Source organism: Salvelinus alpinus, chromosome 4 (assembly GCF_045679555.1).
Source record: "Salvelinus alpinus chromosome 4, SLU_Salpinus.1, whole genome shotgun sequence".
Classification (NCBI taxonomy): domain Eukaryota; kingdom Metazoa; phylum Chordata; class Actinopteri; order Salmoniformes; family Salmonidae; genus Salvelinus; species Salvelinus alpinus.
Window position 1 is genome coordinate 80,682,869 of NC_092089.1, and position 126,556 is coordinate 80,809,424.

Consider the following 126,556-nt stretch of genomic DNA (forward strand, 5'->3'; position numbering starts at 1 on the left):
TTCAGTTTGAGAAAAATTTGACAATCTATCACTGCTGTGGCTGGGAGCGAGATCCTTTTTATAGTGAGGAAACCAAGTAAGTTTGTAACCAAGTAAATCGATGGTCAATCTCTCAGGTTGGACGAGTCATTTATAGCCTTCACTTCTTTGCCCAGGCTCTCTGATATACAGTGAGTATAGTGAATACAGTGAGTGATAAATTGTTTGTATCAGGCCTGTCCCTCTTGGTGAGGCCTCTGATGATGTTCAAGGCTGAAATACACACCCTTGACATTTGCACAAAGGTCAGGTTTTGTGTTCATTTTATGATGCTCGCTTTCTAGACCCATGACAGCACAGCAACAGGGATTATTATGATAGTCTGGAGTTATGCCATCTCAATAATTCTACCTTGCTTGTGTACAGTGTAGGCTGGGTGTTCACTAGCCCAATAATGGACTAAAGGAACCTAACATCACTCCTTATAGTCCAAGGACCTTACATGTTCTGTTTAAAGGCAAATTGGCTCTGGAAGCCAGAACAGTCAAATTCTCCATCTAAACGTAAATTGATTCTCAATTGCAGTACGGTTCTAGAAACTTAAGTTCATACCACATACAAATAAATTCACAAATGCAAAATACACACTTACTGTAGACTGTTTTAACCGGTTTTAACACAGTTGCAGCCGACAGTATTTTTCAGTGACAACACGTTTGTGGCGTCCGTTTTCCATTTAGACACAGGTGTTCGAAGATGCAGATAGCTAATTAGCACAGGTAGTCTACTTTGTCTTCTGTCTGTTTTCCGTAAACAAGCGCTGTAACATGGAAATATGTGGGAACCCTAACCCTATAAATGTGTATCAATTTAACCTTTTGTTTTTGGAAAATTATTTCTTGCTGATATGAAAGATAAGGTCCTTATGCTTCCAAAACCGTACCGCAAGAGACGCGTGTTAATGTTCAGACCGAGCGTCGGAGCTCTTAACAAAACTCCACCATACAGAAGATCCCTTCGTCCAATGACTCTTATATGTAATGTAATGGAACTGAGAGTCATGATCAAGGGCCAGGTGTTCACCAGTCAAGAAGTTGTCTTTTCGGTGTGGCAACATTCTGATCATTGGATAGGCCTTGGCCTGGTCAAACAAATTATAGTAAGATGTTTAATTGGTGCATGTGTCTGTGCATGTGGTTGTGGTTGTGATAATATTTTATGTGGACCTCAATTAGGCCAACACAGGGATAGCCTCCATATCAGATTTGGAGAGCCTTGACACACAGGTCAAATACCAATTTTTGACACCTATTTCATACCTGATACACTTGCTTTTTCTGTTGATTTCAATGCTGCTGAATAGTCAGGTCATTGACAACGCATGGCTGCTTCTCTAACGTTGCCAACGGTGTGTGAACATGTATAATCTCGTTAAAATGCGCTTGAGAGGTGGGTAAAACATTGACTGTGTTCGAGACGGTTCGAGAGGATTAAAACCGCAATGCATCATGGGTAAATTGACTGACTGATCTACAAATAATAATAGGTATTTATTCATGATGCAAGGTTCTTTGTAGCTCAGCCAGTCAGCAATTGCATGCAATGTCAAACAAGCCCATCAGGGCCAGTATTGTGCAGAAAATCTCCCCCCTGACAGAATTCTCCCCCCCATTCGCGTTCTTCATTGCTGCGACTTGCTTGCTAGTTGAGATTTCTGCTCTTCACTCCGTTGTCAGTTTAGCCTACATTTCACTGATCTCAGTAACAGAGAGCATTTTTGTCTGCAGTTTTCAGTTTGGCTATTTGTTTCAAGTGTATTAGTCTAATAATAAATCTCTTTGCCAAAATGTGTCATCTCTCCCATGTCTTATTCGACTAGTAGTTGTTCTGAAATGTTTATTGCTTGCCTACATTTGACTCCCTCCTCTATGTTTAATATAACACACATACATTAATTATTAATTTCAGTTGCCTATCCTGATGTGAAGTTTGTTCTATAGAAAGTATTTGACTCTAATGTGTGCCACAGAGAGTATTTGACTCTAGTGACAAAATTAAGGAAATTAGAAGGGGGGGGGGGTCGGCAAGGCCATTATCTTGCCACGAATTTTGGCAGGAGGAGATTTTTGGCACAACACCGGCTCCAGGTATAAGTGACATAAGTTCCTTTTTTTTTGTGGGGGGGGGGGCGACTCAGTCGGGGTTTCAATTGACTGTTGACAGTTAATATAGTAGAAACCACAGTTATTATACTATGACAGCCATCCATTGGCCTATCACAGTAGAGGCTGAGCGTGGTTTAAACTTTGCTCAGCCTATCGCTGGCACTCAGACTTGTCCCAGTCCCTTGGTGCTCTCCTCTGTCCGCATCTGGTCGTTGGGTAGATTAGATCCATCTTGTGTCTCACCCCAGATTCTACACTCAAACAGTTCCTAATATGGTATAAAAAAAAGCTACAGCCAGACCTGTAGCTCATTCTTTTCAAACGTAGCAAAAAGGATTATGAAGTTATGGCCAGGTGCACATCACAAGTTACAGGCAAAAATGTTGAATTACAATCCATGTCATCAAGCAAACACTTGACACAGGTGCGCTTCCTTGTTTATATCCAGACACGGGTGCAACGTGATTGGCTAGTTTCCAGCGCATCATGATATTACTGGTCCATGTTGCAGTCAATCTTCCGGTAAGGCGGACCGAGTTTGTGTCACTATCAGGAAATAGACGTGCTTTTAATTCACACATTGTTGATGAAGATTATTCGTTAGTCAAATGAAACCAGTAACTCAAATGGGTGCTGTAGTTCTGGTGCTATTTACAATCGGTGCTTTTATCAGTCCAGTTCGATCTCTGGACAATGGTCTCGCGCTCAAGCCTACAATGGGTTGGCTGCATTGGGAGAGATTCATGTGCAATGTCGACTGTGACACGGACCCCAATAATTGCATCAGGTATGACATCTGGCTTCACCCTCAACTCTACACGTACATTTAAATGTTCCAGACTCAATCAAACATTGAAGGCAAGGGAAACACAATTGACAGTATGGGTATAATTTTGTGGCACGTTCCAACATGAATCTTTTCCAAAAACTTCGTAAGTACAAGGATGCCAACAAACAACGCATACAAAGTAGCATTATCAATTCACCTAGCTAACTAGCTGCCGAATAGGCATCAACTCACCACGTAGCTTATTCTTAATGTTTGTCCACAGGCTACCAGAGTGAGGACAGACATTTTTCGGAATAAACGTTGGGAGTGAAAAACTTAATGAAATAGCCCACGCCCTACCCGGTATCTTAGTCTGCCGCTATACAACTCTGTATGCGTTGTTTGTTGGCAGCCTTGTTATTTACGACGTTTTTGCAACAGATTCCTGTTGGAACGTTCCACAAAGTATCCCCACCCAAATTGACACCACTAAACTAGCTTAGACCATTCTGATGACCGCTCAATTCAAACTCATAGCAGGAAGTAGAGTAACTGTAGGCGGTAACATTAATGTTAGTGGGGTGGTTCTACATTCATCAGGTATAAATGGCCTCACACGTTCACTGTTACTTCATTGACACATTGAAGCATAGTTAATATGACAATATGAACTGGCTAATAGTTTCCTCTGTCTGTCCCTGATCTCTGTGCTGCTAGTGAGAATCTCTACATGCAGATGGCAGATGTGATGGTGATGGAAGGCTGGAAGGAGGCTGGCTACGAGTATGTCTGCATCGATGACTGTTGGCCCAGCCACCAACGTGACGCCAAGGGACGCCTTCAGGCAGACCCGAAGCGGTTCCCCAGAGGCATCAAGAAACTGGCCGACTATGTGAGTGTATAGGCTACAGAGAGGTCATGCTCATTAGGGCACACATGTAGAAAAATGTTTTGCAATGGAAAATTAAAACAATCATTTACTTTTGGGACATTTCTTTTGGTTTCATGTCTACTGAACATGAACCAGTTGTTGAGGGACAACTTATATTATCCACATACAGTTGGTGATGCACTGCTTATGTCAGCTCTAACTCCAATGTTTTCTAGTTCCCAGTGCTTTTCTAGTTCCCAGTGCTTTTCTATCACACACTCTGTGTCACTTTAACACAACAAACAGAAACATGTCCTTCCTCGAGTGATAACCTACCCAATGGGACTGTATTATGTTATGTGGTTTACTAATTAGATCATCCACTTTGCTAAGAGTGACACATAACTATGAGCAAACAGAAAGGGAATATTGCTATTACCATGGTGCTAAATGACCAAAGGTTTCAAAACCCTCTGAAGTGCCATGAAAATGTGGTTTGGTAATACAACATCACCATCTACTGGTTTCAACTGTGAGGGTCCACTTTGTTCATGGATTTTGGCCTACAGGACAAACCTTTTCTAAAAGCCTTATTGTAAAATGATTTGTGATTGGTTATACAGGTTCATTCCAAGGGTCTCAAGTTGGGGATCTATGCTGATTTGGGAACCTTTACATGTGGAGGCTTTCCAGGGAGCCTGGGATACTACGACATCGACGCTCAGACCTTTGCTGATTGGGGTGTGGATCTGCTCAAATTTGATGGGTGCTACATGAAGTGGACTTTACTGGGAGAAGGTGATTTATATATTAAATGTCATGCTACAAAATGACTAATTCAACAGCTCAAAAGTCTTTCAGATTAAGTTACGTTTCATGAATTGAATAGAGAGTGATTGATTGGTAACACCCGAAACCTTATAATTACTGCTGTGTGTGACCTTTTTTTCCCCAGGTTACACAAACATGTCAATAGCACTGAACCAAACTGGGAGAAGTATCCTGTACTCCTGTGAGTGGCCACTGTATGAGTGGCCGTACCATCAGGTAGGAAAAGAGGCGAGGTGGTAAATGCCTTTATTCCTTCCGTTCGTTGGCTAATGAAAATGCTAAATATACCAGAAACTGAATTGATTTAATGTTAGTCAGGAGGATTCATTCATGATTCATTTTGCATTGATTAATGTGTCCCACCATGTCAATGATGTACTCACAGCCAGACTATGCTGCCATACGGAAGGTCTGTAACCACTGGCGCAACTTTGCGGATGTGTATGACTCCTGGGACAGTGTGAAGACCATCTTGGACTGGACTGCCGACCATCAGGACGTCATTGTCCCAGCGGCTGGGCCTGGGGGCTGGAATGACCCTGACATGGTACTGTGGCGGTTCCACTTTTTGCTATGGATAAGGAGTTGGGGCCAATTCATCCCATTGTTTTCTATGGGGAATGTTTAAGTGAACTTCCTGAATTGACCAATCGAATCCTGCTACTCAGTTGATGGCATTTAGTTTTACTGTTTCACTGGTCTGAGTAATGATTAATCATCAACTTTTCATCTTACTCACACCAGCTGTTCCTGCCATAACCCATGTACTTTGTCTGAATAGTATGTCTGATTGACATTGATGGTGTTCCTTCCTCAGCTGGTGATTGGAAACTTTGGCCTGAGTCACGCCCAACAGGAGTCTCAGATGGCATTGTGGGCCATCATGGCCGCCCCTCTGCTGATGTCCAATGACCTGAGAGACATCTGCCCCCGGTCCAAGCAGCTGCTGCAGAACACAAGGATCATCGACATCAGTCAGGACCCACTGGGCAGGCAGGGCTATCGCACAGCCAAGGTAATACACCTCTACTCTGTCACTCACTGGGGATATTTCATGGTAATGCACAATGGAGAATAGAATTACCGCCACACATAAAACAAACAGGGCATATGCTACTTCTGTTGTGCAGTACCAAATCCTACTTTAAATGTGACTACTCGGTGCTAATACATTTCAATACAACACTGAACCAAAATATAAACGCAACATGTAAAGTGTTGGTTCCATGTTTCATGAGGTGAAATAAAAGATCCCAGAAATTGTCCATAAGTACAAAAAGCTTATTTGTCTAAAATGTTGTGCCCAAATATGTTTACATCCCTGTTAATGAGCATTTCTCCTTTGCCAAGATCCATCCACCTGACAGGTGTGGCATATCAGTAAGCTGATTAAAAAATTATCATTACACAGGTGCACCTTGTGCAGGGGACAATAAAAGGCCACTCTAAAATGTGCAGTTTTGTCACACAACACAATGCCACAGATATCTAAAGTTTTGAGGGAGGCTGCATTTGGCTGACTACAGGAATGTCCACCAGAGCTGTTGCCAGAGAATTGCATGTTCATTTCCCTACCATAAGCCTCCAACATCGTTTTAGAGAATTTGGCAGTACATCCAACCGGCCTCACAACCGCATACCATGTGTAACCACACCAGCCCAGGACCTCCACATCCAGCTCCTTCACCTGGGAGATTGTCTGAGACCAGCCACCCGGACAGCTGATGAAACTGGGTTTTCACAAACAAAGAATTTCTGCACAAACTGTCAAACAGTCTCAGGGTAGCTCATCTGCGTGCTCGTTGTCCTCACCAAGGTCTTGACCTGACTGCAGTTTGGCATCGTAAGCGACTATGTGGGCAAATGCTCACCTTTGATGGCCACTGGCACGCTGGAGTAGTGTGCTCTTCACGGATTAATCTCTGTTTCAACTGTACTGAGCAGATGGCAGACAGCGTGTATGGCATTGTGTGGGAGAGCAGTTTGCTGATGTCAATGTTGTGAACAGAGTGCCCTATGGTGGCAGTGGAGTTATAGTATGGGCAGACATAAACTACAGACAATTATCAATAGCAATTTGAATGCGTAGAGAAACCATGACGAGATCCTGAGAACCATGGTCGTGTCATTTCATCTGCTGCCATCACCTCATGTTTCAGCATAATGTACAGCCCCATGTTGCAAGGCTTTGTACACAATTCCTAGAAGCTGGAAATGGCCTGCATACTCACCAGACATGTCACCAATTGAGCATCTTTGGGATGCTCTGGTTTGACGTGTACGACAGCGTGTTCCAGTTTCCACCATTATCCAGCAACTTCGCACAGCCATTGAAGAGCAGTAGGACAACATTCCACAGGCCACAATCAACAGCCTGATCAACTCTATGTGAAGATGTTGCGCTGCATGAGACAAATGGTGGTCACACCAGATACTGACAGTTTTTTTTTTTAAGGGTATTTGTGACCAACCGATGCATATTTGTATTCCCAGTCATATGAAATCCATAGATTAGGGCCCAATTTATTTATTTCAATTGACTGATTTCCTTTATGTGAACTGTAACACATTAAAATCTTTGAAATTGTTGTGTTTTATATTTTTGTTCAGTGTAATAATGGTCAAATACCCTTATGCAGCTACACTATCACAGGGCCTAATCAAACTCAAAAAGCCTGAAACACCAAAGAAATGACATCTAACATCATGCATTCACTATAAATTGCCAACTCCGAAACCATATGGCGTTCATCTGTAGCCACATAAAATATTTACTTTCCCCCAATAATCAACACCACCGATGCCGGTAACACATATAGATGGGTTACCGGCATCGGTTGGCTTTGACTGTTGACATATAAACTATATTTAGCCTGTGTTCATTGAAAACATAAATACATTTGCACAATTAGCACTTGTCTCATACATCGTTAGTTGTTTATCTAGTGAGAGTTTTTGCTATATTAGCATAGATATGACATCGATTCGCTGCATGGTCAGCCAACCAACCCATCTTGAGACCCTTCGGAGTGATCTCTTTGTATATACCCCACCTACTGGCCATATGCAAGACTGATCATTGATCATCATCTGTAGCATATGTTGTGGTAGTTACAGTTGAAGTCAGAAGTTTACATACACTTAGGTTGGAGTCATTAAAACTCGTTTTTCAACCACTCCACAAATTTCTTTTTAACAAACTATAGTTTTGGCAAGTCGGTTAGGACCTCTACTTTGTGCATGACACAAGTAATTTTTCCAACAATTGTTTACAGATTATTTCACTTATAATTCACTGTATCACAATTCCAGTGGGTCAGAAGTTTACATACACTAAGTTGACTGTGCCTTTAAACAGCTTGGAAAACTCCAGAAAATTGTCATGGCTTTAGAAGCTTCTGATAGGCTAATTGACATAATTTTAGTCAATTGGAGGTGTACTTGTATCTCAAGGCCTACCTTCAAACTCAGTGCCTCTTTGCTTGACATCATGGGAAAAATCTAAAGAAATCAGCCAAGACCCCAGGAAAAAAATTGTAGACCTCTACAAGTCTGGTTCATCCTTGGGAGCAATTTCCAAATGCTTGAAGGTACCACATTCATCTGTACAAATAATAGTACGCAAGTATAAACACCATGGGACCACGCATCCGTCATACCGCTCAGGAAGGAGACGCGTTCTGTCTCCTAGAGATGAATGTACTTTGGTGCAAAAACCGCAAATCATTCCCAGAACAACAGCAAAGGACCTTGTGAAGATGCTGGAGGAAACGGGTACAAAAGTATCTATATCCACAGTAAAACGAGTCCTATGTCGACAACCTGAAAGGCCACTCAGCAAGGAAGAAGCCACTGCTCCAAAACCGCCATAAAAAAGCCAGGAGATGGTTTGCAACCGCACATGGGGACAAAGATTGCACTTTTTGGTGAAATGTCCTCTGGTCTGATGAAACAAAAATATAACTGTTTGGCTGTAATGACCATCGTTATGTTTGGAGGAAAAAGCGGGAGGCTTGCAAGCCAAAGAACACTATCCCAACCGTGAAGCACGAGGGTGGCAGCATCATGTTGTGGGGATGCTTTGCTGCAGGAGGGACTGATGCACTTCACAAAATAGATGGCATCATTAGGGAGGAAAATTATGTGGATATATTGAAGCAACATCTCAAGACATCAGTCAGGAAGTTAAAGCTTGGTCGCAAATGGGTCTTCCAAATGGACAATGACCCCAAGCATACTTACAAAGTTGTGGCAAAATAGCCTAAGGACAACAAAGTCAAGGTATTGGAGTGGCCATCACAAAGCCCTGACCTCCTATATAAAATGTGTGCGAGCAAGGCCTACAAACCTGACTTAGTTACCCCAGCTCTGTCAGGAGGAATGGGCCAAAATTCACACAACTTATTGTGGGAAGCTTGTGGAAGGCTACCCGAAACGTTTGACCCACGTTAAACAATTTAAAGGAAATGCTACCAAATACTAATTGAGTGTATGTAAACTTCTGACACACTGGGAATGTGATGAAAGCTGAAATAAATAATTCTCTCTATTATTCTGACATTTCACATTCTTAAAATAAAGTGGTGTTTTTTACTAGGATTAAATGTCAGGAATTGTGAAAAACTGAGTTTAAATGTACTCCGCATTGCGTCGTGCATAAGAACAGCCCTTAGCCATGGTATATTGGCCGTATATCCCAAACCCCTGAGGTGCCTTATTGCTATTATAGACTGGTTACCAATGCAATTAGAGCAGTAAAAATAAATGTTTTGTCATACCCGTGGTATACGGTCTGATATACCACGGCTTTCAGCCAATCAGTATTCAGGGCTCGAACCACCCAGTTTATAATCTGAAATCAGGCTGTTGAAACTAACCTGACTGTTGATTGACAGGTGGACAGTTTCGAGGTGTGGGAAAGACACCTGTCTGGTGGCCGGTTGGCTCTGGCAGTGATGAACAAGCAGGAGATCGGTGGTCCCCGAGGCTTCCCCCTCACCCTGGCCACGCTGCCTAGCTGGAAGATCTGCCACCCCCAGTGTAATGTCACCCAGGTCCTGCCCAGCTACAAGGAGCTGGGGGTCCAGACCCTACTCAGTAAACTTGTGGTGGTGGTCAACCCTTCTGGCACAGCACTGCTGACTGTCACCCCCATTTAAGTGTGACTTCAACACCCAATGGCAATTATGGAAGGACATGCCCAACGTGAGCAGTTCTTTAGTATGGTGTAGCTAGCAGACAAGCATATGGGCCCTGGCCCTCACCCAGCACTGATTGAAATGCACAGGATTTATGAACCTTAGAATAGGTAATTTAGTTGGTGTGCTTCCCTTGAATTATTAGAGGGATTTTTCATCTTTATTTTAAGTGTGGAATGTGTTAGTAATTGTTAATGTTTTGTATGCCAATTGTTCTGGTCACAAAAAGGAGATTTGCTGGATGGCAGACACCTGAATGTTCAGATATCAAAAATCAGTAGTACTGTAACAATTTTTCCTGATTTGCAGTAACTGTTACTTTGGTACAATCATGTTTGGAAATGTTCACATTTAATTAAAGGGGCAATCTGGAATTCAAACAAAACCAAAGCCATCAACCTGCCACTTTTTTGGTAAACTTCGGGATGGGGCTGGAAAAACATTACTTAAATTTACGGTAACACTTCAACCAGCGTTATCACATGGTTATAACCATGTCAATGTCATAACAGCTGACAACTTGTCAAAATGGGATCATAACATTGTCATGACCCATATTTACACCTGTTGTGACATTATTTTTATGGCTGGTTATGACACTTGCATAAGTGTCAACCCACATTTATTCAAATGTTTTTTCCCTGCCAAGAAGTCCTTCGTAATTCTTTAGTCGTTTTTTTCTTCATATTTTAAATAACTTGTAGAAAACACTTTGACCCTGTGACTAAGAAAATGCTTTTTGAAAGTGTCGAAGTGTATGACCAGAATATATGCCCTTATGTCAAGAGAGTGTCTTGTCCTGCATACATCCCAGTCATCAGCAAGTGTTGGGGTTGGTGCATGTCTGACATCAATGTGTGTGCAATTACAATTTAATTTTGTCAATTTTAGAAAATTATAAACATACTGTTGACAGGTAGGCTATATGGTGTAATGGAATGTTTTGCCTTGTGTGGTAATGTCATAACCAGCCATAAAATTACTTCTGTGGTAGGTTTACACTTCTGTAGTTGTCTTAACCAGCCATAAAATAATGCAATATGTCAAACTTGACGCTGGTTGTCCCCAACTTTCCACAGGCAAGGACTGACCATATCGAAATGATTGTTTTAAATCTTTTCAATGCTGTCTTTGCACTACCCTAGTTAGCATTGGCTGGCAAAACTACTGCCAACTTCCTTCAAACTACACAGGCAAAAATTGTATCCATGTGTTCATCTGATTCTAAGTAGAACAAGGGCTTTAATCCCAAAATCTCATTTTGGGTTCTTATCACTTCAATATACGCACACACACTAGATATGGGACCCCACCGTTGTAAAAATATTTTGGAAGCTATAGAAATGCATTTATTCGATTTTTTTTTTAATGTGACCTAAACAAGAATGTATACAAACATTCCTTATAGTATAATTTGATATTAATGTAAGCGTACAACAAATATACTTAAATACATGCAATTGTCCTTGAAACATTTAATTGAAATACTGTATTAGTCCATTCATTCCTATGGAGGACTGCTCCTACTAGGGAGTGCCAATATGGCCGATCGGTGTCTTCAAAGCCTCTCAATGGCCGATACATAGCGACAGCATTCTAGGGTTTATATACATCATTCGGTTCTGATGGGGTTAGACTGTTGTACTAAGCCCATGAGGAGATGATTCAGGCATGGTTATCCGCTAGTGTTTATACTGATGTGCTTCAACCACTCTTGGAAAGGTTAAGTTGTAAATTCTGGAATGGCCAATTACATCTTCATATCCACCAACTGTAATTGCCATCATCTTGTAATTACCACCAAGGTACAGTTAAGGAGAGATGAGACATCCGGTAAAATTTTAATACATTTATTGGGGGGAAAAACGACAAGTCCATCCAATAGATTGACCCACAGCCTAGAACTGGATGACCTGGCCCTGAAAGGAGACAATACAAACAAGGTTATAAGGCAGCTCAGATATTCAACCAGCACATTGAAACTATTCACCTTTCCACAACGAAAAATCCGAAACACCACTTCTGAATCCAATCACATCTTTCAATTTGACAACTTAATAGAACTTGTTAACATTCATTAGGGCATATCTAAAATCCAAACAATTCAAGAGCCGCACATGTTTGGCCAGAGAGGGCCTTCAGACTGCTATTGTCAATTCCTCTCCAGGCTGTCTAATAACCCCTGAGTTCAGAGGAAGCATGCATTTTTGTAATTGACTAATGTTCTATAGAGCAACGATTTAAAGTGGAAGAGCTCCGAGGTGTATCAAGGATAGTTTAACATTGTCAAATGACACCAACGATAACACTAAAAAACAGCAGGCTCTGGACCTTGTAGGGTAAGAGTTGAATAACCCTGGTACAGTACATTCAGAAAGTATTCAGACCCCTTGACTTTTCCCACATTTACTTTACAGCCTTATTCTAAAATTGATTAAATTGTCCCCCCCCTCATTAATCTACACACAATATGCCATAATGACAAAATATTCTCACATTAAAAATAAACTGAAATATCACATTACCATAAGTATTCAGACCCAGACCCTTACTTTCCAAATGCACTGTGCATACACACATTGCTTTTCATGGCTGTGGAACAAATACACAACCCATCCCACATGCAGAATAAACATGGGCCAGGAACATCTGTGTTGCACTACTTGGCTAGAGTTTGTGCTTACCTTTCTCTTCTTGTCACCTCCCAGCTCAAAGTGCTTGCATCTCTTGATGGGCACCATTCTCTTGGCCCTGCAGTTGGGCTCCACACACTCCAGCCTTAACACGATCTTCTTTGTGGTCTTGGCCTGAGGAGAGAATACAATGTTACCACAGTCCAGGATCCATGCACACATGACACAAGGCAGCGGCATTCTGATGATCTACCCCTCTCCTGAAGTGTGTTCTCGTTCACTCCCCTTCATGCATTAAATGGCTAGAGGAAGTTACCACCCATTCCTTTCAAATCCATGAGAGGGCGTTGAGTGCAAAATTTGGGAAAATGGTGGATAATCACAGCGTTGCCAGCGTTTCTCAATTTCAGAGCTCAAAATTCTACCCCCAACACCTTTTCATTTTCTGGAGTGTAAAAATATTGTCAATACTGTATTATATGTAGGTGCCGAAGTAAAGGAGAAATAAAGTGTTCATTAATAATCAAGTTGTCTGAGGTTTACCTATAACCTTGCCATGGAAGAGACACAGCAGGGCCTCAAACCATCTCAGTTTTCTCTAACAGACACCTTAGGAAAGGACAAAGCCACTACAGGCCAAGCCTCGCTGACAATGACCTGCACAAATAGTACACATTTGTAAGGTATATCAGTGGTTCAACTCCTTTCCTTGAGTAATCAACAGTACATGTACAGTTGAAGTCGGAAGTTTACATACACCTTAGCCAAATACATTTAAACTCTGTTTTTCACAATTCTTGACATTTAATCCCTGTTTTAGGTCAGTTAGGATCACCACTTTCTTTTAAAAATGTGAAATGTCAGAATAATAAAGAATGATTTATATCAGCTTTCATCACATTCCCAGTGGGTCAGAAGTTTATATACACTCAATTAGTATTTGGTAGCATTGCCTTTAAATTGTTTAACTTGGGTCAAACATTTCAGGTAGCCTTCCACAAGCTTCCCACAATAAGTTGGGTGAATTTTGGCCCATTCCTCCTGACAGAGCTGGTGTAACTGAGTCAAGTTTGTAGGCCTCTTTGCTCGAACACGCTTTTTCAGGTTCTGCTCACAAATATTCTATAAGATTGAGGCCAGGGCTTTGTGATGGCCACTCCAAAACCTTGACTGTTGTCCTTAAGCCCTTTTGCCACAACTTTGTAAGTATGCTTGGGGTCATTGTCGATTTGGAAGACCCATTTGCGACCAAACTTTAACTTCCTGATTGATGTCTTGAGATGTTGCTTCAATATATCCACATAATTGTCCTACTTCATGATGCCATCTTTTGTCAAGTGCACCAGTCCCTCCTGCAGCAAAGCATCCCCACAACATGATGCTGCCACCCCCGTGCTTCACGGTTGGGATGGTGTTAATTGGCTTGCAAGCCTCCCCCTTTTTCCTCCAAACATAACGATGGTCATTATGGCCAAACAGTTCTATTTTTGTTTCATCAAACCAGAGGACATTTCTCCAAAAAGTACGATCTTTGTCCCCATGTGCAGTTGCAAACAGTAGTCTGGCTTTTTTATGGCGGTTTTGGAGCAGTGGTTTCTTCCTTGCTGAGCGGCCTTTCAGGTTATGTCGATATAGGACTCATTTTACTGTGGATATAGATACTTTTGTATCCGTTTCCTCCAGCATCTTCACAAGGTCCTTTGCTGTTGTTCTGGGATTGATTTGCACTTTTCGCAGGAAAGTATGTCAATCTCTAGGAGACAGAACACGTCTCCTTCCTGAGCGGTATGATGGCTACATGGTCCCATGGTGTTTATACTTGCGAACTATTGTTTGTACAGATGAACGTGGTACCTTCAGGCGTTTGGAAATTGCTCCCAAGGATGAACCAAACTTGTGGAGGTCTACAAAATATATTTCCTCAGGTCTTGGCTGATTTCTTTTGATTTTCCCATGATGTTAAGCAGAGGCATTGAGTTTGAAAGTAGGCCTTGAAATACATCCACAGGTACACCTGCAGTTGACTGAAATGATGTCAATTAGCCTATCAGAAGCTTCTAAAGCCATGACATCATTTTCTGGAATTTTCCAAGCTGTTTAATGGCACAGTCAACTTAGTGTATGTAAACTTCTGACCCACTGGAATTGTGATACAGTGAATTATAAGTGAAATAATCTGTCTGTAAACAATTGTTGGAAAAATTACTTGTGTCATGCACAACGTAGATGTCCTAACCGACTCGCTTTCGGTGAGCGAGTTCATTAGGAAGTGCATTGACGATGTCGTACCCACAGCAACGATTAAAACATTCCCAAACCAGAAACCGTGGATTGACGGCAGCATTCGCGTGAAACTGAAAGCGCGAACCACTGCTTTTAACCAGGGCAAGGTGACCGGAAGCATGACCGAATACAAACAGTGTAGCTATTCTCTCCGCAAGGCAATCAAACAGGCTAAGTCCCAGTACAGAGACAAAATCGAGTCGCAATTCAACAGCTCAGACACAAGAGGTATGTGGCAGGGTCTACAGTCAATCACGGATTACAAAAAGAAAACCAGCCCCGTCGCGGACCAGGATGTCTTGCTCCCAGACAGGCTAAACAACTTTTTTGCCCGCTTTGAGGACAATACAGTGCCACTGACACGGCCCCCTACCAAAACCTGCGGGCTCTCCTTCACTGCAGCCGAGGTGAGTAAAACATTTAAACGTGTTAACCCTCGCAAGGCTGCAGGCCCAGACGGCATTCCCAGCCGCGTCCTCAGAGCATGCGCAGACCAGCTGGCTGGTGTGTTTACGGACATATTCAATCAATCCTTATCCCAGTCTGCTGTTCCCACATGCTTCAAGAGGGCCACCATTGTTCCTGTTCCCAAGAAAGCTAAGGTAACTGAGCTAAACGACTACCGCCCCGTAGCACTCACTTCCGTCATCATGAAGTGCTTTGAGAGACTAGTCAAGGACCATATCACCTCCACCCTACCGGACACCCTAGACCCACTCCAATTTGCTTACCGACCCAATAGGTCCACAGACGACGCAATCGCAACCACACTGCACACTGCCCTAACCCATCTGGACAAGAGGAATACCCATGTGAGAATGCTGTTCATCGATTACAGCTCAGCATTTAACACCATAGTACCCTCCAAACTCGTCATCAAGCTCGAGACCCTGGGTCTCGACCCCGCCCTGTGCAACTGGGTCCTGGACTTCCTGACGGGCCGCCCCCAGGTGGTGAGGGTAGGTAACAACATCTCCACCCCGCTGATCCTCAACACTGGGGCCCCACAAGGGTGCGTTCTGAGCCCTCTCCTGTACTCCCTGTTCACCCACGACTGCGTGGCCATGCACGCCTCCAACTCAATCATCAAGTTTGCGGATGACACTACAGTGGTAGGCTTGATTACCAACAACGACGAGACGGCCTACAGGGAGGAGGTGAGGGCCCTCGGAGTGTGGTGTCAGGAAAATAACCTCACACTCAACGTCAACAAAACAAAGGAGATGATTGTGGACTTCAGGAAACAGCAGAGGGAGCACCCCCCTATCCACATCGACGGGTCAGTAGTGGAGAAGGTGGAAAGTTTTAAGTTCCTCGGTGTACACATCACGGACAAACTGAATTGGTCCACCCACACAGACAGCGTTGTGAAGAAGGCGCAGCAGCGCCTCTTCAACCTCAGGAGGCTGAAGAAATTCGGCTTGTCACCAAAAGCACTCACAAACTTCTACAGATGCACAATCGAGAGCATCCTGTCGGGCTGTATCACCGCCTGGTACGGCAACTGCTCCGCCCACAACCGTAAGGCTCTCCAGAGGGTAGTGAGGTCTGCAGAACGCATCACCGGGGGCAAACTACCTGCCCTCCAGGACACCTACACCACCCGATGTCACAGGAAGGCCATAAAGATCATCAAGGACAACAACCACCCAAGCCACTGCCTGTTCACCCCGCTATCATCCAGAAGGCGAGGTCAGTACAGGTGCATCAAAGCAGGGACCGAGAGACTGAAAAACAGCTTCTATCTCAAGGCCATCAGACTGTTAAACAGCCACCACTAACATTTAGCGGCCGCTGCCAACATACTGACTCAACTCCAGCCACTTTAAAAATGGGAATTGATGGAAATTATGTAAAAATGTACCACTAGCCACTTTAAACAATGCCACTTAATATAATGTTTACATACCCTACATTACCCATCTCATATGTATATACTGTACTCTATATCATCTACTGCATCTTGCCATCTTTATGTAATACATGTACCACTAGCCACTTTAAACTATGCCACTTTATGTTTACATACCCTACAGTACTCATCTCATATGTATATACCATACTCTATACCATCTACTGCATCTTGCCATGCCGTTCTGTACCACCACTCATTCATATATCTTTATGTACATATTCTTTATCCCTTTACACTTGTGTGTGTGTATAAGGTAGTAGTTGTGGAATTGTTAGGTTAGATTACTTGTTGGTTATTACTGCATTGTCGGAACTAGAAGCACAAGCATTTCGCTACACTCGCATTAACATCTGCTAACCATGTGTATGTGACTAATAAAATTTGATTTGATTTGAAAACTATAGTTTGTTTAACAAGAAATCTGTGAAGTGGTTGAAAAATGAGTTTTAATGACTCCAAGCTAAGTGTGTGTAAACTTCCGACTTCAACTGTATGTTGCCCCAGACCCCCAGGACTACTTAACTGTACTGTTTGGGTTCCTCAAGGATAGGAGAAGTATACCACTGATATAAGGTACCTTTTGGTAACATATCCAGTACACACAAAGCTTTGCAAGCTTACCTTTTTGCGGAAAATAGGCTTGGTCTGTCCACCGTAACCGGACTGCTTTCTGTCATATCTCCTCTTACCTAAAACACAGATCGTACATCAATTATTTAACTTGCAACACCTAGCAGTCCATACTGCGTCATATGTTCATCACCACATCTGCCAATGCTCATATTGAGACAAACTCACCCTGTGCGTAGAGGGAATCCTTTCCCTTCTTGTACTGGGTAACTTTGTGAAGCTGGTGTCTCTTGCACTTCTTGCAGTAGGTCCTGCGTGTCTTCGGCACGTTCACCTGAATCACAGATTTAGAATGTATACTGACAAAGTGCTGCAATCTGGTACATTTAAAGTACCTCTTCATTCAAATTGAGTCTCTGGGCTTCACAGTAAATATCCAGCATGGGAACAGGTCACTACCATTCAACCTAGGGGGCTACTAGCCGAGGAACACTCAACTCCCTTCGCATATCGAGGCAGAGTGGAGTTTGGATAACTGGTCATGCGATTTCCTTTCAACAACATTGAGTCACCAGCAGTCGATATGTGTAAAAATGTAAATTCTGAAAACGCTTACCAGAACCTATATTTGTAACTGCGGTCCTTCCGCGGGGTGCTGAAATTCATACTTTTAATTTAGAAAGTATTGAATACAAGCAGCTTTTTCCCTACATTATTTTATATACAGCAGAAAATCCGCTCCAAGTGATTTTAATTTTGGAAATCTGTTCCAAAGTATTCCCACACATAACAGAGACATACAGTATGTGATCGTATACAAATGTAAGAAAGGTTTGAAATTATTCTGTTTTATTATATTAAGCTTCTTGCGGTCAATTTGCAGTTGACAAATTATTAGTAATCATGTTCTGACCCTCTGACCATCCGCTCAAGAAAGAAAATCGTCGCGCAGCTGAATTTAGTTGATGATCCCTGATACAAGAGAACGGAGTTAGCTAAGCGTTTCTCAGGTAGGCCAAGAGCCTTTGCCTTTTTGTTCCAACGACTACATGTACATGCGTTTAGTGTTGTTGACTCAAAAAGTTGTATAATCAACTCTACCAACAATCCATTTGCCAAAGGCTTGTGTGAGCAGCTAGCTCTATCGTTACACAACAGGATCTCCTTGATAGCACGCATCATTGGGCAGCACTACTTGGTAGTTATAATACATTTGCTATGATTACAACTTTGAAAGGTATTTGGCAAGGATGCATTTATAAAATGTTAACACCATTCCTTGGCAAGAACACAGTAATAAGGGCAATTTCAATAGGAGACTGTCACTCATTAACTAGCTAGGTAGTTAGCGATACAATCACCGTAGCGTAGCCATTAGCTCGAGTTTTGTATATAGGCAACTTTTGGGGGGAGATATACAGATAAAATCATGAATAAAGGGATATACATGTCCCTAACCATTGCATTCACACATTGGGTACTTTCAAATGTAACAAGTGAATGTATAGTTTGAAGATTACAGTTGATATTTTTTTAAAGCCTATTAGTGATTGAGTTCCATACCATGGCGACGACCCGATCCAGACGAAAAGAGGAAGGATGACGCCGGAAGCACTTTTTCATAAAGAACATTGGATACCAATGGGTCCTAATTTTGAACACTGCCACCTTGTGTTTATGAGTGTAGAATAGAACCAAGTTGACCACAAGTAGTAGTAGTAGTAGTAGTAGTCCTCCAGTACAAAGCATTAAAGAATATCGATATATTAGTAAAATGACAAGGCTACTGGTGTGTATGCTTAATCATATGAGAATCCATGAAGTCATCAAATGTTTCAGAATTATAAATTATTACCGGATAAATTATACTTTAATAATCATAATTTAAATCAGGTTCCTTTGGGTTCCATGCAGGTGATGTGATAAATTAGGGCTAAACATATATTTCATTGCAGATGACCATAAATACACTATTTTGCACCACTCTATTTATATGACACACAGGCAAAAGTCCTTGCTGACAAAATGGTAACAGTAATGTATACACATACATTCCATATTCATCACTAAGCCTATACTCAAGCTGTTTTCATTCTTATCATTGGTCTATAAAGGCCTCAAGGAAGTTATCATTTCACGGAGGCAGTCAAGTTTGAACACAGTCTAATGCTACTGTAAATAACTAATTCCTTAGCCTACTTTACGGGTACTGGCGCGTTAATGGTTAGTTGGCCCTCTTCGACTTCACACAAACTCTGCTTCAGAGAGCTAATATAAAAATGAGCAGGAAGCAAAAGGGGAACTGCGTGAAGTCAATTCCTCTGAAAGGGTGGGGTTTAGTCTCCTGCTGCCACACACTGTTAGTACATGGAATAAGAGCAGCCATAGCAGAGGTCTTTGTCCATGTCAACCCTCCACATCACAGTCTGCAGACAGTGGTCCGTCTATAGGCGTTGCTGAGTGTCAGAGTTAAGGTAAGTGATGAGGTATTTGCTAACTAAATGGTAGGGGTCCATCTACTGGGGAAAGACGAAAGCTCTATAGGTTACATGCAGGCTATGTATTACTGTATGCGTTACATTGAAAAATAGGCTTCTATTGAGTATGCAGGTCCTCATTACCTGAGAGAGAACCAGATGGTCATTGTAGAAGAGAGTTTGTTCTGAAAGACTTACCTGGGTAAATAAAGGTTTAAATAGATATATTAAAAGAAAAGTCAGAAGGTTGACATTACCACTACATGATATCTAGGAATGAATTAAGAGTCCTCAATTTGTTCACTTTTGGTGAGGTTTCAACGAGAAATGTAAAGCATGAATGATATTAAGCTACCATTACATTGGGAGGACATTGGGAGCTCCAACATTGAAGCAAGCTTGACGTTTCTGGACTTTCACTATCGTAACCAAAGCAGCAACATGGTTAAATCAAATATCTTGTTCATGAAAATGTTCTCTTAGTGATGGAAAATGTCCAAACAAACTACAGCCTATCATTCATGTATCATTCCTAAGTATCTCTATTAGATGTTTATTCATTGTCCAGGCCTGTCTTGGATGCATTGTATGTTGGAGGGTGGATGATGCCCACATGCATATCAAAGAACATGTAGTCGTTACTTTTTCCCCTTCTTCATATTAAAGACATTGCCCTGAATGCAATATGTACAATATTTTGCCAATGAATGAGTTACAATGCACATTAGATAGCAGTGGAGTGATTGGAAATAGAAAACAAACACTATCATGTTCATCCTTAAACTTTGTTGTTACGTGTCCACTGTCCATGCTCTTATGTTTACATTTCACAGTGGAGAGTTTGAGCTGGATATTAAACATTAATTACTTCATATTAATTTGATAACATACACAGTGTACAAAACACAAGGAGCACCTGATCTGTCCATGACATAGACTGACCAGGTGATTCCAGGTGAAAGCTATGATCCCTTATTGATGTCACTTGTTAAATCCACTTTAATCAGTGTAGATGAAGGGAGGAGACCGGTTAAAGACCGATTTTTAAGCCTTAAGACAATTGAGACATGGATTGTGTATGTGTGGCATTCAGAGGGTAATGGGCAAGACAAAATATTTAACTGCCTTTGAACTTGGTAAGGTCATAGGTGACAGGCACACCCGTTTGTGTGTGTCGAGAACTGCAATGTTGCTGGGTTTTTCACGCTCAACAGTTTCTCGTGTGTATCAAGAATGGTCCACCACCCAAAGGACATTCAGCCAACTTGAGACAACTGTGGGAAGTATTGGAGTCAACATGGGCCAGCATCCCTGTGGAACACTTTCTACACCTTGCCCCGACGAATTGAGGCTCAATATTAGGAAAGTGTTCTTCATGTTTTGTGCACCCAGTGTATGTTGGTCTGTGGAATTTCAGCAATATCCCTAAAACAATGATGCAAAGAAATTGCAAGCCGAAAGCTGCCTTCGCTTCTACAAAGAACAGTCACCCCGCTATGCAGACGTCTTCTTGACCCATTTCCTTTAGTAGCTGGTATGTTACATTAAGGAAGAAAGTAGGAACCCTACTTTCTTCCTTAATGTAACATACCAGCTACTAAAGGAAATGGGTCAAGAAGACGTCTGCATAGCGGGGTGACTGTAAAGCCAAGATCTGTTTGTATGTTTTGGCCTGCTTGTATTATCTGAGGATGTGAGGAACCCTTCTGCCTAAATATCTTCACATGGAGAGTTTCCTTTTGTGGTCAGACACACACTGAGTGTGTATGTGTGTCACCACAAAAGTAACCTCTCCATGTAAAGACACACACACACTTATCAGACAGGAAACGTCCAGAGAGCATTTGTTGCAAGGTTCCTGTTATCAACAAACCAACACTTTCATTGGAAGGGAGTGTGTCATTGAAAAGAAAACAAAGTACTCCATAAAATGATACTGAACCCATGTATGTTACTGTGCACAAAGTCTGTATTCCTCTTCACCATTGGTTGGTCGATTTAAGAGACACATCCTCAGTGTCATTGATTGGATGCTGTGTCCCTGGCATTTTGTTTATCGCACATTAAGGCTTGTATCAAACAAATAAATACTTTGGTGGTATGTTGTTAGTAGTATGTATTATACTATGTGTTAGTAGTATTATGACAGGGTCAAGAGAGGAAGAGGGGATGTAACAGTAACCAGTTGAACCACAGTGGCGCCACTGATACTTTCCAACATTGTCTCTTTTTCTTTAGCATTGCAGTGCAACACTGTTGCAACTTCCCTATAAATTCTACTGTGTCAGCCCAAGTGACTCAAGCCCTTTAGAAAAAACCCTAGCACTTGTGTGGCTGACAGACTAAACACGACTGTTGTAATACAAGATATTACGATTGATAGGACAGCTGCAGCCACTAAAGAGACAAATGTATACTTGCTCTACCTAGCAGCTTTAGGTCAGTGTTTTACCCAGGCTTATATCTGCATGTAAACAACTTATGTTTGAAATATTGTGTGGACTGCACAGTATGAGCTTGCAGCAGAGGCAAGGGGTTTGATTATGTGTCAAAGAGGATTATTTGTAACATTACACAAAATTAAAATACTGTTGTTGACATACTGCACAGTATCAAAATCAGCTAGCTAGTGTGAAAAAATATATTACACTCGGGTGTCTACTATCTAGTGGTGTGAAAAGAGAGGGGGTATCAGCAGCAGATGCAACCAGGAAGTGAGAAGGAGGGTGTTTAAAATAGTCTGAGCTGAGCTGAGTGAACTTGTATCATAGAGATAGTAGGCAGAGGGACCTTGACGATTCAGCTCTTTTGAGTATATCTACGGTATAAGGAACATGGGTGAGTTGGAGTTGGTGAGAAACGTTCTGTCGTTACATGTCTGTGACATTGAACTATTCCTTTTTTGAGTGCTGTGTTCATTTTAGGACACTGCCTATGTTAAAAGAGAACTAGAAGGTTGTATTGATGATGCAGGCAGGGAACTATACATGGTTGCTTGGACTTTGAAATCATTCCTCATTGGGGTTAAGTCATTTGGGGTTAAGTCAGTTATTTGAAAGAAAAATAACTATGTAGTTGATTCTGTGGCCTGTATGAAAGGGAAGGTCAAGTAGATCAAATACTATTGAATACTTGATATGTATGCTTGATTTAGTTTGCCAACGTTTGCAGTGTATCCAATGGAATAGTACCGAAAACCCCAAGATACCAGTAAATCTAGAGTACTTCAAATACAAAGAATTTGACATATGTATGAATTTGGACCCAGGTCTTCTGCATGGTGAACAATGGCATTTTTATGCTTTATGTTATCAGATGATCATACTCTGTACATTTGTGGCCTGTGGTATCAGCTGAGGTGACATCACCACCCCAATGTCCATAGTGGAGCCATTATCCTTATCCCCAGATAATTAACAAATATCTGATGCTATCTCTCTATTTGTCAAACTTGCTTTCCTTCCGTCTGATGCTGGAATGAATCAATAGAGGCCTTGTTTTGTGTGGAAGGTTGACAGTGGTGTGGTTGACTAACCCAGAAAGGTGCAATGAGCCTCTCTTGTGGTAGATACAAAGTAGAGCATAGGAATCCTTTTGTCTCTGTGTCTTATGTTTTCTACAATAGGGACCTATTTCTCCCCATATTTCATGAGTTCAATAAAGTATTGTCACTTCAATAGAACTGCATTACCAAAAATAGAGTTTGTGGACATTCATCAAATAAAAGGGATAGTGTATGCCAGCATGCCAACAGAGATACACATTATTTTGCACTAAGCAATATTAACGCTAAGCTGTAAGTCAATGAACCCAAATCCTTTGTGAACTTTCCCTTTAACAATATCAGACATGAGAGCATAAGCATTGGCAACGATTGTAGGTGGGGTAAGGTTTGCGAGGGGTAGCTGATAATGTCATGCCTTCATCGAATGGGGAAAAGAGAGGGTCAATGTGTTATGGAACAAACAAATAAAATAAAATGTCACATGCGCAGAATATAACAGGTGTAGATCTTACAGTGAAATGCTTACTTATGAGCCCCTAACCAACAATGCAGTACAAATAAGAATAAGAAATAAAAGTAACAGGTAAATAAAGAGCAGCAGTAAATTAATAATAGCGAGACTATATACAGGGGGATACTGGTACAGAGTCAATGTGCGGGGGCACCGGTTAGTCGAGGTAATTGAGGTAATATGTACATGTAGGTAGAGTTATTAAAGTGACTATGCATAGATGATAACAAGAGAGAGTAGCAGCGGTGTAAAAGAGGGGGGGGGGGGGGGGCAATGCAAAAGTCTGGGTAGCCATTTGATTAGATGTTCAGGAGTCTTATGGCTTGGGGCTAGAAGCTGTTTAGAAGCCTCTTGGACCTAGACTTGACACTCCGGTACCGCTTGCCGTGCGGTAGCAGAGAGAACAGTCTATGACTTGGGTGGCTGGAGTCTTGGACAATTTTTAGGGCCTTCCTCTGACACCACCTTCCTCTGGTATAAAGGTCCTGGATGGCAGGAAGCTTTGCCCCAGTGATGTACTGGGCAGTACGCACTACCCTCTGTAGTGCCTTGCGGTCGGAGGCCGAGCAGTTGCCTTACCAGGCGGTGATGCAACTGGTCAGGATGCTCTCGATGGTGCAGCTGTAGAACCTTTTGAGGATCTGAGGACCCATGCCAAATCTTTTCAGTCTCCTGAGGGGGAATAGGTTTTGTCGTGCCCTCTTCACAACTGTCTTGGTGTGCTTGGACCATGTTAATTTGTTGGTGATGTGAACACCAAGGAACTTGAAGCTCTCAACCTGCTCCACTATAGCGCCGTCGATGAGAATGGGGGCGTGCTCGGTCCTCTTTTTACTGTAGTCCACAATCATCTCCTTTGTCTTGATCATGTTGAGGAAGAGGTTGTTGTTGTCCTGGCACCACACGGCCAGGTCTCTGACCTCCTCCCTATAGGCTGTCTTGTCGTTGTCGGTGATCAGGCCTACCACTGTTGTGTCATCAGCAAACTTAATGATGGTGTTGGAGTCGTGCCTGGCCGTGCAGTCATGAGTGAACAGGGAGTACAGGAGGGGACTGAGCACACACCCCTGAGGGGCCCTTGTGTTGAGGATCAGCGTGGCGGATGTGTTGTTACCCACCCTTACCACCTGGGGGCGGCCCGTCAGGAAGTCCAGGATCCAGTTGCAGAGGGACGTGTTTAGTCCCAGGGTCCTTTGCTTATTGATGAGCTTTGAGGGCACTATGGTGTTGAACTCTGAGCTGTAGTCAATGAATAACATTATCACATAGGTCTTCCTTTTGTCTAGGTGGAAAAGGGCAGTGTGGAGTGCAATAAAGATTGCATCATCTGTGGATCTGTTGGGCGGTATGCAAATTGGGTCTAGGGTTTCTGGGATGACGGTGTTGATGTGAGCCATGACCAGCCTTTCAAAGCACTTCATGGCTACAGACGAGAGTGCTACGGGTCGGTAGTCATTTAGGCAGGTTACCTTAGTGTTCTTGGGCACAGGGACTATGCTGGTCTGCTTTAAACATGTTGGTATTACAGACTCAGACAGGGAGAGGTTGAAAATGTCAGTGAAGACACTTGCCAGTTGGTCAGCGCATGCTCGCAGTACACGTCCTGGTAATCCGTCTGGCCCTGCGGCCTTGTGAATGTTGACCTGTTTAAAGGTCTTACTCCCATCGGCTGCAGAGAGCGTGATCACACAGTCTTCCGGAACAGCTGGTGCTCTCATGCATGTTTCAATGTTATTTGCCTCGACGCGAGCATAGAAGTAGTTTAGCTCGTCTGGTAGGCTCGTGTCACTGGGCAGCTCTTGGCTGTGCTTCCCTTTGTAGTCTGTAATGGTTTGCAAGCCCTGCCACATCCGACAAGCGTCAGAGCCGGTGTAGTACGATTCGATCTAAGCCTCTATTGACGCTTTGCCTGTTTGATGGTTCATCGGAGGGCATAGCAGGATTTCTTATAAGCTTCCGGGTTAGAGCGGCAGCTCTAACTCAGTGCCAATGTTGCCTGTAATCAATGGCTTCTGGTTGGGGTATGTATGTACGGTCACTGTGGGGACGACATCATCGAAGCACTTATTGATGAAGCCAATGACTGATTTTGTGTACTCCTCAATGTCATTGGAGCAATCCCAGAACATATTCCAGTCTGTGCTAGCAAAACAGTCCTGTATCTGCTTCATCTGACCACTTTTTTATTGATCGAGTCACTGGTGCTTCCTGCTTTAATTTTTGCTTGTAAGCAGGAATCAGGAGGATAGAATTATGGTCAGATTTGCCAAATGGAGGGCGAGGGAGAGCTTTATACGCGTCTCTGTGTGTGGAGTAAATGTGGTCTAGAGTTTTATTCCCTCTGGTTGCACATTTAACATGCTGGTAGAAATTAGGTAAAATGGATTTAAGTTTCCCTGCATTAAAATCCCTGGCCATTAGGAGCGCCACCTCTGGATGAACGTTTTCCTGTTTGCTTATGGCGGAATACAGCTCATTGAGTGCAGTCTTAGTGCCAGTCTCAGTCTGTGGTGGTATTTAGACAGCTACAAAAAATACAGACGAAAACTCTCTCGGTAGATAGAGTACCTCATGATAAGCTGTAGACCACACTAACTCAGGCAAGCAAAACCTTGAGACTTCCTTAGATATTGTGCACCAGCTGTTATATACAAAATACATAGTCCGCCGCCCCTTGTCTTACCAGACGCCGCTGTTCTATCCTGCCGGCCCCTTTTTCTCTGCCTTCTCTTCACGCAAATGACGGGGATCTGGGCCTGTTCCCGGGAAAGCAGCATATCATTCACGTCGGGCTCGTCGTTAAAGGAAAAAAAGGATTCTGCCAGATCATGATGAGTAATCGCTGTTCTGATGTTCAGAAGTTATTTTCGGTCATAAGAGACGGTAGCAGCAACATTATGTACAAAATAAGTAAATAAATAAGTTACAAACAACGCAAAGAAACGGATAAAAACACAATTGGATAGGAACATGTAAATTGTCAGCCTTCTTCTCTGGCAACATCTTACAGATGTAGGATCTTAATTTGATCACACTGTTGCTGGAGAACTTTCCTGCAATGCAGGACATTTAAAACCTTTTGAGGTTCCACTTTGAAATTTCAGACTTGATTTTCCTGTATGTATCAATGTATCAACTCCTACAAAAATGTCCATTAATTATAATCCACATAATAATTCACATTTCCTGTTGCTGCAGTATTACTTTCCTGCTGTAACAAACTGGATCAAATTAAGATCCTACATCTGTAGAGAAGCAGGAAGATGTGGGTAAAGGAAACAGTTGTGCCACAAAGCAGGAAACATTGGCAGGAGCGCTCATGCAAACCAGGGGTTAATATATATACACTGATATCTGCCCCGGATCACATCTGTTACTATCTGTTTCTATCTGCTTTCAGATCTATGCTGTAGATCTATGCTTTAGATCTATGCTGTAGTGACACAGCACAGAGTTCATGAAGAGTAGGTAAGTAGTTAGTCGGTTAAGGACCTGGGGGAAGTTGGTCTTATAGTCTTATAGTTTTACCTTCCCAAAATCCTAACCTTAACCATGAGGGATGACAATGTAAAACTGACCTTAGGGCAGTGTCTAGAGGGCAATGTTACCCTACTCTGTTAAGCACTGTGGAAACTTGTGATAAGCTGAGTTTCAGGTAAATACCTGTACAGTACACCATTAATCAAATGATGTTGTTCATGATTTATCCAATGGAGAACAGTCAACTACACATTTCCTCCAGTAGCTACGGTCACTAGCAAGGTTTGCTACAGCACTTGATCTGGTTGAAGCTGCTGGTCTCTTTATCCCCCATTAGGCCTTGAATGCATGGGACCAAAACATTTTATACCTTCTTCCATCTCTGACTGTAGCTGTTAAGTTGACTTGCCTTTTCTCCAGGTAGGGGGATAACATCTGATCAGACCATGTCAGACAATCTCCTGGAAGAGATCTTTATAAAACGCTCCCAGCAGAAGAAGAAGACTTCCCCTTTAAACTTCAAAGAGAGGCTGTTCATCCTCACACAGGACAAGATCGCCTACTACGACTATGATCTGGACAAAGGGGTATGTACTCGTAGCCTGGATCTGTTTGTGCTGATCTGGGACCAGGTTAATGTACTGTATGTTATCATTATAAACATTGACCATAACCCAAGCGTAGTTTAATACTATAACAATTCTATCATACTACGCTATGCTCCCACAAATATACTGCAGTACCTGTATTGTTGGTCATCTAAATAGGTCTGAGTCTAGTAGTCCTGCCGTTCCCACACTCACTGTAATCCTTGTCCTCTGTGCAGAAAAAGAAGGGGTTGAAAGGCACCGTGGGCATCGATAAGATCAAGTGTGTGGGGACAGTACAGCCGGAGCCCAGTGCCCCCGCGGAGCGCCAGTACCCATTCCAGGTGAGCTACTGCTGGTCCTAGATCAGTTAACATTCTGTAGCTCTTACCAATGAGATTAACACAACCACAGATATCAGACCTGTGGATGTTTTAGTTCACTCTCTCTTCTTCTCGTGTCCTGTTACAATAATTCTGTGTGGCAGTAAAAAGAGAATGCACTCCATCACTGTTGCTCCAGTTGAGTGACATCAGATGATACTGTAGATGTTTAATGAAGCATACGTGTTGTGCTTCCTTTAACTCTCTGACACTATTCTCCAGGCATTTACTTCACTCAGTCTTAGTTGAGGTTCCAGTTAGCCCTGGGCTAAAAGCATGCAGGGTGAAAAGCCCATAGAGACTATTCAGGTAGCTTTGAGGTGAAAAGGGATATACTGCATCTACCTAAGAGAAACTAATTTACCCAGCAGTGCAGAGATGGTTAACATGCTGAAAGTCAATCTACCTCAAGAGAGAAACAAATTTACCCAGCAGTGCAGAAATGGTTAACATGCTGAAAGTCAATAAGAAGAAGTGAAAACGACTCTCTTGACAGTGGAGACCGAGCTGAACTGAGGGTTTCAACAACAGCGCAGGTGTCACCACAGTAGACATGGTGACTAAGCAGCAATAAAGACACAGGAAATACCCAATATATTTGCATACCCCTAAAGGAGGAGTTTGTGGGATGGGTGGCAGTAAGGCTCAGAAGCACAATAAGCTAACTTAATGTAGCAGGCATTTATTTATCTCCAAAGCAGTAACCTATGGTCATTGCTTGCTGTATAGCACAAACAGATCTGAGAGCAGGTTCAGAAAATAGTGTTTTCGTCCCTATTGTTGTGATAAAATAGATACTTCTACACTATTGTATTGCTTTCATGTGTACGTCCTGACCTGGTACTACCCACCAACTGAAGAAACAGCTGTTTCTCTCTATCCCCCAATTTACCACAGATAATCTACGATGAGGGCCCACTTTACATATTCGCCAAGAGCGACGAGGTCCGAAAGCAGTGGATCCACAAGCTGAAGCATGGTCAGTATGCAGCATTATCATACACCTAACACTAAAGTGTCCGACGAAGAATAGACAAAGGGAGACATGAGATACCATAAACATTTCCTTACGGCCCATAATCTACCAGTCCCATTGTTTAGTCAGATCTAGGTGTCTATGCAAATTGCCAGTGTTGATCCAATGTAAATGTCGTCCCACATTCTGTGCCGCCATGTTAAGTGGTGCGTTTCAACAAGGACCTGATGCAGAAGTACCACCCATGCTTCTGGATGGACGGCATGTGGCAGTGCTGCCAGCAGGAAGTCAAACAAGCTATGGGCTGCAGGGTGCTGGAGAACAAGAATGTAGGTCAGTAATGTGGTGGGAAAGCCATCAATAAAACTGGCAGTAAAAAGAGTATGTGATCTCTACCAGCTTATGTAATTAGGAAGTAAATGGGAACATTTTACTTAAAGCTTGCGGGTATAATGCACTATGATGCCGTTATAATGCATCGCAGAACCATATATTCAGATATATCTCAATATATGGCTCTGATGCATTGAAAGATATGTATGATGATGATGTCTTATAATGCATTTATGATGTCTTTATAATGCATCTATGATGTCCTATAATGCATCTATGATGTCTTATAATCATCTCATAATGCCCCAGACTAATACCAGACATTTTGTATCAGTATAAATGTTGATACATAGAGAGACATACTTATATAACCTTTTAAAACTTGTACCTGCAGGCTTGAAGTGAAAACAAGTAACTGAGGAAATAAGTATTATAGGTAACGGCAGAGAAGCATAAATTGTAGTCACAGAGAACAAAACATGAAGCACTCCCTTTCACTTATAGGGGTTTCAAAGGGGTCTCGGAGGCAATCCAGAAAACCCCTTCCACCTACGCCAGAAGAGGTCTGTCTTACATGTTCTCGCCACTCTTGCATTCAGTTACAGTATCTCTACTTCTGATTGATACAGGAAGGATATACAGTATCACCCGTCTTTATCAATGTTGTCTCCCATCCCATTTTTCAGGAGAAACCTTTGAGGCCTTTACCTCCGCAGCCTCCCGAGGAGCCTGCTCTCACCACAGGCATGACGGTGGTCGCTGAGTACGAGTACACACCCTCCACGCCCCAGGATCTGGAGCTGAGGAAGGATGAGGAGTACATAATTCTGGAGATGTCTGACTCCAACTGGTGGAGGGCCAGGGACAAATACGGGTGAGAGAGGCAGAGAGGAAATCGAGAAGAGACAGATGGAGGAAGGGTTGTTTAAGAAAGTTGAAGCTCATTTTCTGCATTTCTATACAATTTATGCTCATTTTAAAATGCTATTTGGAGAACAGCAAAAATAAGAAAAAATGGCCCCAGCCATTATCACTTTAGCTTCATTCACCTCAGTCCATCTACAAACACATAGCCTATTAGATATACAATTAGCCACTACACATGAACTCACATTTAATACATACAGAGGGATCTGTTACCAGAAAAGGTATTTTATTAAAAGAAGGTGAACAAATAGTTTTGCTTTACAGAACAATGTTTCTTGCAGTTTTACAGTATATTCTCTGCAATTCTACACATTTTGCCATGGGGTGGGGAGAAAGTGTTGCAGTTTGAAAGCTAATTTCCTGCAATTCTACTCACTTTTCCTTGACTCACGCCATGCTAATATGATATCTGAGTGAGAGTGACTAACAAAATCAATGGGGGCCCCTGGAGGTCAGGGCCCCTGTTTCAATAGCTGGCTAGACTAACTAGACTAATTTACCAATATTTTTTTTTTTTTTGCTGACATGGGCTAATTGAGTAACTGCTAGTGATTGGCATACACTGAGTATACCAAACATTAGGAACACCTTCCTAATATTGAGTTGCAACGCCCAACTTTTGCTCTCAGAACAGCCTTATTTTTGACTGGGCATGTACTCTACAAGGTCCATGTTGACTCCTATGCTTCCCACAGTTTTGTCAAGTTGGCTGGATGTCCTTTGGGTGATGGGTAATTCTTGATACACACGTGTGAAAAACCCAGCAGTCTTGCAGTTCTTGACACAAATTGGTGCCTGGTACCTACTACCATACCCCGTTCAAAGGCACTTAAATCTTTTGTCTTGCCTATTCACCCTCTGAATGGAACACACACACACAATCCATTGTTTCAAGGCTTAAGCATCCTTCTTTAACCTGTCTCCTCCCTTCATCTACACTGATTGAAGTGGATTTAACAAGTGACATCGTTAAGGGATCATAGCTTTTACCTAGAAAGAGCAGATGGTCTTAACGTTTTGTGCACTCGCCTCCCAGTGGGCAAAACTTGGTTGCAATCATTATGACAATATTATGTGAAGTTGTTCAGGTTGTACACTGTTTTTAAAGGAACAAGTCTTTTAGCAACCAGTAAAATGTAACCAGTTTACAACCTGGAAATGATACCATTATGATGTTGAATGTTACCTGCTGGGCTGTGTGTTTGCTGGAAGAACACTTCTAAAACATAACACCTATCAACAAGAAAGCACAAGAAAAACACATTAAAAAAGCCCTGACCGACCCTTCGCCCGGCTGTGCTTCCCTTTGTAGTCTGTAATGGTTTGCAAGCCCTGCCACATCCGACAAGCGCCAGAGCCGGTGTAGCACGATTCGATCTTAGTCCTGTATTGACGCTTTTGATGGTTCGTCGGAGGGCATAGCGGGATTTCTTATAAGCTTCCGGGTTAGAGTCCCGCTCCTTGAAAGCGGAAGCTCTAGCCTTTAGCTCAGTGCGGATGTTGCCTGTAATCCATGGCTTCTGGTTGGGGTATGTATGTACGGTCACTGTGGGGACGACGTCATCGATGCACTTATTGATGAAGCCAATGACTGATTTTGTGTACTCCTCAATGCCATCGGGGGAATCCCGGAACATATTCCAGTCTCTGCTAGCAAAACAGTCCTGTAGCTTAGCATCTGCTTCATCTGACCACTTTTTAATTGATCGAGTCACTGGTGCTTCCTGCTTTAATTTTTGCTTGTAAGCAGGAGGATAGAATTATGGTCAGATTTGCCAATTGGAGGGCGAGGGAGAGCATAGTATGCGTCTCTGTGTGTGGAGTAAAGGTAGTCCAGAGTTTTTTCCCTCTTGTTGCACATTTAACATGCTGATAGAAATTTGGTGAGACCGATTTAAGTTTCCCTACATTAAAGTCCCCGGTCACTAGGAGCGCCGCCTCTGGATGAGCGTTTTCCTGTTTGCTTATGGCGGAATACAGCTCATTGAGTGCAGTCTTAGTGCCAGTCTCAGTATGTGGTGGTATGTAGACAGCTACGAAAAATACAGATGAAAACTCTCTCAGTAGATAGAGTACCTCATGATAAGCTGTAGGCCACACTAACTCAGGCGAGCAAAACCTTGAGACTTCCTTAGATATCGTGCACCAGCTGTTATTTACAAAACACATAGTCCGCCGCCCCTCGATTTTAAACATAACACCTATCAACAAGAAAGCACTAGAAAAACACATTAAAAAAGCCCTGACCGACCCTTGGCCCTGTAACAAAACAATGACACGCTTCCAAGAATAGAGATGAGGACTGGTGATATGATCAGTATACCAAGGTTAAGGTACATTGGTATCTTAAAGTCACAGGTGCATTTAAACTGTTTTCATGATATGTGTGTTGTTTTAACATGCAGTAAGAATAACAATCATATCCCTTTCATACATTATGGGCGACATTTTCATGATGCAAAATAGTGATGATGCAAAACACAGTAAAACTCATTTTAATCTGGCAGTGTGATTTAATTTGATACTTTTCTTCAGAAATGTGTGTTATTGCATTGCTGAGATTACTAAACTCAGTTAAATAATCATGTTTTTATAATGCATATTGTTGAGGAAAAGTGTTAAATTGAATCACACAGCTAGATTAAAATTTTGAGTTCTAAGGTATGTTTTTCACAGATGTGAACTGTTGTGCAGCATGAAAACGTCACCCTGTGTCTTTAACATACTAAATGTACATTGACTTATCAGGAGATTGTGTGTGGCCTTCCTTTGCAGCAAGGAGGGATACATTCCCAGTAATTACGTTGTGGAGGCTGGAAATGAACTGGAAAAGTTTGAGTGAGTATGGAATTCTCTTGCTACAAAACATTGACTATTAAACATTGCATTACAATGATAGGATTACAAATGAAACCCTACACCTCTCTAATCCTGTGGGAACCAAAAATAATGAGGTACCAAGTCACCACACCTTCCGAACACATTAAATCCCTGCAGGGCCGTGTTCAGTGGGGCACGCAACAGAAAACGTTTCAAAACGTTTTGCAACTGGATGCGACAATTTGCATTTCTTATTGGATGAATCAAGGTAGTCCCTCCCTGTTTCAATCCGTTTTCTTCCGTTTAGTGCCTAATTAACACGATTCAGAAGAATACTGCCTCATGTGACCTGCTTTAATACCCGTTGCTATGAGGTCAGGTTAACCATAGTGGTTTATAACATGCACATTTCACCTTTTCTTTTTCCCAGCTGGTACTGCAAGAGCATGAACCGTAGCCAGGCAGAGAATCTGTTGAAGACAGAGGTAATCTCAATGAAAAAACAAAACATATGTAACATACGGTATCAGTTGACATACCACTGTTCCTCTCCTTTGCTTACACCAGCAACACAAGTGGATGCACTGCATTTAAAATCATTGAGAATAACACAAAAGTTATTTCCATTGTGGTCCTTTGATCTGTGGTCCTTATACCATTAGCTATGGGCACCAATTTTAGCTATGGGCACCAATTTTAGCTATGGGCACCATCATCTGTCAAATAACTTAGAATGACAGAACATTGGTACGGGATATTCACAAAGCAATACTGCCTCTGCTTTGTATATACCTCTGCTATTGAGGTTATTGTTTTTTCCTTTTCCCAGAACAAAGATGGTGGTTTCTTAGTACGAGACTCAAGCAAAGCTGGGAAGTACACCGTTTCTGTGTTCACCAAGGGCGGGTGAGTTTATCGAGGGCAGACAGACGGGGCATGGCTAACTTTGTCAGCGTCCCAAATGGCAAACTATTCCCTTTATGGTCCAATACTTTTGACCAGAGCCCAGGGGGTGCTATTTGGGACGCATCCTGTGTGTAGGCCTATCCACTAGTCAAAACTGTGAATGTGTCCAAAATGGTACACAATTCTCTATGTAGTGCACTACTTTTGACCATATGGCTCTGGTCTAAAGTAGTGCACTACATAGGAATTGGATGCAATGTCAAACACAGACCCTAAATGGAAAGTCAAAAGAAGAACTGCTCAGCAGTAGATATTGAAAGCGAAAACAGCCGCCTGCAGAGGAAGAGAGATGTAAATGTCTCCATGCAAAACCAGGATTATTCTTTCTGCACAACCTTTCAAAGGGCTTGGGTCAAAAGTACCACACTATATATGGCAGGAGTATTCAAATGTTCTACCTGAAACTGTTGGTGTCCCAGGCAATGTTCCCTCAAAAAAATGTTGGCACTGAGCAAATGTAATATACTGTGAGCACTGAGGCTGTGAACACTGAGGCTGTACCCGCTTTAAGTTATAGTTTTAACTGTGGCCAAGTAGGCTCTGTGGCAATTTGATCATAATGTAGGCCTACCAGAGTGGCCTACCATTAAAAAAAACATGGAGAAAAATGCATCCCATAACATCTGAACAGGAAATATCTGTTCTGTTATTCAGCCAACAGTAGCAGCAATGTGTGGTGACCATATGGCTCTGGTCTAAAGTAGTGCACTACATAGGAATTGGATGCAATGTCAAACACAGACCATAAATGGAAATGAGAGTTTTGAAAAAACATGCAGGGCTTGACATTAACCTGTTTATCATCTTGTCCTTCAGACAGGTGATGGAAAATGGTGTGTTGTTTGATGCAAGAAACCACTTTACAAAATAGCATTCATTATTATTCCCATACCATTATTACAGAGAATCAGACAAATTATGCTACCCTCAACCTATTGGCTACTTAGCTTATTCAAGCCTGTCTCAAAATACAACACTGCCCCAAAATACAACACTGCCCCTTTAAGACATAAAAAAAGCTATTGGCCTGACTTGCTTTTCAAAGATGGCTAGAAATGCACACATTTTGTGCTCTTGTAGGAAGCAACTACTCCCCCATTGTTGAGTAGAAATTAGCTATAACTGGGCTAATAACTCACTTACTAGCAAAGAATATGAAGAAATGTGCACAGGTGGCTACATGGAGCTCTCGCTTTGATCTCAAAACAAGCGCATCTACTCTTGACTGCTCACGCTGTAAACACAGTCCAGTTCAAAGTGAATGGCACAGATCCATATGGCAATGGGTATTTGCATATAGGCCTACTGCAGCTCTGATTGGTTATGGTGCAGTGGTCTGTGTAGAATACAGGCCTGAGTTGTGCCTGTCAATGCAATTGAATCTTACTCCAATGCGCTCTGCCTACAAGGCGTTCTGCCTACAAGAAAATCTCTTAAACAGTTAGTTAAGTCTTGCATAGTTCATTTTGTTTGGGTATGTGACATTGAAAGTGGCTAATATTACATTGATTTGAGCACAATTCTCACAGTAGAGCAAAACGTTGATAGAAGGGGAAAAAGGGGAAAACTCTAGAAGGTTGAGTAAAGTTCAATCTCGTGCTTCTCTGCGCAGGTTTATGTTTCTTCTGCGTGGCAGTCCGAAGGGAGCTGCGCGCCCGCACGCAGCTTAGAGGGAACATTGGTCCCAGGTCTAAATCAATCCCCGATTTATGGGGAATCATTTTTTTTAAAGCAGTGGAACTAGCTTCGAGGTCCACGCTTGAATTTGCAAGATATAGGGAATAGGGTGCCATTTTGGATGCAATCAATGTGTCTGTGAACAGAGCATCTTGTTGTTACTTTCAGATTCACAGCCCATGAAAATAAACAAAACTATTAAAGGGACATTACACTCCAATATCAAAGATCCAGCTACACACCACAATAAAAACATTTTACAAAAGAGATAAGAACTATGTAATTTCTAGGTTTGCAGTGCTTATCTTTTACATTCATTTGGGGTTGAGGCATATAACTAGATCTACACAACCAAGGGCGTGGGATGTAGATTCAATGGTATTAGGCTACTTTTGAGGTCTAAAAGCATCTGACAAACTTTGATTTTGGAGTGTTGTGTCCCTTTAAATTCCTATCCCTTTAACACAACCTAGTAACTCTCCTCACTCAAACCAAACATAACTCTCCTCACTCACACCAAACATAACCCAAACCAAACACTACTCACTGTTCCCATTAGGGAGACTGCGGGTAACTGCAGACACTACAACATCTGCACCACCCAACAAGGCCAGTTCTACTTGGCAGAGAAGCACAATTTCAGCAGCATCCCAGACCTCATTAACTACCACCAGCACAATGCAGCAGGTACAACTAACACCAACTATGGTTTTCAAAATTCCAGTAACTCTCCTAAAATTCCCAGGTTTTCCAGAAATCCTGGTTGGAGGGTTCCAGATTTCCTTCTTATTCCCTCCTGATTCCAGGAATTTTCCAACCGAGATTTCTGGAAAACCAGGACATTTTGGGAAACTAACCGGAAATGTGCAACCCTACCCCAACACATCACTTCATATGCATCTGTGTAACAGTGCAGGTTCATCATGATGAAATACAGCATTTAAGATATATTGTCCATCATGTCCCATTCCAGGTATGGTCAGCAGACTGAAATACATTGTGTCAAGTCGTGCAAAAAATGCCCCTTCCACAGCAGGGCTTGGTTACGGTGAGTGTGTTCTTTCAATACATTTCTATTGAGAGAGTATTATGTATATACTGTAGCCTGGTGGTCCGGTCTGTTTGTGTTCTGGCCAACTCCTCTCTGTCTGTGTTTTCAGGCTGAAGATATGTAGCTGTACCACTTGACAACAATAGAAAAGTTGGTCGTGGCACATACAATATGGGACCAGACTAGTGCAGTAACAGAAACCCTTATGACGTGACTTTGAGAAATGCTATCTGTAGCTTGATTGCTAACATGAGTAAACGTTGTGTTCCTTCAATTTGTTGTTTTGTCCTCCAGGGGTATGGGAGATTGACCCACGCCACCTCACCTTCATCAAGGAGCTGGGCAACGGGCAGTTTGGAGTGGTGAAGTATGGGAAGTGGCAGGGCCAGCATGACGTGGCCATCAAGATGATCAAGGAGGGCTCCATGTCTGAAGACGACTTCATAGAGGAGGCCAAAGTCATGATGTAAGCAAAGCCCTTTCTATCTCAGAGGGGTGCAGTCAGTGGACTATGGGGTGAAATGTATTAAATTAATGCTCAATTTCAACCCCTAGCTCCTACTACCATACCTGCTACACTTAAGGCACTTGTGCTGATGTAAATCAAATCGTATTTGTCACATACATATAGGTAGAGGTAAAGTGACTAGGTAACTAGAGCCATAGGGACTAGATCCATAGGTAGAGATATATCCAGAGCTTTGGAGCATGGAGTTAATGGAGTTAATGGAATGGCATCAAACACATGGAAACCATGTTTTTTATGTATTTGATAGCATTCCACTAATTCCGCTCCAGTCATTACCATGAGGCCGTCCTCCCCAATTAAGATGCCAGCTACCTCCTGTGGACAAGAGGTACAGTATTTAGAGTCATATATGGTAACAGCTCTACCTTGTCCCCTGCTGAAATTCTCCTCATGTGGGGCAGTCAAATTGTAAAATTCAATAAATACCCTGGTTTTCCAAAAACCCAGATTGGAAGATTCTGGATTTCCTGCTTATTCCCTCCTGATTCTGGGAATCCTCCCAGAAAAAAACCCAGGGAATTTATTGAAAGTTCTCGGAATTTTGCAACCTTAGACAACAGTGTTGCTCAATTTAACCTACATAGGCATACAACACATGCTTAATCTCGTCTCTTTTCGCTTGAACTAGGAAACTCCGCCACGAGAACTTGGTTCAGCTGTACGGCGTGTGCACCAAACAAAGGCCCATCTACATTGTCACAGAGTTCCTCTCCAACGGCTGCCTACTCAGCTATCTGCGGGAAGGGCTGAAGCAGCATCCATCCCCCGTCCAGCTCCTGGAAATGTGTAAAGACGTCACAGAGGGCATGGCCTACCTGGAGGCTCAGCAGTACATCCACAGAGATCTGGTAAGATATTATAATTGTTGTGGAAATTCTACACAGGGACACTCGAAGTCAATCTTAAATGATTCATTGTTTATTATCAGCGCGCTGGAGAGGTTCCAACCAACTCAATGCACCAAGTACACATGTCGATCAGGAGCTCTACCTGGGGCAGTCCTGTTAGATCCTTATATACTGGTTACAGACACGTTGCATAGATATAGTTCATAGGATTGGTTCCGGCATGTGTCTGGCACCGTCTCCTATCTTAACTTATAGAGCATATTCTGGGAGTTCTGTCAGATGGTCCTAAGGAGGAGGTCATGTCGCCCCTCCCCTCATATCTTTACCAAGCACAGGCAGGAACCAAGGATTATTTACGACACTAAGACAAGATTAACATTTTCAAGGCTGTCTCTTCACATGATAAACATTTCCATCACATACTTATAAGTCAAATAGCTTGGATTCTGCCATTTCCACTTTTGGGACTATTCCACTGACTCCCTTTTTGGACTATACACTGATTGTTCAAACTAAATCAAGCGCAGCTCACGTATTTGAAAGACACAGCAGGTCTGATCCTGACATGGTACTACTACTATCCTATACTAAACAATACTGGGCCCAAATAACACATACTCTGTTCTTTTTCTCAGGCTGCAAGAAACTGCTTGGTAGATACCAATGGGACCATTAAAGTCACTGACTTTGGACTGTCGAGGTAAACGACTGTGATTGTTGTACTTGAATCTGGCAACTTTTACAAAAAAGCACACACTGTAGAAATACCTGACAAATAAATCAAATCTATAGTTGATTCTTACAGCAATATTATGTAATTCGAGCTACTTTCATGACAAGTTGACAACTCTCCCTGTCATTTCAGGTATGTCCTGGATGATGAGTACACCAGCTCTGCAGGCTCCAAGTTCCCAGTGCGCTGGTCTCCTCCTGAGGTCCTGCTCTACTGTAAATTCAGCAGCAAGTCAGACATCTGGGCTTATGGTTTGTATAGGCCTCCTATCTTACCTCAGATCCAGGTCCCAGGTCTGTTTGAGCTGTCTTGTCAACTCGGTATGGTTGTTGTCACACCAATGGCCATATGAGTTGGCGAGAGCGAACAGATCTGGGAACAGGCTACAGCTATTTAGCCTTTATTCACTAACTATTTATTCCTCTGCTGATCATTTAATAAATATTGACAAGGTTACCTTGCTCTCCATAGGGGTCTTAATGTGGGAGATCTACACCTTAGGGAGGCTTCCCTACGAACGGTTAAACAACAACGAGATAGTGGAACAGGTGTCCCGAGGCCATCGCCTCTATCGCCCCCAGTTGGCCAACGACAGAGTCTACACCATCATGACCAGCTGTTGGCTGGATGTACGTACAGTATAAAGTAGCCAGCATAATGCCTGGTCCCAGATCTGTATATTCTGTCTTGCCAAATTTCATGGTCATTGTCAAACCAAGTTTGCAAAACAGCACAGTTCAGGGATCAGGCTAGATGAGTGGGGTTCAAAGATAAATGTCAGTGGAATGGACATGTCAGCTTGACAGCTTCTAATCTAAAACAGTTTACCTCACCCTCATGTCTTGTCTCTCCTCTTGCATTGACTGGCAGAAGGCGGACGAGAGACCCACCTTTCAGGAGCTGTCGGTGACTGTTCAGGACTTGCTCTATGAGCTCCAGTAGATCCAACCACCACATTCTGAGATTGAAACACAGTTCGCAGACTCATCCCTCTGGCAGATACACTTCCTCACGCAGAGCAGACTCAAGGCTTCATCCCCTCAGGGCCTCATTCATTCTGTGCATCAGCCATTGAGGAACCTGCTTTAGGAGAAGTAGATACAACTGTTAAAGAAGGATCAGCCATCCTATGGGAGAGCTGAGAGATGCTATATGGTTGAACATGGGACTCCCATGATGAACTTCAGTAGTGAAATAAAATATTATTTGATGAATGTATCTGTTGGTTATTGAGAACATGCTAGATATGAAATGTTTTTCCTTATTTATTTTGTATGTTTTATTTTATTACTATCATTGGTGAACTGCATTCAATCATATATATATACATACATATATACACACAGGCCTATCTGTTTCTGTAAGAGTTCATGTTTCTTTTCTATGTCTAGCCACTGAAATGTATAGTAAGAAGAAATACCCTTTATCAACTGAAAATGTAGCTATGTTCTTTCATTAAATGATTGAGAAAGAACAGTAGCCTACCTTCCAGTGTCTGAGCCTCGGTATCTTAGAGAAACATATTGCATATAATGACAATATGGATAAAGTCGATAAAGCTTGATAAAAAAATGTTTTGGTGACTGTAGCATGTCCCCACATCCAATGGAATTTACTGTTCTTAGTGGCGCACTTTCTGATTGGTCCAGCACTCTTCCGTTTCCTGTGATGCGCAAGCCGATTCACACACGTGAAGGTCAGGAACTGCAGTCAATCGTTTACAATTATCAAATAATTGTACATTTCTGTCTAATTTATAAGCGATTTGTGCATGAACATGGAAAACCAAGGAGCCACAGCAGACCCTCAGCTTCAGCAATTCATCGAAATCGAGTCCCAAAAACAAAGGTTTCAGCAGTTGGTCCATCAGATGACTGAAGTGTGTTGGGTAAGAAACGCTTCTGCAATGACAACTTGCTAGCTAGGTGAGCTACTGTAGCTAGCTACTTGAACATCTGGCGATCAAGTACATGAATGCATAAAAATTTACATAGTTTGCCAGTGATACATTGGACATGTAGGCTTCTTTATTGTACTAGCTAACTTGTAATGCCAGTATTTGTGGCTAAGTGCAAACGTTTGCTGCATTAAGCTAACGAGCTACAATAACGACGCTCCTGAATGAAGCTCCTACACAATCAACCACATGTAGGGTACTCGCCTAAAATAGTGTTTGAGATGTGAACAAATTACTCATGCACGATGCAATGTCTTCCACTCCATGCAATGACATGTGATCCAGCCAATGATTGAGCACCCGTCTACTCTGTTTCCTTACAGGAGAAATGCATGGACAAACCTGGGCCCAAGCTGGACTCCCGGACAGAGATCTGCTTTGTGAACTGTGTAGAGCGCTTCATTGACACAAGCCAATTCATCCTGAACAGACTCGAACAAACACAGAGGAGTAAGGGCTCCTTCTCAGAATCCATGTCTGAATAGTCTAGCAACAACCTCCACTGGATAGACTGTCAAGACGCTGAACAGCCAATCAAGTTGTTTTACAGCAATGCCAGCTTTCTATATGGTGCAATGAGAACACTGTCCAATAACCAGGTGGGGAAGAAACAAGTCGTTTTGATAAGTGCCTCGGTTTTGCACCTTGTATCATGTCACCTAGCCAAGTCCTCTCTCGCCTAGCGGGACATGAGATTAAGTGCAGTAGTAACAATTCTGGTTGGTAGCTAGCTAATATCTTCATATTGTTGGTGTTTCTGAAACTGTAGTACATTGAATGAGCCTGTTGCATGTCAATCATATGGAAACTGAGATGGGAGAACTTAATTAGTATGCTTTTATGACAAGCTTACCCAGCTGTAGAGGTTGTCCTGGGGCAGAAACAAAGAGCCAAAAATCTGGGACATTCAATTTGACACCGCGTCGGAAAGCCACAAAAACTCACTGCATTCAGTACCAAGTCAGAGTACGAACAATGTCTTGTTGGGAAAAGGGCACGATCTATGGCTGAAACAAGTGTTCCATTGTATATATGCAATAAACAAAAATCTTATTGCCTGCTTTGTCATTGGCATTTTGAATGGTGTGTGGTCCAAGTATTAGGGTCTTGCTGTATAAAAGGTAATTGTTTATTCACATACTAAAAGAATGAGCAGTATGTTATAAATCAATGATTAAGAAATACATTAAGTTTGGCACATGCAGTAGTAGGAATGTGTTTCAAAAGAGGCTATTTCAAGGAAAGTGCCTCAGTTAATACTGATGTTCATATACATGATCAATAAATTCAATTGAGGTATTACATTACAGTAACTTCACACTCAGATTGTGAATATTGAACAATCACTAACTTTGAAAGAGATGATTGAAGCAAGTACACAAAAGGTAAAAGCTGCATTACCTTGACTCACAGTAGGTCTTGCATTTTTAAAGTAACATTAAAACAAAGGAATAAGACAGGCCAATCAATAAGTTACAGTTCAGTCAGTAAAAAACAGAAGGCACTAGTCGGTTCATATCAAAACTAGTGGATCTGAACTAAAATCAATACATTCAATTATCACTGTCCATGATTAGATATTAAGTGTATGTACACCAGCTTTTTTTATACAGTAGAAACCTTTCGGATTAAGGGGAAACCTGTAGGACTAATACTTTCAACCAGTTGAATGGTTTAGGTGTACCATGAAGTAAAATAAAATTCTGTTGGACTTTGCTAATCTCTAGACATACTGTACATTTGCCAGTATAGAAATGCAATGTGCTCACTGGATTGCAGTGCATGATAATTAGGCAAACTATCCTTACAGTGGCTATTGCATTGTAAGACAATATTTAGTAAACATGTTTTCCACTTGTCTACGCAGGTGGTTAAATATCAAATAAACAGAAATGTAAAACTGGCATTGGGAAATTGATCTCTAAACATTTGGCCTTCGTGCTAAATAGGGTTGGAGTCAATTCAGTTTTCGATTCAGGAAATTAGCTGAAATTCAATTAAGGAATTCAAAATTGCCCATTGTTTTCAGAGTCATGAATTGAGCTTCAATCATACTGAATTAAAAACTAAATTGATCCCAAGTGCTAAGTGGTGACAAAGCTATTGTTCCTCCTCATTGAGCCCTCTGGTGAGTAGCTGCCCTTTGAGTTCCCCTCTCTGGCCAGCTTCCCCTCTGCCTGGCTCTCCTGGCTGGGCAGGGCCACGTAGGCCTGCTGGCCCCAAGGGGATCCATGAGGTCCCTTCCTCAGGTACAGTGGCAGCGAGTCCCAACTGAATGTGAGATCTTTAAACGCATGAAGGAGGAAGATACCCAAGATAATTGTGAGGAACCCACTGACTGTCCCCACAGCTCCGTCCGTGCTCATGCTCAGCCACTCCTTGAAGAGGATAGCTGAACATGCCATTACAGAGGTGGTGAAGAACACGTAATAGATGGGCGTGACAATGGACGTGTTGTAAATGTCCAAGGCTTTATTGAGATAGCTGATCTGGATGCTGACGCAGATCACCAGGCAGATGAGTAGACACCAGAACAGGGGTTCCTTTAGGACAGCAGTGCCAGCGAACAGCTCCTTAATGCCGATGCCCAGGCCCTTGACGCAGGACACTGATAGGGAGCCAATCACGGAGCAGATCAGGATGTAAACCAGCACGTTTTTCTGGCCGTAGCGCGGGGCGACCAGGAAGATGAGGATCAAGCTGCTCGCCACGACAGACACGGCGAACACTATGAATCCTGGGAGACATCGCAGTCGGAACATTTGAATGAGTACATTGTAAGAGCATGATACAATAGGTGAGATTCTTGCATTTTTACTTATTAACAAGCCAATGCTTTTTGGAATCAGTGGCTCTGAACAGCTGCTGAGTGATTCAGCATAGGTCAATGTGTGAGACATTGGTATGATTGAAGTAATACGTTTCTCAATTTGGTCAAAAACATTATCAGCGCATTCAAGGGGATTGGCCTAAAGGCACTGCACATATTTTTTAACTTTAAAATCACTTAATGAGTAGTTATTTGGGATGCAAGATGATATTATAGGAAAGTGTTTGTGTATATCTGGACCCATGATGTCAGTTACAGTACCTGGGTCTTGGAGCTTCTCATATGTGGACCCATGATGTCAGTTACAGTACCTGGGTCTTGGAGCTTCTCAGCCATGGCAGTAAGGGAGGCCACCTCCTCCTCCTGAGGGGCATGGATGACCATGACAGTGGAACCCAGGATGCACAGCAAGCAGCCCATCTTCCCGTGAACATTCAACCGCTCATTCAGGAAGTATGAGGACAGCACAGCACTGCAGGAAGCAGGCAAATAAGTTTGTCTAGTCAAAATGAACAATTTTTTTTTCTGTAGCGATCTTCATTTTAATGGCATGCAATAAGGTCTGACTGTCTTTAGGCCCAAATACGTGTTAGGAAAATATCCTAGAACTAGCTCTTTGCAAATGGATTATTACATTTTGAAACAGAATGTCACCTCACGCTTATCTTAACAGTTCATGGGATGAGGTGTGAGGAACTTAGTACCGATCAAAGCACAAGCTGAAGTTCAGTAATCAGCCATTTACCTCACAAGAACACTCATTGCTCCCAGTGGTGTTACCAATGTGGCAGGGGCAAAAGCGTAAGCGGCAAAGTTAGCTGCTTCCCCAGCTCCCACTGAAACACAGAAACCAGCATTAGTATGCAACAATGACATGGGACGATGCACATGATACTGTGATTGTAAGGGGAGGTGAGTTTTGATAACTACAGTGAGGGGAAAAAGTATTTGATCCCCTGCTGATTTTGTACGTTTGCCCACTGACAAAGAAATGATCAGTCTATAATTTTAATGGTAGGTTTATTTGAACAGTGAGAGACAGAATAACAACAAACATATCCAGAAAAACGCATATCAAAAATGTTATAAATTGATTTGCATTTTAATGAGGGAAATAAGTATTTGACCCCCTCTCAATCAGAAAGATTTCTGGCTCCCAGGTGTCTTTCATACAGGTAACGAGCTGAGATTAGGAGCACACTCTTAAAGGGAGTGCTCCTAATCTCAGTTTCTTACCTGTATAAAAGATACCTGTCCACAGAAGCAATCAATCAATCAGATTCCAAACTCTCCACCATGGCCAAGACCAAAGAGCTCTCCAAGGATGTCAGGGACAAGATTGTAGACCTACACAAGGCTGGAATGGGCTACAAGACCATCGCCAAGCAGCTTGGTGAGAAGGTGACAACAGTTTCTGCGATTATTCGCAAATGGAAGAAACACAAAAGAACTGTCAATCTCCCTCAGCCTGGGGCTCGATGCAAGATCTCACCTCGTGGAGTTGCAATGATCATGAGAACGGTGAGGAATCAGCCCAGAACTACACAGGAGGATCTTGTCAATGATCTCAAGGCAGCTGGGACCATAGTCATCAAGAAAACAATTGGTAACACACTACGCCGTGAAGGACTGAAATCCTGCAGCGTCCGCAAGGTCCCCCTGCTCAAGAAAGCACATATACATGCCCGTCTGAAGTTTGCCAATGAACATCTGAATGATTCAGAGGACAACTGGGTGAACGTGTTGTGGTCAGATGAGACCAAAATGGAGTTCTTTGGCATCAACTCAACTTGCCGTGTTTGGAGGAGGAGGAATGCTGCCTATGACCCCAAGAACACCATCCCCACCGTCAAACATGGAGGTGGAAACATTATGCTTTGGGGGTGTTTTTCTGCTTAGGGGACAGGACAACTTCACCGCATCAAAGGGACGATGGACGGGGCCATGTACCGTCAAATCTTGGGTGAAAACCTCCTTCCCTCAGCCAGGGTATTGAAAATGGGTCGTGGATGGTTACTCCAGCATGACAATGACCCAAAACACACGGCCAAGGCAACAAAGGAGTGGCTCAAGAAGAAGCACATTAAGGTCCCGGAGTGGCCTAGCCAGTCTCCAGACCTTAATCCCATAGAAAATCTGTGGAGGGAGCTGAAGGTTCGAGTTGCCAAACGTCAGCCTCGAAACATTAATGACTTGAAGAAGATCTGCAAAGAGGAGTGGGACAAAATCCCTCCTGAGATGTGTGCAAACCTGGTGGCCAACTACAAGAAACGTCTGACCTCTGTGATTGCCAACAAGGGTTTTTCCACCAAGTACTAAGTCATGTTTTGCAGAGGGGTCAAATACTTATTTCCCTCATTAAAATGCAAATCAATTCATAACATTTTTGACATGCGTTTTTCTGGATTTTTTTGTTGATATTCTGTCTCTCACTGTTCAAATAAACCTACCATTAAAATTATAGACTGATCATTTCTTTGTCAGTGGGCAAACGTACAAAATCAGCAGGGGATCAAATACTTTTTTCCCTCACTGTATGCTCCCATTCAGCCTACATGTGCAAATGTGATCTTCTGAAGAATATGTACTTCAAAGATTTCAATACGACAATGTGGGTCGTTGCGTCATCACAAAAGACTACCAGCAAAAATACCAAACCCACAACAGCCTCCCTTTCTCTTTGAAAACAAAGACCACAATGTTAACAGGGAAAGGTCAATGAGGACTGTTACAACAAGGTTTACCCTACTGTACCATATGCTAAAGTTCAGTAATGCTAAATTGGTATTTTAAAATAAAGAACAATTGTGATCAGGTGACAGATTTTTCTACACTTACTTGATATTAGTCCTGCCCACCATAGCCATTCCTTGAGGTAAGCATATCCCCCCTGACCTAATAAATACAAATAAAATGTATGATCATACAGATAGGGCCTACTATACTAATAATACAAGTGTTTATTAAGGTTTTATTCAGTAAGCATACTTTCAATGGCCCAACGTAGCTAAAGTTAAGATTAAGTTAATGTATGATGGTGGTAATACCTGCTCGCATAAACCCCTTGCTGGACAATCGCAAAAGACCTTTCTTCTTAAGGATGAAGCTTCCTCCAATGAAGATGCTCGAGCTCATGGCAAGAGAGAGGCCAATGTAGAAGTCAGTGCGGTTTGTTCTGATATCCATCTGAAAATCACCACCAGATTTGATAATAATGCAGAGTACACAGATAGCAGATTTTGAAAGGTTCTGGATGGCGGTTCTCTAACCATGTTTACTACTGTTAATGTATTTTAACCTAAACACCTAACTAACCCTAAAGACAATAAATGTATTCGTTGTTCAATCCCGCAGCCCTGACACAACGGGTTCGCAATACAGCTGAGGAACGGGGCTGGACAATTCTCAAATTTGTAGATGCAACTATGGATTAGATCATAGGCATATTTAGAAGCTATATAGTGTTTGGGTTTGTTAACAAAACGCAACTTTTTACAAACAATGTCTGAATTTAAACCTTGAGTTATGATAAACTAATATGCTCATGAGGATCTATAAATGAGACAAGATGCAATGCCTATGGACATTCATTGAAATTACAGTAACGACCACTTACTTAGCTTTTACAGTTCAATTCAGGGTGTTGACTTAAGCCTTAATATTTCCTTCAGCTGCTAGTCTTATTTTTGCCAGCTAGCTAACTTTTTAATCACGTGACGATGTCTACTAACGTTACACATTTGATCAGATTTATGCGGTGAGATAGTATTAGCAGAATTATCTCCTGCCTGAATCATCTGAATAACGTATTTTTTACCTGTAATTACTCATTATGAACAGAGGTCATAAGATGTAGCTGACTGGCAAAGCAATGTAGCGGGGCTATTAGCCTAGCTAGCCAGCTACCTAACGTTAGCCAGCTAACTTTTGAAGTAAGCAAGCCAGGCAGAAGAGAAACGTTTCTACAACACAGATTGGGCTGTATAGCTGACTTGCTATTCTATTTTCTTGTTTGCACACAACATTCCCGTGAACACGAAAGGCTAGTATAGTACACATCCTAAAATGTACTTTGAGCTCACCTTCGCTTTCAACCCATTCGATCTGAAAAGAAGCAGCTGACTGCTGGAGTCCGCCCAGAATGGATACTGTACTTCCTCGTGCAGTGTCAGTGAGCGTGTCGAATATGTATATGTATTATAGCTATATTTGTTTCATACCATATCTGGCTAACGTTTACGAACTCTCCACAATCATTTTTCATTTACATCAACTGACTTTATAAAAACTAAAATTAACAAGCAAATGGGAGTTTATGTGGGAAATATCAGAGACAGAAATGGGCGAGTTCGTTTTACACGGGTCTGTTCTATTCGGGATCCTTGGTATATCCCTACGACATTAAACTTGACATTTAAAATGGTTAAAGTAAGAGTTCGGACAGCGTTTCACAAGGGGTACACGTTTTGGTTTTTGCTTTAACACTACACAGCTGATTCAAATGTGCAAAGCTTGATGATTAGTTGGTTATTTTAATCACCCCAGTGGCTGCACTACAGGTGGAGATGGGTGACATGCCATTGTAGATTAGGAGACAGCAGTTGGCAATTAATTATTGGGTTAACCTACAGGGACATGGGGTGTCTCATCCTACAAAAGGGATTTTACAGGCATGCTGGAACATGACCGAAGACAGAACACAAACGTTGGGTGGGTAATACCCAGGTGAAGGAGATGGGACTGTATGGAAGGGAGTTTAGTCCAACGGTAGCTATTCCTGTAAATCCACCATGGCTACTCCCACCTCCAGTAGTTGATCTAGAAGTGTTGGAGAGACTACAGAAAGATAGTGAGGGTGTTGATCCATCTGATTTGTTTAAGAGATGATACTTTGTATCATGATTTTGTGGCCATTTACACAGATGGTTCAAAAGATCCAAGGACAGGATGTACTAGGTCAGCATTTGTAGTGCAGGAATTTGGGGTGGAAGTCAGGAAATGTATTACAGATAATCTGGCTGTATTTAAAAAATATATATTTATTTAACTGGGCAAGTCGGTTAAGAACAAATTCTTATTTTACATTTACATTTAAGTCATTTAGCAGACGCTCTTATCCAGAGCGACTTACAATGATGGCCTAACCTGGCCAAACCTGGATGACGCTGGGCCAATTGTGTACCGCCCTATGGGACTCCCAATGGTTGTGATACAGCCTGGAATCGAACCAGGGTCTGTAGTGACACCTCTAGCACAGAGAGGCAGTGCTTTAGACTACTGTGCCACTCGGGAGCCATCTACGGCATAGCTGATGGCCATACTGTTGACCTTGCAGTGGGTGGAGAAAGTCAAGCCAGACAGAGTAGTTATTTGCTCTGATTCATGTGCAGTGTTAATGAGTCTCCAGTCCTTTAGGTCATGTCACAGATGAGGTGCTACAAACCCATGGCAGGATTAGACAGATGGGAATACAGATAAGCTTTACTTGGGTCCCAGCCCATGTGGAGGGGAATGAGGCAGTTGATGTACTGGCTAAACAAGCACTTAGAAGTGGGGATGTTGATGGTGCAGAGATGGCAGGTGCAGTTGAATAAGAGAAGGGGATACTGGAAATTAGTTTAGAGTACATTGAGAAGAACGTCATTAGAATATATTATCTTTTTTAAGAGCAATGGGGCTGGCAGGTAGGACTTAGTTTCTCCCTGTCTCTGGCCCACACTCGTGCTAGGGTAGCTAATGAAATGTGCACCACTTGGTGTCATGAGGACTGAGTTTGGAAAACCCTGGGTTAGGATAAGGGTTATTAAGGTTAGGGCAAATCTTTTTTTAGAACTAACCCTAGACCACAGCCTGTCGTTTCCAGTGTTGCCAACAAATTTTCAGGGAAAGTTGCTAGAGGCAGGTCGATTTGTTGCTAAAAGTTGCTAAATGATGTTGGGATGATGTCATTACGTAATAACGTAAAACTGTGTCATTACGTAGAATACACAATAACGTTACTCAAATTGACTGGCCATCTCGGCAAAAAAATAGGATTTGACATTTGTTAGTTTAGTTTTGTTTGTTTATTATATATTTTTATTTGTAAAAGTAATATAAACACAACACATTTTTATATGATCACATTTTTATTTTTAAACACAACACATTGAATTATTGAACAATTACACATTATTGAACAATTACATTTTATTTATTTTCTTTTTAACTAGTAAACCTACACATTCTGAACATTATAGTTTTAAGCAGTGTATTGGTAGTTAGTTAACATGCTACCTAACTGATCAACAATTACAGGTACAGGCTAATAAGGTATAAATGCTATCTTATTGAACAAGCAACTTAACTCAAATAATGATTTGTGCGCTAGGCATCTCTCTCCAGCTCTCCAGGTTGTTGTGCAGCTTGGCTGGCTAGCTGCTCAATGGTTTCCTCAAGATATTGCCACTGTTTTCGCACACACTGCAGTACACACTGCCACCATCAGCTGTGTGTCTCCGCCAGTTCCAGAAAGTCCACTCCTTGCATACGTACTGTAAATATGATGAATCATAGATTGGCAAGGAAATCCTCTTCATCTTCACTGTCCAACTGCATTGTCACAGAGCTGGAACCGGCAGTAGAGGATGGAGTGGCCTTAAAGCTGTGTGGTGCCAAACTGCTGCAGAACTTCACTTGGTAGTTTATGCTGGTAACAGGTATCACCAGCCACTTCAGTCCATACCGCACCAGGAGTATGGAGTTGAGAATGTGCAGTGACATTCTACTTCTTAACTTTGACTTGACCACACTCATTTGGCTGAACAGCCGTTCAACCTCCGCATTTGAGTGTGGCAAGGAAAGGGCAGCGAGTGCAGCTTTGCACAGTTCTTCAAATGGATTTGACCCGGAAGAGTCCGTGTAGTTATTGACTTCACTCCAAATCTCGACTGTATTTTCAGTTGAGTCCCACCTAAACAGATGGATGTTTCTCTATTGGGAAACTATTTTATCAATTGTTTGGGGCTGGTATCCCAGTAGCTCAGATACTTTAATAATTTCAGTGGTGCCTTTATTGTGCTTTAGCGTTTCCTTAACGCTGAACAAGGCCATGTTTCGCAAGTTTTCTAGGTTGTCTGGGAGCCTTGCTTGCAGCTCCTTGCTTAAAGCAACAATGTAGTTGATGCACTGTCTCCGAATTACCTTTTTGTCCTCTGGCGCAAGACTGAGTTGGTACACCGTGCTCTCGAAAAGGTACCGAAGGGACTGAGATGTCCATCAATGGCATCCTTCAGGACATCAATTTTTGCCATAGGGTTGACTACTCTGCTGCAAATTGATGTTAAGAGTCGTACCAGATTGTCCAAAAGCTTGACAGAATCTGTTTGCTCTCCCTCAAATGACTTCACTGCAACTTGTACATCAGACAGGATTGATTTCAAGAATGTCAGGTAGACATAGTTGGTCTTGTACATGGCGTGGAGCACATCCGCCATGTAGCAACGCTCACTGGCCTTGGTCAACTCAAAGTGGAGTTTCAGTTCTTCCCACTGGCTCAATATACGAGTTACCGCAGGCTCAATCGATAGCCAACGTGTGGCACACACTTTGGTGATCTGCAGGGGTTTCTGGCCACAATTAATGGTGGCATACACAGCTTTGTACGCCTCGTGCCGTTTTGGGGAAATGGAAAACCAGTTGTAGGTTTCCCTGATTTAAGTACTCAACACTCCCAGGGATGGTTTCTTTGTATGCTGCACAGACAGCCAATTGTAAAGACTGGCACACACAGCGGATGAGTAACAAATTGGGCAATGAGAAGATTCTCTTTTTTAAGGTTACACTTCTCAAGAAACTCAACTACCGCCTGTGCTATTGATCTGGCATCGCCGCCCTCCAATTCAACCAGCCCGAGAAATATGGACACAACTGTTCTTTTTTTAGCACTGAAATACCGAATCACCACACACAGGTATTTCGAGACACTGACATCAGTGGACTCATCCAAAAGGAGACTGAACTTCTCATCCCCCACATCTGATGTTACCCTTTTGAGATAATAAGGAGCCAGTACTCCCCTAATAATTTCTGTGCACTTGGAAGTTTGTTGCTGCCACAGAATCTGAAAAGGCAGCTTTGCAAGCCATACCTAAATGGTCGCATGCTAGCAGCGAACAATGCTCTGCAGTGGCCATTGCCATAGTAGCTTCTGCGCTTTTGCAGTTATCCACTTTTTTAACCAACTGTGGTAATGTAGACTGCGTTGTGGGGTTGTACGGTTTTGATTTATTTATATGCTTTGCTGTAGCACTATGTTTTTTGATGTCATACATTTTTTCAAGCATATCTGATTTGCAGTACGCACAGTATGCCCGACAATCATCCCCAATTACTGGCTTCAGCCACCCTTTAAATTCAGGTACAGATGCCCACTCTTTTCTGTACTTCTGGCTGTACAATTTTGATTGAGACATGTTGATTGATGTAAGTTCTGTTCAAGATCAAACATTTGTGACCAACTATATTCATTGGGTTTGTCTCGTCGAACGCATACTACTGCTGCTGCAGTCAGCCAACAATGATTTTTAATTTGCTGAAATTGCTGCTGGCCTGCTGCTGCCTGTGCAAAAACTGAGCGCCTGTTACTGACGTCACTCACAATGCACTTTTGCAGCCAGGCACGTGTGTTGTGACTGAGTATGTGACAGAGAAAATCGTTTTGGTGTCATTTAGAGGGGAAATTAGTGCTTTTTAGCGTTTTAGTCTCTTTTCAAAAGTTGCTAATAGTTCCAAATACATGTTTAAAAGTTGCTAAATTTGCTGCTAGGTGCTGTTTGAAAAAAAGTTGCCAGGGTACTCTGAAAGTTGCTAAATTGGCACCACTGGTCGTTTCCAATGGGAGCAAATTAATCATAGTGGGCAGAGCCAAGCACGAGCATTGGCGCGTTCTAGCATGTATTTGCGGAGTTCCGTCCGGGAATGTGAAGTGCGCATGTGCAATAACTCAATTCGCCCTTGCACTTCCAAACAACGCGATTTTTAAAACACTTTGGCAAAGTGTGAAGTCTACAAAACTTAGTGCACTCGGTTCAGAACTGTACGTTTGTTTATGTGTAACGGTTATTTTTGGTCGCACTGCTTTGCTTTATCTTGGCCAGGTCGCAGTTGTAAATGAGAACTTGTTCTCAACTTGCCTACCTGGTTAAATAAATGTGAAATAAGTAAAACTCTGTTCAGGAAACTGTATTGAGATCAAATGTTTAATCGTTGAGAAAATTATCAGAATGTTGGCCAAAATCCATCTCGCCCCATCTTCGCCCACTGGCGGCCACTGGGCTTCCTCTTATCACCATATTTGATAGTGAGTGGAAACGCCAACCGGAGGCTTCACATTTACGCATCTGTGGTTTCGTCCCAAGGATCACGCATAGCACTCGTTTTACAAGGCCCGGTGCCTCGGGCGACTGGAGATTTTTTTACCCATGGAATGGTTGAAAGTAAGCAAACCAAACTAAACCGGGGCATCGGGCAATGTAAAACGAATTGGCCCAATGTCACGTGCATCTTTCCTGCTGATCGGATTGGTTGCTCCCTGTAGAAAGGGGCGGTATTAGTCTGTTGTGCACTGTGATTGGATTAATCCGAAATTACGTTGCAGCAAACGGAAGAAGATCTAACCTTGGCAGGGAAACAAACGTGGCTTTCATAAAGATATGCAAAGTGGAGTCCTCTACGGAATTATATTTCTATAAAAACAAACAATTACCAGAATTACTCAAAATACTTAAACTGTTTTGAAATTTCTGGTGTCGTTACTTATCTCTACGACTCATGGGCTTTTAGAAATGAATTAACACAGGGTGAGGATATCACTGTTGCCATTTACGATGGACCGCAATACCACCGCTGAGTTGGTAACGTTAGTCATATGGTCCGTCATAACCTCACAGTCATAGTTTGTGGACGCTGTCAACATTTGCCTGTTGTCCCATGATGAAGACGTACCTCTCCGTTATCAGAAACTGCAAGGTTGCACAGAGATGGTCATTCAGCCATGCTACAAGATGTGCAGTTTCTCCATCCCCATTCTCCTCAAAATGGAATTGCAAAAGGCTCATGGTGAGACGCCTGGGCACGGATATCCCGACAGAAGACCGGAACTATTATATCACCACCCCTATCTTCTATGTGAATGCTGCCCCTCATATTGGACACTTGTACTCGGCTGTTACTGCTGACTACCTGCACAGATACAAGCTTCTACAGGGGTTCAACTCCAGGTTTGTCACAGGTGAGTGAAAAACACATGCAAATCAATGTGGATTGATTAACATTGTGGATAATATTGTAGTTGCCCTTGTTTATAAGCTAAGTGAAATATCCCTATTGAAGCATTGGTTAACACGCTTACCTAGCCCGTCCTCGAGGGGCAGACCCCAGATGGTGAGGTTATGCAACAACACCTCCGCCACACTGATCCTCAACACGGGCCCGCCAGGGGTTTGTGCCCAGCCCCCTCCTGTACTCCGTTTACCTATGACTGCGTGGCTACACACAACTCCAACTCAATCATAAAGTTTACTGATGACATGATAATCAGGGGTGCCTGATTATCAACAATGACGAGCCTAGAGGGAGGAAGTTAGAGCCCTGGCGGAGTGATGCCAGAAAAATAACCTCTTCCTTAACGTAAAAATACCAAAGGATCTGATTGTGGACTACAGGAGACAGAGAGGGAGCATTCCCTCATCCGCATGGGGGTCAAAAGCTTTACAGCACTGTGTCACATGTAACAGTATAGATTCCATCCCTCTCCCCGCCCTGTGCTCGAACCAGGGACCCTCTGCACACTGTCATGGTGTGCTTGGACCATGTTAGTTTGTTGGTGATGTGGACACCAAGGAACTTGAAGCTCTCAACCTGCTCCACTGCAGCCCCGTCGATGAGAATGGGGGCGTGCTCAGTCCTCTTTTTACTGTAGTCCACAATCATCTCCTTTGTCTTGACCACGTTGAGGGAGAGGTTGTTGTACTGGCACCACACGGCCAGGTCTCTGACATCCTCCCTATAGGCTGTCTCGTCGTTGTTGTCGGTCATCAACAAATTGAATGATGGTGTTGGAGTCGTGCCTGGCCGTGCAGTCATGAGTGAACAAGGAGTACAGGAGGGGGCTGAGCACGCACCCCTGAGGGGCCCCAGTGTTGAGGATCAGAGTGGCAGATGTGTTGTTACCTACCCTTACCTGATTGAACAGTCGCTGATACTACGTGTCAGTGGGAATCATTTCTCATATTTCCCTCCTTTCAGGGGTATAACATTGTATAGCTAATAGGCTCGGTGTTTGAACATGGACTGAGGTGAATGAAGCTACAGTAGCAGAGGTGATAATGGATGGGCTAATTTTTGCTTGTTTTTAATGTTTTCCAAATAGCTTTTTCTTTCAATTTTTAGAAATTACGTCCTCACAAAAACTCAAACCCTTATATGGCCTTGGTTGCCCTAGAAGACTAAACTCTTGCTCACCAGAATAATGTCATAAATTATAGAATGAATGCTCCAATCTAGTTGACATCAATAAAGTTCTGTCATCTCTGTTCTAGGACGTTTAGATACCGGGGGAAAAATGCAATAACTCTCCAAGAAAATTGGAAGATTTTTTGGGGTGCAAAATTTCCAAATGACATCAGTTTGACCGATTTGTAAGGAAATACAAAGCTGTGAAAATGACCCAACATGTTTCTGTTAACATTTCAGTTCGGCTTGGATGAATATTTTATGTGGTTGAAATACTATCAGCTTTTATGATGCTGATAAAAAATGGAACCTCTACAGACGGTCCCTAACTGTGCGTTTGCGTTCTCTCAAAATGCTGGAAGAAATCATATTTCTTCACTCCTGTTCCCTAGTCAAAATGTACATTCGGTGTATAATTTTACAGCAAGAAATGTTTTTAATTTTGCAGGAGTTAATATTGAGACAGAGAGGTTATAGACATAGTCAGGTCAGTGTCCAGATTTCAGTTTCCATTTAACCCAAAACTCAGACATGATCCTTTTTGAGACAGTGGATCAAGGTTGACTTTTTCTGCCCATTCCCAAAAAGCGATTGGCATGCATGAAGTTAGGCCAAAACCTTAACACCTCGATCACACCTTGCATTTTGGTACACCAGAGGTACAGTGCATTTGGAAAGTATTCAGTCCCCTTGACTTTGACATTTTGTTACGTTACAGCCTTATTCTAAAATGTATTACATATTTTTCCCCCCTCAATCTACACACTACCCCATAATGACAAAGTGTAAAACAGGTTATTAGAAATGTATTACAAAAACTGATATCACATTTACATAAGTATTCAGACCCTTTGCAGTGAGAATCAAAATTGAGCTCAAGTGCATCCTGTTTCCATTGATCATACTTGAGATGTTTCTACAACTTGATTGGAGTCTACCTGTGGTAAATTCAATTGATTGGATATGATTTTTATTTTTATCTTATTTCAACTTTATTTAGCCAGTTGAGAACAAGTTCTCATTTACAACTGCGACCTGGCCAAGATAAAGCAAAGCAGTGCGACCAAAAATAACAGAGTTACACATAAGAAAACATACAGTTAATAACACAATAGAAAATAAAAATATATGTACAGTGTGTGCTAATGTAGAAGAGTAGGGAGGTAGGCAATAAATAGGCCATAGAGGAGAAATAATTACAATTTAGCATTAATACTGGAGTGATAAAAGTGCAGATGATGACGTGCAAGTAGAGATACTGGGGTGCAAGAGAGTAAGTAATAATATGGGGATGAGGTCGTTGGGTGTGCTATTTACAGATTGGCTGTGTACAGTGATCTGTGAGCTGCTCTGACAGCTGATGCTTAAAGTTAGAGAGGGAGATAGACGTCTCCAGCTTCAATGATTTTTGCAATTCGTTCCAGTCATTGGCAGCAGAGAACTGGAAGGAAAGGCGGCCAAAGGAAGTGTTTGCTTTGGGGATGACCAGTGCAATATACCTACTGGAGCGCGTGCTACGGGTGTGTGTTGCTATGGTGACCAGTGACCTGAGAGAAGGCGGGGATTTACCTAGCAAAGACTTATAGATGACCTGGAGCCGGTGGGTTTGGCGACGGTAAGTCGCTCTGGATAAGAGCGTCTGCTAAATGACTTAAATGTAAATGTAAATGTAGTGAGGCCAGCCAACGAGAGCATACAGGTCGTAGTGGTGGGTAGTATATGGGGCTTTGGTGACAAAACGGATGGCGCTGTGATAGACTAGATCCAGTTTGCTGAGTAGAGGGTTGGGGGCTATTTTGTAAATGACATCGTCAAGGATCGGTAGGATAGTCAATTTTACGAGGGTATGTTTGGCAGCATGAGTGAAGGGGCTTTGTTGTGAAATAGGTTCTAGATTTAATTTAGACGCTAGCCCAATTGTGCGTCGCCGCACGGACCTCCCGGTCGCGGCCGGCTACGACAGGGCCTGGGCGCGAACCCAGAGAGGCCCCTGATTACATGCATTTCAATGGAGAATAAAGTTAAAGAAACAAGTTGAGGTAAAAGTAACTAAACAAAACATGTTTTATTATCACCTGAAACTATATATTTATCCTGTTTCGAATGAAAAGGTCATATTTTGCAATCTCCCAAAATGAATGTGATCTCTGACAAGAGACAGGCTCTCCTCCATCTTGTGTTACAAACACTACACTTGTCAGTTCAGTAGTGGGGCGAGACTCCAGTGATGACAGCGTAAGGAAATGTCTCCTAGTGGTCATATCACGCAATAGGATTTCACATGGAATTTTATAAAAAGGTCATTTTTTTTGGAAAACTGATTTAAAAAAAATGGCAGTTAACATTAAGGAAATTGTCTATTTGTCACATCCCTACATTTTTCCACAACTACCTACACAAAAATTCTCTGTTCGTGCACACAAAACATTTTCTTGAGGCAAGCCGAAGTCGTTAGCCGAAGTCTACGCCCACTCGTCGGTGATTGGTTAACAGTAGGGATTCTTCAATGAAGTGCCTGTTTTCATTCAACGAGAGACGAGTTGTCCTCATGTACAATTTTTCACTTGAGAAATAGTGCACAACATTCTAGTCAGATGCAAAAACGTCAATTCATGACATTTCTTGAGTTACCCTAGATTAATTCAGGCTACAGTGTCTCAAAATTGACACCCAGTACTATTGCTGCTTTTTTTTCTATGCGAGCACTCGTTCGGCTAGCTGAGCTCTGTTAGGCTAGGCGCCAGCTAACTGAAGCATGCTTACTCACTTCTGCCAAAATAAAGAAATAGAAACCTCAATGTAGCCTAAAGAAATTATACATTTATGTATTTTTTCTTCTTCTGTATTTTCTTTTTTTTCAATCTGACTGCAACCCACCCGCCCTTCATCCACACAATATTTCATGACCCAAAACCCACTCGCGCATCACAAATGCACAGACACACAGCCAATGCTGCAGTCCCACGTATATAGAGACATTGAACACTGGACTGTTTCTTTTTATACTGTATTCATATACTGTATTCTTCACTTACCTCATTCTGATATCTACTACTGTACATTGCTATTAGTTACTGTTATACACTGGATTCTCGACATACCTCACTAATATATCTACTGCTGTACATATCATTCTAGGTATGTCTTGTTGGTGTATATACGCATAGATTGTTTCAGTAATCGAAATTTAATGTTATTTGGGTTGTTAACTGGATTCGTTCTGACATTCGTTATTTATTGTGTCTAGTTTTTGATGATTGTTTGACATTTTGCCTCACTGTTAGGAGCTAGTAACACACACATTTCGCTGTACCTGCTATAACATCTGCTAAACTGTCATTTGATTTACCTTAGGGACAGGCGACCCGAGTTTCGAGACTCACCTCCTCCATTCATAATATCTAAATAACATCTTTGCATTTCAGGTACAGATGAGCACGGACTCAAAATCCAACAGGCTGCCAATGCTGCCGGACAGGATCCTCTAAGTTTCTGCACTAAAGTATCTGAGAGATTCAAATACCTCTTCAAGAGCTGTCACATCTCATACACTGACTACATCCGTACCACTGAGGAGAGACACCGCTGTGCAGTGGAGCACTTCTGGACCGTGCTTCAGAGTAAAGGCTTCATCTATAAGGGGAATTATGAAGGCTGGTACTCCACGCAGGACGAGAGCTTCCTCACGCCATCGCAGGTGGGAGATGCCAAGGATTCATCAGGGAAGGAGATCAAGATCTCTCTGGAGAGCGGCCACAAGGTAGGCTAAAGGATGACTTCATAAACAGTTGTTGCTCGCATCATAACAAGGTTTACTACTACATCTCATTGATTCATGTCATTTACTGAGTGTTGTTCCTTGGTATGGCCATGTAACGCTTCTCTTTCTAGCATAAGAAATGTAATAACGATTAGGAAGGTGAGATAAAATGTAGAAGGTGTCTGTATTCAAAACGTGATGTTTCTGAAGTAACACCTACACAATCTGAAAGAGAACAGGAAAAATCATATCCATCATGTGTCAGATAAATTCAGGTCCAGTGACTCAAGTAGGTTTTAATTATTTAAAAAACACTTTATTTACTACTCTAGTGCTCTTTATACATTGTTTTTCTCATAAAATATCATCTGGTTTGTCTTTTTCAGGTGGAGTGGATGAAGGAGGAGAACTACATGTTCCGTCTGTCTGAGTTCCGGTCCCGGCTGCAGGAGTGGCTGGAGGGGAACCCCAGAGCAGTGCAGCCAGAACGGTTCCACCACGCAGTTCTCCAGTGGCTCCAGGAGGACCTCCCAGACCTCTCTGTCTCCCGCCAGAGAAGCCGCCTCCAGTGGGGCATTCCAGTTCCTGGTGACCTCGACCAGACAATCTACGTGTGGTTAGACGCCCTGGTCAACTACCTCACAGTGGCTGGTTACCCGGACTCACACTCTCAATGGTGGAGGGCTGCCCATCATGTCGTGGGAAAGGACATTCTCAAATTCCATGCCATCTATTGGCCGGCATTCCTACTGGCTGCTGACTTGCCCCTCCCACAGACCATACATGTGCACTCTCATTGGACAGTGGGAGGGAAGAAAATGTCTAAAAGCTTAGGGAATGTGGTGGACCCCCTGGAGAGGTCTCAAAGGTTCACCATAGATGGTATGAGGTACTTCCTCCTGCGCCAGGGGGTCCCAGACACAGACTGCGACTATGACGATGATAAAGTGGTCAAACTGCTCAATGCCGAGCTTACAGACTCGTTGGGTGGCCTTCTAAACCGCTGCACTGCCCCCTCTCTCAACCCAGCTCAGGTCTACCCCCACTTCTGCTCTGACTCCTTCCCCAGTCAAGGGACTGAATCACATAAGGGGAGGGCTGTGGATGAAGATTATCACATGCTGGATGCTGTACGTGCACTACCAGCCGTGGTGGAACAGCACTACGAGAGTGTGCACGTGTACAAAGCTCTGGAGGCCATTAACCGGTGTGTGAGGCAGACCAACGGCTTTGTCCAGCGGCACACACCATGGAAGTTGGGCAGTGGGGATGGGAGAGACCAGCTGTGGCTGGACACCATCCTCCACGTGTCCCTAGAGTGTCTGAGGATGTATGGGACACTCCTACAGCCCATAGTGCCAGAGATAGCAGACAAACTTCTGTCCAGGCTGGGGGTGAAGCCAGAGGAGAAGAGCTGGGCTGCTCTGAACTTCCTGGTTAAATATCAGGGAAAGGACTGCCCCTTCGAGGGCAGAGCACTGGGTCCTGACACTGGAGTCCTGTTTAATCGTCTGGAGAGGCCAAATGCAGAGAAGGGAAAGCCCAAGAAGGCTAAGAAAGCCACTAAAGTGAAATCATAAACATGGAAATTCTATGTTTTCTGTCCATGTAAAATGAGTTTAAATAAATTAGATTAAATATGTCACTAGTGTAATGCATTATTTTTCCTGTCTGTTTGAGCTTTCCTAACTGCTGCTTTTGTTTACAATTGATCATTATTATATTCAAATAGTGTTAAACATTTTTGGGTTATTGAGAGAAATGAAATGGTTCTACCTACAACCACCAATCAACACAAAGTGGTAGGTGTAGTCAAGGAAATAGACTAGGTCTATATGACAGCACTGTTCAATAAGCCTTTTCATTTGAAGTAGTTTTATCAAGTCAAGTTGCCATTTGTAGGTACAGAACTAACACTACTTTAAAAAGTTGGAAGTGTTCCATATTATTTTCTCTCCCACCTCCCATATAAAGACCATACAAGTTCAGTACAGTATCTCCTCTAACACGTTTCCTTTCACTGTTATCTCCTCTATAGAATGACCATCAGCTGAGAGGTTAAAGTTCAATCTGAGTGACAGGAGAGATGACCAACGGGCCAGAGTTTTCACCACCACGATAACCTGGGTAGAGAAATGGATAGAGTTTCTCAGTGAAGGTGCAGCCAGAGAAAGAGAAGATATGAGACTTGGCCTCGACATCATAGGAGACCTGTCCCTCCTCATAATCCACAAACACCCAAACCTTCTGGGGCTTCTCTTTTTAGGGAGAGGGGGAGAGGGGCTAGTACAGGCCTGACACACATTCTAATACATCAGTCCCACAGTCCAGTATCCATTCTCAGGGCACAGTGCTATCCTCATTTTCCTATTGATGGACTCTCGCTACTCCTAAAAACCACCTACTCTTCCCCCACCTGTACCTCATAGTAGAATCTCCCTGAGGAAAAGCCCTCCTTTCCCAGGACACAACAATTGGTATGAAAACCTCTCCATCTCTTTATTGAATTTCTCCTCAAGTTCAGAAAATGCTTTCCTTGCCATCTCCTCCAGCTGAGACAAAGCTCTCCTCAGGTTCCACTCACACAGTTCACTGTGAACACTGATCTCAGACCAGTCCTTGATGAGTGTCAGAGGGCACAGTGATGGGGAGAGGTGAAGGTGGTCCTCACTATGTGAGAGCTGCTCCAGCTTGCCTCTGCTGTTTTCTGCTTCTCCTCGATCACCTCAATGTAGTCAGCCTGGCTTCTCGCAATGAAGTGTGCAAGAGCAGTGAAGACCTGCACACGGTCTCATATCTCTCTCTCTGAGTCTATCTGGATGACCTCTACTGATCAGTTTGTGTCTCTTCAGGGCTGGGGCTATCTGATGCGGCTGCAGGTGAGTCTCACAGAAAGAAGTTAGACAGTCCAGACAGGACTTCAGGGCCTTGAGATTCGTCCTAGTGCGGACATCACAGAACACTTCTCCAGGCACAGTAGGGTGATGGTCTGAGCCACTAATAGCTTTCACCTCAACTGACTTCCTGAACTTAATAGCCATCTCAGAAATGAAAGTATTGACAAACAGATCTGGTCTACTAGAAAATGTTTTCTAACATACTGGACACTGGTAGTATTCCAGTATCTGCTGATACAGACCTTGCAGAAGTTGTCCACATAGAAGAGAGACATGCTCAGTGAACACATCCAGGCAGATAGAACACATGAACTGTAAACTCTCCTTCCAGTCTCACATTAAGCATCTCCAATCCAAAATTACATCTAGAATCGGCTTTCTATTTCGCAACAAAGCCTCCTTCACTCATGCTGCCAAACATACCCTCGTAAAACTGACTATCCTACCCATCCTTGGCTTTGGGGATGTCATTTACAAAATAGCTCCCAACACTTTACTCAACAAATTGGATGCAGTCTATCACAGTGCCATCCGTTTTGTTACCAAAGCCCCATATACTTACTACCCACCACTGCGACCTGTATGCTCTCGTTGGCTGGTCCTCACTGCATATTTGTCGCCAAAGCCACTGGCTTCAGGTCATCTATAAGTCTTTGCTAGGTAATGCTCCGCCTTATCTCAGCTCACTGGTCACCATAGCAACACCCACCCGTAGCACGCGCTCCAGCAGGTATATTTCAATTGTCATCCCCAAAGCCAACACCTGCTTTGGCCACCTTTCCTTCCAGTTCTCTGCTGCCAATGACTGGAATGAATTGCAAAAATCACTGAAGTTGGAGACTCATATCTCCCTCACAAACTTTAAGCTTCAGCTGTCAGAGCAGCTTACCGATCGCTGCAGCTGTACACAGCCCATCCAACCAACTACCTACCTCATCCCAATTATTATTATTTTTTTCTACTCTTTTGCACACCAGTATTTCTACTTGCACATCCTCATCTGCACATATATCACTCCGGTGTAAATTGCTAAATTGTAATTACTTCACCAATATTGGCCTATTTATTGCCTTACCTCTTTACTTTATTTGCACACACTGTATACAGATTTTTCTATTGTGTTTGACTGTACGTTTGTTTATCCCATATGTAACTCTGTTGTTTTTGTCACTGCTTTGCTTTATCTTGGACAGGTCGCAGTTGTAAGTGAGAACTTGGCCTACCTGGTTAAATAAAGGTGAAATAAAAAGATTGTTGTAATATGCGCAGGTGGCATAGCCATTTATAAATCAAATCAAACTTTATTTGTCACATGCGCAGAATACAACAAGAATACCTTTCCGTGAAATGCTTACTTACACGCACTTAACCAACAGTGCAGTTCAAGAAGAGTTAAAAAAACATATTTACCAAATAAACTAGTAAACAGTAAAAAAATATATATATAATAATAAAAAGTAACACAATAACATAACAATAACGAGGCTATATACAGGGGGTACCGAGTCAGTGTGCGGGGGTACAGGTTAGTTGAGGTAATTTGTACATGTAGGTAGGGGTGAAGTGACTGCATAGATAATAAACAGCGAGTAGCAGCAGTGTACAAAACAAATGTTTATTTTTATTTAATCTTTATTTAACTAGGCAAGTCAGTTAAGAACAAATTCTTATTTACAATGACGGCCTACCAAAATACAAAAGGGGGGACGGGGGCCTGGGATAAAAAATAAAAAATACAATATAAATATAGGACACGTCACAACAAGAGAGACACTACATAAAGAGAGACCTAAGACGACAACATTGCAAGGCAGCAACACATGACAATACAGTATGGTAGCAACATAACATGGTAGCAATACAACATGGTAGCAGCACAAAACATAATACAAACATTATTTGGCACAAACAACAGCACAAAAGGCAAGAAGGTAGAGACAACTATACATCACACAATGCAGCCACAACTGTCAGTAAGAGTGTCCATGATTGAGTCTTTGAATGACGAGATTGAGATAAAACTGTCCAGTTTGAGTGTTTGTTGCAGCCCGTTCCAGTCGCTAGCTGCAGCGAATTGAAAAGACGAGCGACCCAGGGATGTGTGTGCTTTGGGGACCTTTCACAGAATGTGACTGGCAGAACGGGTGTTGTATGTGGAGGATGAGGACTGCAGTAGATGTCTCAGCTAGGGGGGAGTGAGGCCTAAGAAGGTTTTATAAATAAGCATCAACCAGTGAGTCTTGCGACAGGTATACAGAGATGACCAGTTTACAGAGGAGTATCGAGTGCAGTGATGTGTTCTATAAGGAGCATTGGTGGAAAATCTGATGGCCGAATGGTAAAGAACATCTAGCCGCTCGAGAGCACCCTTACCTGCCGATCTATAAATTATGTCTCCGTAATCTAGCATGGGTAGAATGGTCATCTGAATCAGGGTTAGTTAGGTAGCTGGGGTGAAAGAGGAGCGATTATGATAGAGGACACCAAGTTTAGATGTAACTTTAGCCTGCAGCTTTGATATGTGCTGAGAGAAGGACAGTGCACTGTCTAGACATACTCCTAAGTACTTGTATGAGGTGACTACCTCAAGCTCTAAACCCTCAGAGATAGTAATACCATCTGTGGGAAGAGGGGCATTCTTCTTACCAAACCACATGACCTTTGTTTTGGAGGTGTTCAGAACAAGAACATATAAATGGATGAGAGGGCTTCCTACTGACTGAGGTGTGTTGTAAATTGAGAAGAACATGGGGCCTAGGATCAAGCCTTGGGGTACTCCCTTGGTGACAGGCAGTGGCTGAGACAGCAGATTTTCTGACTTGAAACACTGCACTCTTTGAGAGAGGTAGTTAGCAAACCAGCCCAAAGACCCCTCAGAGACACCAATACTCCTTCGCCGGCCCACAGGAATGGAATGGTCTACCGTATCAAAAGCTTTGGCCAAGTCAATAAAACTAGCAGCACAATATTGCTTAGAATCAAGGGTAATGGGGAAATCATTAAGGACCTTTAAGGTTGCAGTGACACATCCATAACCTGAGCAGAAACCAGATTGCATACCCGAGAGAATACTATAGACATCAAGAATGCCAGTCAGTTGATTATTTACAAGTTTTTCCAACGCTTTTGATAAACAGGGCAAAATAGAAATAGGCCTATAACAGTTAGGATCAGCTTGATCTCCCCCTTTAAATAAAGGACGAACCGTGGCTGCCTTCCAAGCAATGGGAACCTCCCCAGAAAGGAGAAACGGGCTTGGCGATAGGAGGTGGGGGGAGAGGGCGTCAATGTAAATTGTCCGGTGGCCATTTTGATTAATTGTTCAGCAGTTTTACGGCTTGGGGGTGGAGAAGGAGCCCTTTGGTCCTACATTTGGCGCTCAGGTTCCGCTTGCCGTGCAGTAGCAAAGAAAATAGTCTATGACTTGGGTGACTGGAGTCTCTGACAATTTTATGAGCTTTCCTCTGACACCGCCTATTATATAGGTCCTGGATGGCAGGAAGCTTGGCCCTAGTGATGTACTGGGCTGTACGCACTACCCCTCTGTAGTGCCTTATGGTCAAATGCAGAGCAGTTGCCATGCCAGGCGGTGATGCAACCCGTCAGGATGCTCTCGATTGTGCAGCTGTAGAACTTTTTGAGGATCTGGGGACCCATGCCAAATCTTTTCAGTCTCCTGAGGGGGGAAAAGGTTTTGTCGTGCCCTCTTCACGACTGTCTTGGTGTATTTGGACCATGATAGTTGAAACTTTCGACCCGCTCCACTACAGCCCCGTCGATGTTAATGGTCCTTTATACAGTCCTTTATTATCATTGTGCTTTGGAATATACAGTGTATTCATTACCACTGTTTTCTGTCCATTACATAGCCACTACCATTACACTACCTTTTCATTCATGTGTGTCAATAAAGTATCCTTGTGTGTAACTCTTACCATGTTTTGTGCTGCTGCCATGTTGTTGTCATGTGGTGTTGCTACCATGCTATGTTGTTGTCTTGGGTCTCCCTTTATGTATGTTGTGATATCTCTTGTCGTGATGGGTGTATTGTCCTATATTTTTTATTTTGAATCAAATCAAATTACATTTGTCACATGTGCGGAATACAACAGGTACCGAATACATCCTTGAAATGCATGAAATGCTTACTTACAAGCCCTTAACCAACAATGCAGTTCAAGAAAGAGTTAGTAAATATTTTCTTAAAGTAAAAAAATTAAAAGTAACACAAAATAACAATAATGAGGCTATATACAGTCGTGGCCAAAAGTTTTGAGAATGACACAAATATACATTTTCACAAAGTGTGCTGCTTCAGTGTCTTTATATATTTTTGTCAGATGTTACTATGGAATACTGAAGTATAATTACAAGCATTTCATAAGTGTCAAAGGCTTTTATTGTCAATTACATGACGTTGATGCAAAGAGTCAATATTTGCAGTGTTGACCCTTCTTTTTCAAGACCTCTGCCCTGGCATGCTGTCAATTAACTTCTGGGCCACATCCTGACTGATGGCAGCCCATTCTTGCATAATCAAGGCTTGGAGTTTGTCAGAATTTGTAGGTTTTTGTTTGTCCACCCGCCTCTTGAGGATTGACCACAAGTTCTCAATGGGATTAAGGTCTGGGGAGTTTCCTGGCCATGGACCCAAAAAATCGATATTTTGTTCCCTGAGCCACTTAGTTATCACTTTTGCCTTATGGCATTGTTTGTCACCAAACTGTTCCTGGATGGTTGGGAGAAGTTGCTCTCGGAGGATGTGTTGGTACCATTCTTTATTCATGGCTGTGTTCTTAGGCTCTCCTTGAAGTTCTTGATGATCTGATAAATGGTTGATTTAGGTGCAATCTTACTGGCAGCAATATCCTTGCCTGTGAAGCCCTTTTTGTGCAAAGCAATGATGACGGCACGTGTTTCCTTGCAGGTTAACCATGGTTGACAGAGGAAGAACAATGATTCCAAGCACCAGGCCATCCTCCAAAAGTCACTGTGCGTGCAGATGCACTCACACCTGCCTGCTGCCATTCCTGAGCAAGCTCTGTATTGGTGGTGCCCCGATCCCACAGCTGAATCAACTTTAGGAGACGGTCCTGGCGCTTGCTGGACTTTCTTGGGCGCCATGAAGCCTTCTTCACAACAATTGAACCGGTCTCCTTGAAGTTCTTGATGATCCGATAAATGGTTGATTTCGGTGCAATCTTACTGGCACCAATATCTTTGCCTGTGAAGCCCTCTTTGTGCAAAACAATGATGACGGCACGTGTTTCCTTGCAGGTAACCATGGTTGACAGAGGAAGAACAATGATTCCAAGCACCACCGTCCTTTTGAAGCTTCCAGTCAGTTATTCGAACTCCATCAGCATGACAGGGTGATCTCCAGCCTTGTCCTCGTCAACACTCACACCTGTGTTAACGAGAGAATCACTGACATGATGTCAGCTGGTCCTTTTGTGGCAGGGCTGAAATGCAGTGGAAATGTTTTTGGGGGATTCAGTTCATTTGCATGGCAAAGAGGGACTTTGCAATTCATCTGATCACTCTTCATAACATTCTGGAGTATATGCAAATTGCTATCATACAAACTGAGGCAGCAGATTCATTTAATTTAAATTAATATTTGTGTCATTCTGAGTCACTGACGTGATCTTCCTGTCTGGGTTGGCGCACCCCCATGGTTTGTGCCGTGGCGGAGATCTTTGTGGGCTATACTCGGCCTTGTCTCAGGATGGTAAGTTGGTGGTTGAAGATATCCCTCTAGTGGTGTGGGGGCTGTGCTTTGGCAAAGTGGGTGGGGTTATATCCTTCCTGTTTGGACCTGTCCGGGGGTATCATCGGATGGGGCCACAGTGTCTCCTGACCCCTCCTGTCTCAGCCTCCAGTATTTATGCTGCAGTAGTTTATGTGTCGGGGGGCTAGGGTCAGTTTGTTATATCTGGAGTACTTCTCCTGTCTTATCCGGTGTCCTGTGTGAATTTATGTATTCTCTCTCTAATTCTCTCTCTTTCTTTCTCTCTCTCAGAGGACCTGAGCCCTAGGACCATGCGTCAGGACTACCTGGCATGATGACTCCTTGCTGTCCCCAATCCACCTGGCCGTGCTGCTGCTCCAGTTTCAACTGTTCTGCCTGCGGCTATGGAACCCTGACCTGTTCACCGGACGTGCTACCTGTCCCAGACCTGCTGTTTTCAACTCTCTAGAGACCGCAGGAGCGGTACAGATACTCTTAATGATCGGCTATGAAAAGCCAACTGACATTTACTCCTGAGGTGCTGACTTGCTGCACCCTCGACAACTACTGTGATTATTATTATTTGACCATGCTGGTCATTTATGAACATTTGAACATCTTGGCCATGTTCTGTTATAATCTCCACCTGGCACAGCCAGAAGAGGACTGGCCACCCCTCATAGCCTGGTTCCTCTCTAGGTTTCTTCCTAGGTTTTGGCCTTTCTAGGGAGTTTTTCCTAGCCACCGTGCTTCTACACCTGCATTGCTTGCTGTTTGGGGTTTTAGGCTGGGTTTCTGTACAGCACTTTGAGATATCAGCTGATGTACGAAGGGCTATATAAATTGATTTGATTTGGTTCTCAAAACTTTTGGCCACGACTGTACATGGGGTACCGGTACAGAGTCAATGTGAGGGGTAAAGTGACTATGCATAGATAATAGACAGGTCTATAAAAGGTGGTCAGATGAAGCAGATGCTAAACTACAGGACTGTTTTGCTAGCACAGACTGGAATATGTTCCGGAATTCTTCCGATGGCATTGAGAAGTACACCACATCAGTCACTGGCTTTATCAATAAGTGCATCGGACGTCCCACAGTGACTGTACATGCATACACCAACCAAAAGCCATGGATTACAGGCAACATTTGCACTGAGCTAAAGGGTAGAGCTGCCGCTTTCAAGGAACGGGCTCTAACCCGGAAGCTTTTAAGAAATCCCGCTATGCCCTCCGACGAACCATCAAACAGGCAAAGCCTCAATACAGGACTAAGATCGAATCGTAGTACACCGGCTCCGACGCTCGTCGGATGTGGCAGGGCTTGAAACTATTACAGACTACAAAGGGAAGCACAGCCGAGAGCTGCCGAGTGACACGACCCTACCAGACGAGCTAAACTACTTCTATGCTCGCTTCGAGGCAAGTAACACTGAAACATGCATGAGAGCATCAGCTGTTCCGGATGACTGTGTGATCACGCTTTCCGCAGCCGATGTAAGACCTTTACACAGATCAACGTTCACAGGGCCGCAGGGCGAGATGGATTACCAGGACGGGTACTCCGAGCATGCGTTGACCAACTAGCAAGTGTCTTCACTGACATTTTCAACCTCTCCTTGTCTGAGGCTGTAATACCAACATGTTTCATGCAGACCACCATAGTCCCTGTGCCCAATAACACTAAGGTACCCTGTCTAAATGAATACTGACCTGTGGCACTCACGTCTGTAGGCATGAAATGCATCAAGTTGACATAAAGGTTTAAATGTAATATTTTAGGGTCTGTTCACACGGTAAAACACTACACAAAAGAAGCCATTTCATTGGTAGTAGTTTGCGCAAGGTTGCAAATAAAACCATGAAAAGGCTTCCTTTGTGGCACAGTCTTTTATTTGCCACAAGCAGTGTGAACGGGCCCTTAACCCTCCTCCACCTCCTCTCTTCAGAGAACAACATTATTGCTCTTTATTTGGTCACGGCCAAGCTTCAATTACAGGTATGTTGTCGCAATCGAGAAGCGCACCTGCCTTTAAAATTTTAAAGGCATTTTCCCTGATGTTCGAATAGATCGCGTTCACACTAAATACTGCAGTTTTCGGCACAAGTGTAAAATACCTTTAAAAGTCAAGTGCATTAAGCTTGACGAAAATAGATCGTTAATGGAGTCCTGGCCCAAGTTACAATACAGTTTAAAATAGATCTTTGATGGAATCCTAGCCCAAGTTACAAAAGTGTTAAAAATAGATATTTGACGCAATCCTGGCCCAAATGACAGAGTTTAAATAATTTTCAATTATTATTACTTATTTATGTTTTGTATCATCATATATGATTTACATATGTAATCACCTCACATACGAAATGGCTCTACTAACATATTGCTGTCCTTATCACCAATATCCACATTCAATGTATCCTTCTTTTCAACCAGTTTGCTGTAATAGACTCTCATGATGTCGTGGGGATTATCCCAGCTCTTGTGGAATCCACAACAAATCTGTAAAACTTCCTAGACATGCAGTGGTGACCCGTCATTCAGGGCAAGCGGGGGGCAAAGCTCCACCTGTTTTGAGCCCTACATTTAGCCTGTTTTGAGCCCTACATTTAGCCTGTTTTGAGCCCTACATTTAGCCTGTTTTGAGCCCTACATTTAGCCTGTTTTGCATGTTATTTTGGCATTAATACGTGTCACATCTGTTTGCAAACAATGTAAAAAATATATAATTGAGTTAATTAAGCCGCATACAAACATGTTCGCTTTTGTTTTCTTGAGTAAGGCAGCTCCAAAATGCAGGTGTTTCAGCCTAGCTCAGTGCTTTCTGTGGTGGTGGAGCAAGCCTACAGAAAATATGGAGCGTTGGCCGTGATTGACTCAGTGTTGTCACTCATGGGGACACTACGTCACCGCCAAGTCTAAGGGCAGAGCTCTAAAATTCTAGCCTCTTGGGTGCTGCCATAGAGTTACATTAGAAGTGCCCATCCAAGAAGGCTCAAGGTCATTGGACACAGATAAAATGACTTAAAATCACATATCTACAGTAGCTTTCATTGGACTGATCATGTCAACATCATACTTTCAAAATCTTAGCTGGCAGTCATCATGAATCAAGTCGACAATCTACTGTCAAATCATTTTTAATCCTTGTCAAATGAATAGAAATAATTTAGAGAAATTATAGATAAAACATATCCGCTAACTGCAAGCATTGCAAAGCAATCATTAGCCTGCTCTTCAATGGAGTTGCTGTGTGGTCCAAAGTCTAAGATTAAGGGTCTCTTTTCCAAGTTTAAAATGGTAAACATTCAACACTGGCCATGCTGTCAATGAAGCATGATTTGTGCCATGCTCAAAACATCTGTTAACTCGTCAAACTGTATGCGAAGAGGTTTGACAGAAATGGTAGCAGAAGGTGAATGTTGAACTTTTGTTGCATACTTATCCAGATGACGCTGCATACTATTTTGCGCAAAAACACTGTCGGTGTGTTAGATGCATTACTAGGTACTGACAGCTGGGCCAGCTGAGCCTGGGACTCACGAAGGACAGGGACGTTGCTCCCTGAAGTAGTTTGTTCGTAATACTAACAAACTAACCGCTACCAAAATAAAATGCAACAAAGAGAGCCTTAGCATCAATGATTTACATGAAAATTATATTAATAACAACAATAAAAACCCACAACCAATAGTAGTAATACTTTTTCTTATTACTGTGCACTACATTATACTATCATCTAACAGTTAGCATGGTTTGTTACACTATCCCCTCTTTTCGGGAAAGTTTGTCCCCACGCACAGCAATGGCCAAGATGGAAACGTCAATGATCTAAATTCTTCTAAATAAAGGATTTCTAAACAGGAGCTCTGTCTGTTTTTGGCCATGTAAATCCTACTCACAAAATAAAGGTGCATAACTGAGTTTACCCCTCCACTGGGTACATCACTGGTCATGACATTTGTTTCCACCGTCTCTGGTAATTAGGGTAGCTTATGGCCAGTAAAATGCGCCGCATGGGCAATCTGTTGTCTGTATTGGCCGTGCAGCATTTATGGTGATGTAGCTTCTGCAGAAGTCAGGACATTCATACTTCTTGCGCTTCGCGGAGCAGTGCAGCGATGGTGTGAAGTTAGTGAGTGTGTGTTTGTTTATACAGGACTTCCCACCCTCACCTACCTGCAAATAATCATGTCAATGCTGAGCTATACGGAGCACTCCGCATTGTTGCAAAATGTGAAGCTCACCGCGATGCGTTTAAAGAGCGAAATGTGGCCTCTGCGTGCCTCCGGAGGCTCCTGGGAAGCTCTTAGAAAGGGTGCGTCCAAAATGGCGCATTTGAACAGAGACCATTTCCATGGTCAAAAGTACTGCACCATTATATAGGGCGTCTTTTGAGACGCATCAAACAGAGCCCATACGCCATGGTCAAAAGTACTGCACCATTACATAGGGCGTCTTTTGAGACGCATCAATAGTTATTAGCATACCTTTTTGGTTAGCGCAAGTAACCCTGTGACAAGTCTGCTGTATTTCGTGCTGCTCATAGTTTTTTGTTGTTGCTCTGTCCAATGAAAGCATCATGCCTCTGTTAAGTCATAAAGATGTTGAAGCGGGAGCATGGTTTTAGATCAAAAGTCCTTTCAGAAGCTCGCATGAAGAAAAAAAGACTAACCTCGATATTTTTTATTAGTGGACTGCCTGGTTTTAGCGACATATCTAACAGGGTTCCCATTTCTAAAATATTCCATGACTTTCCATATACCTTACAGAATGTACATGACAATGGACAAAAGCTCACTGGGCAATGCAATGTGGAAAAAGAACAGAATACATTTTTCTGATCATTTCATTTCCAAGTAGTGATCAATATGCAAAATTCCCTGACTATCCCTCTGGAATGCATATCAGAAAATTCTGACTTAACAAAAACAAATCACTGACCTGTGTGAACCCTGACTACACAAAAAAATGAAAACAATACTATCTACAATCAATAAGTGGATAATAATGACTCCTCATAGTATTTCAAAATCATTAATAATATCCTGATTATTCACAACCTGATTAGTAAAATGCTGTGTCAGGATGAAAAGAATGCACCAAACACAAGTACAAGACATAAAAACTGACATGATATTTAATGAGAAATACACTAAACTGAAAAATTGTACAAATTGAAATAAAATAAAAAATTGCATTATTCTTATAATTTCTTGTACTTATTTTTTACATAGACTCTTCCATTCCATTATTCTCCATGATCATAATATTTCACAGCACAATCCCTCCTTGGATGTTCCGAAATTACATGACTGAAGTTGAGATGGTTTTCGAATGGCATGTTGGGCCTCTGTGGTTGAGTTGTGGGTTCTTCCGCCTGGTCGTCTTTCTTGGCCAATAGCAGCCTTTCCCTCCTAAGAGCCTACACCTCTAAATATGGGGTCTGCGGGGCATTGGACACATCTATCTGCCAATCTACAGGCTGGCTGGGGACACGACCACACACAGGGTCTCCCTATCCTTCCACACACACACACTAATATACAACAAGCACTATCAGTAATATGAGTTGGTGTTCTGTCCGGGTTGTGTATCTGGGGAAAAGAAAAGAACACACTTGTTATCAACACCTAAAATGACTGGAAATGGTGAAAATAGAATGTCACGTTTAGTGATTTATTTTCTTGTTTGGTGCCTGATGAATGTGACCCTGGGGTTAGTACAAGGCTATAGCAGGTCTCACTAAGGTACACTGACATGATGAGTCTCTTTCTTACTTGAGAGTTGTTGTTGGAGCTGCCTGACCAGTGCTGCGGTCTGCTGCTGCTGTTGAGTCTGCTGCATCTGAGTCTGCTGCATCCCCTGTCGTGGGAACTGACACACACACACACACACATTTCGGTGGTTGAACGTACAGGCTATAACTTCACATCAAACCTAATTTGAGAGGAATGAACTAATAAAAAAATACTGTGACCATGACTTGGGACTCATTGTCCCTTTCCAGTAGCACACATTTACAAAAAAAGATGAGGCAAGAGAGGTCAGATATTCAGAATCCGAAAATTTAACCACTGTTTGAGACCGTTGACAAGATTGTCCGACCAAAAACACAATATTTAGGCCTTTGTGCATATGCAACTCGTCCCAAAAATAATTGACTTGAGTTGAACTTTTAATGGAAAAAACAGACAATTTATAAGATACAAATTCCTATTAATGCGTTTCTGTCTGGCTACGTCAGTCTTGTACTAGTGAATCTCATATCAGTACTCTGCGAGAGGGCCCCAACTGGCAATAAGGCAGGAGTTTCCTCTAGCCATCTTTAATATGTTAGTTTCCTGCTAATTACTTATACCCACATTATCCTTATCGATATAGGAATAACATCTATTTGAGATATATCGTGCTGACCCAAACCTCTATCCAATAACATGGCTGGTGCCAACCTAGAGGGGCACAGTTCACTAGCCATGCCTTGACTAAACCAGGCTGGACGTAAGCAGGGTGCGCTAACCTTAAACTGAACAAACCTCAGTGAAAAGATAGACTAGCAAATAACTGTTCAGGTCAGCGTGATATTTGGAAATAGATCAAGGCGAGGTAGGGTTTGATTTTGGACTTGTGGGGTGTTCCAGAAAGCAGAGCCCTATACTACATACGTGGTTTGAGGAGTTAGCAAGGTAACTTCGGACAACTCTGTGTTAGGGATAACCGGTACCATGTAAGTGGCTCACCTTTTATCCAGGTTCCCTTTATCTAATATAAGGTTTTGGTTGAAGATCTGATAACATTCAGTATCAACAATACGCAGAAATAGTAAAAATCAGAAGGGGGGCAAATACTTTTTTATGGTACTGTATATGCATGTATGTATATGTATGTATATGTATGTATGTATGCATGTATGCACAGTACCAGTCAAAAGTTTGGACACACCGACTCAAGGTTTTTCCCTTAATTTACTATTAATAGTGAATGCATCAAAACTATGAAATAACACATTTGGAATCATGTAGTAACCAAGTGTTAAATCAAAATATATTTTATATTTGAGATTCTTCAAAGTAGCCACCCTTCGCCTTGATGACAGCTTTGCACGCTCTTGGCATTCTCTCAACCAGCTTCATGAGGTAGTCACCTGGAATGCATTTCAATTAACAGGTGTGCCTTGTCAATGTTAATTTGTGGAATTTCTTTCCTTCTTAATCCGTTTGAGCCAATCAGTTGTGTTGTGACATGGTAGGGGGGGTATACAGAAGATAGCCCTATTTGTCAAAAGGCCAGGTCCATATTATGGCAAGAACAGCTCAAGTAAGCAAAGAGAAATGACAGTCCATCCTTACTTTAAGACAAGAAGGCCAGTCAAGAACTTTGAAAGTTCATTCAAGTCACAAAAACCATCAAGCGCTATGATGAAACTGGCTCTCATGAGGACCGCCACAGGAAAGGAAGACCCAGAGTTCTCTGCTGCAGAGGATAAGTTCATTAGAGTTACCAGCCTCAGAAATAGCAGCCCAAATAAATGCTTCACAAAGTTCAAGTAACAGACATCTCAACAGCAACTATTCAGAGGAGACTGCGTGAATCAGGCCTTCATTGTCAAATTGCTGCAAAGAAACCACTGCTAAAGAACACCAATATGAAGAAGAGACTTGCATGGGCCGAGAAACACGAGCAATGGACATTAGACCGGTGGAAATCTCTCCTTTGGTCTGTTGAGTCCAAATTGGAGATTTTTGGTTCCAACCGCTGTGTCTTTGTGAGACGCAGAATAGGTGAATGGATGATCTCCGCATGTGTGGTTCCCACCGTGAAGCATGGAGGTGGTGGTGTGATGGTGCTTTGCTGGTGACACTGTCAGTTAATTATTTACAATTCAAGGCACACTTAACCAGCATGGCTACCACAGCATTCTGCAGTGATACACCATCCCATTTGGTTTGCACTTAGTGGTACTATAATTTGTTTTTCAATAGGATAGTGACCCAACACACCTCCAGGCTGTGTAAGGGCTATTTGACCAAGGAGAGTGATGAGTGTTGCATCAGATGACCTGGCCTCCACAATCACCCAACCTCAACCCAATTGAGATGGTTTGGGATGAGTTGGACCACAGAGCGAAGGAAAAACAGCCAACAAGTGCTCAGCATATGTGAGAACTCCTTCAAGACTGTTGGAAAAGCATTCCAGGTGAAGCTGGTTGAGAGAATGCCAAGAGTGTGCACAGCTGTCATCAAGGCAAACAGTGGCTACTTTGAAGAACTTAAAACATAAAACATATTTTGATTTGTTTAACACTTTTGTGGTTACTACATGATTCCATATATGTTCTTTCATAGTTTTGAAGTCTTCACTATTATTCTACAATTCATGAGTAGGTGTGTCCAAACTTTTGACTGATACTGCACATACATAGTATACACACACACAATTTTGTACATATCATTTTATGGTTCATTTTGAAAGATAAACTTGAATACACGTTGTTGGTAGTGAAGTCAATTATACCATGCTAATTTCAAGTCTATATTTCTCAAAAAGATTAAGTTAAATGTGAATATTTAGGACAGTTAGTTGGCTAAGTTGATCCGTCTTTTTGGAACCACCCCTGGGTAATTTGACAGCGTAACCCTCTAAGTGGAACGTACCATGGGTTGCTGCATGCCCAGGGCCTGGTTCTGAGCCTGGGTACCGGGGGGCTGGGCCGACGCTACCTGCTGTTGTTGTTGTTGCTGCTGTTGTTGTTGTTGTTGTTGAACTTGTTGGGGCTGGACTTGTTGCTGTTGTTGAACCTGTTGTTGCTGCTGAACCTGCTGCTGCTGCTGAACCTGTTGCTGCTGCTGCTGAACCTGTTGCTGCTGCTGCTGAACCTGTTGCTGCTGCTGCTGAACCTGTTGCTGCTGCTGCTGAACCTGTTGCTGAACCTGTTGCTGCTGCTGAACCTGTTGCTGCTGCTGAACCTGTTGCTGCTGCTGAACCTGTTGCTGCTGCTGTTGTTGTTGCTGAGCCTGCTGCTGTTGTTGTTGTTGCTGAGCCTGCTGCTGTTGTTGTTGTTGCTGAGCCTGCTGCTGGGCCTATAGGGCCAGGGACAAACACAGGAAAATAGCAGGGTTAGACTATAGTACAACTATACAGGAATTCCTACACTGACTATGATACTAGAGCAGCAGTGGGCTAATAACGGCCCATGGGATGTTATTAGGGTTGATTATTTTGGGTTACAAAAAAACTCCAGGCCTCGCTTGAATGTCTAAAACTAGATAGAAATGATGTAGAAATTGGACCTATATTCTTTAAAATAACAGCCCATTTTCTGGCATGCAAATAGATTGAAGAACAAAATCGGCCCCCCCAAATAAATCTGTGTGGCCCTCAGTTGAATTTCGAAATCCCCATGTGGCCCTAGAGCCAAACAAATTTGTCCACACCTGTGTTAGATCATCAGGTAAAGCATTGAATGAATGTTCAAGTGGTTATGTAGATATATAGCACATTGAGTGGCAATAGCAGTACATGTGTTGTTGCAATAGTATTGACCCACTGTTCCATGTTGGTCTGTAGTGTTAGAGATTGTTAGTAGTATTTAGACAATTAGACAAAGCATACTCTGAGTGCCTGCTGTCTGAGGTACTGCTGCTGCTGGGCTTGTTGCTGCTGGGCCTGCTGTTGCTGCTGCTGCTCGGCCAGCATCTGGTTTGGTCTCATGCCCGGGTGGACCCCCATGTGGCTCAGGGGCTGCATGACGGGAGCTGGCTGGATGGACTGGTGGGGAAACCTGGAGATGGTGGAAGAGAGAAATTCAGTGGACAGGTACATCATCAATGTTTCATAAATACACCACTATATCTTGAATAAGGTCACTGTTGTCCAATAGTGCTACAGCATGGAACAAAGACGTGTTCTGTGACTGCAGTGTCCAATGTTCCCATCTACCTCATTAAAGTAAATCAAGAGTCCAGTTTCTGGGTGGGACTGACTGATAACACTGTATCCAGATACTAGGCAGTGATGCTAAATGTGACATATTTAAGGCCTTGATATGTGCAAGAAAAAGGAGTGAAAAATGGAACTCCATGAACACAATATGAGCTAAAAGTAACCTAAATATCCTTAATAAATGGACAGTAGACAACCCTGTGCTATTGGGGTGTATTGTCCACACCCCCACCCCTCTGCAACTCCTCCCTCCTGCCCACCTTGGTGTGTTCTGCATGGTGTGTGAGTAGCCTGGTGCCTGCTGGTGAACATAGCCGCTGGGCCTCTGCCTCAGAGAGTCCACCACGGCCGGGTTGGCCCCCGGGTGGCTTCCCTGGAAGCCCTGGTTTCCATACGATGGAGGGACTATACCACCCGCCTGAGAGGGGTGTGGCTGCATCCCAATGTGGGAGCCGTACGTGGTATATCCCTGGGAGATGTTCTGCACATGGAGAGAGGGAAACCAGAATGTTCATGAAAATAGGACCAATATGCAGGGAGGAGATGGGTAGAATACTGATGATCAGGAATAGAGGACACTAGTTTATACATGTGGTCAATTTCAGAGGTGGAGGAAATATAAGAAAACAGGTTGTACTGATTCATCTGGAAAGAAAATCACATGAAATGTTGCTGAGAGTGTCTCATCTGAAAGACTTGCCTGACTTGGCTGCATGGAGCTGTATTGTTGGTTAGGCGTCATCTGCCTCATCTGTGGTCCTATCATACTCTGGTTCTGAAAATGACAAGAGACAACAGTCATCCTCCAACGTTCTCTAAAAGCAATGTGCTGCTTTTTACACCTGAAGGCCAACATTTTTTTCTCCACAGGGAGTGAATTCCAACTCAAACTTATCAACATGTCCTGCGTACAGCGAAAGCCAGGTTCAAGGTCCTATTCTGTGAGCATGTTAATAACACTTATAGCAAACCCCTCAGGCACACTGTGGTAGATCCAGTCCAAAATAACCTCTGTACTCACTACTGTCCCCTTCCAGTGGAGTCTAGTTACTGCACACTCACCAGTCTGACCTGTAGCTGCTGGCGCAGAATCTGACCCTGCGGAATGTTGGGTTGGGGCTTGTAGCCCATCGGGTACTGCTTGTCCATGCCCATCATGCCTGGCATGCCACCTTGCATGCCGGGCATCATGCCTGGGTAGCTGGGCCGCGTGGGCATCATCTTGCCCATTTGAGGGTTCCGGGCTGGTCGGTACGGGGTGTCCAAACCAGGGCCTCCTGAAGGGGAAAAAGATGAGCGTTAAAGTCAAAATTCCAAATAGCTTCAACACGGTCCTGGGGGAACTACACAGTCCTGGGGGAACTACAAGGTTGTAGGGTTTTGCTCCACCCCAGCATTAAAATCTAGTCCTGGAATGGAACAAAACACATCACATTCAAAGGTCATGAGAAGAATACAGGTTTCCAGAGTGTTTCTTTTCTTGATAGTAATGTAAAAACACACTAGTAATAAATACAATAGGGCCTGTATTCATCAGTATCAGAGTAGGAGTGCTGACCAAAGATCAGGTACACACCCCGCTGTCCTTGTAATCTTAATCATCATGATCTATAAAGGCAAAACTGATCGTGGATCAGAACCCTGATTTTAGACAATGATAATGTTGGCACTGACCTGGAGGCAGAGGCTGGTTCTGGGCATACATGCCCATGGGCTGCTGGTTGTAGCCTATCCTGCTGTAGGGGTGGGCCTGCTGGCCTATGAGGGTGTCTGGGGGTATACACGTTCCATACGACACTCCACCCTGGGTACGGGTCACATAGTCCTGTAGAGAGGAGAAGACGTGCATCTTCTATGAGACATGCTACTTGTATAGAACGGTAATATGTGGGCCTTGCGAGTGGCGCAGCGGTCTAAGGCATCACTACAGATCTGGGTTCGATACCAGGCTGTGTTGCTGCCAGCCACGAACCGGGAGACTCATGAGGTGCAGCCAATCGTCAATTGGCCCAGCGTCGTCCGGGTTAGGGGAGGGTTTAGTCGGCCGGGATGTCCTTGTCCCATCATGCTCTAGTGACTCCTGTGGCGGGCCGGGCGCACTCACACTGACACGGTCGTCAGTTGTACGGTGTTTCCTCCGACACATTGGTGCGGCTGGCTTCCGGGTTAAGAGAGCAGTGTGTCAAGAAGCAGTGCGGCTTGGCAGGTCGTGTTTCGGAGGACCCATGGGTCTCGACCTTCGCCTCTCTCTCGAGTCCGTAAGGGAGTTGCAACGATGGGATAAGACTATAACTACCAAATAGATATCATGAAATTGGAGGGGGAAAAAAAGACTGGTCATATGTGCAACAACCTCATCATCCAGCTTTTGGACCCTTAGAACAAGGCCTTCAAATCCCTGTCAACATGCCACTCATGAGTGCTTAAAGCTATGAGTAACTTTATATTTCTAGATCTGAAAGGATCAGACCGGTATAAATAACATGGTTGCAACTCCATCTTGCCTTCTGATAGGCTAGGTAGAATACAGGACCTGTCCCAGTGTTGGACAGGACCTGTCCCAATGTCTCACTAACCTCAGTCTTGTTGGACAGGACCTGTCCCAGTGTCTAAGTAACCTCAGTCTTGTTGGACAGGACCTGTCCCAGTGTCTCACTAACCTCAGTCTTGTTGGACAGGACCTGTCCCAGTGTCTCACTAACCTCAGTCTTGTTGGATAGGACCTGTCCCAGTGTCTCACTAACCTCAGTCTTGTTGGACAGGACCTGTCCCAGTGTCTAAGTAACCTCAGTCTTGTTGGACAGGACCTGTCCCAGTGTCTCACTAACCTCAGTCTTGTTGGTGGACGGTGTCTTCTTCTTCTTGGTCTTCTTCTTGGTTGAATCGGACGACACCACAGAGACGCTCTTCTCCGGCTTCACTGGCTCCGCCATCTTCTTCTCGGGTTCCTGGGGTGCGGGCGTGGGCGGCTCCTCATCCTCAGGGGGCAGGGGGAGGGGTTCCAGGTAGTAGCTGCGCGGCTTGGGCTTCAGGTGGGTGTGGTAGAGGAGGAAGCGCTGCTGTTCCTCGAACTTGGTCACCTTACGGTCCACGCGCACCGTACCAAACCAGCCCCAGGAGAGAGGGGCCGAGTGCTTGAGGCCCTCGAAAACATCCCACGGAGAGATCTTCTGCTTGGTCGACACTTGGAGACCCTGACGGTAAAGGAGGAAGATGGTTTTACATCAATAAAAATTACAATTATTAGTGTTGCCACAAATATCTCCTGACAACTACGATGTTGAGAGGCAGGAATATTAAGCAGGCATGGGTTCAAATACAATTTGTTTTCAGAAACTTTGAGCATTTGAAGGTGCCTGGACTGCATCTAGACAAGAGTGTATGGTTTACAGTTTTGGGACTATTCCATTGGTTCCACTTTTCCAGGCAATCTCAATCAAGTATTTGAACTAAAACCCAGGTCTGCTATTTAGAGAAGTTACTGAAGACATTCCTAGTGAACAGCTAAAAGACAAGATTTTATGAAGAACCGTGTGGGACAAAAAGTCAATCTCAATACTGGTGACAGAGAAACAGTAATACAGGCAACAATTGAGTTGACAATACCTTCAAAGGGTCAGAGCTCATAGTACTGTACCTCCTTCTCAAAGCCAGCGATCTTGTTGCCCTTGGTGTCAATAAGCGAGCCCTGTGGTTCACACGTGATGACATCACGGGTCTGCTTGGGCAGAGGGAGCAGCTGCCGCACCTTCTCCAGACTCTCTGACTGCCGGTCACCCAGCTCTTTCTGCAAATACACAACATTTGAGTTGTTGATACCTTTGAGCAGAGAACGAGACAAAAAGTTTTTAATTTAAAAGTTTCCTAGCATTTTTTGAAAGTAGTTTGATTCAACTGAATTCTAGGCGAGTGGGGACCTCTTGTGGCGAGCACAGAGCATAATACCCTTCCACTGACTTCAATAGATAAAATACAAAATGGTGGAATACTCTGCTACATAGGACATACATTATTATATATTCCACATAACCACAAGTATGTGGACACCTGCTCGTCAAGGATATCATTCCAAAATCATGGGCATTAGTATGGAGTTGGTCTCTACTTTGCTGCTATAACAGCCTCCACTCTTCTGAGATGGCTTTCCACTAGATGCTGGAACATTGCTGCAGGGACTTGCTTCCATTCAGCCACAAGAGCATTAGTGAGGTTGGGCACTGATGTTGGGCGATTAGGCCTGGCTCACAGTCGGTGTTCCAATTCATCCCAAAGGTGTTCGATGAGGTTGAGGTCAGGGCTCTGTGCAAGCCAGACAAGTTCTTCCACACCGATCTCGACAAACCATTTCTGTATGGACCTCGCTTTGTGCATGGGGGCATTGTCATGCTGAAACAGGAAAGGGCCTTCCCCAAACTGTTGCCAGAAAGTTGGAAGCACAGAATCATCTAGAATGTCATTGTATGCTGTAGCATTAAGAATTCCCTTCACTGGAACCAAGGGGCCTAACCCAAACCATGAAAAGCAGCCCCAGACCATTAATCCTCCTCCACCAAACTTTACAGTTGGCACTACGCATTGGGCAGGTATTGTTCTCCTGGCATCCGCCACACACAGATTAGTCCGTCGTACTGCCAGATGGTGAAGCGTGATTCATCACTCCAGAGAACGCTTGGCATTGCGCATGGTGATCTTAGGCTTGTGTGCGGCTGCTCGGCCATGAAAACCCATTTCATGAAGCTCCCGATGAACAATTATTGTGTTGATGTTGCTTCAAGGCAGTTTGGAACTCGATAGTGAGTGTTGCAACCGAGGACAGACAATTTCTACGCATTTCAGCACTCGGCAGTCCCGTTCTGTGAGCTTGTGTGGCCTTCCACTTCGCGGCTGAGCCGTTGTTGCTTCTAGATGTTTCCACTTCACAATAACAGCACTTACAGTTGACCGGGGCAGCTCTAGCAGGGCAGAAATTTGATCAACTTACTTGTTGGAAAGGTGGCATCCTTTGGCGGTGGCACGTTGAAAGTCAGAGCTCTTCAATAAGGCCATTCTACATCAATGTTTATCTATGGAGATTGCATGGCTGTGTGCTCGATTTTATACAGCAAGGGTGTGGCTGAAATAGCAGAATCCACTCATTTGAAGGGGTGTCCACATACTGTTGTATATATTGTGTACATCCAGTGTGATGTGTGTGATCTTACCCGGAGCTTCTTGACCAGGTTCATGTAAGCCCTCTTGTTCTCCTCCATGCTGCCCTGAGAGATGCTAGACATGTCAGCAGCCAGCGTGCCATTAATTAGCACACTCAGCATGTCTAGTACCGTGGTGAAGAGCTCACTGAGAGAGAGAGAGCGGGGGGGAGCGAGTGAGCGTGAGGGAGGGAGGTAGGGAGAGAGAGCGAGCGAGCGGGAGGTGGAAGAGAGAGCGGGAGGGGAGGAAATTATACAGGGATGCATTACATGGTGACATTACAATAACAACAAATGAACACATGAAGTTTAAAATGTGTGAGCAGTTGTGTTGTGACTTACTTGTTGGACTGCATGTCCACTGTACCACTGCTAATGATGTCGAGGAGTAGCACGGCCCACTCCGTGGTCTGCTGTGTACTGCGTTGTACCGTGTCAAACATCCCACCCACCTGGACAGCAAAGATAACACATCCAATTTCTTTTTAGTATGCATTTCAGAACCGTTCATGAAAACTCAAAGGGGCGAGAGTTAAAAAAAAATATTATAATAATTTGATCTCTACGTACTTTAAATGGATAAAACAACAGTGTTCTGTAGCAGTAAGTAACTGGGTTTCATCTGTTTACAGACGTACTTTGTTAAGTTAATGTTTTAAGTATCCCTATATTTCTGTTATTACTCTGTGCTATCACTCTGTTATTAGTACGGCTGTGCCGGAGTCTCACTGTTGATGGACCTGACCTGAGCGCAATGGCAACCATGTATTGTGGAAATACGGTTTAGTAAACGTTGTTAAACTAGAACCTAGTCGTTGTGTCATTTTAAGTTAACACTTTCCAATCCTTCCTCGTGAGGAATTTCGGTCCCCTTAGATACCATCTGGTCCAAACTGATACAAGTGACCACTTCCAGGCATGACAGGGATAACATGACTATGATGACGAAGAGCCCTCACCAGATTAAGCCGCAGCTTCAGCGCCTCATGCATCATCTGCTTGGCCTTGCAGTCGTCCTGGTACTGGTCCTCCCGCCAGTTCGTTACAATCTGGAAGATGGAAACGCAGCCAATAGCCGCAGTCAGTATGAGACGGCACATTTAGCCAACATTAAGCACACTGAGGGGGGAATCCTAACTTGAGATGTACATTTTTACACAAAAGTGTGTTCATTGATGTCAACGGAATCTTCAGTTATGCACACAGATCTCAAGTTGGGATTTGGGCCTAATAGAGGTGAAGTGGGAGAAGACGGGGGGAGTTGTCTGACTCCTCCAGCTGAATTCTTCCGCTGCTCTATGTTAGCTACATACTTCAGACTGACATTGTTGAAGTGATGTCAAAATGACAGTTGTACAAAACAAAGTCATCAGTGATTGGATTATCTCTAAGTAATCAGAATATTAAAACCAATGACATTTTCAAACCGCTGCTTTAACCACGTGTGTTCTGGCTCTGGGTCAACCCATCAATTTCTGGGACAAATCGGAAAAATTTGAATGTGTTTGCGTTCTAGAAATCGTCAGGGAGGTAACTCCCATCCAGACTCACTGCAGAAAGGAAACAAACTTCTGTGGGCGTGGCGTAGCATTTGGAGTTTGGGTAGACAGGAAAATGGAGGAGAGGCTGTGTTGAGTGTTACCTGCTGCACCTGGCTGTAGAGGGAAGTGAGGAGGCCCTCCCTCTGCTCATCCTGACCTTTTAGACAGGTCAGCACCAGAGACAGGAAGGGCTGCTGGCTCAGCAGAGACATGCTGGAAACAGACAAAAGTGTAAGGGCAATACATCCACCATCAATTTGGGAATATTGAAGCTGGGGCAAAAATGTTATCATAATTGCATCATAATAACTCCTGCATCCAATTTGTTTTTAGTATCTAACACAGATTATCACGCTTTCGGGATGAAAGTACAACTATGTTGACAAAATGAGCATTATCCAAATGACCCAAAATAGTCGGGGTGAGTTGTCTGACCTTTTCTGTTTCTGCCGGTCCCTCTCCTTGCGTGAGGAGGACCCCAGATGCTGGCCCTTCTCTAGCTCCTCCCCTGCCGCCTTCAGGACGTGGCCCTGGACCGAGGTGGGCAGCTTGGCTATCAGTGGCGCCACCAGCCACACACCAGACCGCTCAGACGAACTGGGGGGAACACAAACAAAAAGAATGAGCTGTTACGCTGAGGTTAGATTTCACCAACAATGAGAAAGCATGTTTGATGATTCTTTAGCTTACGGGTAGGAAACTAGATTCAGCCACGGGATCATTTGTGTCACAGCGGATGGTCGGTGGGCCGGAACATAATTAAAATATTTGTACATTGCAAATTAACAACAACTAAGCCCAATAAGAGATTGTATTTGATAACAATTTCATACCTTGATTTCATTGAGACACGATCACGTCTCTTTTTAGGTGCCAGGCGCACCGGTTTTATAGTTTTTACTGAAATCTTCAGGGGGCCAAAAACAGTCACTCGCAGGGCGGCTTTGGCCCGCGGACCACCTGTTTCAGACCCCCGCTTTAGCGGATTCAAATGGTTTAACCAAAAGAGATACTATGAAAACAATGGATATTTTCTGGTTGAAATTTGATAATTGGTAGTACCTATGATCCATGCTTGTTTCAATGCATTTCAACAAAAAGTTATAATCAAATAATAAGATTGCAAATAACCCTTTTACCATGTGTTTTCTCCGATAACTCAATATTCCTACATATATTTTACGGTGTGGCTGCGGATCCAACTTTTCTGGACCCCTCTTTCCGACAGCTAAAGGTCCAGAAGCTTCTCCGCATGTGCGAGTCTCTTTACTTTATGAGAAACCTGCACATGCTCAGGCTACTCAGGCGAATGGTGCTTGTTTAATAAAGTAAAATCAATGTTTGAAAAATGTAAGTATTCTACATAACAGAAGTGAATATAATAGCGTGACCAAAACTCAAAAGCAGACATCACAAGGCAAAATATGTGCTTTGATTGAAACTAAAAACACAGGTATGCTACAGTTTTTAACACCATGCTCTAAAATGTACTCACTGTACGTACTTTGAAACACTGTATAACTCAAGAAGATCTAAACGCATATCCCCATGAAACTGATGGAGATCAAATAGTTGGTATGCAGCTGCTACATAGACATTTCACCAGTAAAACATGAAGAATTATCATTCACGATTGACAGTGAGACTTGTGAAGGGAGGGGGACCACAGAAATGTGTGTGTAAAGTAGAGGCAAAGAAACCCATGCGCAGAACGTGATTCAGATCTTCAGCTCTGGTGAAAAGGGATTCAGGGGGGCGGGAGGGGGAGGTTACCTACAGTTCCGCAGTCTCTACCTATTTTTAAAAAGAGAGAATTTAGAAAGGTCACACACACCTCAACACTGGTTTCTTGCTTGGGTTGTTGCTGTTGGAGGCAGAACCTCCAGCGCCGGCTGACCCGTTCCCTGAGAGGTTGGTGGAGTTCATCTCCGCTGACTTCTGGAACACCTCGATAGTGGCCTTGGCGATGTTCTCCAATAAGGAGTACAGCTCCTGCAGGGAGACAAGGAAGACGAGTTCGTCCACTTAACCTCAATCACAGGGAATTGATCCCTGAACAAGATGGCTGCCATTATCATCACATTCTACAGTTATGAAGGGTTATGACATAGAATATTAAAGTGGGTTATCTCAATGTACTTCATTGAATCAAAGGCACACTTGAACTTTACAGATGGATTGTATTCTAAATCAATATTTTATTGAAAAAAACAAAAATGCTTAATTGTGCCTAGATGGCAGTGTTGTGAGTGTTTTCAGGGCCTTACAGGACACTGGAGTCTGGTAACTTACGTTGTTAGTACTCTGCTTGATCATAAGCTGCAGCTCCAGGGATGACTGTCTCATGGTCCACTGGTCCATGTTCTAGAGGCAGGAGGATAGGACACCACTTTTAGACATTTATATACCACAATCATCTCCAAGCAGTTAAATAGTCAGAGACCTTTAGCTCCACTCTCCCTGTAGCGCCACTTTAGTCAGCAGATGGCAGTAATGCCATTCACAAAACTCAGAACACTCATGTACCCTAATGTGGTCTGCTGAGCAAAGGCAGGGGTTCAGAGACAGTTCACCCACTGATTCCTTCTAGCACCCACAACTCCCCCATTTCTAATGAATGTGCCGTGTGCGTCTTTCTGCTGTGCTCTCAGCCATCCCCAAGGATCATCTAGGGCTGACACTGATTCACTTACAACTTGCCTTGATGGCTTCAAAAAACCATTTCAAAGCAATTTCCACAAAAAGCTTTTAGGTCATACATCTGCTGCCCTTGATGGAAAAGGGAAAAGTGAAAATTCTACTCTGCCCATGAGAAGTGCTGTCTGTTGCCAGGGCAACATTCAGCGCAGACAGAAATGTAATGTTTCCTTATTCTACATTACAGAAAGGCATGTTTGTTCCACAAAGTTTTTATCTGAATGTTCCACAACATTGTGCCCTGCTGAACGCAGCCCTGTGGTCAGTGCATAGGGCTTGTGTGGGCTGACCTGGAGGATGTGTTTGATGCGCTGCCTCTGGGGGTTGTCCCCCTCCTCACTGTCCAGCTGGCGGTGGGGGTAGCAGATGAGCTGCAGCAACCGCTGGGCCTGGATGTTAACCAGCACCGGGTCCTGCAGGGCACTGCTGTCCTCCGACAGGGACCTGAGACAGCGCTCGCCCACCCACTCCTGACGGAGGATAGCAGGAGAGATGGGTGAAGAGAGAGAGATCACCAAGGGGTATATACTGAACAGGGTTTGGGTTAATTCAGTTTTCAATTCAGTCAATGCAGAAAGAGAATCGAAATTAAAATCATAATAAAAAAATTACTTATTGTATCATATGAAGAAAATAAAAAAATCACTACATCAATTTAAAAATACTTTCTGAGTTTGTTTTTCCACTGTACACAATCTGTCAACAACAGCTAGGCACACAGTCCTTTTATTTATGGTAAGAGCAAATTGAGATTTACAATGACTGCACCTGTCGACATTCAGCAACTACCACTAAACAATGTGCTTCTCTGTGGAAAACAGAAGTAGTGGTCATGACTCAAGTTTGTAATTGTTGGTGTTGTGGAGGAAAATAACAGACTAACGGGTGGGGGGGGGTCAACCTTGCCTATCATGAGAGCACCAAGGACCCGTTTTCAAAAGTTATCTATCTGGATTTAGACTATCGGATAGAGGATTAAATGCATAGAAATAGAGTGCCATTACCAGAGAAGGGGTCAATTCCATTTCAATTCAGGAAGTGAACAGAAATTCCAGTAGCTTTCAATTTGAACAATTTGAATTTCAGTTTACTCCTGGGTTGACTGAAATGAAACTGTAATGAAATGGACTCCACACCTGGACATTACTGCATTCGGAAATATGCAGCTTCTGGTGTGAGGGAAAAATGTAACCCTGGTGTGAACGATAACCTTCTTTCTCATGTTCTCACCTGTTGGCAGATGCTCTTCAGCACATACTTGGCGTACACGTCCAGGCTGGCCGTTTCTATGGAGACGGTGCGGCCGCCCGACTTCTTGGAACCCATGTCGTCATCGGCGATGTCGTCGAGGCCGGCGGGGTGAGAGAATCCCGATCCCTTCAGTTCTGCATCGCCTAGAGAGAGATGGAGAAAGAATGTTACAAAAAATATAACTTAAGGGTTATGTGGTCTTACTGGTGACCAGTTGTAATAGATAGACATTTAATAACTATAATTACATCAATCTAATCACATTCAATTGTCATATAAGTGGACTTATATGCAACTTTAAAGACAAAATAATAGCATAATACTGAGAGTTGTACCCAGCATAAAGACGGCCTTTAGGACAGCAAAAACAGCTCCAACCACTATGCTGTTCTGTGAGGCAGCCAGAAGGTGACGGTCACACGACGACCGGATCCCAACAGAAGATTTATCTGCAAAATATAAAATTGTATCTTTAAAACAATCATTAAATCAAAGCATTTATTAATTAATTAACATTTCCTCCGATGTGGGTTCAAATGAATGTGGGGTGCCGGGGATTGCTGTGTGTGTACCTGACTTGGCTCCATCCTGGGGGCAGGGGTTGCGCTGGGGGGTCTTGAAGAGGTGCAGCAGGATCCTGCAGGTCAGACGGGCTCCGGGCTCAGAGTCCTGCTCACTGCAGGCTGGGGGGAGAGACACACAGAGAGCAGTAGAGAGGTAGGTTAGAGGGGCACACACACGCCCTCAACACTGAATCTAAATTCTTCAAATTTAAACAAAATTCTAATACATAATGAATGGGCCAGTATGACCCAAAATATATAGACCTTACACTAACAGCCTTGAGCTTCAAGTTGTCAAGATGACATGGCAAATGAATAACACAGCCAACTACAGAGAACAGAAGCGCTTGAAGAACTTGGAAGGTGTCCTAAATTGACTTTCAAGGAGTACCAAATACTAAGTGCCATTTTCAGAGCCTGGCTGCGAAGGAGTGTCGCCAAACAAGAATTCGACACATAGCTGAACTGCTGGCTAAGGAGGAGAAGGGGAGGGTGGAGGGGGTTGTCTGGCAGCACGCGTGGTAACTAACGCCCACAGGAGACTTTGAAAACAGGCTGAATGGGGCCTTGTCCACTGAGCAAGGGGCAGCCTTGACTGGCCACAGCGCATGTGCGTGTGCACACAAACTGCAGAGAGGGATCAAACACACTGTGGCATTTACCTCCCTCTCAGACAAACATAAGTAAGCAATGCATTATGGGGCAGGGAGTTCCTTCAGAACCTGGAGTGTCATTCAGGCAGGGCAGGCCTCGGTGTACCATTCAATAATTTCTAACAGGACCTGTTGGCTGGGTAGCTGGGCTACATTAAATATAGATCCTGTGGAGAGACTTGGACCTGAGAATCTGTTAGTTAAAGTCTGGGTGGTATTCATTGGGGCATGAGCTTGAAAACGTTTTCCAACAAAACGGGCTGGGCGATATGACAATATATATCGTATGACAATAGAAAAATGTCTATCGTTTCATATTGTGCTCTATCGTTTATTTCGTTGTGTCGCAAATCACACTCTTTACGGCAATATTCTTCGTCAATTGGACGAAACAAACAAACATCGAAGACAGTCTACGTGACACAGAGCTCGTACCTAAAAGAGAGGCAACTTCGGTCTCATGGACGTGGTTTGGGTATGAAAAGTACAACACAGAAAAACCGTGCACTGCAAAATATGCCGGAGGCCGGTCCCGAAAACAGGCTGAAACACCACTAACCTATTTTACCACCTACGCAAGAATCATGTAAAACAGTACGGAGAGTCTACGGATAAGACCCCAAAAAGTACAGTCGAGTGCTCAAAACAAACCCTCGACTCAGACGTTGCAAGAGACTTTTGCCCGCGGCACACCATATGGCAAAGAATCACGAAGCTGGAAGGAGATAACAGCTGCAGTTACAACTTACATCTGCAAAGACACGGCTCCAATTCGAGAAACGGGGGTTTCGTGAGTTGGTGCCAACACTCGACCCAAGGTACCAAATGCAAATTGATGTGACACGTATTAATGCCAAAATAACATGCAAAACAAGCAAGCCCCCCCCCCAAAAAAATATATATTTTAGGCCTACATTTATTTTGTTTGCAACTGTAGTTGAAGTGTTTTCTATTTACCTTTATAGATTTTATACATTCGTATTTTTACATGCTTAATTTAAAATTTGCACAGGTTCTAAATAAAACAAAATATGAGTAAGTACCTTTTATTTGTTTGATTATAATTCAAAATATAATAAGAAATAGGCCTTTACATGGTCATTTTATATAAACGTTCATTTAATTTACAGAAAATGTGCTATATCGTGATATGTATCGTTATCAGGATGAGATTTTGGCCATATCACCCAGCCCTAGTACATTTCTTATTGGAAAAGTCCAGGTAGTCCCTCAATGTTTCAGTTTGTTTTCTTCCATTTGGTGCCTAATGTATTAGGACCCTGGCTAAGGGTCTGACAGAGGAGCTCTTACCAGCGTTGAGGAGGGAGGGGATGGCTACGCAGCGGACCAGGTCCTCCAGAAGAAGACACTGGCGGGCGATGAGGATGGCTACGAAGGTGGCCAGAGAGTCATGGAAGGAGAGATCGCTGACCTGAGACGGAAGAGAGAAGGAAACAGAGAGGAAATGTTCACAGTTGATGTGAACTGCCAGTGTTCCCCTCTAACCCGTGCCTCACAGAGCCTGAGTGAGCAATGCACATTAATTGGTGCAGAGAGAGAGGCGCAAGGCTATTGCAAGGTGTGTGTATGCTGCGAGTGTGAACACTCACATCCACATTGCACAGGAGGTCGTTGAAGCCACAGTTGCCGTTGTTGGAGGAGCAGCAGAGGGCTTTGAGGACGCCCAGCCACTCAGCACTCAGAGAGCGACAGTAGGCAGTCAGCTCCGCACATAGGATCCCAATGTCATTCACCCTGCAGAGATAGACATTAAACTCGTAACACCTTACTATTGAATTCAGGTAAGATACGTATACCTGGTGAGTTGACAGTTACTAAGTCAAGAATCCTATATTGTTTCAATGCATCAGGACATACCAATAATTGATTGTTGATAATGGTTTTATAGAAAAACAATGCTTGCCTCTCGGGGTCCCTGTGGTCCACGCACACGTCCATGAGCACGTTGCAGACGAAGCTGTAGCGGTTGGCGGGGCTGTCATTGAGGATCTTACCCACCATGCTGTGGTTGAAATTGTGGGCCGACGGATTGGCGATGGCCTCCATCATGAACACAGGGTCCCACAGCATGTTGGAGTCAGACGGGTCGATGTTACAGTATATGGAGTTCTTCACCTTGGAGCAGAACTCACTGGACAAAAGAGGGAGAGAAAGGACACCGATTGGTTCTCCTATCATTATATGGCTACCATGTGGGGCAAAATATTTTAGTTTCAACACAATATTAGCATGTAACATGACTTGGCCTCCTAAAACATCACAGGGAAACTACAGTATACAATAAAACTGCATTGAACAGTTGCTAGTGTATGTTGATGTTTTACCTGAAGATCTCTCCAAACTTGCTCTTTAGGTGACAGCAGGAGGTATAGAGGTCGTACAAGTAGGCCAGGATACAGCGCTCGGCTGAGGAGCAGTCGGCTGGGTTCACCCCCGACTTCACCACGATGCGCAACCTGGTCAATGAATAGTATTAAAACAAGCTTTCTGTACTAAATGAGTTATAGAAGACAGGTTGAATCGAGTGCAGGATACAAGGGCACCAATGGAATAGTCCACACTTCAAAGTATTTGAGGGGCGTATTTGATTTAGTTACAATTTTCTATGACCCAGGTCTGTAAAGAAAACAGAGGCGGGTTTATTGGCAGTGAATAGATTAGGTACCCAACTGTTTCTGCATCCAATAACGCAATGTTATTGAATAGCACCCCCAGGCTATAGAGGTGAATGGTTAAGGCTTGGATAACATTAGCATCCAGGCTATAGAGGTGAATGGTTAAGGCTTGGATAACATTAGCACCCAGGCTATAGAGCTGAATGGTTAAGGCTTGGATAACATTAGCACCCAGGCTATAGAGGTGAATGGTTAAGGCTTGGATAACATTAGCACCCAGGCTATAGAGGTGAACGGTTAAGGCTTGGATAACATTAGCACCCAGGCTATAGAGGTGAACGGTTAAGGCTTGGATAACATTAGCACCCAGGCTATAGTGGTTAATGGTTAAGGCTTGGATAACATTAGCACCCAGGCTATAGAGGTGAATCTTTAAGGCTTGGATAACATTAGCAACCAGGCTATAGAGGTGAACGGTTAAGGGCACAGCCAAATTGGCCCGTAGATTTGATCCATATCTGTGATTTCCAATGCTTTCTCAATGGGCGTCGCACGTTGACGGTCAACGAACAAAAAGTTCAGACGAGTTAAACTTTTGGCAGGCCGACGGTTACATTAGCCAATTAGAAAAGAGGAGCACGCACACAGACCAAAATTCACCCTTTCTAATTTGGTGTCCGTTCTCCACGGAGCAGTCTGGCTAAAGCCTAAAGGGTTAAGCTTGTAAGACTTACCCGTCAAAGACCTGTGCCGTCTGCTCTGGGTTGAGGATGAGGCAGGAGTGGTACCTCCTCAGCACGGCCACGATGCACAGACACAGACCTGTGGTGTAGCTACCCACCAGGCTGGATGACTTGAGCAGCAGCTCTGCCTCCACCAGGCTCAGCTCATTCAGCAGCTAGATACACACAAATGCACAGGGAAGAGAGAGAAGGTTATAGAAAGACGATTCATACAAATGATACTAAAGCATAAAGGGGAGAACAGCAGTAAACAACCACTAACAGAAACCGGTGAGAGAGAAGCAGACTCAGGCATAAGAGTAGACATTAAAGGAAATATTACTGTATAAATATGAGAAGTGGAATTAAATGCTGTGATTATATGACATTATATTATATTATATACTTGACATTATAGACAAAGCTATACCTGAATGGCAAAGTCGATGAGGCCACTAATGTTGAGGGAGTACTCCATGAGGTCAAAGATGAACTGGATGTGCTGGACAAGGGGCAGGTGATAGGACATCCCTAAGGCAAAGCTGGTGATCTGTTCCAGAACATTCCTGGACACCTAGTCAGAGAGAAGGCCAACAGGATTATTACCTCTACACAGTAGTGATGTGCAGTTCGCTAACAATGAGTTATTTTGGAACAACTCTTTTTACTGACTTGAGTAATTTTTTCCCCTGGGTGACAATTTTTTTTGACCTGCTGGTCGCAATGAGTCCTACAGCAGGATTAATACATGTTCCTCCGGCTCAGCGGCTCCAGAGACGTGCTCCGACCACCAACTGCAGGTCATATGCGTGCAGGACAATAGGTCATGAGCATAGAGAAGAAAAATACATGTTTAGACAGTAGCGGTGGGTAAAAATCACTGGGGAAGCCAAGGCCAAATGATCGCAGGCATCCCTTGTCTTCAATGCTACGGGCGGTAACAATGTCAAACTCATTTGGACCAGACAGCATCAGATAGATGGCCTACACGTAGAGAGACAGAGGGGCGCTGTTTCGCTCGCTCAGATGCTTCCTCCTGTGAGATACATTCAGCCTCTTGTGAATTGAAGGAAAATTATGAAACAGATAGACGAAAGATACATTTTTGGGGGGGGGTACATTTTTTGTGGGAAGCCTGGCTTCCCTGAGCATACATGAATACACGCCACTGTGTTTTGAACTGATAATTGATCACATTGGAGCAAGAATGACTGCAATTAATTGATTATTGAATGTTATGATGGACACAGCTTTGAGAATCCAAAAGCCTCTGCTCAACAAACTCCAATCGTTCGGGGGGCTTCAATTAGCGAACGACTGTGTTTATTACCTTGCCTGACTACCCAGACTCCTTGCTCTGGCCAAACGCTACACCACGCATATTTGTTTCTTCTCAGCAATGGGATGTACAGTATGTAGCGAACAACAGAGCAGCGGAAGAATTTAATGTGAGTTGTCAGGATACTTATTACCCTGACAGTAGTCAATGCATTCCGCCAAGAGTATTTCACAATCTAGTCTGGTTGCGGCCACAACTAGACCTTGTTTCAAAACTATCAATAAATAATTGTATTTGTATGCCTAGGAATCAACCAATATACATAGTTTAAAGCACACGTTTACAAGTCTGTCACAAATGACAGCTCCAATAAGCCCCCTATGGTGAACGCCATGCTAGTAGAATCATGATCAGGCTTGGAAATGTACTATTTTTTGAGGGAGTGATCCATGCTCAATCAAGCACAATCATAAGGTGAGACAAAAAAATGTCAGATGGCCCTTTAACAAGGGACAGGCCATTACCATAGTAATTTGGGAACTTGCTTGTCGGTGATAAAAAATAAAATCTCAGACTGCAGCAGACAGTTACAGCAAACTCAAACTAACATTGAAAAACCTAGCGTGTGAACAGAACGATGTAACTAGCCAAGAAACACAGGGACAAAGTCACACTTTAGTAGCCTTTCTTGACAATTGGACCAACATTTACATGTGGGCTTTGGATTTTTCAAAACCGTTTCCAAATGCTCTGTGTGACCACCCGCCAACGTGGCTGGTAAAATATAAATTCTACCAATGACAAAATCTTCCCGCATTTGGCAGATGTTAATTTCCAACCCTGATCATAACTCTTTCGAGTTTTCAGGTCCATCGTTCGCGGTATTACTGACTCAAATTAACGAAATTAGTCAAAAGATTGGTTATTTTGACTGAACGAGCCAAAAATACTTGTCAGTAAAGAGCCGAACTTCATCACTACTACACAGGCCTACTGAATATCCATAACATTGTATACTCTAGTAAAGTAATTGAAAATATCAGTTTGCAATTAAAGACATTGTTTTATGAGAATCATTTAACTGTACCTCCAGAAGAATTGAATGGCGGACATATCATAAGTATCGATTTTTACCGAATAACTTGACGATTACAATAGCAAGTTTTGGAGCACACTTAAAATGATGAGACTGAACAGCTATGGGGGGGATGTCTCACCTGAGAGGTGACCTGGTGCTGATCAAAATGGGAGAGGTGCTGGAATTTGGAGAATATGTCCTCTGCTGTGGGGAAGGCCTCAGGCTTAGTCCTCTTTCTCTTCTGTCCTTCCTCTCCTCCTGACAGAGAAGAGACAAATCAAAGTCCTATCAAAAAATATATACAACGCATCATGTAAAGTGTTGGTCCCATGTTTCATGAGCTGAAATAGATTCAAAACATGTTTCATACGCACAGAAAGCTCATTGCTCTTGAATTTTGTGCACAAATTTGTTTACATTCCTGTTGGTGAGCATTTCTCCTTTGTGCTGGGGACAATAAAAGGCCACTCAAATGTATTCAGATTGTAACGGCTGTCGTAGTCGTTCTCCTCCTCAGACGAGGAGGAGCATGGATCGGACCAAGATGCGGATTGGTAAGTATTCATTATTTAATGGAAAAACAACAAACACTACAAAATACAAAAAACCAACAAACGTGACTAACCCGAAACAGTCCTGTGTGGCCCAAACACTGACACAGGAACAAACACCCACAAAACACAAGTGAAACCCAGGCTGCCTTAGTATGATTCTCAATCAGGGACAACGATTGACAGCTGTCTCTGATTGAGAATCATACCAGGCCGAACACAAAATCCCAACATAGAAAATCAAACCTAGACCAACCCACCCAACTCACGCCCTGACCAACTAAAACAAATACAAAACAAAGGAAAACAGGTCAGGAACGTGACAGAACCCCCCCCTTAAGGTGCGAACTCCGGGCGCACCAGCACAAAGTCTAGGGGAGGGTCTGGGTGGGCGTCTGTCCACGGTGGCGGCTCTGGCGCTGGTCGTGGTCCCCACCTCACCATAGTCAACCCCCGCTTCCGTTGCCTCCTCCCAATATCCACCCTCCATGTCAATCCCACTATTCCAAAGAGCAGTAACAGACTGAGGGGTAGCACCGGACTGAGGGGTAGCACCGGACTGAGGGGTAGCACCGGACTGAGGGGTAGCACCGGACTGAGGGGTAGCACCGGACTGAGGGGCTGGCGGAAGACTCTGGCGGATCCTGGCTGGCGGAAGGCTCTGGCGGATCCTGGCTGGCGGAAGGCTCTGGCGGATCCTGGCTGGCGGAAGGCTCTGGCGGATCCTGGCTGGCGGAAGGCTCTGGCGGATCCTGGCTGGCGGAAGGCTCTGGCGGATCCTGGCTGGCGGAAGGCTCTGGCGGATCCTGGCTGGCGGCCGGCTCTGGCGGATCCTGGCTGGCGGCCGGCTCTGGCGGATCCTGGCTGGCGGCCGGCTCTGGCGGATCCTGGCTGGCGGCCGGCTCTGGCGGATCCTGGCTGGCCGGCTCTGGCTGGTCCTGGCTGGACGGCTCTGGCTGGTCCTGGCTGGACGGCTCTGGCTGGTCCTGGCTGGACGGCTCTGGCTGGTCCTGGCTGGACGGCTCTGGCTGGTCCTGGCTGGACGGCTCTGGCTGGTCCTGGCTGGACGGCTCTGGCTGGTCCTGGCTGGACGGCTCTGGCTGGTCCTGGCTGGACGGCTCTGGCTGGTCCTGGCTGGACGGCTCTGGCAGGTCCTGGCTGGACGGCTCTGGCAGGTCCTGGCTGGACGGCTCTGAAGGCTCGGGACAGACGGGCAGCGCTGGGCAGGCAGACAGTTCAGACCACGCTGGGCAGGCCGGCAGTTCAGACAGCGCTGGGAAGGCAGGCAGTTCAGACAGCGCTGGGAAGGCAGGCAGTTCAGACAGCGCTGGGAAGGCAGGCAGTTCAGACAGCGCTGGGAAGGCAGGCAGTTCAGACAGCGCTGGGAAGGCAGGCAGTTCAGACTCAGGCTGTGCTGAGCAGGCAAGCAGCGCAGGCGGCGTTGGGCAGACGGCCGACTCTGACCTGCTGAGGCGCACAGTAGGCCTGGTGCGTGGTGCCGGAACTGGAGGCACTGGGCTGGAGACACGCACCACAGGGAGAGTGCGTAGAGGAGGAACAGGGCTCTGGAAACGCACTGGAAGCCTGGTGCGTGGTGTCGGCACTGATGGTACTGGGCTGGGATGGGAAGGTGGCGCCGGATATACCGGACCGTGAAGGAGGTCACGCGCTCTTGAGCACCGAGCCTCCCCAACCTTACCAGGTTGAATGGTCCCCGTAGCCCTGCCAGTGCGGCGAGGTGGAATAGCCCGCACTGGGCTATGCAGGCGAACCGGGGACACCACCTGTAAGGCTGGTGCCATGTACGCCGGCCCGAGGAGACGTACTGGAGGCCAGATATGTTGGGCCGGCTTCATGGCACCCGGCTCGATGCCCAACCTAGCCCTCCCAGTGCGGCAAGGTGGAATAGCCCGCACTGGGCTAAGCACGCGTACTGGGGACACCGTGCGCTCCACCGCATAACACGGTGTCTGACCAGTACGACGCCCTCTCACTCCACGGTAAGCCCGGGGAGTTGGCTCGGGTATCCAACCCGGCTTCGCCACACTCCCCTTTAGCCCCCCCCCCAAGAAATTTTTGGGTGAGCCTCTCGGGCTTCCAGCCGCTCTGCCTTGCTTTCGCCTCATAAAACCTCCTCTCCGCTTTCGCTGCCTCCAGCTCCGCTTTGGGGCGGCGACACTCCTCTGGCTCTGCCCAGGGTCCTTTCCCGTCTAGGATTTCCTCCCAAGTCCATTCCTCTTTTCCCCATTGCTGTTGTTCTTGCCGTCCATCTCCACTCCGCTTGGTCCTGTTTTGGTGGGTGTTTCTGTAACGGCTGTCGTAGTCGTTCTCCTCCTCAGACGAGGAGGAGCATGGATCGGACCAAGATGCGGATTGGTAAGTATTCATTATTTAATGGAAAAACAACAAACACTACAAAATACAAAAAACCAACAAACGTGACTAACCCGAAACAGTCCTGTGTGGCCCAAACACTGACACAGGAACAAACACCCACAAAACACAAGTGAAACCCAGGCTGCCTTAGTATGATTCTCAATCAGGGACAACGATTGACAGCTGTCTCTGATTGAGAACCATACCAGGCCGAACACAAAATCCCAACATAGAAAATCAAACCTAGACCAACCCACCCAACTCACGCCCTGACCAACTAAAACAAATACAAAACAAAGGAAAACAGGTCAGGAACGTGACACAGATCCCCTCCCTTTCTTCACATTGTTACGTTACAGCCTTATTATAAAATGTATTAAATAGTTTTCCTCATCATTCTACACACAATACCACATAATGACAAAGCTGAAACTGTATTTTAGAGATGTATTAAAAATAAAAAACAAATACATTATTTACATACGTATTTAGACACTTTGCTATGAGACTCAAAATTTAGCTCCGGTGAATCCTGTTTCCATTGATCATCCTTGATTGGAGTCCACCTGTGGTAAATTCAATTGATTGGATATGATTTGGAAAGGCACACACTTGTCTATATAAAGGTCCCCTAGTTGACAGTACAAGTCAGAGCAAAAACCAAGCCATGAGGTTGAAGGAATTGTCCGTAGAGCTCCGAGACAGGATTGTGTCGAGGCACAGATCTGGGGAAGGGTACCAAAACATTTCTGTGGGATTGAGGGTCCCCAAGAACACAGTGGCCTCCATCATTCTTAATTGGAAGAAGTTTGGAACCACCAAGAATCTTCCTAGAGATGGCCGCCCGGCCAAACTGAGCAATCGGGGAAGAAGGGCCTTGGTCAGGGAGATAACCAAGAACCCGATGGTCACTCTGACAGAGCTCCAGAGTTCCTCTGGAGATGGGAGAAACTTCCAGAAGGACAACTATTTCTGCAGCACTCCACAAATCAAGCCTTTACGGTAGAGCGGTCAGACGGAAGCCACTCTTCAGTAAAAGGCACATGATAGATTGCTTGGAGTTAGCCAAAAGACACCTAAAGGACTCTGACCATGAGAAACAAGATTATCTGGTCGGATGAAACCAAGATTGAACTCTTTGGTCTGAATGCCGAGCGTCACGTCTGGAGGAAAACCGGCACCAAACCGGGATGTTTTTCAGCGGCAGGTACTGGGAGACTAGTCAGCTTTGAGGGAAAGATGAACAGAGCAAAGTACAGAGAGATCCTTGATGAAAACCTGATCCAGAGTGCTCGGGACCTGACTGGGGCAAAGGTTCACCTTCCAAAAGGACAACAACCCTAAACACACAGCCGAGACAATGCAGGAGTGGCTTCGCAACAAGTTTCAATGTCCTTGAGTGGCCCAGCCAGAACCCGGACTTGAACCAGATCAAACATCTCTGGAGACCTGAAAATAGCTGTGCAGCGACGCTCCCCATCCAACCTGACAGAGCTTGAGAGGATCTGCAGAGCAGGGAGAAACTCCCCAAATACAGGTGTGCCAAGCTTGTAGCGTCACACCCAAGAAGACCCGAGGCTGTAATTGCTTCAAAAAGTACTGAGTAAAGGGTCTGAATACTTATGCGAATGTGTTACGTTTTATATTTTTTATACATTTCCAAACCTGTTTTTGCTTTGTCATCATGGGGTATCGTGTGCAGATTGAGGGAAAAATATTCTACAATGGATTAAATGTTTAAGGCAGTAACGAATCAAAATGTGAAAAAAGTGAAAGGATCTGAATACTTTCAGAATGCGCGTGACACTCACACAGCCTTTCTAAAAAGGTTAAAGCTCTACTGATGACAAATGGTTGCGTCCCAAATGGCACCCTAGTCCCTATATATAGTGCACAACTTTTGATCCGTCCCAAATGGCACCCTAGTCCCTATATATAGTGCACAACTTTTGATCAGGGCCCCTAGGGCCCGTCACTTTCAAAGTTCACATTATAATGACAGTGCTCAAATGGCTTAAAAACTAAAAAGGAACAGAGAAGGTTATGCAAAGCACAAGGGAAATGGGCTTGTAACCAGAAGGCCATCTGCTCAACTCCTAAGCAGGAATATGGCTGAACATAAATGACTTGAATGACATAAGAAAAAAGCCCTTTAGGCTGCATAATTATAACTTCTCAAATCCCCCTTGTTAATGTCACATGCTAAGAGAGATAAGATGAGTGGCAGCAAATTACAGCTACGAGCATAGAAATTGGACAGGATGGAAAGGAATATTGAATATAGGATGCTAGCCCTGGAGTCAATCGTCAAAAATCCTGTGTTCAATAATGAAGAACAGAGAGGAAAGAGTGTTGGAGAAGAGATATGAAGGTTTCTGAGGACAGTTTTCAACTTGGGAAACATTATTGAAGGGATCAGATAGGGGCAGATGTAACAGCAGACTGTCTCTCAAATGGTACCCTATTCCCTACATAGTGCACTACTTTAAGTAGTGGGAATAGGGTGCCATTTGTGATGCACTAAAAAACAGGCACAGCGTCCATCAAAAACAAAGTTAACAAAATAACGTCTCACTGCAATCTGCTCAAACAGTATCTGTAATGTGATAGACAGGGGGCACATCTGCTGAGAGTTGTGAGAATATACAACCTCACTCAATAAATCTATGGTTGCGCATCACGACTGGTGCTGAAATTCATGTCAAAGTCTGGAGTTTCCAGAACGAGCATAGTCTTTTTCTCTACGAGAAAAATTCTAAAAGTAACGGCAGATAGAAACTCAGAGGCCATATTGCTCTAGGGAAAACAGAAGGCCCATAGATGAGGTCATTAAAAACAAGAGTCAAATAAGAACTGGAACTAGTACTATTCTTACCGGTCTCTGCTGTGCTTTTGCGGTTGAGCACCTTCAAGATGTCTTTGGTGATTTTCTTGATGGCGTGCCTCGCTTCGTCTCGCTGCTTGCCCACGCCGTAGAGCACCACCAGTCGCTGGTTACACTCGTGACTGGCACTCTCCTCCTGGGGACGACGACAAGTCAGTCAATGTGTGCACTGTGCATTATGTAGTGGAGATAGTTCACATAGCCTGAGATCTGAAGACTTATGTCGGCACTAATAGCTAATGCCTAGACTTTAGCTCAGAAGGCTAACTGTCAAGGAGTGAGTCAATACATGCATAGTGGAGGTAGTTCACATAGCCACCCAGTTGTTATGAGTCATCTGAGATCTGTCTTTTGTTTAGAGGGCTAACTGTGTCAAGGAGTGAGTCAATTTGTTCATAGGCTATGTAGTTGAGGTTGGGTGCAAAGCAATGCCAGGAAGCTGAAAATGTGTGTTTTAGCTTGAAGGGCTAAAATTACCTTGAGTTAGACCAACAACCAGTCCCAATGAAGCAGCGGTAGTTCACTAAGCTTTGCTGGGGTGATAAGTAAACTTGTCTGAAACTATAAAGCTCCCAGAGCCTGGGCTTTAGCTCAGAAGGCTATCATGGTCTACAGTTGCACTGATGACCCAGATTGAATTCCATCTGTGAGTTAGAGCTGAGCTAGCCAAATCCTCTCTCAGGGCTGTTTACCTGGGGGATGGGGAAGTGGGTAGCGTATTGGATGTGGCGGGGCTGCTCGTACACCAATGGGAAGGCAGGATCCAGGGCCTTGTCTTTGCAGGCGCCCTTCCCTTCCTGTTCCGGGGCAGGCTTCTCGGGAGAGGGGCTGCCCTTTGACTCACAGTGAGTGGGGGGAGAAAACATCTACAAAACAAGAGACAACTCAAGTTAATAGGGCTGCACACAGCATGGAAAGGTTATCCAGAGGTGAATGGGACAGTCTGATGGAGCACAGGTAAGAATACTATGTAGTTGTGCCAGGGAGAATATTCACTAGTACACATTAGCTGCCCACTTCTACTGGCATGATGCAAATACACCTACCTCATCGAAATTAGCGCTCGAGTTGTGATCGATCTCCATTAACTCGGAGAGACCAGTGTCCTGTATAAAGAAAAGAAAATACACGTTTCATTCCAAAATCAATTCAAAAGCAGTGAGTAACTACCGATGATACATCGTGGACACTAGCACAGCTGCCACCACATAACATGCCTCGTTCTTGACGCTGCTGCCTGCATCGTGCTCCTTGCGCTCTGATTCGTCTGAAGGCTCATCACTAGGGGAACGGGGGCGGGGCAGGTGGGAGTCAGAGGCCAGGTCCCCGCGGGAGATGAGCGTGCACATGTAGATGTTGTGAGAGAAGACGTCGTGGCGGATGAGCTCGCAGAAGAGCAGCACCAGGTTAGAGAACTCCACACGCTCGCTCTCGTTGCCTGCCTCCGCTGAGAAGGGACAGATGGGGATAGTTTGTCACTATACACTCCAGCATTAGCAGCAGTAAGAGACCAGTCATAAACCTTTATAATATAATCTTTAACAGACACTTTGATCCAAAGCGACTAACAGTAGTGCACACATACATTTTCATATTGGGTGGCTAAAGCGGGAATCGAACGTGACGTTGCAAGCGCCATGCTCTGATAACTGAGCCACACAGGACCCTGTGTACCATGCTAACCCAACACTAAGGTTGCTAAATTTGGGTAACATTCCAAAAACTCCCAGGTTTTCCAGAAATACCAGTGGGGAATTCCATAATTTTCTGCTTATTCCATCCAGAGTCCAGGAATCTTCTAACCAGGATTTCTTTCACCCTACTCAACACCAATACCCTTTTCCCACTATGTTGCTGACCTGAACCATACTGTGCTGTTGTGGATTTTTTCTTTTCACCATTGTCCTTTTCAGCACTATGGTGGATGTGTAACCAGGCCAGCGCAGTACAGCTCAAGTCCCAAACCCATAGTAGTGCATAACAACTCAAACGCTGGGCAGACTAAATCCAAAAGAGTGCTGGAATCAAGAGATGCAGAGAGCCTAGCGGGAGCATAAATGGGACCCTATATTCCCTATATAGTGCACTACTTTTGACCAGGACCCATAGAGCTGTGGTCAAGTGCCCTAATCAAAAGTAGAGCATTATATATGGTGTTCAATCAAAAATGGGTACCATTTTTACTCTTGTAGGATGGCTAAAATTAGAGTGACTAAATCAATTGAGGTCAGAGAAAAAAAAACTGGAAAATAGCATTGCGTCAGCTGGGCTGGATGCTGTGGAAGAATTAAGGCTAACGGACAGGCTTACAGTGGAACTCATCTTTCTTCTCAAATCCGGAGGACATAAAACAATATAGAGGAAATATATACATTTTCATATTCTAGTATACACTTTTCTTATGAATGATTTCAAAGATTTCTCAGAAAAACATTTGTGAAACATCAACGGAGCACTGAGCGTACCGCTAGCTTTTTATTTTCAAAGCCTTTTACATTTAATTCAGCTTGTGTCATGTTAATTTGGCTTTTTGCGACCAGCGGAAACAACTTTGCAGACGAACACCACAACATGTAGAATCCTCAAAAGTCTCTGCGAGAAAGCGCACCACTCTGTCAAGAGAGCTCAGTGCTTATCAGATGTATTAAGTTAGGAAATCTGGGCAGAGTGGGTAGACACCTTACAGTATAGGGAATAGGGTGTGATTTGGGAAGCAGCCGCAGACAACCCAAATAAGGGATTATAATTGACTACTAGTGAAGGGCAGACTCACTGAGCATGGGGGCCTGGGTGTCCAGGAACTGCAGGAGCACGTCTTGAAACACAGGCAGGGTGGCCGCCGAGAGAGATCCTGAAGAAACTGAGCCTTTCTCATCCACCACCTCCGACTCGCCGCACCTCTGCGAACACAGACAAGCACACACACAGCCTGAGAACCACTGCCATTGAGCAAATATCCCTTACATCTGTGATAAGCATTGTATAACATTTGAACAATAGTTTCTTCAGTTTTGTATACACAAGTTTGCAGGGAATACAATTTAATTAAATGGATTGAGACAGCATTGCACACAACAATAGCCTTGAGGAAATACAAAAACCTATACCTCACATCTTCTAAAACAATTCAGAATCTTGTTATTAAAGGCTGTGGCCATCTTCATCCTTTATTTACACAGGTGAAATCTCGGGATTAAGATCTCTTTTGCAAGAGAGACCTGTTCTCACGAGGCAAGAAAGAAGGCAAGAAGTATCCTTGAGAATACTCAGGAATAGCTGTGGCTGAGTGACAAGGCCATGTGTCACTGTGGGGCAGTCACGGTGCTGTAGTCATGAATCGGAAATGTGTATGTGCACGAGTGCGTGGGCCACTGTCTCACCTCGGCTTCAATCTCCGCTTGTCTCTTCTCCAGCAGCTTGGCCACCACCATGGCCCTGTGACGGCCAGACCTCTTGCAGCACACCGCCCACTCACACAGCAGGGTCACCACGGCATCGTCATCAGGGGACATCTAAACAGAGAGAAACATGTCAGGGAGAAGACCATACAGCACGGAAGCCTGGGCCCATCTAAGTAGTGTTTCTGAAAGAATACAATGGAATACAGTTCATTGTCTCCAGAAGAAGAAATTCTATGTATTCTACAGTAATGATTAGGGCCAGATGGTGTTAGTTGGCCTCTTGCTCACACTTGACATTTTGCCTTTTCATATGTGATTGAAAACCATTCAAGGTCCAATGCAGCTATTTTTATCTCAATATCAAAATCATTTCTGGGCAAATTTCCTTCAGGAAAGTATAAAAACATTGACTTTTTACACATTTTGTTACATTACAGCCTTATTCTAAAATTGATTAAATACTTCCCCCCCTCAATCTACACACAATACCCCATAATGACAAAGCGAAAATGGCGCTAGAAATTTTTGACAATAATAATAAAAAAATAAAAAAGTATTTACAGAAGTATTCAGTCATTTTGCTATGAGACTCGAAATGGAGCACGTCAGAGCAAAAACCAAGCCACGAGGTCGAAGGATTTGTCCGTAGAGCTCTGAAAAAGGATTGTGTCAAGGCACAGATCTGGGGAAGGGTACTACATTTTTTTTGCAGCATTGAGGGTCCGCAAGAACACAGTGGCCTCCATTTTTAAACGGAAGAAGTTTGGAACCACCAAGACTCTTCCTGGAACTGGCCGCCCGGCCAAATGAGCAATCGGGGGAGAAGGGCCTTGGTCAGTCAGGGAGGTGACCAAGAACCCGATGGTCACTGTTACAGAGCTCCAGAGTTCCTCTGTGGAGATGGGAGAACATTCCAGAAGGACAACCATCTATGCAGCGCTCTACCAATCAGGCCTTTATGGTAGAGTGGCCAGACGGAAGCCACTCCTCAGTAAAAAGCACATGACAGCCTGCTTGGAGTTTGCCAAAAGGCACCTAAAGGACTCTGACCATGAGAAACAAGATTTTCTGGTCTGATGAAACCAAGATTGAACTCTTTGGTTGAAATGCCAAGCGTCACATCTGGAGGAAATGGAGCAAAGTACAGAGAGATCCTTGATGAAAACCTTCTTCAGAGCACTCAGGACCTTACTGGGGCGATGGTTCACATTCCAACAGGACAACGACCCTAAGCACACAGCCAAGGCAATGCAAGAGTGGCTTCGGGACAAATCTCTGAATGTTCTTGAGTGGCCCAGTCAGAGCCCAGACTTGAAACCAATCGAACATCTCTGGAGACCTGAAAGTAGCTGTGCAGTTACACTCCCCATCCAACCTGACAGAGCTTAAGAGAACCTGCAGAGAAGAATGGAAGAAACTCCCCAAACAGGTGTGCCAAGCTTATAGCATCATACCCAAGAAGACTCGAGGTTGTAATCACTGTCAAAGGTGCTACCACAAAGTACTGAGTAAAGGGTCTGAACACTTATGGAAATGTGATAAGTACATTTTTTAAACATTTGCAAACATTTCTAAAAACCTGTTTTAGATTTGTCATTATGGGGTATTATGTGTAGATTGATGAGGGAAAAAACTATTTAATACATTTTAGAATAAGGCTGTAACGTAAGAAAATATGGAAAAAGTCAAGGGGTCTGAATACTTTCCAAATGCAGTGTGTGATATATAAAAAACCAGAAAAATCACATTTTAACTGCACTGGGCCTTTGAAGTCTTCAGACTTGACATATGCAAGAGTGGTCATCTAAGAGAAAACATCTTTACCTCGTGGCCGTCTTTGCTCTGGCCCGAGCCGAAGATGCGGTTGTAAAGGGAATCCAGGGAGTTGCTGAAGTCTGACTTCTCAAAGCTGTGGTTGTCTAGAACCTCCAGGGTGTGTAGGACCCTTCCAATGGTGAAGCCTGGTGAAAGCAAGTAAAACACAAAATGTTACTAATTTCCTTTTTCCTTATACATCCAGGACCAGTTTCCCAGACAAAGATGAAGCCTAGTGCTGGGCTATAAAGCATGCTCAGTGGAGAATCTCTGTTGAATTAGATTATTAGTCCAGGACTAGTCTTAATCTTTGTCTGGGAAACCAGCCCATATAGTCATTGTCTGGATGCAATGTCATGTCATTTTATAGGTGTTATTGATCTAATCATGAAGGAGCAGTTTCCTTACCAGCAGTTGTCTCCTGACATTTATCAAAGGACCAGCGGAACTCCACAGCCTGCCCTCTGTCCTTGACCTGCTCCTCTATTTCTCTGACCTTTGCACGGACCTGAGGTAAAAGCACAGATAAGACAGATGGGACGACATAAGCAGATGGGACGACTGAGAAGACAAAGTCAATAGGCATGCAATGATGTCAACCTCTCAGCGCGTGGAGGGCATTCAATCAATCAACTGACAAATGCATTAGTCTAAATCCAACCCCCCAAATGCATTAGTCCAAATCCAACCCCCCAAATGCATTAGTCCAAATCCAACCCCCCAAATGCATTAGTCCAAATCCAACCCCCCAAATGCATTAGTCCAAATCCAACCCCCCAAATGCATTAGTCCAAATCCAACCCCCCAAATGCATTAGTCCAAATCCAACCCCCCAAATGCATTAGTCCAAATCCAACCCCCCAAATGCATTAGCCATAATCCAAACTCCAAATGCATTAGCCATAATCCAAACTCCAAATGCATTAGCCATAATCCAAACTCCAAATGCATTAGCCATAATCCAAACTCCAAATGCATTAGCCATAATCCAAACTCCAAATGCATTAGCCATAATCCAAACTCCAAATGCATTAGCCATAATCCAAACTCCAAATGCATTAGCCATAATCCAAACTCCAAATGCATTAGCCATAATCCAAACTCCAAATGCATTAGCCATAATCCAAACTCCAAATACATTAGCCATAATCCAAACTCCAAATGCATTAGCCATAATCCAAAACCCAGATGCATTAGTCACAATCCAAAACCCAAATGTATTAGTCACAATCCAAACCCCAAATGCATTAGTCATAATCCAAACCCCAAATATATTAGTCATAATCAAAACTCTAAGCAATATAAAGCCAATGGCAAAGGTACAGTGGCATGGAATATCTTCCAAGGCGGGAAGAAACCTTGACAGGAACCAGACTCTGGGCCTTACCTGCTGTGTAAAGGTGCTGTTGCCCCCTGGCATGGGCAGGTTGGAGGGGGATATGGGGAGTAGGTCCAGTGGGGAACCAGTCTTGTTCCGGCTGTCTGTCAGAGAGTAGTGCCACACCAGGGCACTGGGACAGCACAGCACGATACTCTGATGAAACCAAGACCAGGAAAAGAACAATTCAGGGATATGATTGACAATATGGGAAATCAGGATTTTTAAAATCTACAATAGAATTTCATCAGGAACAATCCCAAACCTGATAATGTAACCAGAGCTAGTTTACCAACATAGCCATGTACTTACTATACTAGCCTCATGGCTTAACAGTAACATTAATAGTAGTGTAATAGTACTTACTATACTAGCCTCATGGCTTAACTGTAACATTAATAGTAGTGTAATAGTACTTACTATACTAGCCTCACGGCTTAACATTAATAGTAGTGTAATAGTACTTACTATACTAGCCTCATGGCTTAACAGTAACATTAATAGTAGTGTAATAGTACTTACTATACTAGCCTCATGGCTTAACATTAATAGTAGTGTAATAGTACTTACTATACTAGCCTCATGGCTTAACAGTAACATTAATAGTACCTACTATTCTAGCCTCATGGCTTAACAGTCATATTAATAGTAGTGTAATAGTACTTACTATACTAGCCTTATGGCTTAACAGCAATATCAATAGTAGTGTAATAGTACTGCAGTAGCAGACAATCCATTCAATTCAGTGGAAAGGCTATTCAGTGTGTTTGTACCTGTAGCATGCAGCTGAGCCCAAACACCAAGGGCCTGTGTTGAGGGCAGATGTAGAAGTCTGTGAAGGGGGTCTGGGGTTGGTTGCCCCCCGTGGGCTGGGAGGTGGGTGTGGGGGGCAGGGCGTTCCCCGGCTGCGCCAGGATGCTGTGTGCCGGGTGCCCCCCGGCGCCGGGTCCCAGGCTCCCGTCGCTTAGCAGCAGGTTGAGGCGTCGCGTGCAGAAGTAGGCCAGTCTCCGAGACAGGTAGGCCGACAGCACAAACTCCCCTGAGTACTGAGGGAGGGGTAACGACTCACAATGTCAGTTCTAACTCCCCCTGAGTAGTGAGGGAGGGGACAAGACTCACAATGTCAGTTCTAACTCCCCCTGAGTAGTGAGGGAGGGGACACGACTCACAATGTCAGTTCTAACCCCCCCTGAATAGTGAGGGAGGGGACACGACTCACAATGTCAGTTCTAACCCCCCCTGAGTAGTGAGGGAGGGGACACGACTCACAATGTCAGTTCTAACTCTTCAGAGCTGATAAGTGATCACAGCAATGGAATATAGGGAAAAACGGGGGAGGGTAGCTAGGTCAGCCTCAATGATGTACAGTTGGGGGCATTCAAAACTTAACATTTACTGCAGCTCAGGTAAAAACATTTTCTTTAAAGTAGATTAAACTGCACTTCCAAGGGCATATGTCAGATTTTGTTTTCATTAGATAGGTTATTGTTAGACGATTGCTACTTTACTTGGTGCTTGCCATCACCCTGCAAGATAATTTGTCGCATTAACAATGTACCATTGCTGCACAAAAAGTTATTTGAAAAATACATTTTTAATGTCCCCAATTGTATAATTAGAGGATGTAAGAACCTGGACTTTCTCTGATTAGTGAAGATAAACTACATCTCTGTGAGTGTCTCCTCAAGTTACTTCTTCCACATGAAATACGTGGTTTGCTACTGGATGGAGAATGAAATTCATCACTGCATTAGGAGAAAGATAGCCTAGCGGTTAGAGCATTGTATGGCATGGCCAGTAACTGAAAGGTTTCTAGTTCGCATCCCAAAGCTGACAAGGTGAAAAATCTGCCGATGTGCCCTTGAACAAGGAACCTAACCCTAATTGCTCCGAGGATGTCTCAGGGAGAGTGGGAAAAGCAAAAACCACATTTCCAATTCACACATGCATATTAATACACGTGTGAAATAGGACAAATATAAGCACCCACCAAATTATTATTAAGATGGGAGCTAAAGGGATGGTATAGCGGCATTACCTGTAGCAGGAGGGGCAGCAGCAGCTTCAGAAGCTCATCCTCTCCAGGTCGGACTTTCTCGAAGCATTCCAACACCCACGTCAGGAACTCGTGTCTATCTAGCATGCCATCCTGGACACAAGCAAACAACCGTTTGTAATTGCTTGTTCTTCTACAGCATGAAGTATTTATGGCAAGTTAAAGTGATGCTCCAGAACTTTGTATAATTTCATCCATTAGTTTTGAAAGTGGCGATCACGAGCGAAAGCGGGACCCCGTTTTTTGTGTGTACTACGTCATCCACTTCCTATGATAAGTTACACCATGCATTTTTTTGTTGTTGCAATTTGTATGATATGTTATGAACCTAATTGGTACAATTCATGCTATGAGTTTGTTGTGCTTAAGATCCCGCATCTTTATGCAATTACTCCATTTCACTATTAGTCAGTGTAAACAATGTGCTATATGATGCGGGCGAGCAAGAAACGATCATCCAAAAAATTCCCAAACTGTTTTGTCTTGCTTGTGATTCTATCTGGCCTTAGTCATAAAATGCATACATTGTCTTATCGGTTACCTCATAGTGTAGTTGACAACAGAAATGGCTCACCCTCTAAATAGAAGCTAACTTGCTAGCTGTTAACTGCTATTTTTCCCCTAATGAACCTGGCATGCAGCACGTTGCTTATGCAGTGACATAGTGAAATAGGGTTATACTACCATGACAGACAGCTGTGTAATGACAAAAAGCAAACATTGAAGTCACAAAATTCTAACCAAGTAACAACTCAATCCATTTAAAACTGTTTAGTGAATATATACATTTACATTTAAGTCATTTAGCAGATGCTCTTATCCAGAGCGACTTACAAATTGGAAAGTTCATACATATTCATCCTGGTCCCCCCGTGGGGAATGAACCCACAACCCTGGCGTTGCAAGCGCCATGCTCTACCAACTGAGCCACACGGGACCACCTGTGGACGTCGGGCCCTCATACCACCCTCATGGAGTCTGTTTCTGACTGTTTGAGCAGACACATGCACATTTGTGGCCTGCTGGAGGTCATTTTGCAGGGCTCTGGCAGTGCTCCTCCTTGCACAAAGGCGGAGGTAGCGGTCCTGCTGCTGGGTTGTTGCCCTCCTACGGCCTCCTCCACGTCTCCTGATGTACTGGCCTGTCTCCCGGTAGCACCTCCATGCTCTGGACACTACGCTGACAGACACAGCAAACCTTCTTGCCACAGCTCGCATTGATGTGCCATCCTGGATGAGCTGCACTACCTGAGCCACTTGTGTGGGTTGTAGACTCCGTCTCATGCTACCACTAGAGTGAAAGCACCGCCAGCATTCAAAAGTGACCAAAACATCAGCCAGGAAGCATAGGAACTGAGAAGTGGTCTGTGGTCACCACCTGCAGAACCACTCCTTTATTGGGGGTGTCTTGCTAATTGCCTATAATTTCCACCTGTTGTCTATTCCATTTGCACAACAGCATGTGAAATGTATTGTCAATCAGTGTTGCTTCCTAAGTGGACAGTTTGATTTCACAGAAGTGTGATTGACTTGGAGTTACATTGTGTTGTTTAAGTGTTCCCTTTATTATTTTGAGCAGTGTATATATACACACATATATATATACACACACACACACACACACACACACACACACTAGAGGTCAACCGATTATATGATTTTTCAACGCCGATACCGATTATTGGAGGACCAAAAAAGCCGATACCGATTAAAATCTGTCAAATTTTTATTTATAATAATGACAATTACAACAATACTGAATTAACACTTATTTTAACTTAATATAATACATCAATAAACTCAATTTAGCCTCAAATAAATAATGAAACAAGTTCCATTTGGTTAAAATAATGCAAAAACTAAGTGTTGGAGAAGAAAGTAAAAGTGCAATATGTGTTATGTAAGAAAGCTAACGTTTAAGTTCCTTGCTCAGAACATGAGAACATATGAAAGCTGGTGGTTCCTTTTAACATGAGTCTTCAATATTCCCAGGTAAGAAGTTTTAGGTTGTAGTTATTATAGGAATTATCGGACTATTTCCCTCTATACGATGTGTATTTCATATACCTTTGACTATTGGATGTTCTTATAGGCACTTTAGTATTGCCAGTGTAACAGTATAGCTTCCGTCCCTCTCCTCGCTCCTCCCTGGGCTCGAACCAGGAACACAACGACAACAGCCACCCTCGAAGCAGTGTTACCAATGCAGAGCAAGGGAAACAACCACAGGCTCAGAGCGAGTGACGTTTGAAACGCTATTAGCGCGCGCTAACTAGCCAGCCATTTCACTTCGGATACACCAGCCTCATCTCGGGAGTTGATAGGCTTGAAGCCATAAACAGCGCAATGCTTGACGCACAACGAAGAGCTGCTGGCAAAACACACGAAAGTGCTGTTTGAATGAATGTTTACGCGCCTGCTTCTTACTACCACCGCTCAGGCAGATACTTAGATACTTGTATGCTCAGTCAGATTATATGCAACGCATGACACGCTAGATAATATGTAGTAATATCATCAACCATGTGTGTCATCAACTAGTGATTATGATTGATTGATTGTTTTTATAAGATAAGTTTAATGCTAGCTAGCAACTTACCTTGGCTTACTGCATTCGCGTAACAGGCAGTCTCCTTGTGGAGTGCAACGAGAGAGAGGCAGGTCGTTATTGCGTTGGACTAGTTAACTGCAAGGTTGCAAGATTGGATCCCCCAAGCTGACCAGGTGAAAATCTGTCGTTCTGCCCCTGAACGAGGCAGTTAACTTCTTGTGAATAGGGGGGCGCTGTTTTCACTTTGGGAAAAATCGTGCCCAAATTAAACGGCCTCGTACTCTGTTCTAGATCATACAATATGCATATTATTATTACTACTATTGGATAGAAAACACTCTGAAGTTTCTAAAACTGTTTGAATTATATCTGTGAGTAAAACAGAACTCATTTGGCAGCAAACTTCCACACAGGAAGTGAAAAATCTGAAAACGAGGCTCTGTGTCAGGGCTTGCCTATTCAATTGGCTTTTATTTATCGATATGTATGCACTTCATACGCCTTCCACTAGATGTCAACAGGCAGTAGAAGGTTGAATGGGGTGTCTAGCTTGATGTGAGGCCGAATAAGAGCTTTTGGAGTGGCAGGTCCGGTATTTTATCAGTTTGACGGCGCGCGGGGGAACTCGACATTGTCTTCTGAAAAGCGTTCGGTATACACGGCGAATTGCTCCGGCTCTGACTTTATTTGATACATCCAGGCGCAAACATTTCTTGGACACGTGAGCTCGAAATGGCTAGCCAAAGTTGCTAATTCGACAGAAGAAATGTACATTCTAAAACCAAACAACGATTTATTCTGGAAATAGGACTCCTTGCACAACATTCTGATGGAAGCTCAAGAAAGGTAAGAGAATATTTATGATGTTATTTCGTATTTTTGTGGTAAATGTTGGCTCCAACAAGGCGGAGAATATGTGAGCGCTGTCTCACAATACTGCATGCTGTATGTTCTACTAAAGTTATTTTAAAAAATCTAACACAGCGGTTGCATTAAGAACCAGTGTATCTTTCATTTGCTGTACAACATGTATTTTTTAGTAAAGTTTATGATGAGTTCTTTGATTAGATGACTGTCCAAAATATCTCCGGAGATTTTGGTGAATTGTTGCTACGTATTCACAATGTATAACCACGATTTGCAGCTCTAAATATGCACATTTTCGAACAAAACATAAATGTATTGTATAACATGATGTTATAAGACTGTCATCTGATGAAGTTGTCCAAAGGTTAGTGATTAATTTTATATCTATTGCTGGTTTTTGCGAACGCTATGTTTGCGGTGGATAAATGGCGTTGTGTGTTTGGCTATTGTGATGAGCTAATATAATTCTATATTGTGTTTTCGCTGTAAAACACTTTTTTTTTTTTTTATCGGAAATATTGGCTGGATTCACAAGATGTTTATCTTTCATTTGCTGTACACCATGTATTTTTCATAAATGTTTTATGATGAGTATTTATGTATTTCACATTGCTCTCTGTAATTATTCTGGCTGCTTTGGTGCTATTTGTGATGGTGGCTGCAATGTAAAACCAAGATTTGTAGCTATAAATATGCACATTTTCAAACAAAACATAAATGTATTGTATAACATGATGTTATAAGACTGTCATCTGATGAAGTTGTTCAAGGTTAGTGATTAATTTTATATCTCTATTTCTGGGTTTTGTGAAAGCTACCTATGCGGTGGAAACATGGTGAAAATATGCCGTTGTGTGTTTGGCTATTGTGGTTAGCTAATATAAATACATTGTGTTTTCGCTGTAAAACATTTTAAAAATCGGAAATTATGGCTGGATTTACAAGATGTTTATCTTTCATTTGCTGTATTGAACTTGTGATTTCATGAAAATTATATTGTATGATATCCCTGTCCCGTTAGGCTAGGCTATGCTAGTCAGCTTTTTTGATGAGGATGCTCCCGGGTGGGTATCACTGAAAGGTTAACCCACCGTTCCTAGGCCGTCATTGAAAATAAGAATGTGTTCTTAACTGACTTGCCTAGTTAAATAAAGAGTGTAAAAAAATATATATATAAAAAAAATATAAAAAAATCGGCAAAATCGATGTCCAAAAATACCGATTTCCGATTGTTATGAAAACTTGAAATCGGCCCTAATTATTCGGCCATTCCGATTAATCAGTCGACCTTTAATACACACACGTACACACACATACATAAACTCAGCAAAAAATGACCCTTTTTCAGGAACCTGTCTTTCAAAGATAATTCATAAAAATCCAAATAACTTGGGATGTAATAGGAATATGTACATATAAATATATGGATGAGCGATGGCTGAGTGGCATAGGCAAGCTGCAGTAGATGGTATAAAATACAGTATATAGATATGAGTAATGTAACATATGCAATTTCATATGTATATACTGTATTCTAGTCATTCCACTCTGACATTGCTCGTCCTAATATTTACAGTATATATTTCTTAATTTCATTATTTTACTTTTAGATTTGTGTGTATTGTTGTGAATTGTTAGATACTACTGCACTGCTGGCGCTAGGAACACACGCATTTCGCTATACCCGCAATAACATCTAAATAAACTCAGAAAAAAAATAAACGGCCCTTTTTCAGGAACCTGTCTTTCAAAGATAATTCGTAAAAATCCAAATAACTTAACAGATCTTCATTGTAAAGTGTTTAAACACTGTTTCCCATTCTTATTCAATGACCCATAAACAATTAATGAACATGCACCTGTGGAACGTTGTTAAGACACTAACAGCTTATAGACGGTAGGCAATTAAGGTCACAGTTATGAAAATTTAGGACACTAAAGAGGCCTTTCTACTGACTCTGAAAAACACCAAAAGAAAGATGCCCAGGGTCCCTGCTCATCTGCGTGAACGTGCCTTAGGCATGCTGCAAGGAGGCATGAGGACTGCAGATGTGGCCAGGGCAATAAATTGCAATGTCCGTACTGTGAGACGCCTAAGACAGCGCTACAGGGAGACAGGATGGACAGCTGATCGTCCTCGCAGTGGCAGACCATGTGTAACAACACCTGCACAGGATCGGTATATCCGAACATCACACCTGCGGGACAGGTACAGGATGGCAACAACAACTGCCCGAGTTACACCAGGAACCCACAATTCCTCCATCAGTGCTCAGACTGTCCGCAATAGGCTGAGCGAGGCTGGACTGAATGCAGGTTCTCACCAGACATCACAGGCAACAACGTTGGGCACAAACCCACCATCGCTGGACCAGACAGGACTGGCAAAAAGTGCTCTTCACACCTCCCGGATGGCGCAGTGGTCTAGGGCACTGCATCGCAGTGCTAGCTGCGCCACCAGAGTCTCTGGGTTCGCGCCCAGGCTCCGTCGCAGCCGGCTGCGACCGGGAGGTCCGTGGGGCGACGCACAATTGGGCTAGCGTCGTCCGGGTTAGGGAGGGTTTGGCCGGTAGGGATATCCTTGTCTCATCGCGCTCCAGCAACTCCTGTGGCGGGCCGGGCGCAGTGCGCGCTAACCAAGGGGGGCAGGTGCACGGTGTTTCCTCCGACACATTGGTGCGGCTGGCTTCCGGGTTGGAGGCGCGCTGTGTTAAGAAGCAGTGCGGCTTGGTTGGGTTGTGCTTCGGAGGACGCGTGGCTTTCGACCTTCGTCTCTCCCGAGCCCGTACGGGAGTTGTAGCGATGAGACAAGATAGTAATTACTAGCGATTGGATACCACGAAAGTTGGGGAGATTATTATTTTTTTTTTATAAAAAAAGTGCTCTTCACTGACGAGTCGCGGTTTTGTCTCACCGGGGTGATGGTCGGATTCACTTTTATCGTCGAAGGAATGAGCGTTACACCGAGGCCTGTACTCCGGAGCGGGATCGATTTGGAGATGGAGGGTCCGTCATGGTCTGGGGCGGTGTGTCACAGCATCATCGGACTGAGCTTGTTGTCATTGCAGGCAATCTCAACACTGTGCGTTACATGGAAGACATCCTCCTCCCTCATGTGGTACCCTTCCTGCAGGCTCATCCTGACATGACCCTCCAGCATGACAATGCCACCAGCCATACCGCTCGTTCCGTGCGTGATTTCCTGCAAGACAGGATGTCAGTGTTCTGCCATGGCCAGCGAAGAGACCGGATCTCAATACCATTGAGCACGTCTGGGACCTGTTGGATCGGAGGGTGAGGGCTAGGGCCATTCCCCCCCAGAAATGTCCGGGAACTTGCAGGTGCCTTGGTGGAAGAGTGGGGTAACATCTCACTCTCACATCTCTTTTCTATTTTTACCAATGACCTGCTACTGGCATTAAACAAAGCATGTGTGTCCATGTATGCTGATGATTCAACCATATACGCATCAGCAACCACAGCTAATGAAGACACTGAAACCCTTAACAAAGAGTTGCAGTCTGTTTTTGGAATGGGTGGTCAGTAATAAACTGGTCCTGAACATCTCTAGAACTAAGAGCATTGTATTTGGTACAATACTGACTGTTACTTTTGATTTTGACCCCCACCCCCTTTGTTCACGGACACATTATTACATTTCTGTTAGTCACATGTCTGTGGGACTTGTTCAGTTTATGTCTCAGTTGTTGAATCTTGTTATGTTCATACAAATGTTACACATGTTGGGTTTGCTGAAAATAAAACGCAGTTGACAGTGAGAGGACGTTTCTTTTTTTGCTGAATATATATATATATATATATATATAAAATATACACACACACAGTGCCTTCGGAAAGTATTCAGACCACGTGATTTTTTCCACATTTTGTTCCTTTACAGCCTTATTCTAAAATAGAGTAAATTAAAAATCCTCAGCAATTTTCACACAATACCCCATAATGACAAAGCGAAAACCGGTTCAGACATTTTTGCAAATTTAAAAATAAATAACAGAAATATTCAGACCCTTTGCTATGAGACTCGAAATTGAGCTCAGGTACATCCTGTTTCCATTGATCATCCTTGAGAAGTTTCTAAAACCTGATGAGAGTCCACCTGTGGTAAATTCAATTGATTGGACATGATTTGAAAGGCACGCACCTGTCTATATAAGGTCCCACAGTTGACAGTGCATGTCAGAGCAAAAACCAAGCCATGAGGCCGAAGGAATTGTCTGTAGAGCTCCGAGACAGGATTGTGTTGAAGCACAAATCTGGGGAAGGGTACCAAAAATGTCTGCAGCATTGAAGGTCCCCCAAGAACACAGTGGCCTCCATCATACTTAAATGGAAGACGTTTGGAACCACCAAGACTCATCCTAGAGCTGGCCGCCCAGCCAAACTGAGCAATCGGGGGAGAAGGGCCTTGGTCAGGGAGGTGACCAAGAACCCGAAGATCACTCTGCTCTAGAGTTCCTTTGTGGAGATGGGAAAACCTTCCAGAAGGACAATCATCTCTGCAGCACCCCACCATTAAGGTCTTTATGGTAGAGTGGCCAGACAGAAGCCACTCCTCAGTAAAAGGCACATGTCAGCCTGCTTGGAGTTTGGCAAAAGGCACCTAAAGGACTCTCAGACCATGAGAAACAAGATTCTCTGGTCTGATGAAACCAAGATTGCTCTTTGACCTGAATGCCAAGCGTCATGTCTGGAGGAAACTGGCACCATTCCTACGGTGAAGCATGGTGGTGGCAGCATCATGCTGTGGGGATGTTTTTCAGTGGAAGGGACTGGGAGACTAGTCAGGTTTGAGGGAAAGATGAATGGAGCAAAGTAAAGAGAGATCCTTGATGAAAACCTGCTCAGGACCTCAGACTGGGGTGAAGGTTCACCTTCCAACAGGACTATGACACTAAGCATACAGCCAAGACAACACAGGAGTGGCTTCAGGACAAGTGTCTGACTGTCCTTGAATGGCCCAGCAAGAACCCGGACTTGAACCCGATCGAACATCTCTGGAGAGAACTGAAAAGGCAACCAAGTCATGGACTGTTCTTTCTGCTAACGCACGGCAAACGGTACCCGGAGCGCCAAGTCTAGGTCCAAAAGGCTCCTTAACAGCTTCTACCCCGAAGCCATAAAACGGCTGAACAATTAATCAGATGGCCACCCGGACTATTTACTTCGACCCCTCCTTTGTTTTTACACTGCTGCTACTCGCTGTTTATTATCTATGTATAGTCACTTTACACCAACCTACATGTACAAACTACCTCGACTAACCTGTACCCCCGCACATTGACTCGATACCGGTACCCCCTGTATATAGCCTTGTTATTGTTATGTAATTCTATTGTGTTACTTTTCTACTAGTTTATTTAGTAAATATTTTCTTAACTATTTCTTGAACTGCATTGCTGGTTAAGGTCTTGCAAGTAAGCATTTCACGTTAAGGTCAACTACACCTGTTGTAGTCGGTGCATGTGACAAATAAAATTAGATTTTGATATAGCTGTGCAGTAACTCTCCCCATCCAACCTGATAGAGCTTGAGAGCATCTGCAGTGAAGAATGAGGGAAACTCCCCAAAGTCAAGGGGTCTGAATACTCTCCGAAGGCACTGTATATCAAAATTAATATAACATTTAGCAGGCACTTTCATCCAAAGCGACTTACAGTCATGTGTGCATACATTTGATGCATGGGTTGCCACGGGAATCGAACCCACGATCCTGGTGTTTCAAGGGTCATGCTCTACCAACTGAAGCATATTTATTTTGCTTATCAAACGCATCAGACATGGCAGATACATAGGTCCCCGGTGGAGACAGACGTGGAACCTGCGATAGGCAGGCACACAGACAAACCAAAGGACCAACCAACCTGGAACATGAACATGGCCAGCTTCTCGTTGTACTCCCACTGCTTCATGGCCGTGTCCACCTCGGCCGGATTGGCCGGGAGGGGGGAGCCACAGCCCTGGCTGGGAGACTGGCGGTAGAACTCGGCCACCTTCTGCAACTGCTCCCACAGGTACTTAGTGATGATCTGAGTCCATTCTGCAGTGCAGACAGAAAGAACATACAGTTAAGAGTTCAATTCATCCCAGTGGCATATGCTTCTGTTAATGCAGCATGACTGAGCAAAATTCTAGAGATGTAGCAGCCTATCTTTTCTAAATGGCAGTGAACACTCAGGATATTGGAATGTTCCATTATTGAGGAGTTTTGGCCACAGGGGGCTAGCTGGAACATGCTCAATCATTTTTAAAAAACGATGTTGTTCAAGGGAGGATGGTTAGGCTATATATTTTTTAAGGAGTGCTTGATTACCTATGCAGGGGTCAATCACGTGCCGCTTCTTGACTTTTGTTTCTGTGATGGCGGCGTGATACGCACAGGTCATCTTGATCATCCATGCCGAACGCATCACAGGTACTGTGTACTTGGCCAAGTAGCCAAAAACCTCCTCCTTTTTACTAAAGATCGGCACCTGGTACACAAACCCAAACAAACCCAGTAAAGGAAGATGCAGCAGAAAAATAACATACATTTTTTATAATTTACAAGTCTGTCTTATAAATCGCAACGTAGTTACTTTGAATAATATTAGGAAGATAGTGTATAAGTCTCCCAAGGCAGACATATTGCGGTTAAATTTGAGTTGGTCACAGGAAGAATAGGGCCACGTTCAGCAGTCAAACATGTTGGAACTTTGCAGATATAAATGTCATGAATAGAGCCAGCATGATTCCTTAGTCTACATGTCAGAGTCTTGTTTGTTTTACATACAGTAACATATTTCTATCACAATGTGATGCTCTGCTGAACGTGCCCCCAGGGGTGTTTTGGTACAAAGTCCTACCTTCTTGGCCAGCTGGGTGAGGGGTTTAGTCCCAGCCAAGTCTGTAAACCAGTTGTTGATAGAGCTTTGTGACCTGGCAGTAACGAGCCAGAAATTGTCCTTCTGGTTGACCTGAGGCTTCCGTTTGCCTGTGTCTGGAAATGTGTTGTAGCGCAACTTCTCTGCAATGATGCTGCTGAAGTTTGAACTAATCTGTTTGGGTAATAGGAAAATATACTATGAACAAGAGATCCTACAACATGCATCATTATTCACTACGTGTGTCTGATACAGATGACAAAGAAACAGTGATGAGTAGAAGATCACCTTTGAGGGATTGAAGTTGACATTTTTAGCACTTCCATGTTCATCCCCAGACACAGCCGGTTGATTATTAAATCCTTGCTTCACATTCAACGCAGTCAATTCATCCTGGAACACAAATTATTTACATTAGTTCTCTATTGTGAAATTCAAACCATGCAGTTGATGAAGTCACCCAATGAGCACATGTACTGGACACTGGATACCACATTCTCCACCTTTGTTTACAAAACAAACGATTATCTCAGTGGGGGACTGCTTTGCCAACTAGGTAACTAGTTAGCTACATGATCAAATTGAGTTGAGCTTGTTAGTCAATTATTTAATTTGTTTTACTAAGTATTAGGATCCCATTCCACGTATGCCAGAAACGTTAAGTGACATGTCAAAGTAGCTAAATACATCATGACCATGAATGACGACATTTAACTAGCTAACCTGCGGTAGCTAGTTGCTAATAACGCTAACGTTAGCTAACTATCTACCAAGCTGCTCCAAATGTATCCTAGTTGTGTTGCTAGTTAACGTTATTTGAAATGCAAACAACGGTTCGTGAAATATTTGTTAATTTGAAAGTTAACCAAATTATATTTGTCGTATCATTTAGCTAGCTAGCGTTAACTAAATTACGACTTAACGTTAGCCCCATAGAAAGCTATCAAGATAGCTAGCCAGCTAGCTGGTTGGTGTTTTCAGTGCGAGCAGGCAAACTGACAAGCCAAGTAGCTGTTCATTGTTATTACTAGAGAGACTGGTTTGGGCCTGATAGCCGTCTGGTGGGATTAACGTTAGCTAACGTTAGCAACCATAGCGTAGCTAAGGGCTCCTTTCCAAATAGGCTCTTTGTGTCAATTTCTCTTTGCAACGTTGGTTTGACACACGATTTAAGTTTATCTGACCTCTTTTTGCTTTGGGTCTTGTGGATAAACGTCCGGAGGTCCGAGTCGTGGCCGCTTCAGGGGCCGGTGTTCGTAACTTAAGATCCCGAAAGCAGCCATCATCCAGCGGCATCACAGCCAAGGCTTTCCCCTTTCCGTTCGAGTCTTGGAAGCCGGAAGAACGCCGACGCAGACCAATGCAGACAAGAAAACTCAAATATATCCCATAATACCCCACTGCATGTCATTTCATATTCTAGCTAAAAAATAAAGTTATTTATTATTTTCCCCCATTTTTACTCATGCTATATGTTTATTTATAAACCGGTTAGTTTAGATCCTGAATGCTGATTGGCTGAAACAGTATGTTTAATGCATAGTGTGGAATTTACTCTGTCTGATATTGCAACAAAGTGTATGTCCGCTAAACCGTCTCTTTTCATTGTACAAATTGTTTCTGTCTGGCTGAAGAAATAAATCGATTTGCTGAACAGAAAGTTGGATGAATATTATGTAGCCTAGCCCAGGGGTTCTCGAAGTGGGGGTCCGCGGTACTTTAGGGTGTATTTATTAATACTAACAAAAACAGATTCAACGAATTTTGGACAAGGCATGCGTGGATTACATTTAGAGGGAGTAATACAATACAACGTAATATAATGAATCTACAATTTATGTTTTTAACCTTGGGCAACATGTGCTTGGGAGGTTCACAAGGATATTGATATCCACAGTACTCCACCAACTATACATTTTTCAACTCAATACTTCTTGTATTCCCCAAAATGTATATTACTTAACATTAATGCACTGTAATGTAAGCTTTAAAACAAAATGTGTAGAATTGTATGATATTAGCTTTAAAGCTGCAACAACAAAAATATTTATGCCTGTGACAAAATGTGTAGAATTGCAGGAAATTAGATTGAAAACGGATCAATTTTCTCTCTGAAGCCAAGAGGCAGGGCTTTTTAAATGTTCCTTAACATGGCCCAAAGTCAGTTAAAAATAGCATACAAGGAGTTTATCTCACTTCAGTTGTGTTCTGATTATGAGGGTGCTGTAAAAGGGGTCCCTGGCCCCAAAAAGTTTGAGAACACCTGGCCTAGCCTATGGAGATAACAATTTGTTCAGAAGCTGTCTCATCATATTTTCATCTCAGACACCCTGGACACACTCCAATTTGCATACCGCCCCCAAAAGATCCACAGACGACGTAATCTCTATTGCACTCCTCACTGCCCTTTCTCACCTGGACAAAAGGAACAATTATAAAACCCATCTACACTGAACAAAAATATAAATGCAAAAAGTAAAGTGTTGCTCCTATGTTTCATGAGCTGAAATAAAATATCCCAAAAAGTTCCCATTGCACAAAAAGCTTATTTCTCTCAAATGATGTGCACAAATTTGCTTATATCCCTGTTTGTGAGCATTTCTCATTTGCCAAGATAATCCATCCACCTGACAGGTGTGGCATATCAAGAATCAATGTATTGGTCACATACACATAAACTCAGCAAAAAAAGAAACGTCCTCTCAAACATACCCTTGTAAAACTGACCATCCTACCGATCCTCGACTTCGGCGATGTCATTTACAAAATAGCCTCCAATACCCTACTCAATAAATTGGATGCAGTCTATCACAGTGCCATCCGTTTTGTCACCAAAGCCCCATATACTACCCACCACTGCGACCTGTACGCTCTCGTTGGCTGGCCCTCGCTTCATACTTGTCGCCAAACCCACTGGCTCCAGGTCATCTACAAGATCCTGCTAGGTAAAGTCCCCCCTTATCTCAGCTCGCTGGTCACCATAGCAGCACCCACCTGTAGCAAGAGCTCCAGCAGGTACATCTCTCTGGTCACCCCCAAAACCAATTCTTCCTTTGGCCGCCTCTCCTTCCAGTTCTCTGCTGCCAATGACTGGAACGAACTACAAAAATCTCTGAAACTGGAAACACTTATCTCCCTCACTAGCTTTAAGCACCAGCTGTCAGAGCAGCTCACAGATTACTGCACCTGTACATAGACCATCTATAATTTAGCCCAAACAACTACCTCTCCCCCTACTGTATTTATTTATTTATTTTGCTCCTTTGCACCCCATTATTTCTCTCTCTACTTTGCACATTCTTCCACTGCAAATCTACCATTCCAGTGTTTACTTGCTATGTTGTATTTACTTCGCCACCATGGCCTTTTTTTTGCCTTTACCTCCCTTATCTCACTTAATTTGCTCACATTGTAAATAGACTTATTTTTCTACTGTATTATTGACTGTATGTTTGTTTTACTCCATGTGTAACTCTGTGTTGTTGTATGTGTCGAACTGCTTTGCTTTATCTTGGCCAGGTCGCAATTGTAAACGAGAACTTGTTCTCAACTTGCCTACCTGGATAAATAAAAGTGAAATAAATAAATAAATAAAAATGTCAACTGCATTTATTTTCAGCAAACGTAACATGTGTAAATATTTGTATGAACATAACAAGATTCAACAACTGAGACATAAACTGAACAAGTTCCACAGACATGTGACTAACAGAAATTGAATAATGTGTCCCTGAACAAAGGTTGGGGGGGTGTCAAAATCAAAGTAACAGTCAGTATCTGGTGTGGCCACCAGCTGCATTAAGTACTGCAGTGCATCTCCTCCTCATGGACTGCACCAGATTTGCCAGTTCTTGCTGTGAGATGTTACCCCACTCTTCCACCAAGGCACCTGCAAGTTCCCGGATATTTCTGGGGGGAATGGCCCTAGCCCTCACCCTCCGATCCAATAGGTCCCAGACGTGTTCAATGGTATTGAGATCCGGTCTCATCGCTGGCCATGGCAGAACACTGACATTCCTGTCTTGCAGGAAATCACGCACAGAACGAGCGGTATGGCTGGTGGCATTGTCATGCTGGAGGGTCATGTCAGGATGAGCCTGCAGGAAGGGTACCACATGAGGGAGGAGGATATCTTCCATGTAACGCACAGCGTTGAGATTGCCTGCAATGACAACAAGCTCAGTCCAATGATGCTGTGACACACCTGCCACATACCATGACGGACCCTCCACCTCGATCCCGCTCCAGAGTACAGGCCTCGGTGTCTCGCTCATTGCTTCGACGATAAACGCAAATCCGACCATCACCCCTCTCTCAGCCTATTGCGGACAGTCTGAGCACTGATAGAGGAATTGTGGGTTCCTGGTATAACTCGGGCAGTTGTTGTTGCCATCCTGTACCTGTCCCGCAGGTGTGATGTTCGGATATACCGATCCTGTGCAGGTGTTGTTACACATGGTCTGCCACTGCGAGGACGATCAGCTGTCCATCCTGTCTCCCTGTAGCGCTGTCTTAGGCGTCTCACAGTATGGACATTGCAATTTATTGCCCTGGCCACATCTGTAGTCCTCATGCCTCCTTGCAGCATGCCTAAGGCACGTTCATGCAGATGAGCAGGGACCCTGGGCATCTTTCTTTTGGTGTTTTTCAGAGTCAGTAGAAAGGCCTCTTTAGTGTCCTAAATTTTCAAAACTGTGACCTTAATTGCCTACCGTCTATAAGCTGTTAGTGTCTTAACGACGTTCCACAGGTGCATGTTCATTAATTGTTTATGGGTCATTGAATAAGAATGGGAAACAGTGTTTAAACACTTTACAATGAAGATCTGTTAAGTTATTTGGATTTTTACGAATTATCTTGAAAAGACAGGTTCTGAAAAAGGGTTGTTTCTTTTTTTTCTGAGTTTATTTAGATGTTATTGCGGGTATAGCGAAATGCGTGTATTCCTAGCGCCAGCAGTGCAGTAGTATCTAACAATTCACAACAATACACACAAATCTAAAAGTAAAATAATGAAATTAAGAAATATATACTGTAAATATTAGGACGAGCAATGTCAGAGTGGAATGACTAGAATACAGTATATACATATGAAATTGCATATGTTACATTACTCATATCTATATACTGTATTTTATAGAAGCTGTTTTTCAGTCTCTCGGTCCCAGCTTTGATGCACCTGTACTGACCATGCCTTCTGGATGAACGGGCCATAGCTCGGGTGGTTGATGTCCTTGGTTATCTTTTTGGCCTTCCTGTGACATCGGGTGCTGTAGGCGTCCTGAATTGAAGTGGATTTAACAAGTGACATCAATAAGGGATCATAACTTTCACCTGCATTCACCTGGTCGGAAAGAGCAGGTGTCCTTAATGTTTTGTATATTCAGTGCGTTCAGAAAGTATTCAGACCCCTTGACTTTTTCCACATTTTGTTACGTTACAACCTTATTCTAAAATTGATAAAGATGATTTGTTTCGTCAGTCTACACACAATACCCCATAATGACAAATCAAAAACAGGTTTAGAATTTTTTGCTAATTAAAAAATGTAATTACATATACATAAGTATTCTGACCCTTTACTCAAATGTACTTATTAAGCCCTTTTTACATCAGCAGATATCACAAAGTTCTACACAAAAACCCAGCCTAAAACCCTGAACAGCAAGTACTCAGTACTTTGTTGAAGCACCGTTGGCAGCGATTACACCCTCAAGTCTTCTTGGGTATGGCGCTACAAGCTTGGCACACCTGTATTTGGGGAGTTTCTCCCATTCTTCTCTGCAGATCCTCTCAAGCTCTGTCAGGTTAGATGGGGAGCGTCGCTGCACAGCTATTTTGAGGTCTCTCCTGACATATTTGAGGACATTCAGAGACTTGTCTCGAAGCCACTCCTGCATTGTCTTGGCTGTGTACTTAGGGTCGTTGTCCTGTTGGAAGGTGAACCTTCACCCCAGTCTGAGGTCCTGAGTGCTCTGGAGCAGGTTTTCATCAAGGATCTCTCTGTACTTTGCTTTGTTAATCTTTTCCTTGATCCTGACTAGTCTCCCAGTCCCGGCAGCTGAAAAACATCCCCACAACATGATGCTGCCACCACCATGCTTCACTGTAGGGATGGTGCTAGGTTTCCTCCAGATGTGACGCTTGGCATTCAGGCCAAAGAGTTCAATCTTGGTTTCATCAGACCAGAGAACCTTGCTTCTCATCATCTGAGAGCCCTTTAGGTGCCTTTTGGCAAACTCCAAGCGGGATGTCATGTGCCTTTTACTGATGAGTGGCTTCCGTCTGTCCACTCTACCATAAAGGCCTGAATGGTGGGGTGCTGCACAAATGATCGTCTTTCTGGAAGGTTTTCCCATCTCCACAAAGGAACTCTGGAGCTCTGTCAGAGTGACCATCGGTTCTTGGTCACCTCCCTGACCAAGGCCCTTCTCCCCCGATTACTCAGTTTGGCCGGGCGGCCAGCTCTAGGAAGAGTCTTGGTGGTTCCAAACTTCTTCCATTTAAGATCTGTGCCTCGACACAATCCTGTCTCAGAGCTCTACAGACAATTCCTTCGACCTC

At 43.5% G+C, this 126,556-nt stretch overlaps 7 protein-coding genes and 1 non-coding gene across 13 annotated transcripts; 4 read left to right on the forward strand and 4 right to left on the reverse strand.

Moving 5' to 3' along the window:
- The first annotated feature begins 2,614 nt into the window (after positions 1 to 2,614).
- Positions 2,615 to 10,198, forward strand: gla (galactosidase, alpha). The gene is made up of 7 exons (XM_071399182.1): positions 2,615 to 2,931; positions 3,631 to 3,805; positions 4,408 to 4,582; positions 4,740 to 4,831; positions 5,001 to 5,162; positions 5,433 to 5,630; positions 9,511 to 10,198. Exons 1-7 carry the CDS (start codon positions 2,753 to 2,755, stop codon positions 9,772 to 9,774), a joined length of 1,245 nt encoding a protein of 414 aa, XP_071255283.1. The 5' UTR covers positions 2,615 to 2,752; the 3' UTR covers positions 9,775 to 10,198.
- A 1,449-nt stretch (positions 10,199 to 11,647) lies between these two features.
- LOC139574520 (large ribosomal subunit protein eL42-like) lies at positions 11,648 to 19,003 on the reverse strand. The gene is made up of 5 exons (XM_071399186.1): positions 18,778 to 19,003; positions 17,443 to 17,548; positions 17,266 to 17,333; positions 12,498 to 12,620; positions 11,648 to 11,732 (listed from the first exon to the last, which is right to left on the reverse strand). Exons 1-5 carry the CDS (start codon positions 18,961 to 18,963, stop codon positions 11,712 to 11,714), a joined length of 504 nt encoding a protein of 167 aa, XP_071255287.1. The 5' UTR covers positions 18,964 to 19,003; the 3' UTR covers positions 11,648 to 11,711.
- Positions 12,973 to 13,109, reverse strand: LOC139574894 (small nucleolar RNA SNORA9). Its single transcript, XR_011674851.1, has one exon. It is a non-coding gene; the product is annotated as a small nucleolar RNA SNORA9 (small nucleolar RNA).
- A 545-nt stretch (positions 19,004 to 19,548) lies between the features above and the next one.
- On the forward strand, positions 19,549 to 40,231 carry btk (Bruton agammaglobulinemia tyrosine kinase). Of its 3 annotated transcripts, none has more exons than XM_071399179.1 (19): positions 19,549 to 19,688; positions 27,108 to 27,175; positions 27,608 to 27,774; positions 28,014 to 28,118; positions 29,055 to 29,136; positions 29,338 to 29,466; positions 29,971 to 30,029; positions 30,153 to 30,340; positions 33,169 to 33,231; positions 33,644 to 33,698; positions 34,043 to 34,119; positions 36,416 to 36,543; positions 36,830 to 36,904; positions 37,202 to 37,373; positions 38,065 to 38,284; positions 38,920 to 38,984; positions 39,150 to 39,268; positions 39,489 to 39,646; positions 39,888 to 40,231. In XM_071399179.1, the coding sequence occupies exons 3-19, from the start codon at positions 27,634 to 27,636 to the stop codon at positions 39,957 to 39,959; spliced, it is 1,908 nt and encodes a 635-aa protein (XP_071255280.1). In that variant the 5' UTR covers positions 19,549 to 19,688; positions 27,108 to 27,175; positions 27,608 to 27,633; the 3' UTR covers positions 39,960 to 40,231. The 3 variants fall into 3 exon arrangements, with proteins under 3 accessions (XP_071255280.1, XP_071255282.1, XP_071255281.1); XM_071399181.1 differs by having other exon boundaries at positions 39,891 to 40,231; XM_071399180.1 differs by lacking the exon at positions 19,549 to 19,688 and adding an exon at positions 22,462 to 22,529.
- Positions 40,232 to 40,662: 431 nt separating this feature from the next.
- On the forward strand, positions 40,663 to 42,032 carry timm8a (translocase of inner mitochondrial membrane 8 homolog A (yeast)). The gene is made up of 2 exons (XM_071399187.1): positions 40,663 to 40,905; positions 41,298 to 42,032. The coding sequence occupies exons 1-2, from the start codon at positions 40,789 to 40,791 to the stop codon at positions 41,457 to 41,459; spliced, it is 279 nt and encodes a 92-aa protein (XP_071255288.1). The 5' UTR covers positions 40,663 to 40,788; the 3' UTR covers positions 41,460 to 42,032.
- A 53-nt stretch (positions 42,033 to 42,085) lies between these two features.
- On the reverse strand, positions 42,086 to 48,256 carry LOC139574519 (magnesium transporter NIPA2). 3 transcript variants are annotated; one of them, XM_071399183.1, is made up of 6 exons: positions 47,887 to 48,256; positions 46,852 to 46,990; positions 46,643 to 46,699; positions 44,550 to 44,640; positions 44,116 to 44,276; positions 42,086 to 43,711 (listed from the first exon to the last, which is right to left on the reverse strand). In XM_071399183.1, the coding sequence occupies exons 2-6, from the start codon at positions 46,988 to 46,990 to the stop codon at positions 43,059 to 43,061; spliced, it is 1,101 nt and encodes a 366-aa protein (XP_071255284.1). In that variant the 5' UTR covers positions 47,887 to 48,256; the 3' UTR covers positions 42,086 to 43,058. The 3 variants fall into 3 exon arrangements, with proteins under 3 accessions (XP_071255284.1, XP_071255286.1, XP_071255285.1); XM_071399185.1 differs by lacking the exon at positions 47,887 to 48,256 and adding an exon at positions 47,622 to 47,866; XM_071399184.1 differs by lacking the exon at positions 47,887 to 48,256 and adding an exon at positions 47,421 to 47,843.
- A 108-nt stretch (positions 48,257 to 48,364) lies between these two features.
- Positions 48,365 to 60,699, forward strand: mars2 (methionyl-tRNA synthetase 2, mitochondrial). 2 transcript variants are annotated; one of them, XM_071399173.1, is made up of 3 exons: positions 48,365 to 48,514; positions 58,723 to 59,057; positions 59,444 to 60,699. In XM_071399173.1, exons 1-3 carry the CDS (start codon positions 48,487 to 48,489, stop codon positions 60,635 to 60,637), a joined length of 1,557 nt encoding a protein of 518 aa, XP_071255274.1. In that variant the 5' UTR covers positions 48,365 to 48,486; the 3' UTR covers positions 60,638 to 60,699. The 2 variants fall into 2 exon arrangements, with proteins under 2 accessions (XP_071255274.1, XP_071255273.1); XM_071399172.1 differs by lacking the exon at positions 48,365 to 48,514 and adding an exon at positions 53,411 to 54,074.
- Positions 60,700 to 72,804: 12,105 nt separating this feature from the next.
- Positions 72,805 to 121,342, reverse strand: LOC139574522 (mediator of RNA polymerase II transcription subunit 12-like). Its single transcript, XM_071399188.1, has 44 exons — positions 121,177 to 121,342; positions 120,281 to 120,385; positions 119,975 to 120,166; positions 119,443 to 119,602; positions 118,994 to 119,169; positions 109,677 to 109,787; positions 108,412 to 108,684; positions 107,648 to 107,794; positions 106,669 to 106,768; positions 106,270 to 106,406; positions 104,425 to 104,556; positions 103,818 to 103,944; positions 102,262 to 102,491; positions 102,091 to 102,150; positions 101,737 to 101,910; positions 101,036 to 101,180; positions 95,373 to 95,491; positions 93,307 to 93,450; positions 92,889 to 93,052; positions 91,864 to 91,995; positions 91,443 to 91,670; positions 91,129 to 91,273; positions 90,830 to 90,950; positions 88,875 to 88,985; positions 88,638 to 88,751; positions 88,282 to 88,445; positions 87,342 to 87,521; positions 86,647 to 86,718; positions 86,189 to 86,346; positions 84,790 to 84,951; positions 84,456 to 84,567; positions 83,773 to 83,862; positions 83,156 to 83,265; positions 82,826 to 82,961; positions 81,262 to 81,411; positions 80,453 to 80,818; positions 79,299 to 79,449; positions 78,687 to 78,901; positions 78,325 to 78,399; positions 77,885 to 78,105; positions 77,295 to 77,463; positions 76,337 to 76,762; positions 73,463 to 73,559; positions 72,805 to 73,279 (listed from the first exon to the last, which is right to left on the reverse strand). The coding sequence occupies exons 1-44, from the start codon at positions 121,276 to 121,278 to the stop codon at positions 73,242 to 73,244; spliced, it is 6,741 nt and encodes a 2,246-aa protein (XP_071255289.1). The 5' UTR covers positions 121,279 to 121,342; the 3' UTR covers positions 72,805 to 73,241.
- Between the last annotated feature and the right edge of the window lie 5,214 nt (positions 121,343 to 126,556).

Bases quoted from the DNA above. Each gene is read 5' to 3' on its own strand.
- mars2 (XM_071399172.1), top strand. From the start codon at position 53,774: ATGATGAAGACGTACCTCTCCGTTATCAGAAACTGCAAGGTTGCACAG. The intron at 54,075-58,722 runs GTGAGTGAAAAA...TTTGCATTTCAG, and splicing joins CAACTCCAGGTTTGTCACAG to GTACAGATGAGCACGGACTC. The intron at 59,058-59,443 runs GTAGGCTAAAGG...TGTCTTTTTCAG, and splicing joins CTCTGGAGAGCGGCCACAAG to GTGGAGTGGATGAAGGAGGA.
- LOC139574522 (XM_071399188.1), bottom strand. From the start codon at position 121,278: ATGATGGCTGCTTTCGGGATCTTAAGTTACGAACACCGGCCCCTGAAG. The intron at 119,170-119,442 runs GTAATCAAGCAC...TCTGCACTGCAG, and splicing joins CGTGATTGACCCCTGCATAG to AATGGACTCAGATCATCACT. The intron at 78,902-79,298 runs GTCAGTGCCAAC...TTTCCCCTTCAG, and splicing joins GAACCAGCCTCTGCCTCCAG to GAGGCCCTGGTTTGGACACC.
- timm8a (XM_071399187.1), top strand. From the start codon at position 40,789: ATGAACATGGAAAACCAAGGAGCCACAGCAGACCCTCAGCTTCAGCAA. The intron at 40,906-41,297 runs GTAAGAAACGCT...GTTTCCTTACAG, and splicing joins AGATGACTGAAGTGTGTTGG to GAGAAATGCATGGACAAACC.
- gla (XM_071399182.1), top strand. From the start codon at position 2,753: ATGAAACCAGTAACTCAAATGGGTGCTGTAGTTCTGGTGCTATTTACA. The intron at 4,583-4,739 runs GTGATTTATATA...TTTTTTCCCCAG, and splicing joins GTGGACTTTACTGGGAGAAG to GTTACACAAACATGTCAATA. The intron at 4,832-5,000 runs GTAGGAAAAGAG...ATGTACTCACAG, and splicing joins ATGAGTGGCCGTACCATCAG to CCAGACTATGCTGCCATACG.
- LOC139574520 (XM_071399186.1), bottom strand. From the start codon at position 18,963: ATGCTTTGTACTGGAGGACTACTACTACTACTACTACTACTTGTGGTC. The intron at 17,549-18,777 runs GTATGGAACTCA...TCTGTGATTCAG, and splicing joins TGGATCGGGTCGTCGCCATG to GTGAACGTGCCGAAGACACG. The intron at 12,621-17,265 runs GTAAGCTTGCAA...TTCTCTCCTCAG, and splicing joins AGCCTATTTTCCGCAAAAAG to GCCAAGACCACAAAGAAGAT.
- LOC139574519 (XM_071399183.1), bottom strand. From the start codon at position 46,990: ATGGATATCAGAACAAACCGCACTGACTTCTACATTGGCCTCTCTCTT. The intron at 46,700-46,851 runs GTATTACCACCA...TGTATTTATTAG, and splicing joins CAAGGGGTTTATGCGAGCAG to GTCAGGGGGGATATGCTTAC. The intron at 44,641-46,642 runs GTAAGTGTAGAA...TCTGTGTTTCAG, and splicing joins GTGGGCAGGACTAATATCAA to TGGGAGCTGGGGAAGCAGCT.
- btk (XM_071399179.1), top strand. From the start codon at position 27,634: ATGTCAGACAATCTCCTGGAAGAGATCTTTATAAAACGCTCCCAGCAG. The intron at 27,775-28,013 runs GTATGTACTCGT...TCCTCTGTGCAG, and splicing joins ACTATGATCTGGACAAAGGG to AAAAAGAAGGGGTTGAAAGG. The intron at 36,905-37,201 runs GTGAGTGTGTTC...TTTGTCCTCCAG, and splicing joins CACAGCAGGGCTTGGTTACG to GGGTATGGGAGATTGACCCA.